Source organism: Myodes glareolus, chromosome 20 (genome assembly GCF_982192425.1).
Source record: "Myodes glareolus chromosome 20, mMyoGla1.1, whole genome shotgun sequence".
Taxonomy (NCBI): Eukaryota; Metazoa; Chordata; class Mammalia; order Rodentia; family Cricetidae; genus Myodes; species Myodes glareolus.
Window position 1 is genome coordinate 53074813 of NC_142045.1, and position 143781 is coordinate 53218593.

Below are 143781 nucleotides of genomic sequence, written 5' to 3' on the forward strand. Positions count from 1 at the left end.
TCCCAGATGATAGAGCACACCTGTATTGTGATTTGAGAAGATATTGTGCTAAGTTACACTGCCTGGACTCTGATTTAATTCTCTTTCCATATTCTACACTGCCCTAGGGGAAGTGTCAGATTTATGCTACAGTACCCCCTTTAGGTCTTCTCATGTCATTCTTGACACAGAAAGAATGAACTTCCACTCAAAGTCTTCAGTGAGTTAACATCTATAATAATTGATATTCATACTTCAATTATGATGACAAACTCTTTCTTTCTTCCTTACTTTTTTTTCTTTTCTTTTTTCTGAGACAGGGTCTGTCTCTGTGTCACCCTGGCTGACCTGGAATTCACTCTGTAGACCAGACTTGGCTTGAACCCAGAGGTCAACCTGCCTCTGCTTCCTGAGTGCTGGGATTAAAGGTGTGCATCACCACCGCCTGGCATGGTTTTCTTTATTTTATGTACTTAACTTTAAAAGATATATTTGTATTTGTATATGAGTATGTATATCTATGCATCTATACCTAACTGCAGGTAGCTATGGAGGCTGTACTTAGCTTTAAAAGATAAATTTTTATTTGTATTTGAGTATGTGTATCTATGCATCTACAGATATCAGGAATTGAGTCCAGGGCCCAGTGCATGCTAGCCAAGCACTCTACTATTGAGATACATCCTCAGACCCTACTTTCTTACTTAAATAAGACCTCAAAACATTTTGGGGCCATTTTTGGGAAAAATGAATAGTGCAAGTAGCTAGGGCACAGTTCGTGTAAGTAAACTGTAGGTGATGGACTCTGTCGGGGGAGGTCGAAACAGAATTTTCCTGGCAGGAGCCTCCCCTCCACCCTCAGCACCATCTACTCTCCAGAAACACTCTCCTGTCATTCAGCTTCAGGATTGCATTAGCTTCCTCTTAAGCAGATACTGGGAAAGAGGAAGTTGCTGCAGCCTGGGGTCTACCTCCTGGTCTATCAGACCCAGGTTCACCACCTGGTCCATGCTTTGTGCCAAGACTGCCCTGGAAGGGTTAATACAAACCAAGAAGAACCAAGTCCTCTGTCACCAGGGCATAGCTGCTTAGCCTCAGCACTCGGAGCGACCGTGACAGCTTCAGTGTTTGAAGAAGCAGCTCCAGGTTACCACCAACACACTTATTCCAAGAAAGGTCGAGTATCCCCAGAACAGGGAGGTAAACAGAGGCTTTGGCTAAAAGTGCAAAGGTAAGAGCATCAGTAACTTGGATCGCATGAGAGATCATAAGGGCCAGGACAGTATTTAATACACTCAGAGCTGAAAAAGTTGCATTTGGGGCACTACTCCCAACACTAGAAAGCTAGATTTTACTCAAGGGTTTCACCATTAGCTGGTGTTTCTTTTATTTCTTTGGCACTTAAGAAGGAGAAAGGGTTAAGGTGCCCAGAAAGCTGGTCAGAATTTTCAGAGTATACCTGGATCGGTACCTGTGACAATGGGTGGCTTCCGCTGAAATTCAGAAATGGGACCAAGCTTCTCTAAGACTCAAGAACATGTAATAAAGACTCTGTTTGTGTTTACTTCACGCAATTACCCAGGCAAGTTGTGGTGGTTTGAATGAGGGAGTCCCCTGTAAGCTCATATATTCAGTGTTTGGTTCCCAGCGGGTGGAACTGTTTGGGAAAGAATAGGAGGCATGGCCTTTGGGAGGAGGTTTCCAAAGCCCACAGGCAGCCTAGTCTCTCTCCCTCTGCCGCCTGCTTGTGGGTCAGAGCAAGCTCTCGCCCACTGCCCCCGGCACCACGCCTGCCTCCTGCTGCTGCCACGCTCCCCGCCATGATGGTCACAGACTCATTCTATGAACCTTAAGCAAGCCCCAAAGTAAATGCTTCCTTACATAAGCTGCCTTGGTCATGGTGTCTCTTCACAGAAATAGAAAAGTAACAAAGCCACAAGGAAAGAAACTAACACATTTTTGGATGGTGTTTTCAAATGCTAATTCATTCTCAGATGGCTCCCAAGTTAAAATTAATTGTAACAACTTATTTCTAAGCATAATACACATTTTTAATTGTTCTGCTCTCTTTATAAAGTGTTCAAGAGGAGATCCTACCCACTCATGGCACAGAGATCTACAATAAAGAGAAGTCAAATTTTCCATCTTTCTTATAAATGTGATGTAGAATGTATACTAGCTTGAGTGGTAGATTCACATCCACAATGCGCTTCTGTATAGATCCCTTATTCCTTATTGATCATATGGTTGGAAGTAGAAGGAGCTGTCTCTCGAGACTTGCCATTTCCTCAACATTTTACTTTCCTAAAGCAATATAAAATTTTCTTAATTAGGAGATATATTTTTGAAACATCATATTGTTCCCAGAATTACTGTATTCTGTAATTTTTCCAAATGAACATTAAGCAGTAGAATGTCTGTTTTGTGTGTTTACCTACCCATTTGTTGAGTTACAGACTCCTTTCAGAAGTCTGTTCACCTACTTACTTAATAATAACCAAATGTAGAGAAGGCCAAAAATGTGCCTTAGGAAGGGACTTTACACCACCATACAAAGAAGTACATGAATTAGGTCTTATTCTTGAGACGGGTACTTGTTATACAGCCCAGGCTGTCCTCCATCCTGTGATCCTCCTGCCTCAGCCTTCTGGGTGTTGGTATCACAGGCAGGCACCACACATACAGTGTGAAAAGGCAATAGTCACACCTAGACCTGAAGATTGTGCGAGAACTGTGGGGGAAGAGCAGAGACTAGAAGCAGAATGTTCCAGAGCTCAGAACAGGAGCAGATGAGAACTCAGAGACACTGAAGGATCAGAAGGAATCAAGTGGAGGCTGAGTCACAGAGGTCGAGAGGGGCTAGGGCCAGCTCACCTGCCCCTCCCCTGCCCTTTTTTTGTCACATTCAGGAACACAGGCTCCACTTGAGCTACTATGGGGACCACCCTAGCTGTTTTAAAAACTGATAAAGCCCAATTTGCTTTTAAATGAAATTTACAGACTCTACAATAATACAAACAACCAACATTTGTCTAACATTATGACCCAGGCAGCTTTCCCAGAACTGTCTGCATATTAAAGCCACTTGACTCTTTTTGATTGTTTTTACAGTAGGTTCCTTTATATTCCTTAATATTAGTAGCTTTACCTGTATTTTACCTGTATTTATATTTTAAATGTATATTATAAATACTGTATATTGCAGGACAGTGTAAGGCGAAATTAAAATAAGACTGAGTTATGTATTTGTCTATTACCAATAAAATTGTGTGGGCTTTTATTTGCCTGGCTAAATAGTGCCACTGTTTTGTTTATGGCAGGGATGTTTTCTGACTGGGTTGTGCTTCTTGGTCATTTCATCCTGGCTCAGTGAATATTTTTGACAGTTACCTTACTTTATCATCTGTGTCTTGATAAATCTGCTTCCATGTCTAAGAGAGACAGTTTGTTTAAGGTAGCATTTGAGAAGTTTCAGTTTCATTTCTTTCTTAGCTTTTTACCATGATCAAAACCACATAAAATAATTATTTTCTGAAAGATTTTATTATTCTATTTTATACTGTTAAATAGAAATCGTTGTGTAACACATCTCTATGACCTTTTCATTTTACAAAAGAAGAATTCAGTATTTATGAACAAAAAGGAGTGTTTATTTTCTTCCAGAGTCATTGTGTTCAGTATTAGTAAAGTAATGAAGGCCATAGATTTTTCCATTCTGTGGTTTGCTGATGTGCTAAATTTAGCATGATTTTAGATGTTAGATGTGCTAATTGTATTCATCAGAGTCTAATGAGTGAAATAATTTTTTGTCTTGATTTCTTTCAGCCATGTTTCCTCATTATAACCAACACTTTTCACCAGCACAGAACATAAAGTATTCATTCCAGGAACTGATCGATGGAAGCCATAGAAATGGTGACCTTGACGGTTTGTGCTCCAGAGAAGAAAGGGACCGTATAGAGGGACGTGAAGTTCCGAAGACGTATTATAATGGGTACAACCCGTTTGTAACAACTGAGAGTAGGAGAAGCTTTACTCCCAGTAGACAGCAAGAACCTGAAATGGCTCAAGAAAACCCTCAGACTCTGCCTGTTACTTGTGAACAGCCGTGTGCTTCTGTCAGTGAACATCAGAGTCAGGTTTTGAAATACACTTCTTCTTTCAAAGATAGTTTGGGAAATGCAGAGAGGGGTCTAGCCCATTCTTCAGTTACTGACTTCAGCAATTTCAAATGCAGCTTTGGGTTAAGCTTTCATTAAAACCTTTTTGTTGATGGGGAACTTAAAAATAAAGAAAAAATTTCTAAATGTAATCAATTTGAGAGCTCCATTATGAAAAATTCCTTAATATATAATCAACAAATAGGTCTTTCATGTGCCAAAACACACAATTTCCATAAACACGACAGGTTCTTTACACATCCAGTATCACCTAATCAAAATTCAAGTACAGATATTTTAGAAATCCAGTATATATGCAAAGAAAACAGGAAGGCCTTTACTGAGGAGTCTACCTTAAATAATCACCAGGGCCCATTTATTGGAGAGACAGTATATCAGTGCAATGGAAATGACAGTGACTTAATCCATGAGCCAAATCCTGCGGATCAGCAATCTGCTCATTTCCCAAAGGACTTTTACAAATGCTACAAATGTGACACCATCTTTCATCAATACTCAGAACTTATCATCCACCAGTATATCCATATTCAAGATCAGATTTCCAAGGGTATGGATTGTAACACAGCTTTCAATAAAAATTCCAGCCTTCCTAGAAATCACACCGGAGAAAAACCCTACAAATGTAAGGAATGCGGCAAAGCCTTTACCTATTGTTCCAGCCTTAGACAGCATCATAGGATTCATTCTGGTGTCAAACATCACAAATGTAAAGAATGTGGCAAAGCCTTCTACCATAAGTCACTCCTTACGCAACACCAGAGCATCCATGCCGGGAAGAAGCCCTACTGCTGTAAATTTTGTGGCAAAGCATTTAATCAGAGATCAACTGTCACTCAACACCAGAGGATTCATACTGGAGAGCGGCCCTACCATTGTAAAGACTGTGGCAAAGCTTTTCATCAAAGGTCAAGCCTTAGCCTACACCAGAGAGTTCACACTGGAGAGAAACCCTACAAATGCAAAGAATGCGGCAAAGCCTTCAACCGTAATTCACTCCTTACTCAACACCAGAGGATTCATACTGGTGAGAAGCCCTACCATTGCAAAGATTGTGGCAAAGCGTTTAATAAAAAATCAAGCCTTACTCAACACCAGAGAATTCATACCGGAGAGAAACCCTATTCTTGTAAAGATTGTGGCAAAGCTTTTAATCAAAGATCAAGCCTCAGCCTGCACCAGAGAGGTCACACTGGAGAGAAACCCAATAAATGTAACGAATGTGGCAAAGCCTTTAACCGTGTGTTTTTCCTTACTCAACACCAGAAAATTCATACTGGAGAGAAGGCTTACCACTGTAAGGACTGTGGCAAAGCTTTTAAACAGCGCTCCAGCCTCACTCAGCACCAGAGAGTTCATACCGGGGACAAGCCCTACCACTGTAAGCACTGTGGCAAGGCGTTCACTCAGAGGTCAAGCTTTACTCGGCACCAGAGAATCCACACTGGAGAGAAGCCCTACAAGTGCCAAGATTGTGACAAAGCTTTCAGCCGCAACCTGTTTCTAATCCAACACCAGAGAATCCACACCGGAGAGAAACCGTACCACTGCCAAGACTGTGGCAGAGCGTTTAATCAAAGATCGAGCCTCACTCAGCACCAGAGGGTTCATACTGGGGACAAGCCCTTCTGTTGTAAAGACTGTGGCAAGGCGTTCACTCAGAGGTCAAGCTTCAACCGACACCAGAGAATCCACACCGGAGAGAAGCCGTCCAAGTGCCAAGGGTGTGAGAGCACCTTCAGCTGCAGCTCCCGCCTCGCTGAGCACCAGTGCACTTCCTTAGGCAGCTGCTTCCAAGACACAAAGTTCCTCCAGTATATGTGAGTTTACTGTTCTGTTACAGCCAGCTCGCAGACCGTTGATTCATTGTTAAACATGTGCTGTGTTTTATATAAAAGGTACTTCTTTCTGTTGTTGCAATACCTTACTGGATTCCCAGAGTCACTTTCTGGTTTAAATGAGTAATAGTTTTCTTTCTTGTCATTTTGTCAACTAGTTCTGTGTTAATTGCACTCTCAGATGTATTTCCCATAGTGTAAACATGAAACATATATGCTGTTACACGGAAAAACCCTATCTGGAAAAAAAATACATTGTCCAATGTATATATAAAACTGTCCACCAGACTTCACACTAGAGTAGTGTTTGGCGGGCACCATTCAGAGTCTCTAAACTGTGTAGCATGGAGCTTGGCTGTCTCCTCCAGTCGCATTGATCATCTCTTCTACAGCACAGTTAAGATGATATCATCCAGTATAGAGCTGCTGCATGCTGGTTCCACACTTCTATAAAATTGAATTACACTGGGGAAGGGCTGTTGTGTAACAGCATGCGTGTGGGAGTCAGCGGGCAGCACCCAGTCCTCCATTTTGTTTTTGGGGCTGGAACTCGGCTCGGCTCCTCAGGCTCGTCTGCAAGCTCCTTCTCTGAGTCATCTCCGTGGTGCGACTTCAGGGTCTAGGGTTTCTCTGGCTCCACTAGAACCGCCTGCATGGCGCGGAGCCCTGCTGACGTCCACCCTGCCATATGAGAAAGGCAAGCAGGCCACCTACAGCTTCAGCACAGGGCTTATCATCCTCCTGCGGTTTGAAGACGTGACCATACTTAAACATGAGGACGTACAGAAAATGTAGGGAAACATTTTTATGCTGAGATTTCAAAACCGACCCCTAGAGCTAAAGGCCTTTTGGGGTAGTCTTTCGTGTTCTCCAGATCATGTCTAGTTACGTGTCGCTGCTAGAAGGCTGTGTGTCAGTGTCCTGGTGATGAGTGTGGAATCTGTACGGGAAATAGTGGCAGCACACTTGGATCTGATACATTATCAGGAGGGAGAAGAGCTGAGAGGAGTGAAACTTAGACCCCACCTAGCCCAGGGCTGTACACAACTAACTCAGCTATAGACTGTGAGTGGTGTTTGCCTCGGCCTATGGAGGACCAGTCCTGTCACACTGTCGAAGGTTTCTATTGGGGCCATTTCATTCTCTGTGTTGGCCTAGAGTCCAGGATCACTGCGAACTGTCTCACCGCACCTAGGACCTGCCAGATTTTTAGGGCTTCAGATTTTGCACATTGGTTCAGGCTAACAATAGGTCAGAAAGTAGTGAGTGATTCAGAATTCTTTCACGGAAGCGTTTTTGGTTCTATGGAGGAATCATTCCAGTTTTCTGGTACTCAAAGGAGGAAACCTGTGTCCACCTACAGGCAAAATACACTCAATAAATCAATTTCTTCACATAGGTCTCCTTTCCAAGACAACAGCAAGAACAAACACAAAACTGCCATTGCTGGAAACTTCTAGAGAACGTCAGTGTAAAATAAGGGGACAGATAATTGAACTTATGAGTTGATGAACATGAAGAAGGGAAGGAATGATTGACAGAATTGAATTTGTTTGGAAAAGATTGATTTATTGTATTATACATTCTGATGCCCTTCTACAAGGGCATTTTCTAGAAGGGTTCTTATTTCTATTTGTGTTGCTTTTTCCTTGTTGGAGGATTTGGACGCTAATAGAACTGTCTTAGAGAAATTTAAAGAGTTATGTTAACTTGGCTGCTGTTTTATGTTATGAAGTGGGAAAGTAATTGTCGTTTGCTTTCTGTTGCTGTGGCAGATAACTATAACCAGAAGCAGCTTGGGGAGGAAATGGTTGGTTTTAGCTTCCTTTTGCGTGTAGCAGTGTATCATAGAGAAGTCAGGATGGGAGCTAAAGCAGGGGCAGGGGATGGAACCGTGGAAGAGAAGCTCACTGGCTTGCTCCCCCTGGCTCCTGCTCAGCCAGCTTCTCTAAACGTCCCAGGACCACCTGCCCTTGGCTGGCACTGTGCACAGTAAGCTAGGTCCTCCCACATCAGTCAGCAACCAAAACCATTCCAGACGCGGTTAGAGCACCGTGATCTGGGCGGTTCCTCAGCTCCTCAGCTGAGACTCCCACTTTCCATATGACTCTTGGTGTGTCAAGTGAGAATAAGAACAAATAAGGATGGTACAGTGTAAGGTAGTGATTAGGGAGGACAACAGAGTAGCTATGGTAGCAATACAGTAACCAGAAGCCTGCATCCTACTTAGGGTTCCACAGAGATGCTCAGAAGAGGCCCGCTCAAGTCGAGACCAACCAGCAGTCTCCCCTCAAAAGAAGAAACAATAGGTCGGTACATTTGGTGGATACACCAGCCTCAGACTTTTCCCAGACCCCAAAGAAGATAAGTCTGTTTGGTGGGATGACACCTTGATTTCTCATTAAACCTGTGTCCAGAAATGTTCTCTCAGATACTCTGCTTTTTGATTCCTGAAGGTCTAGTAACTGCTCCAAGTGCAAAATAACAAGCACCAACTCAGTAAGATTTCCTTTGAACGACTTTAGGAATTTCCCTTTGTCCCAGTTGTGGTGTTTAGTCCTTAGTCCTCTGCATTAGCAATGAATGAGTGATACGGAAATACATAGTTGGTCCTGACATCTGTATGGCTCACCATGCACGATGAGACAGCACCCAAATTCTAGGTCTTGTGTTAAGTGTTGCAAACAATATGAAGTTTCCAGCTCACAATTTCACAACATCCTGTGAGCACATAATGCCCGCTTAAATAGACATTTTGCACATGACTATCTGCATCTTATGGATAGGTGCCGACAGCAAATTTTAAGCAGAGTGATTTAAGGTTTGCAGCATTCACTGAGAACTGAGCCTGTGCTCTGACAACAGATAATTTGCCGTGTGCTGTGCTTTTTCTCTACTGTAGCTGCACATGGTGGCTGTGAACACCGACGAGGACCCTGCTTGTGATGCCAGTTCATGAGTGTCCCCTCAGTTTCCTCAAATTCACCCAATTACAATGCCTTAGATTGGGGTCCACGTGTATTTTCTTCCTCCAAATGCAAGATCACTCGCATAAGTCTACAAGGCAGTGTGCGTGTTTGCTTTGGTGCCAGTGCCATGCTGGTTTTTAAACTTGAGAATTTTATAACTATGCTTCAATCACATTTTTTTTTCTTTTTAAAGTCTTTTTATTGCACTAGACATTTTCTCTGCTCCCTTCTTTTCCTCCCCTCTCCCCTTTTACCCTTTCGTGATCCCATACTCCCAATTTACTCTGGAGAGCTTGTCTTTTTCTCCTTCTTGTGTTTTATGTCTAAAAGCCACTTATGAGTGAGTCCATTATATTTGTCTTTCTGGGTCTGGGTTACCTCACTCAATGTGGTGTTTTCTAGTTGGTCACGTTCTTACTCCTACTTCTTCCCTAACTGCACACCATTGCCTTTAGGAGTATATAATATAGTTTGAAGTCTGAAATGCTATTTCCAGCATTACCTTTCCTACTCAAGATTGTGTTAGCTATTTGGGAGCATTTTTATAAGTTTTAGCATTTAGAAATATTTCTATAAAGAATGTCATAAAAATTTTGATTAAGATTGCGTTGAGTCTACCTATCACTCTTGGTGCTATGGATTCAGCCCAGCCATGTGCATGGGAGGTCTTTCCTGTCTTTAGTGTCTTGTGCATTTTGCTGTAGAAGAGTTTAACATGTTTGGTTAAGCTTTGTGTTTGTGTCCATATACATGTGAGCACGAGGAGGCTGGATGGAAACTTCAGGTGTTAGTTCTCAGGCGCTGTCTGCCTTGTCTCCCTGGTGTGGATTCAGCAGGTAGGACGAGGCAGGTGTTCAGCAACCCCAGAGAAGTGCAGTCTTCTTCCCAGTGCTAAGATGTGGACACACTACCACGTGCGTACTTTCTTACATGGGTTCTGGAGACTGAATCCAGATCTTCATGCTCTCATGCCCAGCATTTTGCCAACTGTACTCTCTCCCCCACACCTAAGTACATTTCTGAAGATGTCATGGGTGGAGTTTTGCTGATTTCTAGTTCATGAAGTTTGCTGATTTTGATTCTTGCTTCTTTGCTAAAACTACCAGATGTAAGAAGTTTCTGGGTCTTTTGGGTGTTTTAAGTATAGTATATGTCCTACAAATCAGTTACTTAAGTTCCTTCTGTTAGATCCCTTAGTGATGTAACTAGAATTTCAAAAAGTTGCTTTGGTCAAGAGTGGTTAGAGTGGACGTGTGTCTCCTTCCTGATTTTTAACAAGGTGTTTTCAGTTTTTTCCCAATTGGTGTGATATTGGCAACAGTTTTCAGGTGTTGAAGTATGTGTAATCTTTCTAGTTTCTTCAGGACTTCTATCATTCAGGAGTATTGAATTTTGTCAAAGGTCATTTCCAGTATTGGTTGGAATGATGATATAAGCTTTGTCCACATTTCTCTGTGCTATCAGTACTTACTGATTTGTGGATACTGAACCAGTTTTCATTCCTAGTATGAAACCAAGTAGTTGGCATATGATCTTTTGCTTTGTTCTTGTATTGAGTTTGCAAGCGTTATATTGGGGAATTTTGCATCTAGATTTGCCATGAAGGAAATTGGTTTGTAGTTCCTTTTTTTCCCCTCCCTTCCTATTCGTTTTTTTTCTTACCATGGGAATGAGTTTGGAAGTACTCTCATTTTTATTTTTACAGACTGTTTTGAGGAACATTGGTATTCAGGTTTCTTCAGATGTCTGGTGGGATTCAGCAGTGAAGCCATCTTAGTCCTGATTTCTTCATTGGGCAACTGCTACTTCTATCACGTTGTCCATGATAGATTTGTTTAGTTTCTTAGACTCTTGCAATGACTGTGTGTCTACAAGAACAGTCTATATTTTTCAATGTATTGAAACATATTTGGTTTTCTTTTGTTTTTTTTTAGCAGAGAGTTTTATTTTTTATTGCTTTATAAATAATACCATTCAAAATTTCCACTTTTTCCCCTCCTCCCATTTCCCTTTTGCTTCCCCACTCATTCTCCCCTCTCCCCCTCCAGTCCTAAGGGAGGGCAGGGTACCCTGTCATGTGGGAAGTCCAAGGCACTTCCCTCTCCATCCAGGCTTAGGAAGGTGGACATCCAAATAGACTAGGATCCCCAAAAGCCAATACATGCAGTAGAGACAAATCCCAGTGCCATTTTCATTGGCTTCTCAGTCCACCCCCATTGTCAGCCACATTCAGAGGGTCCAGTTTGATCACATGCTCGTTCAGTCCCAGTCCAGCTGGGTTTGGTGAGCTCCCATTAGATCGGGCACACTGTCTCAGTGGGTGGACCAACCCCTTGTGGTCCTGACTTCCTTGCTTATATTCTCCCTCCTTCTGCTCTTCAACTGGACCTTGGGAGCTCAGTCCAGTGCTCCGATGTGGGTCTCTGTCTCTATCTCCATCTGTTGCTGGATGAAGGTTCTATGGTGATATTCAAGATAGTCATCAGTCTGACTATGAGACAAGGCCAGTTCAGGCACCCTCTCCTCTACTGCCCAAGGACCTAGCTGGGGACATCCCCGTGTTGAAACATATTTGTTAATTGTGCATTTCATAGTATCTTGAAGTATCATAGAAACTTGGATTTCAGTAGTATCAGTTTTATTTGATTCTTAATTGTATTCATTTCCAGTTTTCTCTCTTTTACTTCTGTTACTTAGGCTGTTTTTCTCTGTTATCTTTTCAAGCAGGTAGCCTTTCCTTTCTGTTAACCCTTCATGATTTTCTCTTTTCCCAGTTCATTAATTTGAGATCAGAACTTAGTATTTCTTTCTGTAGGTGTTAGGTTTGGCTTATTCTTGTTTTCTACCACCTTGAGATAGCATCATTAAGTTATTTACTTACTGTCTCTTTAATTCATTACTATATAAGTTTCTTTCCTAGAACTGCTTTTTTTGCTTGATTCTGTGAAGTTTTTAATCCTCCCCTTTCTTCAGTGAACCACTAATCATTCAATAGTATATTATTTAAGTTTCATATATTAGTTTATTTTTTCTTATAGTTGATTTCTGGTTTAACCCAACATGATATGATGGAGTATAAGAAGTTATTCAATATTTTTTTATTTGTTAAGATTTGCTTTAGGGGGCCTAGAAAGATGGCTCGGCGGTTAAGAGCACTGGCTGTATTTCCAGAGGTCCTGAGTTCAATTCCCAGCACCCACATGGTGGCTCACAACCATCCGTAATAAGATTTGCTTTAGGGTCTGATATAAACTATTTTGGAGAAAGTTTCATTGGCTGCTGAGTTCAATGTGTATTCTGCAACTATCAGGATATTCTTTGTGTGAGCATGTCTGTGTCTAGGATGTTTGGTCGTCGGTTCAGTTTAAAGCTTGCTGATATTTTGTCTAGATGCTCCATGTATTGATGAGATCAGGGTGTTGAAATTGCCTACTGTTGTATCTGTATTTATCTGTTCTTTATGTCCAATACTGTTTGTTTTACGAAATTGTCCGGCCAGTGTTCACTGTGTGTGTGTTTGTACACAATTGCTTTATCTTCTTGATGAACTGTTCCCCTTATTAGTATTTAATCATTTCTAGTTTCAACTAATTTTGCCCTGAAATCTCTTCAGGTATTAGGATAGTTACAGTAGCTTGTTTTCTGGATCCATTTTCATGGAATACCATTTTCCATCCTTTCGGGCTGTGTGTCTTTATTAGTGATGTTAGTGATTTCAAACAGGTAACAAAAATTGAATCTTTTTTCATTCAAGGAGCCAGTCTCTGTTTTAATTGGAGAGCTAACACTAGCTACACTAGTTTTAACTTAGTTTGTTATTGAAAGATACATACTAGTTTCTAATTTTTTCTGATTGTTTGGAATAGCCAATTATTTTTTCAAATTAATCATAGTGTATTGCTGCTTTATTGTGATACTGTTTTTATCCCAATAATAATTTGATTATTTGTTTAGTAAGATTTATTCCTTCTTAAGCTCTTAGTATTGTATATATTGTTTTCTTGGTGTAAAATACCTTTATATATTATTTGCAATATTGGATTAATGGTGTTGGATTATTTTGATATACAGTTATCTTGAAAGGTTTTATTTCTCCACTGATTTTAAAGTATAGTTCTACTGTGACCATTACTGTTGGTTGGTAGCCATTTTCTTTCAGGATTTGAAATACATCATTCCCGTCACCTTGGCCTTAAGAGTTTTTGGTGAGAATTCTACTGTTATTCTGAACAGTTTTCCTTTGTAAGTAACTAGATGCTTCTTTCTTGGAGCCTTCACTGTTCTGCGGGTTACTCCTGGGGTTTCACTAGGATGTTACATATAGAAATGGGTATCCATGTTTTCTTAGATTTTAGCTATTTCCAGCTATTTCATGGAATGAGTTTTCTGTGCCTTTAGGCTGTATTTCCGCTCCCTCTTCTATACAAAAGATTCATAATTTTTGTCTCTTGATCGTATCCCACAAGTCTGGATTATTATGACCACGGTCGCTCATTCCTGTTGCTCAGTTCCTCAGTCTTCCTTTGCCGTGCTCTGGTCAGCTGGAGACGCTCCCTGTGGAGTTCTTCTTCTTAAGCTTGCAGATCTTTTCCCAGAGTATTTTCCTTCTCTTTGCTTAATTTCTCATCCAAGCCGTGACTAATTTTAAAAAATTATTTGCTTTATTTGCATTATTTTAAAGTTATTGATCATTTCTTACAACAGGCTTTAGAATTTTTTGCCAAGCATTTCATGGGCATCATTATCTTTACATTTGAATATTTAAGGGTTATCGGCTTTGGGTGCAGTTATTTTTCTTGCTTTTTCAGATTATGTTTTTGTGTTTACCTTTGAGACAGGAGAGTCTTAGCAATCAGCCTTCTGGTAAGGGCCCAATCCCTGGGGGGTAATTCTTGGGGAGAAACCCCGAGATAACATCACAGCACACAACCAAACCGGATATATAAATGTAGCATGAAACAACAACACACTACGATCCCAGTAGCAACAGGAGGAAGGGGCACACAAATAAGATAGGTTAAATAAATGGAAAACGAATAGTTTGAAAGTGAATGGTGAAAGGGAAAAGGAAAATAGAAAGAAAAGTTCCGGATTAGATTTGAGAAAAGGCGAGGGAAAGAGCAGCACGCAATCAAAATGGAGAGAAAAGTCAGATCTCTCCCTCCCGGAAGACATGGAGACGGCTCTTCCCTAGGCAGCGGAAGTGGGAAGTGGAGCTGTAAGTTGTTTTCCTTGTCCTCCAGATGGGCGGAGTCTGACAGTAGAGGCCGATCCTTGTCCTGCCAGCCAGCAGGAGCTGAGAGAAAGTGTCCACTTCAGGGCTCTGTGTGTGCCGGTGTGTGATGAAAACTGTAACCCTGCATATTTAGGCAAGACCCCTGTCTCCTGGTCCTGTGAGTGGGTGTCAACAGGCACCAGAGTCACTGTCCGTGTGACTCTGAGCATGCGAAGTACGAAGACAGGACGGAGCATATCCTCTGAATGTCTCTGAGCATGGAAAAGGTGACCATGCCGAACGATCACCTAGCCTTGCCAGTACTTTCCATCTCAGCCCCACAGAGACACGCACATGCGCACATAGCGGCTTCACTCCCTTTGGACATTGGAACGCTGCTTTAAATTGGGGAAGAATTTTAAGTAACAGTTATTTTCCCGAGGTGGCTGCTGGCTCCCAGTTAGATCACCAGTGACTATGCTAGGAAGGGGAGGAGACAGTGCAGCATCAGCATGCTGCAGGGATTGCAGAATGTTTCAGACACTGCAAGCTGCGCAAAATTTACGTCTCGGTGTAGCCCTGCTGAGTGGCAGCTCCCCTTCTCCTCACCATCCTCTGGGGGTACACACTGGTAATATTGTGTTTCCGTTCCAGTCGAAGTGTCTGTAATTTCTAGATTTAGTCTGATTGCTGCCCAACTAGATGGTGGTAGCTCAGACTCAGGGGCTTCCAAGTGGAGCCTGATCTCGAACCTGAAGATCTGCATGTAGCCCAGCCTTTACATATTTCCAAGGGATGTGCAGATTTTCCGACAGAGTTTATCTTTGGGACTTGTTAAGACTACAGCTCAGGTTAGACCCTCAGAGCAGTGGTTCTCAACCTTCCTAATATTGTGACCTTCTTGCGCGTGAAAGGAGTGGGGTGGGGGCAGAAACTGTGCACTGGCTCAGTGGATTGATACACTACGTCTTCAGAGAAGTCTAGTTGGTGACTGACCAGGACAAATAAGATCTGACAGCAAGACAACATCTTGGAAAACACCTAGCCTGCTAAATTTGGTAAATCAGGTGCAGCTAGAGACTTCTGCCAGATCAGAGAGAGTCATCCTGAGGCTTCCCAAGTACTGCCCATGGGCTAGACCCTCAAGAGCAGGCAATGTCTAAGAGCAGTAATTACTGCCGAACACTGCACAGTCCTTCACTCTGCCTACTGACCCCATCTTTTAGGCAGGAGAGTGACCATGGCAATGGCAACAGGATGCTCTGTGCTAGGTGCACAGTGAGAAGAGAGCAGAGTTGGGCCCACACGATCTCAGCTCAGAGAGCTGCTCCAGTTTGTGGAGCTGAACTTGGCAACACGAAGCTCCTGGCTGAGTCTTGGGAGGACTAGGTCCCAGCTCTCTCGACCTCCTACTTCCGGGACCTCCCATTGCAGAGAAATAACTCAAGGCCCATTGCCTAAGGGATTACTGCTGCTCACTTTTTAATTTTGCTAAATTCTTCCTCAGAGAAATGAGGTTCAAAACAAAACAATAACCTCATTGTACACTGAGTGTTAAACTAATTAAACTGTTAGTGAAATTTGCCTTATCTAAAAAACAAAACGGGAAAAAAAACAGCAGTAAGAACAAAACCCACTGTGACTAAGTGAAGATTTTCCATTGTTTTCAATAACCTTGGTAAAGAGTACTAAGCAAACAAGTGTGTGCAAGGAACCCCTGCTATCTCTGCAGCCCAGAACTAGCAAGTCCGTGCAGCTGGAGTCAATAGCTGTCTGAATTATCTATCATCTTTGGCAATTGAAGATAACAAGATGTGCTTGTCAGATCCATAAGAAAATTAGGGTTGGGGAGTTAGGAAGGGGAAGTCCCATGTTTGCCTCCCTGAGGTCCGTTCTAAAGATTCAAGAGTTTATTTCTTCATGTAGTCCAGGCTTCACACATTCCCAAGGGATGTACAGATTTCCTGACAAAGATTATCTTTGGAATTTAAGTCTACAGCTCAGGCTAGATCCTTAGAGCAGTGGTTCTCAACCTTCCTAATGCTGTGACCCTTTAATATAGAGAGTTCCTCTTTGTGGTGACCCCAAGCCATAATCTTATTTTTGTTGCTTCTTCATAATGAATTTTGATACTGTTATGAATCACAATGTAAATATTTTTGAAGGTAGAGGGTTACCAAAGGAGTCCTGACCCCCAGGTTTAGAACTGCTGTCTTAAAGAGAATACTTGCCCAACAACATCTTGAACAGATTGAGGCTAGTTATTACTTCAGGTCTCCACAAACAGTGAAATTTGTATCAAAGTACCTTCTGCCAATTTCTTCCTTGCCTCCACTTTCTTAAATAAGACCATAGTTAGCAATGACAGGCGTTCCTCCTGTTGTTTAAGAAGTTACAAAATAAAATAATTCTGTTGAGAATTTTTTTATTTAAATTCACACATTAAACTACAAGTCTGCCAAACGTTTCAGTGCCTCAAAATGAGATTTCTTAAGTAAGGTCACTATATTATGATCTAGGGAATCAATCAAGAATATATGGTGATTATAAATCTACATGCATTTGCAGCCCAGCATAACAGCACATTTCCAGCACTTGGGGAACTGAAGAAGAACCAAGAATTTGTGGCCAGTTCGAGTTACATAGTAATATTCTGTACCAAGCCAGTATCTCCATGCATGTAATAGTGAAGCACCCAACCTCATAAAATACATTGACTCAAAAGATAGGTTCAAATTTAGTAGTAGAAGTTTCCAAACCCCAGCAGCAGACAATCACGTAGACGATACATCAGATGTAAGAAGAACTTAAAAACGAATAAGTCTGGAATCTTGTATCTTCTGGTCACAATAGAATGAAATTAAAAGTTAGCAAAAGAAACTTTGCTGACTAGATTTTTTTTTTTTTTAAATCTGACCCAGGCTAGAGCCATTTGGAAGAGGGAACTTCAGTTGAGAAAATGCCTCTTCCATATTGACCTGTATACAGAGTTCTGGGGCGTTTTCTTGATTGACGATTGATGTGGAAGGGCCCAGCCCATTGTGGATGATGCTACCCGGGGTTGCTATAAGAAAGCAGGCTGAGCAAGCCAGTAGGAACCAGCCAGTAACCAGCTGCCTGACAAATTCCTGTCCCTGTCTTGTTTCCATGTTGGATTTGAATGTCCGAGTGTCAGCCAAATGCCACCCCAAAGCCAGCTGCTCTTGTTCATGGCGTGTATCCCAGCAGCAGAGGTCCTAACTAACACAGAGACTGCTACCAGGTTGTGGGGTATTGTTGTGACAGACCTAACCACGTGTCTCTGGGAGGATTATAATAGTGTTTGCACTTTGGCCTGGAAAAGCCTTCGAATGCTCAGAGCCCAGTGGGTTGTTCTGTGGGAGCGTCAAAGACAAGACTGCCAGTGAAGACGACGGAGGCTTCCTGGCTTGTGAAGTTTTAGATGGAAGCAAAGACGACCTGGGAGGGAGGGGAGCAGAGAAAAAGAGCTCAATAAAAACCAAACCAAAACCAAACCAAAACCAACAAAAAACAGAAAAAAAGGCTAACTGGGCCATTCATGTGATGCTTTGAATTAAGAACCCCTAAAGTTGTGGGTGTTGGTGGTACACACCTTTAATCCCAGCACACAGGAGGCAGAAGTGGGTGGATCTCTGTGAGTTCGAAGCCAGTCTGGTTTATAGAGTGAGTTCCAAGACAGCCAAGGCTACACAGTAAAAACCTGTCTCAAAAAAACAAACAAGTAAGAAAGCAAACAAACAAACGGAACCACTAAAGGGAAACCTTTGCTTTGCTGGATGTTGATGTTGGTCAGTGGAGGCTGAAGAATCAACTGTGAAATTCCTAATGATAATCTGTTATAGACTGGAGCCTAGCATAATCGTCATCAGAGAGGCTTCTTCAACCAGCAATGGATGGGAGCAGATGCAGACCCACAGCCAAACATGTGGAGCTCAGGGAATTGTGTGGAAGAGGGGGAGGAAGCATTGTAGGAGCCAGAAGGGTCAAGGACCACACACAGCCCATAGAATCAACTAACCAGGGCTCACAGGGGTTCACAGAGACTGAGTAAACAACCGGTGAGCCTGTATGAGTCTGATGTAGGTCCTCTGCATATTTGTTATGGTTACGTAGCTTAGTGTTCTTGTAGGACTCCTAACAGTAGGTGGTGACTGTCTCTGAGTCTTTTGCCTGATTTTCGGACCATTTTCCTACGAAGGATTGCATTGTCAGCCTTGTTATGAGGGAATATGCCTAGTCTCACTGTAACTGTTAGGTCATGTTTGGATGATATCCCCAGGAGGCCTGCCCTTTTCTAAAGGGGAACAGAGGAGGAGTGGATCTGGGGTAGAGGGGAGCTGTGTGTGGGAGGGGCACTGGGAAGAGAGGAGGGAGAGAAACCTGCAGTCGAAATGTAATATGTGAGAGAAGAATTAAAGAAAAAAAGAGACCAGCATCGCTGAGGATCATAAACCTGGGAGTATTTCTTCAGGGTCAGCACACACAAGCTGTGGGCCATCAGGGGCCAAGGCTGCACCTCATGTTGTTAGCTGAACTTCGTGATGTTTAAGGGTCACCCAGATGGCATTGTTTTTGAAAGCGTGAAGTGGGCATGGAGAGAAGCTGAGGCTTGACACCATATAGTAGGCTTAGAATTCCTGGAGGAAGGCCAGGAAAAGCTGTTGGTGAAGGTTCGGCTTAGTTGCAATAGAAAACTCCCAACATTTTGGAGATGCCCATTTCATGCAATGAGTGCCGAGGACACTTTGAACCTGAGGGACAAGCTGTGTGTATTGCCAATGGTGGAGCCAGAGAAGTGGCCCAGAGGATCACTTCAGTTCCAGACACCAAGGACTGAGCTGTTGGACTTGGTTCCTTTGATCATATTGTGATTGTGTACCAGTTCTTCCCTCTTGAAGTAAGAAAGTTTTTAACCCATTTTTTTTTAACTTTACAGGAACTGACAGCTATGAGACCTTAAGTATCTCATAGAAACTTTACAAATTAAGAGCAACTTAATTTTAGATATTTTAGAAAGACTTGAACTTTTGGAGAGAATGGCTATTTTAGAGGGGCCTAGAAGTTTGAGAGAGACTTCAGGTGTTTTAAAGAGAATGAACTTTTAAAGGTGTGAAGTGTTTTCAAAGACAGACAGACTTGGAGTGTTTTTGATTATGGCATTAAGTAATATGAGGTTTTGGGATGAGCAATACGGAAAGGTGATGATTAATCAGTGATGTATTTGTGTGTCAAGTTGACAAAGCTGTGCTGCCAATTTGACACAAGCTGGAGTCACTTGAGGAAAGGGAATGTCAATTGAGAAAATGACACCATAGATTAGCCTGTGGGAAAGCCTGTAGGGAATTTTCTTGATTAATGATTAATAAGGGAGGGCTCAGTTCATTTTGGGTGGTGCCACCCCTGGGCGGGGGATCCTGGGTGATACAAGAAAGCAGTTTGAGCAAGCCACAGGTGTCAAACTCCGTCGCGGTCTTTGCGCCAGTTCCTGGCGTCAGGCTCCGGCCTGGAGTTACTACCCTGACTTCCTTCAGCGATGAGAGTGTGCCCTGAGTTATAAGATGAAATAAAACCTTTCCTCACCAAGTTGCTTTTGATTGTGCTGTTCTATCACAGCAATAGAAACCTTCAATGAGACAGAAATTTTAGAGATTGTGTAAATATATTGAGATTAGGTAACTTTTTTAAAAAATGGATTATTCAGAAAGTCAAAAAGAGATGTTGAAATTTTTCTTTAAGCAAAAAACTATAAATACAACATACCCAAATCTGTGGTATATAGCAAAAAACCATACTGAAGGAGATTTATAATAATAAATGCTTATATTAAGAAATAGAAATGTTTTAAATAACTTAAAAGTTAATTAAAAGTTATTAAAGCTAGTAAATAATTTATTCAATGACAAAGTTTATTAAATAAATAAAGTCAAAAATGTAGTATCCTGTGATGTGGATGTCAAGTCTGAGCCACAGACTGGAGCAAGACTCATTTGTTGCCTGGGAGAAGGGCGAACCGTGTAAGATGTCTAAGGGGTCCGTGTATATGACACCCCGGGGTAGAGCTTGCCTACAGCTGTGCCAAGTACTTAGGAACAAAAGGAGCAGGACCGAGAGAAGCAACAGCCTCAGCTCATGAGCTCCCTCTGCTCGTAGTGCTACCATCGCCCAGATCATCACAGTAAGTGAAATGCCATCAGTTCTTCGGTCACTGGAAGGCACCAGCCCACATACCCAGAGAATTTGTAAAAGGGACAAATTCAGTTCAGTGGAGAGGAAAGTGACCCACGACTGGCCACAGAATAAGTATCAACAGTGAGCTGTGTAGAATCCAAGTGGAAAAATGAACATAGACATAAACTTTACGAATTACACTAAAATGTTTTTCACTTTATAAATGGAAAATTTGTAAAGATTATAGAGGAAGATCTTCATAGCCTGTGTCCTTGAGAAAGGTGCTGACTAGATGGCCCGGTGGGTAGAGACAGCTGCTGGCACACCTAAGGATTTGAGTTCAATTCCCGAGACCTGGAGGGTGAAAGGTAAGAACTGACTCTCACAAGTCGCATTCTGACTTACAGAACTAAATAAATATGTAATTTAAAAAGATGTGTTTATCTTTATTTTATGTGTATGAGTGTTTTGCCTGCATGTTTCTATATGTACCATGCGCATTCCTGGAGCACACGGAGGCCAAAAGAAGGTCATACCCAGTTACTTTCTCCATGGACATCCAGGCAAGTAAGTGGAGGTCTGTCATAGACACTCAGAATCCCCTTAGGCTGCCCTGTCTGACCAAGAAATTCAGTTTTCAGGACTTTTTTTGTAAAACAAACAAATAAAAACCAAACAGGTCAAGAGAAATGGACAGAGGTCAGGAATGTCCAAGGCAATATTACTTTTTAAATATCCAATGAAGACAACTAGGAACCAAGCTATTGATTACACAATCGCATGATAAATTATTGGTGTGAGAGTGAAAATCTGGAATAAATGGCTGTCCACTGACATGGACAGATGTCAGCACAGTCAGCCAAGTGAATGAAAGAAGAGACCAAAACCAACATGGCAGCTCAACAGCATATTTGTCTCATAGACACAATGAATTACCATCAGACAGGTTAATTCCCTAGTGTGTGGTGTGTAGGCCAGTTCCAGCCAGGCTTGCTGCTTGCCAACCAGGGAAGATATCCTATAACCACAAAAATGGCAGAGAGCTCCCCATACTTGAGTAACAAACTGGTAGAGGAGGGTGGCTTTGTTGGGCTAGGTGGGGTCAGGGGTGGAGCATTTCTGCTCTCCAAAGAGACCTCACTGTACAGAGCTCTCACAGCTCTCGCCTCACAGCCAGGTGGAGCAAGCCCAAGCCCATTTTGTGCTTCCTAGAATACAAGTGGTTGTCACTCAAACTGTCCAGTCAGGGCTAAGAAGCCATTGATCCTTCTCTGCAGAATTCTCCAGGGAACCCTGGGGATTTCTGTTGTGTTGAAGATCAAGTTTGGAATGGAGTGTTGAGCAACAGTGGGGTCCACATCGACCCTCTTTACCTGGTGCCCCAGGTGTGGCTGGACTAAATGTTGTTGACAGGTCAGGAGCATCCTGCTTCTCAGGTCTGGAGGCCTGGCCACCATGCCCCTGTATCCTAAAATAAAGAAAGTACCACACACAGAGGCACCATTTGCCAATCTCTGACTCACTTTTTTGCTTGGGAACTTGTTGATCTTATCAGACACTCTGTGGACCAGGCAACCCTCACTCCAGCTCCCAGTCAACTGATGTCCAAGCATCTCTGCTCAGGCACTGATAAGGTATATCTATTCCATGAAGTTCATAAAGAATCAAGCTAGCACAAAAATCATTACATTTCACCAAAAATATATCTGGCTCCCCTAGAAGATGTCACTAGTGTGTAAGAATAATACCACTCTCATGATCTCATGACAAGAACTTTATGATAGAGTTACTAATATTTCTACCAGAAGTCAACAAAGGGATTTAACTTCTTTAGTATTTATTTATTATCAGTGTGTGTGCATGGGTGTATGTGTTCATCCATGTGAATGTGGGTACTACATACACAGTTTGACACCTCAGTTCTTTCTGGGAACACAGTGACTGTGTGAAGATTCCTGGGCTACCCTGATCCAGAAAACTCTAGACGGAATGGCCTGTCTCTTTCTGAGATCCAACACAATGAGTGCCTGGGAGTTCACCAGGTAAACATAGTCTCATGAGTGACTCCCGTGAGCATGGCCTAAGGAACCCTCAGTGGAGCCAGGCTGAAAGTGATGCCTCGTGGAAGTGTGAACAGTAATCTGACAGTAACAGTAACAATAATTTCCTTAGTCACTCCACTATTGAGTGGATTGTTATGCGGAATTGACAACCAGTCCACTAACATCCCCGAGCCTCCCTGTTCTCACCTGTAAAACGAGGAAGAGAACTGCTTCCTCTGAGACATGGTCAGTTCGGTTCTGAAGTCAGCAAGGCTCTTCTGACCTCCCTGCAGTGCACAGCAAGGTCCTGGTGCTCAGCTCTGCTGCACGCAAGCAGAGCAGGGTCTGAACCATGGGCAAGTGAGACCCATGGGCAAGTGAGGCCCGGTGCCTGACACTGGGGGCAAAGTGAGGAGCACCCCGCAGCATGAATTAGACAGCATGGTCACAGGAACAGCATTCAGGGAGAGGGATGGTAAGTTTGCCACAGGGGGTTGCCTTCAATTCCAGGCGGGGATGGGGCCTGTCAGCATCCCTGTGTGAGGATGTTGATGAGGCAACATCGTCCAACAATGTGGGGCGGCCTGGGAATACTCTTGAGCCTTGCAAGGAGCCACAGGGCTGCACCAGCTGAAGCCCCACTGCCCCCTCCTCTAGGGATGTGCCGCTGCCTCGTCAGTAAAGGAGAGCTGCCCCGTGCTCTGCCTGCTAAGCACGAATGATTACTTTGAGTCCTTGTAATTTAAGTACAGAAATAAATGTTCATGTAAATTGTCCAATATTGAACACAAATAGACTACAAATTCATATGATACTGCTGGTTTGTATAAATTCGTGTCTATATTTGAGATATTAACAGTGCCCTGACTTCTTTTTTTAGCATTTTTTTAAGTTTAAGGTTTATTTAGTTTTACACTTTTTTAAAGATTTATTTACCTATTATGAATATGTATTCAGCCTGCGTGTATGTCTGCATGCCAGACCAGAAGAGGGCATCAGATCTCATTCCGGACGGGTATGAGGAACCATGGGGTTGGTGGGAACTGAACTCACGACCTATGGAAGGGCAGCCAGTGCACTTAACCGCTGAGAAATCTCGCCTACCCACACCTCAGACTTGTACTTAAAAACATCCCACTGCACTTTCCACTGGCATTCTCGCCGGCTGTGTCCCTTTCCTCCACACGGGGGCAGCAGTGAAGCTCAGTAGTCACTGGGGAAGATGGGAAGTGGGGAGGAGCTGCTGAAGGCGCCAGGCCTCCTGGCTGGATCTTTCCCCAGTGTCTTTCCCTGTACCTCTTCCCTTGCTGGCAAACTTTCAGAATAAAAGAGGAGACATCGGCGATGCCTAGGTGCAGAGACCTGAAGGAGTCTGTAACATAAATCAAAAAAGATTTTTTTTTTCAAAAAAGCACACGCTTATAATTAACTATACAAGTACCTCACTCATGACCCTGGTTGTGGTGCATGCTTTCATTCCCAGTACTCAGGAAACAGAAACAGGTGGATCTCTGTGATTTCCAGGCCAGCCTGGTCTACAAAGTGAGTTCCAGGACAGCCATGGCTATCCAAAGAAATCCTGTCTCAAAACAAAACAATACAATACAAAGCAAAAGAGAATGATTTTTTTTTAAAAAAATAATCTTGCTAAAAAACTAAAGTCCCACTCGAGATCCTCATTAAAAACCCAACACGCAGGTGATGTGTGCTCATATTTCACAGAGAACACACACAAAGTAGCCTAGAAGCAAGGCAACATGGCGAGGGTTTAAGGTGTGCTAGGGCAATTAGGATTGGGTTTAGAATTTCAGATGCAGGTCAACAATAGGAGGTCAGATTGTAAAGCCGAGGTGCTGCCTGTACCCAGACATCCCTAGGAGCAGTGGAATGGGAAGCACCTTTGTATCTTTCTGTGTCAAGTAGTGCACGTGGGAGGAGGGAGGGGGCCTAAGAGGCTTTTGGGGAAGGCCTGTGTGAGGAGAGGACTCGGGCATGAGGACCCCAGGAGTGACCTCACTTCCTTAACTGTGACATAACAATGCAGAAACCTGCAACCAGGCAGCCAGCTGATTAGAGACAGCCAAGAAGGCTCACTTGTCCTTAGAGAAGCTTGACTAGTAGTCATGCCTTCGTGCTTCCTGTGGTGTTGTTATTGTGGGAGTCGTGGGAACTCCGACGAAGACACCAATGGGAGGAGGAGGAGAGCTAGAGGCCCTAGAGGTTCCTGGAGATCGTGGCTCCAGCGCCTCTGGCCATTCGGCAGCCATGAAAGGAGAAGACAGGTGAGGCAGGGCAGCCAGAGCCAGGTAACCACTCTGAAATCTCAGTTTTCTCAAACTTGGTGTTTGGCAGAGTGAAAGGGTCAGGAAAACGTGGAATGATAATAACTAATCATGACATTGTAGTCCTGTGCCAGTTTGAACCACCCACCCTGATCTCTCCTCAGGTTGCAGAGGAGCAGGAGGAGTCAGCCCCCAGGGGCCTTACTGAGTCCGCCCCCAGGGACCAGAAGGAGTCCATCGCCTGGGACCTGATGGGCTCCTCCCTGGAGGCTCAGCTGGAGTCGCTCCCCGGGGTCCCTATGGAAATTTGTTACATCAGGTTACACAATACTGTTTTGGTTGTCCAACAGTGAATGTCTCACTCTGGAGAAGATGAGAGCCCTGGTAGTGGCTCAGCCCATGAGGCTGCGTAGCTGAGCACCCCGGTCTAGCGCTGAAAACCTGGAGGGTTCCTAGAGCTGTCTTGGTGTTTGGGACATGTTAGGATCTGCAGGCATTTGCACCCTAGTGACAATGAAGGAATTCAGCAGCAAAGCAAAATTTATACCAATGAAAATTATTCATATCTATATCAGAGCCCCCTTTAAATATAAAAGAACATTTATAAACGATATTTGGGAATATGGACGTTATTTCTCTCTGGAAAATAGTACGATGGCCCTCTGATGCTGGGAATGTTACCACAGAGCTTGCTAGTATGGCTTGCCTTTGATTCCTGTGTGGTTTTAGACTTCCTTTGAATACTGTCCTCACAGCTTTGCATGCAGACTGAGAAATTATCATCTGGCTAGAAAAGAAATGTGTACCTTCGACGTGATGGGGTGGAGGTTGTTTTCAGGTTAAATCATTTGGATCTTTCATTAAGTGCTCAGAATTACTAGGGGAGTGAGTTTGTAGTTGACTGTGGGTTTTTATCCATTCCCCAAATCCTGAGGGTTCAGGTCCTGGTTTCACATGGTCTGAAGGCGGCCTGTCTGTCATTTGTCTGTGTGTCCTGAGCATTTGACATGGAGCTCATTCTGGCTTTTTGTTTTGTGGAAAATGAGCAAACATTATGCAATAGCCCACTCTTAAAAGTCACCTTTTACATGAACACACCGCCAATAAGTTGGACACTTGGCTCTTTCATGATGAAGACACACATGGAAGTCATATTATTTGAGCACTTGACAACCCTAAGTTATGTAACCCCCAAACCACCACTGTCCCATCTCCTAACACATCAGAGATAGAGATTTTTTCCCCCTAGCCAGATGATAACTTCTCAGTATGCCCCCAAAGCTATTTTCCTTAATCTTTGAAAAGGAAGAATTAAGAAACCTCACAGCTGAAGGGTGGTTGGATTTTTATCCGCTAAAGCTTCTATATGCCATGTGTCCTTTGCTGAGACTGTGGTCTCCACAGCCTTAACTGCATTCGCTGTATGTGCTGGGAGGGAGGAGTATGCTTCCCTGACAGTCTGGCCCGGCATCTGGACTGTAATGGATTCATGCAGGCTGCTTATGTGAATTGTGAGTTTTAGTTTGGAGGATTAGGAGAGGACACAGTGCTTCCAGAGGTGATCGTAGTCTTGGACCATCTGATTGAACATCTGGAACAGAAACTTCCAATTACTTACATAACATATCAGTGTCGAAGGCTGTGGCATGTTAACTACCCAACGGAGACCGCAGAGAACAAAGGGGCCCAGAAAAGACTTGAGCCTCTGGTCCAGTGCCTTTCTGTGCCCGCATAGACCTCTGTGGAGAACCAGACCAGTGCCTAAAGAAGTATTTGGTGAGGGAACCCTAGCAGCTTGCCGATGAGCCCCTCTGCAGCACATCTCACTCTACACTTGGAGACAGGGCTGAGAGAGCACACGAGACAGTGCTCGCACCGTGATTACATCAGTCTTCTCATGGCAGAATAGCATCTGACAGCCGTATTATGTGTTGTCCTGGTGAAGTCTATTCGGAGCACACCAGCCTACCTTGCAGAGACCCTCTACTATGCGATGAAGGTGAGTGGACCCCGTGAACCATCTGTCTAACCAATGTGCCCTTCTCTGTCTGAGTACGCCTTAGACAACAACCTGGGAATTCACATCTTCAAACGGGTTGCCTCTCCCTACTAAACCGCTAGACTGAAGTGACTCAGACCAGGGGCGTTTGATGCTGTATGTGAAGACTCAATGCCTGTGTTCTTTCTCCTCTAAAGGGTGCTGGGACGGACGATGAGTCGTGGTGTCCAGGAGCGAGATTGATCTGTTTAACATCAGGAAGGAGTTTAGGAAGAGCTTCGCCGCTTCTCTGTATTCTATGATCAAGGTAGAGCTTCGTGTCACATTAGAAACTCAGAGCCAGACAGTGGGCGGCACACAGGAAACGGGGGAAAGAACCCTCCAGTTCCTGTGCTTATAGGGTTAGAGCTAGGGGTTCTGAGAGAGGACAAAGGGAGAGTTGGATGTCAGGCCTGACCATGGTCCAACAGAGCCAAGGCTTTGCCCGGCTACAACATGTCCTTCTGTGTTCATCGGTATCCACTGTCTCTGTCAACACTTCTCTCTCCTCACCTTTTCTCTGGTGTCAGGTCATATCTGCAGCAAGGGACCAAGGCAAAGCCCTAGCACCCAGGTGGGCCTGTACCTTCGCCTTTGTTAGCCTGAGAGAAACTGGGAGTCTGTTTGGAAAGCATGATGAGCTTCATATACTTGGAAAAGTTTCCTTGCCCTCTCTTTCTAGATGGAAGAACATACTTCACAGTCATCAAGAGAACAGCTCTTGAGGGGTCAAATTAGAAAGTTAAAGTAAGCAACGTTGATAGAAAATTCCCTGCGTAGCATTCCTGTTGTGGGAGTCATGAGAAGTTCCCGGTTGGGAGAAAAGTCATAGCAACACAATCCGTGCCCAGATAGCTCCTGATCTCTTATTTCCTGTGGCGTTTGTGAGTCAGTGAGCTGTGTCTGGTTCCAGGGCGACACATCTGGAGACTATAAGAAAACTCTGCTGCTGCCCTGTGGAGGAGAGGACGACTGAGGGAGGGAGCCTAGAGCGCACGGTGCCCCTGCTGCCTCCATCAGCTTCCCTCAGCGACTGCAGCCATGCTTGCCTTCCTGTGCCTGACAAGCTGCCTTACTCATGCTAGTACGCTAATGACCAAATGTGCCATTAGTATTGCTAATGACAATAGTGGCACGCCCTCCTGATCTCCCTGTTGACATTAGTGCTGGCCTTCACTCCTGTGTGTGTCTAAGTCTGAGTTAGTAATACTGTCTGTAGCAAGGGCAGATAGCTTTTTATAATCTTTTTAAAGCTTCTTTTATATTAAGTTAATAACTGTATTACCTCGATCGGAACCTTAGCCGTGAAATTGTGAACTCCTGGAAATGCTGTCAATCAGGCTCAGTGCTTTATCAGACCTACAACATTATGACGGTCATATCAGGAAGATTAATGACAAATAAACATTCCCTTCCCTCAGAATCCTGTGTGCGTTGACAAAGCTTATCTAACATTGATGCTCTTTTGAAACCTGGCATTTGACGGTGGTATTAGGAAAAGCTACAATTATAGTGCATCTTGGAGTACTGAAAATGCAGCCCTGTGAACCAAATTTCCAATGCAGCAAGATGAAGAATGGTGAAGAAATAGGAGGTTGGGGAGGTGTCCTGGCCGGGCGTGGGGTGGAGTGGGACGCAGGTGCGTTTGTGCAAATGTGTGGGGGTGTGTGCGTGCGTGAATATGTGTGTGTGCCTGTGTATGTATGTATGTGTGCGCATGCATATGCGTGTGTGGGGTGTGTGTGTGTGTGTGTGTGTGCGCGCGCGCGTGTATGCATATGCGTGTGTGTGTGTGTGTGAGAGAGAGAGAGAGGGAAACAAAGAGAGAAGGAGAGAGAAACAAAGAGAGAGAGAGAGAGAGAGTTTTCTGGTGACAAAGAGAGAAGAGGTTTATTTCCTCATCAGCTCACAATCCTGTGTGTTTCTTACTAGCAGAAAGTGGTCTCATCTTATCTAAGAATAGAAAGTCTCTGTGTCATTATCGCTTGCCGCTTGCCGCTAGTCGGCAGATGGCACTGGCCTTTGGATTCCTGAGTTCGGTGCACGGGGCACGTAGCAGCTGGCCGTGCATAGCAGCTGGGTCTGTGCCCAAATGAATGCAGCCTGGCCCCCACTGGCCAGAGTCTTAAAGAGCTCTAAAAAGTCCCACGTTGGGCACCAAGTGAAGGGCGTGGTCAATCGGCAGTTAGAATTAACCAGACCAGCTCACAGATAAATAATATATTTAATAATTTCACAAACACAGAAAACTCACACAACCGAGATCCAGGGAGCACACACACGCAGCTGGGAGCAAGAGAGAGCAAGGAGCAGCCACTTCACTTCCCCATCAGAGACCCATACACAAATTAGGGATCAGAGCCTAGGATGGGTTGTTGTAATGGAACCAGCCCCCTTGTTGGCAAAGGTGAGGGCGGCTGTATGTGGTGCTCCTCTAAGAGGTGACAAACCAATTGCGGTCAGGACGAAGATGGGAATGCTCCTTCGGTTTCGGGTGATGACTCTGGTAACAACAACAGAATCATAGGTGATGGGGAGTCTGGTGAAAAACCCCCCACATTTTAACGCCAGTTAGTATTGCATAACTAATAATCATACTCATACCGCATCCCATCCTGAAAGAGGATTTGAAAACAAATATAACATAGACCTATGGTCCCAAGCCTGCTCCTCGGTGTTGGGATGCTGATAGAGGTTTTAATCTCTACCCCACAGTGATGTGGGGAGAATGTATCACTCAAGAGCCTGATTTGTTATACTGCTGGACGCAATATGACTGTTTGATCCTCTGCTTGTGTTTTTGCCCCGTTTTTCTTTGTATTGTGGAATGGCACTTTGGAGGGCGATAGTCTTAATTGTTCTTCCAGGATCTGCAAGCTGAGTAACTGCTGGGATGGTTCTGATGGAGCCTTGATCATTTGAGTGCCTGCTGTGATTCCTCTGCCGGAGCTGGTGTCTCAAGAACGGTCAGGAGATCATCCTTTATGGACAGCGGCAAGACTTTGGATAACAGCTGCAATTGTTGCTGCTATTGCTGTCGCTGCCACTGCGGCTGTGCTTGCTGGGGTTGCCGTTTCCCAGACAGCTGTGACCGCAGAGACTGTGGATCAGCTGTCTGGAAGGGTTAGCGAGTCCCTGCAGGCACGGAGTGCTCTGGACTCTCATATGGGACTTGGACTTTTAAATTTAAATCAACAAACTGCGCTTTTGCAAGAACAGGTAGATTCCCTTTGGCTCCTGCAATAAGTGTCTTGTACGTTACACCTGCTAATGTTGTAAATGCTTCTGATATGTTTGAACAGTTGAATGCGTGTTTGGATGGCCCTTGGAATTCCTCCTTTTTGAATTTTACCCTGCAGACAGCTCATCATATTGTTAATATGAATAGCACACGGATTCCTGCTGTGTCTGGATCCAGTCAGTGGAATGCCATAGTCCAGTTTGGGGGCTGGGTCCAGCAATTGTCTGCAATGCTCTCACTGCGCTGATATTGCTGATATTGGGGTTATCTGTTTTTGGATTCTCTGCCGCTTTATGTGGCAATCCCACGTACAGTACACTGTCACTCAACAAGTGTTGCTCAGGTTGTCTTCGGGTAATCAGGAAGCGCCCCAAGTCTGGCTGCAGAAGTCATGAGGGATCCCTATGATGGGCAACTGTCCTGGTATAGAAAGCTCGCCTAAGACAGGGGTTAAGACCTCCCATAGAGAGGTTAGAGTACCTATCTGGGGGAGTCCTAAGACAGGGGCTCTCATGCTTTTAAAGTAAAAAGGGGGGAATTGCTGGGTCCCTTGAGGACAGGCCTTCGCACCCCCACTGGATCTGTTTTGTACTCTTGTGGTTGGTTGGTTGGAAACAGGAACAAGGACAGGAACAATCTGTCGTTTTCAGCAATGTTTCTAAGGCTGTTTGCCCCTAAGATATGTGAGTTGGGATGATGAGCTTCCTGCTTTTGCTGGCTCCGCCTCCCCTGCTGAGGGCTATATATGCCGTGTGAAAAAGTGGAATAAAGGCTTGTGTGCAGAACCTGAAGTAGTGCTGTGCGTTAATCCCGACGTCCCTCGCTCAGAACAACTACAGTTGCCGTGCTGGCGCGGCAAGTATGAAAGCTTCTTTTAGTTACATGAGCGATTTCTAAGAAAAGCATATTATCAGGAACAGGTGTTTGACATAACACATCCTTTGTCCCTGGGAACGTAAACCTCAGACAAGTGGTCTCATCTTATCTAAGAATAGAAAGTTTCTGTTTCATTATCGCTTTCATGGCCTTCCCCAAGCTCCTCTTTCTAACCCTTTCTTTATCTCATCTAGTGACCAAATATGCCTGACGGCTCTCTGCGCCTGCCAAATATACTTTCTTGTACCTTCTTATGCAGCAGACACCATGCGGGGTCGGGATCTAGCAAGCCTATCCATAAAGTTCAAAGTATATTATACCACTCTTTGTTCATCAACATTAACCCATCTATTCCCTTGCTCATCATACACCCCAGTGTATGGCAAGGGTTCTGCTGTAGTCTTATACATTCCCACACTGTGCTTCCCTATCCCAGAGCTGTTCCTGAAGAGATAATCCTTGTCTTGTAGATATAAAGAATATCGTCATTATAAAAGAGATGGTGCAAAGCCCATATCCTACATAGCCAGCTAATGGAGAAACCCGTCTATGCCTCAACGGGTGGCCTATACCGGGCCTTCTGCCATTGACCTCCAAGAAGCCTAGTCCCATAGGATACGCAGCTCCCGTCCGGCATAGTGACGTATGTCATGTCACACAGACGACACTGGAGTTGGTGTGGCAATCCCCCAATCATTCCTGAGACCCAAGACCAGGTCCTGAGACCTCTTCACAGTGTCAAGCACCTACCTGGCTTGGTCTTAATCGCCCTCTTCTGATGTTTCCGACAAGAGTCTCATAATGAGTTCATGCACCTTTATAAGGGCATCGGAGTAGGGCGAGTTGATAATTAGGTACCTCTTGACACTTTCCAGGGCGGACATGCCTCTTGTTGTTTGAAAGTCCCCGGGAAAGAGGCTCGTCCACGTGTCCAGGAGGGTGCAGATGGCCCTGGTGGAAAGGGACAGACAGGACACTTAGTGGCCTGGACTTTCCTTTGCCATCCCGCCCAAGACTCCGTGCATGTGAGACTGCAAAGGAGGGGATATCCAACCCGTAGCCATACGAGGACAATGAGCAGGACTGAGAGGGCCATGGGAGCAGGGAGCTCCATGCGCCCCCATGCTCAGGCTCTAATGGAGCACAGCTGAGCGAGCCTTCATGCCATGGACTGAGATGAGGGTAGGGTCTCAGAGGGCCACCGGAGGCCACAGGCTTTCCCCATATCCCCACTTGCAAGGGCCGTGCTCATGCAATTCTTTTCACCCCCCAGTCAATGCTTAGACCTCAGTATGGTAGTAGAAACGTGGAGCATGAGCTCCAAGCATTGGCCACCCCTCACCCTTGGTACCCCAGGGAGCCCACCCTGCAGAGCCAAGGCCCGCCTTTCTCAGATTGTAAAGCTCACTTACGCCTTTATTTGCTCATCCTCCTGGCAGCCGGGGTGGAAGCATGCATACCTGGAGGAGATCAGGAAGGATGTTACCTGTGAAGTCCCAGTTCCCTACCTAAAAGACATCTGGGGGGCCTGCTGACTCCTGGAGCAGAATCAAAGTCCAGAGCCTAGAAGTTCTCTCTGCTCTCAGGTTACTAGTTCACCTGCATTCTGTAGGTGCTTCAAATATGTCTGTGCAGTATGTCTACCCGGACATCTCAGTGGACACAGCTTCCCTCGGATTATCCTCCACGGGTCTCCACTCAAGACCCATCTCTATCGGGTGCTCCAATATGAATTCTAGAACCCCCTTTCCAATGGGAGAAGCGCTTTGACCATGCTTCAGGAAAACTGGCCAAGGATAGAGAGCTTCCTGAAGGACACCCACACTCATTAGGGTCTCAGCTGTGGACACAGCAGTCCCTAGGGCCCAACCTGGAGGTAGTAATGTCTGACTACATGCTGCTGGCTTCTGACAAGACTCTAGCAACTAAGTAGGCCCAGAGAAAGGCAGAGGCTTCCCATAAAGGACAAGAGGATGTGAGGCCTCTGAGCCGGGAAGTGGGCACTCACCGCCTGAAGAGCACATCCAGCACCTGCTCCATGGTGGTATGAGCAGGGTAGGCGCTCAAGAAGGCCATCAGGCACTCCCGGTCCCCACGGCGAAGGGAGGCGATGAGCTGTTCTATTGCCTTCCCCAAATCCCCGAAGTTTAAGGACATTGGGACTGAGTCCCTCTGGTCCTCCAGCTGGTCCTGCGGGACGGAGTCCACTGGGTCCCCAGGGAAGGACTCAGTCAGGTCCCCGGGTACTGACTCCGGCTGGACCTCCAGGGTGCAGTCCATGGGGTGCGGGTGCCCGGGAATGACCTCCCCCTGGTCCTCCAGGTCCTCAGAGGCAGAGCCTGTCAGGTCCCCGGGGATGGACTCCTGACTGGCCTCCAGGGAGGAGCCAATCAGGTCCCCGGGGACGGTCTCCCTCAGGGCCTCCGGGTCTTCGGGGCTGGAGCCCATGGGGTCCTCAAGCAAGGACCCGGGCTGGTCCTCTGAGGCGGCGGCCATTGGGTCCCGGTCCTGGTCCTCGGGAGTGGAGCCCATCGGGTCCCGGTGCTGGTCCTCGGGAGTGGAGCCCATCGGATCCCGGTCCTGGTCCTCGGGAGTGGAGCCCATCGGGTCCCGGTCCTGGTCCTCGGGAGTGGAGCCCATCGGATCCCGGTCCTGGTCCTCGGGAGTGGAGCCCATCGGGTCCCGGTGCTGGTCCTCGAGAGTGGAGCCCATCGGGTCCCGGTGCTGGTCCTCGGGAGTGGAGCCCATCGGGTCCCGGTCCTGGTCCTCGGGAGTGGAGCCCATCGGGTCCCGGTGCTGGTCCTCGGGAGTGGAGCCCATCGGATCCCGGTCCTGGTCCTCGGGAGTGGAGCCCATCGGATCCCGGTCCTGGTCCTCGGGAGTGGAGCCCATCGGGTCCCGGTCCTGGTCCTCGGGAGTGGAGCCCATCGGGTCCCGGTGCTGGTCCTCGGGAGTGGAGCCCATCGGGTCCCGGTCCTGGTCCTCGGGAGTGGAGCCCATTGAGTCCCCGGGGATGGACTCCTGACTGGCCTCCAGGGAGGAGCCAATCAGGTCCCCGGGGACGGACTCCCTCAGGGCTTCTGGGTCTTCGGGGCTGGAGCCCATTGAGTCCTCAAGCAAGTACATGGGCTGGTCCTCTGAGGCGGCGGCCATTGGGTCCCGGTCCTGGTCCTCGGGAGTGGAGCCCATCGGGTCCCGGTCCTGGTCCTCGGGAGTGGAGCCCATCGGGTCCCGGTCCTGGTCCTCGGGAGTGGAGCCCATCGGGTCCCGGTCCTGGTTCTGGGGAGTGGAGCCCATCGGGTCCCCGGGGAATAACTCCCTCTGGGCCTCCGGGGAGGTACCCATCACGTCCCTGGGAACAGACTCCTGCTGGTCGTCTGTGGAGGAGCCCATCGGGTCCCCAGGGACTGGCCCTGGCTGGTCCTTCGGGGAGTCGCCCATAGGGACCCCGGGGAGCGACTCCAGCTGAGCCTCCAGGGAGGAGCCCATCAGGTCCCAGGCGATGGACTCCTTCTGGTCCCTGGGGGCGGACTCAGTAAGGCCCCTGGGGGCTGACTCCTCCTGCTCCTCTGCAACCTGAGGAGAGATCAGGGTGGGTGGTTCAAACTGGCACAGGACTACAATGTCATGATTAGTTATCATTCCACGTTTTCCTGACCCTTTCACTCTGCCAAACACCAAGTTTGAGAAAACTGAGATTTCAGAGTGGTTACCTGGCTCTGGCTGCCCTGCCTCACCTGTCTTCTCCTTTCATGGCTGCCGAATGGCCAGAGGCGCTGGAGCCACGATCTCCAGGAACCTCTAGGGCCTCTAGCTCTCCTCCTCCTCCCATTGGTGTCATCGTCGGAGTTCCCACGACTCCCACAATAACAACACCACAGGAAGCACGAAGGCATGACTACTAGTCAAGCTTGTCTAAAGACAAGTGAGCCTTCTCGGCTGTCTCTAATCAGCTGGCTGCCTGGTTGCAGGTTTCTGCATTGTTATGTCACAGTTAAGGAAGTGAGGTCACTCCTGGGGTCCTCATGCCCGAGTCCTCTCCTCACACAGGCCTTCCCCAAAAGCCTCTTAGGCCTCCTTCCTCCTCCCACGTGCACTACTTGACACAGAAAGATACAAAGGTGCTTCCCATTCCACTGCTCCTAGGGATGTCTGGGTACAGGCAGCACCTCGGCTTTCCAATCTGACCTCCTATTGTTGACCTGCATCTGAAATTCTAAACCCAATCCTAATTGCCCTAGCACACCTTAAACCCTCGCCATGTTGCCTTGCTTCTAGGCTACTTTGTGTGTGTTCTCTGTGAAATATGAGCACACATCACCTGCGTGTTGGGTTTTTAATGAGGATCTCGAGTGGGACTTTAGTTTTTTAGCAAGATTTTTTTTAAAAAAAAAATCATTCTCTTTTGCTTTGTATTGTATTGTTTTGTTTTGAGACAGGATTTCTTTGGATAGCCATGGCTGTCCTGGAACTCACTTTGTAGACCAGGCTGGCCTGGAAATCTCAGAGATCCACCTGTTTCTGTTTCCTGAGTACTGGGAATGAAAGCATGCACCACAACCAGGGTCATGAGTGAGGTACTTGTATAGTTAATTATAAGCGTGTCCTTTTTTGAAAAAAAAAATTTTTTTTTTTGATTTATGTTACAGACTCCTTCAGGTCTCTGCACCTAGGCATCGCCGATGTCTCCTCTTTTATTCTGAAAGTTTGCCAGCAAGGGAAGCGGTACAGGGAAAGATACTGGGGAAAGATCCAGCCAGGAGGCCTGGAGCCTTCAGCAGCTCCTCCCCACTTCCCATCTTCCCCAGTGACCGCTGAGCTTCACTGCTGCCCCCGTGTGGAGGAAAGGGACACAGCCGGCGAGAATGCCAGTGGAAAGTGCAGTGGGATGTTTTTAAGTACAAGTCTGAGGTGTGGGTAGGCGAGATTTCTCAGCGGTTAAGTGCACTGGCTGCCCTTCCATAGGTCGTGAGTTCAGTTCCCACCAACCCCATGGTTCCTCACACCCGTCCGGAATGAGATCTGATGCCCTCTTCTGGTCCGGCATGCAGACATACATGCAGGCTGAATACATATCCATAATAGGCAAATAAATCTTTAAAAAACATGTAAAACTAAATAAACCTTAAACTTAAAAAAATGCTAAAAAAGAAGTGCCATCACTGTTAATATCTCAAATATATACACGAATTTATACAAACCAGCAGTATCATATGAATTTGTAGTCTATTTGTGTTCAACATTGGACAATTTACATGAACATTTATTTCTGTACTTAAATTACAAGGGCTCAAAGTAATCATTGGTGCTTAGCAGGCAGAGCACGGGGCAGCTCTCCTTTACTGACGAGGCAGCGGCACATCCCTAGAGGAGGGGGCAGTGGGGCTTCAACTGGTGCAGCCCTGTGGCTCCTTGCAAGGCTCAAGAGTATTCCCAGGCCGCCCCACATTGTTGGACGATGTTGCCCCATCAACATCCTCACACAGGGATGCTGACAGACCCCATCCCCGTCTGGAATTGAAGGCAACCCCCTGTGGCAAACTTACCATCCCTCTCCCTGAAAGCCGTTCCTGTGACCATGCTGTCTAATTCATGCTGCGGGGTGCTCCTCACTTTGCCCCCAGCGTCAGGCACCGGGTCTCACTTGCCCATGGTTCAGACCCTGCTCTGCTTGCGTGCAGCAGAGCTGAGCACCAGGACCTTGCTGTGCACTGCAGGGAGGGCAGAAGAACCTCGTTGACTTCAGAACCGAACTGACCATGTCTCAGAGGAAGCAGTTCTCTTCCTCGTTTTACAGGTGAGAACAGGAAGGCTCGGGGATGTTAGTGGACTGGTTGTCAATTCCGCATAACAAACCACTCAACAGTGGAGTGACTAAGGAAATTATTGTTACTGTTACTGTGAGATTACTGTTCACACTTCCATGAGGCATCACTTTCAGCCTGGCTCCACTGAGGGTTCCTTAGGCCACGCTCACGGGAGTCACTCATGAGACTATGTTTACCTGGTGAACTCCCAGGCACTCATTGTGTTTGGTCTCAGAAAGAGGCAGGCCATCCCATCTAGAGTTTTCTGGATCAGGGTAGCCCAGGAATCTTCACACAGTCACTGTGTGACAGAGGCGTCAAAGCGTCTGCAGATCCAGTACAAGACACTGCACACCACTCCTGTGACCATGGGAGTCCCTCACTGCTCCAGCTGTTAAGAGGGGCAAAGGGGCTTGAAACTGTGATGGATTTGTAGCCTTTGTCCTGTCTTAAAAATCTTGTCCAGCAAGCAAACTCTCTAAGCTCACCGAGGAAGTGTTGGCACGCAGAATTGGGCCTGAAGAGTCTGCTTCAGTCTGTGGGTTTGACCGCAGTGGTTACTGTGGGAAAGGAAGGCCTCTTTTTCTTCAGTTCCTCATGCTTTCTGGACGCTTCTGCTCCCGCACCCAGCCCCACGGTGTGACTGCATCAGTTTTACCCGTATGCTCAGGTGCTAGTTCAGAACTTAAAGGAACGTTTCTGTGGTGAAAATCTGATGTGATCTTTTCCTTAGAAACATTCATGAACCTTTATTTATTCCTGTCTTCTGACTCCTTGGCCCTGACTGGGGAGCCAAGCATTTACACTCACGTTCACCAAACTCTACACCGACTCAGACACGTGAGCAGCTCGCATCCCACTCAAGGACACTATGTGAGTTTAAAACCCCTTCCTTCCTGTGGTATCTAGAAGCAATCAAGAATGCGCTTTTGGGAGGAGGAATTTCATTTCATTCAAAGCTAATCTAAGTGTCTCAGAGAGCTAGATTCAAGAAGCCATTTTCTTAGGAGGTTCTGAGCAACATTGTGGAAGAGTAGCTTGGGGCTGTCTTTGGAAACAGAGGGACCAAGCCTCCAAGCTAGCGCCGCCCAGCTTCTTACAACAAATTATGATGAAATAAAACAAATCGAGCAAGACATAGATTTTTTGGACAGTTTAAATTGCCTGCTGGTTAATGCAGAGAACACATTATTCAAAATTCAAGTCATATTCAAAGTATATTTTCATTATTGAAGAAATAAGTTCTCTGAATTTTGTAACTAGAGACATTGTGTGTGTGTGTGTGTGTATTTATAATCTGGCATTCTTTTTTTAACTATTTATTTATTATGTATACAATATTCTGTCTGCATGTATGCCTACAGGCCAGAAGAGGGCACCAGACCTCATTACAAATGGCTGTGAGCCACCATGTGGTTGCTGGGAATTGAACTCAGGACCTTTGGAAGAGCAGTAAATGCTCCTAACTGCTGAGCCATTTCTCCAGCCCCGACACTGTATATTTTTTAAATCTAATACTCATTTTTCTTTTAAGCACATAGAAAGTTTAGAGTAACAGATACAAAAGTCTATAAAACTTTTTGAAAGAATCAATGCATGTCATCTTGTTACCATAATAGTATTTGACACTTTTTAGATAGCTTATTTGATTTTATGGTGTACATAAGAATAGGATTGCAGCCAGGCTGTGGTGGCGCATGTCTTTAATCCCAGCACTGGGATAGCAGAGACAGGTGGGGATCTCTGTGAGTTCAAGGCCAGCCTGGTCTAGGAAGCGAGTCCAGGACAGGACCCAAAGATACAGAGAAACACTGTATCAAAAAAAAGAACGAGACTGCATCTTATTGTTATCCCATCTTTTTTACTTTTCTATGGCTGTGAGGAGACACTATGCCCAAGACAACTTCCAGAAGAAAGCTCTAAACGGGACTTACAGTTTCAGAGGATGAGTCCATGATCGTCATGGCAGGGAGCACGGCAGCAGGAAACAGGCATGATGCGGGAGCAACAGTTGAGAGCTCACATCTTGAAACACATGAGGCAGAAAGAGAGCTAACAGTCACGCCTCTTCCAACAATGCCACACCTCCCAATCCTTCCCACATAGTTCTACGAACTGGAGGGAGGGTCAACTATTCAAATATTTGTGCCTATGAGAGTCATTCTCATTCAGATACATATTCCATACCTGTTCCTGTTGGCTTCTGGCCAACATATCAGAATGAAAAATGCATTTTGTCCAACTCCAACAGTCCCCCTAGTCTTTCAGTCTGAACAATCTCACAGGACTCTCATAACTGTAATCCCTCTGTAAAATAATAATAAATAAAATCAACTACATACTTCTGATATACAATTGCACAGTTATACATTACCATTCCAGAACACATGGTAAAATAATAGAGGACAGTGAGGAAATATTGGACCAAAACCCCCAAACTCCAAATCCCATAGCCCTGTGTCTACTGTCAAAGGGCTGACTTAGACGGCTCCACCCCTTTAGCTTTGCTGGCTGCAGCACAACTCTCTCTCTCTTGGGCTGTGCATTAGTCAGGGTTCTCTAGAGAACAGAACTGATAGAACGTGTGTGTGTTTCTGTGTGCGTAGCAAGTGAATTTATTTCATCATAGATTTATGATATACCCAATTTTTCTAGGTCTCTGATATAACGTGCTCTCTCACTGGCTAATCCCATCCTAGTGTTTATTGCAAAAATCTTCAACTATTCTAAATATTGCACTCATTTGGGCATCTTTCCCAGAACTGATCTAATTATATAAGAGGAGCTTTAGTTTTCTGTTCATTTAAACTAAAATTTTTACCTTTTTAACGAATTGACCTGGTATTTTGAATAATGCTGCCCTAAATATTGCTTGGAAAAAACTGGCAACTTTGCAACGTCACTGGGAAATGTTAAATGGGTGTGCTGATGGGTTTTTGGGTTTGTTCTCAAGACAGAGTTTCTCTGTGTAGCTCTGGCTGTCCTGGAATGCACTCTGTAGACCAGGCTGGCCTCAAACCCACAGAGATTCCTGCTGGCTCTGGACTCGCTATGATAATGATTCTTTTTTCTTTTTTTTAAAGATTTATTTATTACATATACAGTGTTCTGCTTGCATGTATACTTGCAGGCCAGAAGAGGGAACCAGATCTCATTACAGAGGGTTGCTGGGAATTGAACTCAGGACCTCTGGAAGAGCAGTCAGTGCTCTTAACCTCTGAGCCATCTCTCCAGCCCAATGATAATGATTCTTTAAAGACTTTGCAGTTGCTACAGCCTGCAACTATGCTGAGTTCTGCTGCAAAAGAGTCTTTATCAATAGGATTAAGTTAAGGACTAGCAGCGAGGAAGTTGCCCTGGATCTTCTAGAGAGTAACTAACAAATACCACCATGAGAGGGCGACCAGAAGCAGACAAGGAGATGTGAAAGTTGTGTCAGAAGATGGGGTATGGGCCACAAACCAAGAAGAATGTAGACAACTTCTAGAAAATGAAACAGGTGTGGGAATGACTTCTCTCCTAGAGCCTCGAGAAGGAAGGCAGCTCTACTGACCCTGGTTAAACTTCTGACTTCCATAACGTAGCTGCCAATAGGGCTAAGGAGGGGATGGATCCCTAAGCAGGAGTATAGAATAATCATCTGCACACCTCATGCCTGTCTCATGTTATTCTTTACTAACAGAGGAATAAATGATTAGAAATTGGGTAGGCAAGCTTGTCCAGAAGGGATTAAGTTACTTTTTAAAATGTAATTTCCCCTGTCAAAGATTTTTGAAAAAGAGTTCCCATTGCGGAGTCTGAACTTCATAGTTTCATGAAGGGTGTTGTGGTAACAACATGAAAGGTGCCCACAGGCTCATGCGCTCCATCACTCAGTCCCCTATTACAGTAACTGTAACCTCAGTCCTCGCTACTTCACTGTTAAAATAAAGTCTTACTCACAAAGACTGGTCCTGTGTTTCCTCTTAGGTGTGGCTAGACCTGTCTCTATTTAACCAGGCTGCTCTACAATGTTAATCTCTAAAAAATATTTGTTTTAGTTGTTGCTAACAGTTTTCGTTTATTACTTATATTCTAATTTTCTGTAAAGTATCTTCTTAAACAGTTCTTACTCTGTATTAAATTTAGAAATATTTACCTTTGGGGTGCTGCACTTTGCCCTCTAAACTCTAGATTACACTGAAAAGCTACTTATATCTGCCTACTTACCAAGAATTAATCCCATGACAAATGTTTTCATGTGAACTGGGTCATAGATCCACACATAAACCTAGAAGAATCAAGAAACCTCAGTGCTTAAAAGTTCTGCGGTCACACTGCAGTCAAGTGTACTCCACACTGCAGCTCCTCGAAGGCACCCCAACACCTAACACCCGAAGAACGTTTTCCTTTCAAGATCAGAACTACACTCAATCATTAAAAGGCTCTCAGTTTGAGCTCTCAGTTTCTGTAAAGTACAGCATTCTTCCATTTCCGAGTTCTATTTTGAAAAAACTTTTTATCGCTTTTATTCTGATCTGTTTATATTTCTAACACTTGGGATTTCAACTCAACCCTTATTACACTGTTTCCATATTCCCTGGGAATTAGATTCACAAACATTAGTTTGGCTACTCATCACTAAATAAAACCCTATATTTTAAAAAGAGACATTTTCCAATTTTAAAAGTCCAGAGACATGGTGTTTCTTGAGTGTGTGGGTATGTGTGCACACAAACTAACCTTTTCAAGATGACAAGGGTTCAGCTTTTGTTCAGCCTGCTTCCTCCCGGACAGACCTACAATTCCTTCCTGGTACAATGGGCAATCTGTCACTTGGTTCTGAAGACTTACGGCAGGTGTCTACCGTCTCCTACCTAACTGGTAACCGGCAATGCTTACTACATTATACAGAATACAGAAAGATGTGTAGGTGCCTATGTCTTTAGGGAACCCTAAAATTCTTTACAGAGAATTGCACTATATTTTACTATATCAATCCCAGCGTCTGTGAAGCATCTGGCACACATGGATGTACTCAACGCTTAACTCAAGATATCTAAGCTCTTCCCAATGCAGAATTTAAACAGAGAGCCCTAGGAAACACTGCTTTTTTACATATTTGATAATTGGTATCAGTGAATTAAGAAAGAATATGTCTTGAAATTCACATCAGTTTGGCGGCTAAGACATAGTTATTATTTTTGTAGTAGTTAAATGACTACCATAACAGCCTCCATGCAAGGCCATCATCGCATAAATCTCACTACAAAAGATAGAATGAAACTATGCCCTTGAACATAGCATTAGCAATGTTGAAAATTTCAGGGCTCCAAGAGCTGCGTCTGATGAAACACTGCTGAAGAGCCAGAAACCAGTAGGCGATTCCCATGAACCATTCTCCTGCTTCTCTCTATGATAACAGAAATTCTGCGTTCTGACTGGGCAAATTAAACCCTCAGTATAAAAAGTGCATTTTGAAGACCTTATATCAGGTGATCAGTAAATCCAAGTGTGCATTCATAAGATGGTTTCCTGGAAAGGAATAAACGTGCCTCTCCTTCCTTTTCTCTGTGGATGTAGTTTTAGGGTTGATGGTCTTTATGGATCACGAGGCACCTTGGCCAGAAGATTCTAACACAGAGAAAAAGAAAGGAGGATCTCAGGCCCGCCATGGAGCTCCATGCCTGTGCTGCTCACCCCTAGACTACACTAAGGAGAAAGAGTCCAGCATGTGTTCTATACTAAGCGATCGTAATTTCGGGTTTCACATCACTCATATCCAGTCAAATCTGACTCTAACATCTTATAAAACTAGCTTAGAAAAGTGAATTTTTTGAAAGTGACTTTCATGTACTTAAATTAAGTATTAGATTTTTCTAAATTATTTCTTTTCGTAGTGATGGTATTAAATATATTTCTAAGATTTTTCTAGGAAAAACTGGAATTCTATCATACTCAAATCCAATATTCTAATCTCACCTCATCTCCATCCAGAAAAACTTGAGCATCATGTGGCTCAAGTTTGAATTTTTTCTTAGTTTCCTTCTTTTTTTGGAGTTCCTGAAGTTTCCTCCTATGAACAGACAGGTGAATAGAATAAATGCTTCAGACAGCAAACAATGCAACATTAATGAAGGGAGAAATCTGATGATTTCGACACTAATAAAAATCCTTGAGATCAGTATTTACAGATAGCCCAACAGTTACCTCATGTGGCTGTAAAAGCTTTATGATCATAGGCCAATTAAAGATCACATGTACAAATGATTTTTACTTTTTTAATTTGTGTATGGATGTTTTCCCTGCATTTTGTCTAAAACACGTGCATGCAGAGCTTTTAAGAGAGCCAGAAACAGATTCAACGCAATGCCCAGCAAAATCCCAGCAAAATTCTTCAAAGACCTCGAAAGAACGGTACTCAACCTCATTTGGAAAAGCAAAAATCCCAGGAGAGCCAAAACAATCCTGTGGAATAAAAGAATTTCTGGAGGCATCACAATCCCTGACTTTATACTCTGCTACAGAGTTACAGTATTGAACACAGCCTGGTATTGGCATAAGAACAGAAAGGAGGACCAATGGAACTGAATAGAGGACCCGGATATCAATCCACACATCTTTGAACATCCGATATTAGATAAAGAAGTAAAAAATATCAAATGGGAAAAAAAGCATATTTAACATGCAGTGCTGGCATAACTGGATATCAACATGTGGAAGAATGAAAATAAACCCATATCTATCACCATGCACAAAACTCAAGTCCAAATGGATTAAAGACCTCAACATAAAGCCAGACACATTGAACCTTATAGAAGAGAAAGTGGGAAGTACAATTGGATGCACAGGCACAGGGAACGACTTCCATTTAGAATCCCAGCAGCAGAGACACTGAGAGAAACAATAAACGGGACCTCCTGAAACTGAAAAGCTTCTGTAAAGCAAAGGACACGGCCAACAAGACAAAACAACAGCTTACAGAATGAAAAAAGATCTTCACTAAGCCCACATCAGACAGAGGTCTTATATACAAAGAACTCAAGAAATTAGACACCAAAAGATCACATAATCCAATAAATAAACGGAGTACAGACCTAAAACAGAGATCTCCCAACAGAGGAATCTAAAACGGCTGAAAGACACTTAAGGAAATGTTCAACATCCTTAGTCACCAGAGAAATGCAAATCAAAACAACTCTGAGATTACATCTTACACCTCTAAGAATGGCCAAGATCAAAAACACTGATGACAACTTATGCTGGAGAGGTTGTGGGGAAAGGGAACACTTCTGCATTGCTGGTGGGAACGCAAGCTGGTACAACCCCTTTGGATGTCAGTGTGGCGATTTCTCAGAAAATTGGGAAACAACCTTCCTCAAGACCCAGCAATACCACTTTTGGGTGTATAACCAAAAGATGCTCAATCGTGCCACAAGGACATGTGCTCAACTACGTTCATAGCAGTTTAATTTGTCATAGCCAGAACCTGGAAACAACCTAAATATCCCTCGATCAAAGAATGGATAAGGAAAATGTGGTACATTTACACAATGGAGTACTATACGGCAGAAAAAAATAACATCTTGAATTTTGCAGGAAAATGGATGGATCTACAAAACATTGTTTTGAGTGAGGAAACTCAGACACAGAAAGACAATTATCACATGTACTCACTCATAGGTGGTTTGTAAACATAAAGAAAAGAAAGCCAGCATACAAACCACAATCCCAGAGAACTTAGACAACAATGCGGACACTAAGAGAGACTTAAATAGATCTACATGCAAAGTAGAAAGTATAAAAAGACAAGATCTCCTGAGTAAATTGGGAGGATAGGGACCTTGGGGAGGATTGAAGGAGGAGGGGAGAGCCAGGGAGGGGATCAGAGAAAAATAAAGAGCTCAATAAATATCAATAAAATAAAATAAAAAATTAAAAAAAGAGAGAGCCAGAGACATCCCCGGAACTGGAGTTAACAGAGGTTATGAGCCTCCACGTGGGTGTTGGAAACTGACTGTGGGTCCCCTGAAGAACGGCCTCTGCGCCATCCCTCCAGTGACTTTTAAAGTTTTAATTTAACTTCAGGAAGCTTACCTTTTTGGATTCTTCCTTTTCACCATCTTTCTTTTTCTCTTTTTCCTCTGTTGCCCTTTCTTCTTTTAAATTTTCTTTCTTGCTCTTTTTATCTTCTTTTTTCCCACTTTCAGAAATTTTCCTTCTTCTTTTTCTTTTTTTATGTCTTTATCACACTTCATTTCCATTACTTTCAGAGCCCGATGAAAAAACTGTTTCTTTAAAAGTCTGCAGGAAAAGTGACAGTTCTAGAATTACAACTCCCATGAATTACAAAGACACAAACTTTTTAAAAAAGCAAATATATCAAGACCCAAATAAAATGAGCAAGGAAGATATGAACTGGCAACTCATAAATGAAATTATCATCAGTAAGACTATGGAAAAAATACAGTCAAGTAGGACAAGCATACAAAAGAGTATGAGGAATTCCACAAAAGAAAAAAAGCCAATCATTCTCTGAAAAGCAGTCAAAACTGTCATTTGAACTAACACAAGGGACGTTACTGCTTTGAGACTTACCCGCAGAGTCTCTATGACAGTCTCAGTGACAGTAATTACGACTCATTCTCAATGTTATGCCTCTAACACAAGAGTCAAAGGGAACATAGTTTATTGAAGAAATGTCAACACGGGAAACTGTGTTCCTGACTTCTGGGGCACCTACACTCTCTCTTGCTTGATTGGGTTTCCTTGTGATACCCAATTAATTCTAGCTCATGGGCATCCTACACAGCAAATGTCAAGATCTCCTCATTTGGCCTAGTCTTGTTCAGAAGCAGATACTTGAATGCAATTGTGAAACTGCTCCAACTGCCCCCCCCCATAAATGTTATTTATATCTGTTTGGTAATGTATAAATAAACAAGAATTTGAAATGAATCTTCAATGATTACTACTTGTAAATACAAAGGGGAATTTAAAAGCAGCAGGTTAAGGAGTTACTTAAGTAAGGAGAAGAATGTTCTTTTACTTCAGAATGTCTTGAAAAATTATTATAGAAGATATATTCTATTTTGCTTATATAGCCACTCAATATTTAATGGGAAATATATAATTTTTATGGGAACACCAAAATTTTATTAGATTATAGATGCCCACATACTAAAACTTCTGCTCAAAATAGTAATGTGATTAACTATAAAGTAATATTACAGCAATTTAGAATTGTCTCTACATCATTAGTTTGTGTCTTTAGATTTCAATTTACTCTGTGGAAAAAAACTTTCTCACTCACCTACCAAAAAAAAAATCCTCAATAAGAAGTTGCAGAAGGGCACAGACCTAGCAGGGCTGCTGCTTCTGCTGCTCGTCCAGCATGGCTGCCCACACACAGCAAAGCCAAGCATGTAACCACTGCCTAATAAAGGCACTTCCCAGCAAGCCCCCGGCCAACATTTGCTCAAATGGAGAGAAACTAAGAGCAATGCCACTAAAATCAGGACCAAGACAAGGCTATGCACTCTCTCAATACTTACTCGACATAGTACTTAAGTTTCAGCTAAAGAAATACAACAACTGGAGGAGACCAAGGGGGATGAAAACAGGAAAGGAAAAAGTCAAAGGATCCTATAGCTGATAAGCACTTTCAGCAAAGCAGCCAGATACAAATTAATTCATAAAAACCAGTAGCCCTCTTATATACAAATAACAAATGGACTGAGAAAGAAGGTGGGGAAAACAACACCTTTCCCAATAGTCATAAATAATACAAAGTATCTTGGGGTAATTCGAACCAAACAAATGAAAGACTTATATGATAAAAAAAATTTAAGACTCTAAAAAAGATATCAGAAGATAGAAAGTTCATCCATGCTCATGGATCAGTAGGATTAAATAGTAAAAATGGTGGAAAATTCACCGTCGCCATTGTCAGAGCAATTTATGGCTTTGTTCTTTTCTTAATAATGTGTATTAAGGAGCAAAAAAGCACAAATTTGTACTGCCAGGGGTAAATATACGCAGTACAAGGAGGTACAACCACAACAACTTCAATACAAACTGTAATACAGTAACTATCCACGTTAAACCGTAATAATAAATTTCAAAAGCCTAGGAATAGCATAATTAGAAACTGCTGTTGTCTTGACACTTTGGTGTAAAGACCTATGTGAAGTTGAAATATGTCTCTAATTCCCTTCTGTACCCTGTTCAAAATTACTGTTACGCCAGCCAAATTCGAAACTTGCTGAGTGTTAGGATCTCTCCCAGAGTATTTTTAAAAGGTTTAAACTTTAACTTATATAGTTCAAAAGACCCGTGGGTTAATTAATCAGTAAAACTTTCCAAGTAGATATAAAATGAAAAAAGAAAAAGCCATCTTGAGCTAGGAACAGAAAGACAGAGTGAGGCAACTTGGGACTGGTTTATTAACAATTTAGCACATGCCATCAACTTATGCCTTTGGGTTTCTGGGTGAGCTCGTGAGGAGCTGGTCACATCGATATTTACCCCTTATGGATGTTCAACAAAGAACACACAACTGGGAGAGAAGTGCGGGGAAGAGATGCACAGATGACGTCCATCCCTACAGGCTGAGGGGGATGGTGTGCAGGGAGGAGGTTGCAGAGCTGGCACAGGAAAGGTGCCACCAGCTCATCGCTGGGTTTGTTTACACCGCGTCGCCTGGGGGAAAGCCTTCTAGCCTCAAGTAGGCTGTGCAGTTAAAAGAACTCCTGAGAGGGACGGGAGGACCGACGCCACCTAACGTCTGCACCGGGAACCCGCAGGCCGGGCCGGGAGCAGGGGACCGGGGACCGGGGACCGGGAGCGCAAAGCAGCGGCTCGGCCCTCGGGTCCGCCTCCGCCGCCTCCCACCCCAGCCACCGTGGCCTTCATTTCGGCAGCGCCAGGAAGAACGGGGAAGGGCCGGGAGGCCCGGGCCCGGCGCCGCCGCCGCAGGAACGCGGGGCCGGGCGCGGTGTTTCGAGCGCCGCTCCTCCTCCCTCCCTTCCTTCCCCGCCGCTCCGCAGACCCCGCGGCCGAGCGGCCGCCAGCACCGCCCCGCCGCAGGCCCGTCCCCGCGCCGCGACCCCGCCGAGACATCCTGCCGCCGCCCGCCCGCTCGGACGTCTTCCCCGCTCCGTCCGCCTCCCGGGGCGCCCAGGTCCCCGATTCACTGCTCCGCCGAGCTACCTGGATCCGCTTCTCCTGCCGTTTGTATTCTCGGCCGCTCCCGCCTGGTTCCCTCTGACCGGGAGCCTGGACAGCAAGGAGGCGGCGTAAAGCTCGCGAGAGCGCGGCGGCTCGCGGCCCGGTACGTAGTCCGCCGCGGGCTCCGGGCTACGGGAGGCTCCGGCGGCTGTGGGCTCCGTGCTCGCCCCGGGCGGCGGAGGCAGTGGCGGAGTGGGTCCGGGGACGGCAGGCTGCGACGAGCCTGGGCTCTCAGCCCCGCCTGGGCGTCCCAGTCGCCTGGCAGGGTCCTGGGCCCCCGCCCTCGGAGTCCCCGGCGCCGGGGAGAGGCGGTTCCGGAGGACACTGGACCTCGGGGTCGCATGGCGTCCCCTGTGGCGCTTCCTGCCCCAGGGAGGCCCTTCGCGCCTCTCTCAGTTCCCTGAGGTTCCAAGGAGAAGATGAACGACGAAGGCGGAGTCAGCTAGAAGTGCTTTTACAGAAGCTTGGCTGGGGCCCTCAGTCCCCAGCGCTTTCTCAGTGTGAGGGGTTGGTTCCACCACTGACCTCCCAAAACTTGGGGTGTGTTCCCCTCCCCCAGGGGCCTGCTCAGAAGTCTTCTTCAGAATCCAGAAGGCAGGAAGAGCCCAGGGCAGTTAAGATGGAAAGAGCAAGGCTGAGTTGGGATGAAGGAGACTGCAGGCCACTTCAAGTCTGCCGTTTATTTACTAGATGCCTTGTTATTTTAGAGCTGTCTAGACCAGAGAGAAGAGCTCAAATTGATAGGCGCTTAGATACAAGTTCCCATGACACTGTGGGAATTTCAGACCGCTGTAGTTGTAGAAAGTTGGGGGAATACAGACGAGATAAAAACAATAAAGTTGAATTCTACCACTCAGGTCTGTTAACCATTTTAATTTTCTGTAGTCGTTTATTCCCACTTTATGTGTACACCTGATGCGTGTATGTTGACTTTACCCATTTTCTCTAGCCCCAAGCATCATACAATATGGTGGTCTGCTTTTTCACTTTTACACTGTAAACACATTATTTCAAAATCCTTGAGGTCTCGATTACATATGTCTAATATAATGATTGATATGCAATTAAGGTGAATTGCAGCAGCTTGGTGCCTGATCCTTTTGTAAAGTAAGATCGTTCAAGGTCTCTTATTTTATTTTTTAACCCTTCGATTCTACTCTGAAGGCAGTCATTTCTTCTCCTTCCCACTGTGATGAGTATTTTGGGTATGTGCTGTCAGGGAGCAGGAAAATTAATTTCTTCTCACCAATTAGCCCACAACTTAGAACATAAAATATGTTTTGATTTGTATAGTCCTTCCTACCCAATGACGATTCTGTTTTGTGCTGTTTTATTTGGAAGGCACTGGATTGTTCCTAGAGGTCAGTTGATTGGTAAATGAAAACACTGTTTCGTTTAGTAGAGATTGAGTGTTTACCAAATGCAAAGGGTTAGGTTAGTACTATATTTGACAAGGAATGGAAACTCCTTTGTGGGCTTATTTTGGTCATATAATATATAAAATTTATATGTATTCCATCAGGTTGCATAATACAATTTGGGTTGCTCAACAATGACTGTCTCACTCTGGAGTCCATGAGAGCCCAGGGTAGTGGCTCAGTCCATGAGGCTGGTAACTGAGTACCCCGGTCTAGTGCTGAAAACCTGGAGAGTTCCTAGAGCTGTCTTGGGGTTTGGTACATGTTAGGATCTGGAGGCATTTGCACCCTGATAACAGTGAAGGAATTCAGCAGCAGCAGCAGCTGCTGCAGCAGCAGCAGGAGGAAGCAGCAGGAAGCAGCAGCAGCAGGAGGAAGCAGCAGGAAGCAGCAGCTGCAGCAGCAGCAGGAGGAAGCAGCAGCAGCAGCAGCAGAGCAGATGAGCTTCCCAGTGGTAGTGAAGGAAAGCAGGCAAAAGCAAAAGCTTCTTTCTACCTCCTTTCTTGAGGCTGCCACAAAAATCTACCACTGACATCTAGGGTGGGTCTTCCCTTTTTAGATATCCCGATGAAGAAAATCCCTTATAAATGTGTCCAGTGGCTTGCCTTTCAGTTGACTCCAGATTCAGCCAAGTACAATCACAAAACTAACCATTATGAGCTGCAAAGAAGTCCAATGTCTTCTTTCAGCTAGCATTTATTTTGTATTTGGCAATACTGATTGTCACATATTCTCCATCTTGACCTTTATGATACAATTTGTCTTTAACCCACCATTCTCCCTTTTTTCCTAACCAAATCTCTGTTCACAGACCCTTGCTGGCAGCTGTGTACTGTCTATGAGAAGTGATACTTGTATTTCCCTTGCAGTGAGAGCCAGTGCCCTGTCTTCCTGCCTCAGCCTGCCTATCTAAACCCCCCTGTCAGTTCCATGCAGGCCTTGGCTCCTACAGTAGCGCTGGCATTCAGTCAGTCACTGATGTGTAAGGGTCACACTCTGTCCAGGAGGCCTTTCCCAACTGAGATCAAGGAAACAAGCCCAAGTCCTCTGAGTAACAATGGAACTCCAATTCCCAGCCTGACTCTGTGACCCCAGCACCCTCTCTCTTCCACCAAACAAGCCTCATGGTCAATGTCAGCTCCCTGTTCTGGTTTCTTATCTCATGAAGCATTTATTAACTATAGGTTAAAGGCTCAGATCCGACAACTCCACCTTCTCATAGAGGAAGGACAAGCACAGACATCAACTGAGTCATCGATCCCCCAGCTAGGGGCTTCACGCCATTTCAGATGACCACATTGCTTTCCAGGCATGGATTTCTTTAGGCTTTTGTGAGAGACAGTGTAGTTCTCACATTCCTGCTCTCAGGACTAGGTGCTCTGGAGGTTTTTCAGTGGCTACGGCTTGGGAAGCCAACTGTTGTCTCAGATGACAGCGGGAGACCTACATTAGGGCCCCTTGGGCAGACTTCCCAGCAGAGCGGATGTAATGGGCTCTGTGTTGTCTGAGGCCTAGGGAAAACACTCCGCTTGAACTTCTCATTGATTTTTTTTCCTCTCACCATATGTTGCTTGGAACGGTCTCTCCTGTTCATGGGCCTCTGATCACTGCAGATCTTGGGCTTCAGTTCTGGCCCTTTGGGTCAGGGTGGGGCCATGGTTCTCATAGTCTCCCAGGCACCGATGTCCTGATCTGGGGACTGTGTTGATTACCCAGCCTGTGGACACATCGTTTACCTGTCATGCAGCAGATGTGACCATTTACAATACTGAAAGTGAGGATTTGCACGTGTGAATACTGCCTCATGGGGCAGACTTTAATATCCCCCGACGGAACCCAGGCTTTCCTTCCTTCACCATGGCCAGGACCAGCAGAGAGCAAGCCACACTGACCACGTCCTCTTGACTGTTCGCACCCAGCCTTGTGCAGTCTGCTTCTCTCAGGTCTGGGGAGCCACACACCCCCTCTACCTGCTAGCAAAGGCAGTGAGATGGCTTCAGAGGTGGGACCTGTGATGTCTCGGTGGGGCAGAAGTGGAGACAGAGGGCTTTTGAGGTTTTCTCTACTGATACTTGGCACTGAGGCAGGTCTTGGAAGTCTGAAAAGCCACAGTGAGTCATTCACTTGGGAACTGAACTCACCGGCAATACTTCACATTTTTTTTTATTACTTTAAACACGTTAAATCAATTTCACCTTTTGAAAAATGTTTTCTATAATTTATTTATTTTTTTGTGCATTGGGGTTTTGCCTGTGTGTCTGTATGTGTGAGGGTGTCAGATCTGCAGGAACTGAAGTTACAGACGGTTGTGAACTGCCATGTGATGCTGGGAATTGAAGCCGGGTCCATTGGGAGAGGAGCCAGTCCTCTTAACTGCTGAGTCATCTCTCCAGCCCGCAGTCTCACCTTTTTATAGCTGTTAAACTGATTTAATATTTTAAGAATGTTAAAACTGCTGTCATCTTTCTTGCCCAGTTCTTGCTCTGGACAGAGGATTGGACTCTTAGAGAAAGGAGAGAGGAGGAAATGGGAATTGTGTCTATTGAGCACCAAGATGTATGGATAATTCTCTGTTGGCTAAATAAAAAATAGCTCTAGACCACTATAATCACATGCTTGTACCACCAAGATCAAGAGGCAAGTTTGTTGTAAAAAGGAGTGGTGGGCCACTTCCCGCCACCCGGCTAGCTTAATCCTGAAATAATTACACAGAAACTGTATTCATTTAAACACTGCCTGACCCTTTATATCTAGCCTCTTCTTGACTAATTCTTACATCTTGATTCAACCCATTTCTAATAATCTGTATGTCACCATGAACTCGTGGCTTACTGGGAAAGATTCAGCATGTCTGACCTGGCAGCTTCCAGTTCTCTTTTTCCCACCTATCTAAGTTTTGCCCTATCAAAAAGCTAAGGCAGGTTTTTTTATTCAACCAATGAAAGCAACACATAGAAAGAAGACCCTCCTACACCATTTCCCCTTTTTCTGTTTAAACAAAAAAGAAGGCTTTCACTTTAGCATAGTAAAATTACATATAACAATACAGTTATCAATCGAGGATTAGTTACATTATGTATATCTATTTTATCTTTTATCGTTACAAAGAAAAACTGTAACTATCCATTCTTCAACTCCATCAAAGACTCCAGAAGGACATAAAATATTACCTAAGTAAACAAGACATAAGCAACTTCCCAAACTCTAGAAATGACAGAGACATCCTGCTTCCTGGACAGTCACCCAAAGTTCTTTTGTACTGTTGGGGCATCCATTTTCAGCCTACAGGCCCATAGTATCCAGCAGACTTTTTCATGTTGCAAGAAATTTCAAAGACAGTTCAGTCACTTTCTTCTGTGTCCTGCAGAATATCTTGCAGCCTCTTTCATGAATCAGGAACCCCGCAGGAACATCTCACCTTTAGGCAAGTTCAGCAGTCCTCTCTCTGTGGATTCTTTGTGTCCAGTTTATGCAACAGTTCAGGCAATAGCAGTTTTTTGCCCAAATGGCTAACCAACTCCATAAGGAGCCCCTTCGAGGCCCATCTTCCTCTTGAAGTAGATTGGTGCTGCCAGGAGCAGACGTGTCTCCTTGTCATGAAAAGCCTTAAGATATTAAAACATTTAAAATGCCATATCTGTAGTCTTTGAAAAATATGAAGAATGCCTATTTAACTGAAATATATCTCCATATATCTAGAAAATCTAACTAAAATGACTATAAGCTTGACTATTATTGATGATTATCCATTAAAAACCTATATTTCCTAATTACACATTATATTTTTTAGTGAACTACACAATCACAATACCTTAATCAATATCAGAAATACATATACATCTAACAAAATTGACCTTAAAATCCATACCAATGCAAATTATTCATATCTATATCATGTCCCAATTTAAATGTAAAAGAATATGTATAAACAATATTTGGGAATATGGATGTAGTTATTTCTCTCCAAACTTCTTCCTGCTGAATGGGGGCGCTGTTAATCAGGTCTTTCATTGTATAACCTGTGTGCTAGGTTCATCTCAGTCGGGAGTTGAGCAAAGTAAGTTTTTGAGGGTGTTCACGACAACCTTTCAGGAGGGCGTGGCCTATCATACCATATTGGGATAGAAGTCATCCACAGGGTCTCATCCTCTGAAAACAAAAGAAGAACCTCTTTTCCAAAACATCATATTCTTAGACCCAAATTTGGAAGTCATAATACCTAATATCCATGCTGGTTTAGCTTGGCAGCCCATATAATGATATGTCTCTCTGTACTTAGCTCCTTCAGTCAAAAGCTTTAAAGAAAATATAATATACAGAATAAAAAATTCTCTGTGAATTTTCCATTTTTACGTGGCTTATTTTTCTTTATTTTTAATCTATAACTATCTGTACTCTGTCTCTTTAAAGACTTTACCCTTTTTTAAGGCAATAACTTTATTCTCTATATTCTTTTTCTTCTGTCTCCCAAACCTACGTATGTCTAACACTATGATCCATTTAGAGGTCTTTTATGTCTGAATCTGTCCTATTGCATTGTCTGTAATTCTTTACTGTCCAGGAACATTTTTGCTTTATGCTTTTAAATCACTAAGTGCTTAAGAATCTAAGCTGTGACATTCCTAGGTCAAAAACGGGTACTGCAGGCTTGCCCCACCCAGTCCAACATGGCGGGGCTGCTTGTGCATCTGAGCCGTGCACACTGCACCGCTAGCATGGCAGAACTGCTCTGGATGTTGACTCCACAGTGAGTCATTGTCATGTTCTCAGAGTACTTTCTTTCTGATCCTGAGCGGGCACACAAACATCCAGTCCCACAAAAGACATTGAAATGCTTTATAGCCAGAGTTTGCAGTGGCAGCACAGCCCAGGAAGCTGTGTTTTAAAATGGCACAGCTTTTTTTTTTTTCTGCTGCTTTTGCTGAATCAGGAAATCACTGTACAGCACGCCCTAGCAAACAGCAAAAAGTTGTGTTAAACTCTATATTTGTGTCTAGAATTACATTTTAAGCCCTCTTAGGTTTTATGTGGCGTTAGTTGTAAAACCCGATTCTGTGTTACCCCCTCGATACAGTTCGTGCACCACTGTACCATACTTGAGTTGGGCAAGGGCCTGGAGATTGAAAGAACACACAAGAGACCTGGGTCATTTGAAAGAAGATCAGCCGAATGCCATTTATTTAACCTTGGGAAAATCCTTATATACCCCACTGCTGTACAAGGATTTCCACCCAGGCAGGTGGGAAATTACCACACCAAAGATGGAGTCAACAATGCCCTACAGCTAATCACCAGGTGGGGCAGAGGGAGCACAGGAACAAAAAGAATGTTTTAGCTGGCTCACCAGAAACTGTCTTCAAAATGAACCCCAGGAATAAGGGTAGACCCGGGCCCTACAGCTAGTTACCATGTTGGAGCACCACTCTGTTGTAAAAGGAGCGGGCTGCATCCTGCCCAGCTCCTGGCTGCCCGGCTAGCTTATACCCGAAATAATTACACAGAAACTTTATTCATTTAAACACTGCCTGACCCATTATATCTAGTCTCTTCTTGGATAATTCTTACATCTTGATCCATCCCATTTCTAATAATCTGTATGTTACCACGAGCTCGTGACTTACCGGGAAAGATTTAGCATGTCTGATCTGGCAGCTTCATGGCTGTTTGAGACCAGTGCTTTGGAAAATTTGGAAAGAACGTGGTCAAATCTGAACAGATACTGCCCCAGAGAAAAATCAGTTTCCACAGTTTGATCAGGAGAAATCGCAGAGTGCTTGGCACTGCTACTGTTGCTTTTACAAAGCTGGGTGTCCTCAGCAGTCCCGTCACCCTCAGAGGTCCAGTCTTCAGACTGGAGTCTCGTCAGGCACCAAGGAGGGTCACATTCTAAGAACTTGCTGCCCATTGGTCCCTAAGATTCATAGGCATCCATTCAGTGCAGCTGTCAGTGCCAGTTGAGAATTAGTTTGGTGGCAAGTGACAAAAAGCCCTCACCCTGGCTTTAACAGTTGGGCTTTATTTCTGTGGGTATGACATGGTGATTTGGTAGGATCTGTATTCTTCTGTTTTCCTGCCACAGTCCTCTGTGCTAGCGTGTCCCTTCTTAGGCTCATTACCTCATCATCACAAGATGGCTGCTGTGGCTCCAAACCTTGTTTTCACAACAGGAAGAGGAGAAAAGGTTAAGTCAGTTCTACTTGTTGACCACCTTTTAGAAGGAATGGGAATCTCTCCCAGCAGATTTGCCTGTTGCCCTCACTGATTAAAACCAGCAAGAGGCCAGGAAATCCGCATCTGTGAAGCGATGTTTAGAAGCCAAGTGTGGTGGCTTATGCCTAAGTATAACCTCCATGCTTAAGCCTGCCCAGCTCCTCAGGCCAGCTACGGTCACATCTTGGCCTTATTTGGACATTCGTCTTGGCTAACAGAGCTCTGTCTGTTAACTCCAGACAAAAACTAAAAGGGTGCAACTCTGTGACTTGTAAAGATTGTCCACATCTCAAGTGAGCCTTTGGAGAGCACAGACAGGAGGGTCAAAGTTGAGGCCAGCCTGTGTGACATTGCAAATTCTTGTCACAACAAACAAAACTAAGCTCAATTTTGCAAACTTCTAATTAATGACATGCATTACAACATAAGTAAACTGTTGCTTAGGACTTGGCACAGGGTGGCCCTCACAGCATGGAAGGGGGGGATTTCTTCATCGAGTATGAAGGCATGTTCTTTTTTATTCTTCTAGTGTTTGACAAATACATGACAATCTCAGGATTTCAGATTGAGGAAACCATCGATCAAGAGACTTCAGGGAACTTGGAGCAGTTGTTCCTGGCTGTGGGTAGGTGAATTCGCAATGTGTATAATATTTCCTGTGAGACGATTTGATTCCATCCAGTTGAGACTAAATCTGAAGGTAATCATGTTTCTTCATGGAAAATAAGGGAATGACATGGCGTTGGATGAACCGAACTCCTGAGTTTCCCTTTGGGAAGTCTAGGCTGAGGTTGTGGATACAAGTTATCTGGTAATTTATCCAGTTGTTTGAAGGTACTAAGGGCATTAGTAGGACTCATTTTAGAGCCACATTAAAAATAGTTCAGCCACGTGTGGTGGCCCACACCTTTAATCTCAGCACTTGGGAGGCAGAGGCAGGAAGATCTCTGTGAGTTCAAGGCCAGCCTGTCTACAGAATGAGTTCTGGGTTAGCCAGGACTGCAACACAGTCCTGTCTAGGAGGGCACAGTGCTGGGGTGGAGGTAGGGATGCAGGAGGGCACAGTGCTGGGGTGGAGGTAGGGATGCAGGAGGGCACAGTGCTGGGGTGGAGGTACAAACTAGTTCAGCACAGACTAGGAGGGCACAAACATTTCAGCCATGATAGGCCAGCCACTTCTACCTGCAGAAAGCAGACCTGGTCAGGTATCAGACTTCTTTATGGACCTCACAAGTACCTGCTAATGTGACATGAAGCTTGGGGTACATTCCCTGGGAGTGAGGGCCATGGAAGAAGTGCCTGGCCTATCTGTCCCTCCATCCTAGTCACTGGCTCGGCATCTGCTGATGAGGAGTGGTTCAGTCTGAAAGATGAGGATGGAAAAGTGGCCTTCTCAAAGTATCGCCCCCAATGCCTTGATCATGGTGTCTCTTCACAGCAACAGGAAAGAAAGATAGGGAGAAGGAGGGAGGGAGGGTACCAAAGATGGTGGAAAGGTAAACCGCTATCATGAGTCCAAAAATGTAAAAGATCAGAAAGATGAGAAATACTTAGTTTGTGTCACAAAGAGCTTACCGTACAAATAATGCCCAGAAAGTTCAAAAGTAAAGTCAAGCATAGTGGCAAACGCTTATAGTCTCAGCTTCTGGGATAGCTGCAAAGGATGCTGTCAACTCAGACGCCAGACTGGGCTGCATAGCAGGACCTGTCTCAGAAAAAGCCACCACCACTGTAAGGAAAACTAAAAAGAAAAGGTTTCCAGAACAAGGCCTAAATGTCCTCAGAGAAGCGTAAAGCTCCTAATAGGGAAGGCAGATCCAAGTTACGTCAAGATTTCTTTCATTTGCCAATCATATTGTCGGGAATTCAAAAGCTGTGTGATACAGTGTGTGCACACTGGTGAGTGAGGAATTGTCGCGTGACAGAAATGGGAAGTGAGCCAACATACTGACAGTACTTATCAAGCCATGAAAGCATTTGATGTCTACATACCAACAACACTCTGGGACTTGTTCCCTATCTGTTTATGAACGATGCTTGCACAAGGTTCTTATGATAATGTCTATTTTAGCAAAAGATTGGGAATAACTTATCATCTGTCCATGGAAGACTGGTCAAATAAGCTATTGTGTGGTCCTTATAATAGTGTTCTATGTATGCTATGACAGATTCTCCAAGACCCTTAGCGAGGAAACAGGGTTCAGAGAGTGTCCATATGTAGAAGGCCGCAGCCACATTCTCCATTATCAAGATGGCGCTGACATCCGGCTTCACCACCAGGTGAACGCACATGTGCTCGGTAATTTCCCACTGAGTCCCCGCCTACTCCCGAGGCATCACCTGGGACTGGGAGCAGCGGACCTATCCAAGAGTGACACGTCCAAAGCAGGGTCTGTTTCCTATATAAGGGATGGGTTCCATCTTATCTGGGTCTCTGCCATGTTGGCTGATGCCCGCTCTCCCAAGGGGCATTAAAGCTTTACTGCAGAAGTATCCTATGTGTACCACGTGGTTCTTGCTGGCGAGACGGTAGCGCGGGACATCCATAACTTCTCCTAACTCGTGTTTGAAAAGTAGGAGATAAGGAAGAGACTGAAAACATATATTAGCTTGTATCTCTACAAAGATGCTGAAAGGTATTTGAGGCATATTGTTTGGGTATAGGCCGAGGAGAGCATCAATCTGATTTGCCCATGATGGCGTCTGTGCATGCCCGCAGTCCTCAACAGGGTCAGCAGTGCCACTTTTCCCTCCTCCGTGCTGCTTTGATGAGCCCCATGTGGAGCGGGTCTGGAGGAAGTGGGATCAGCAGGACAGGGACACAGGGCTCAATATCCTCAGTTATTAAACTGCTGGGTGAATGCAACCTGCACCAATAGACAAGCTTCAAAGAAAACACCTATAAAATACTTACAACTTAAAGGCATAATTCGCTTTATATGTATTAAATATTTAATATGTATTAAGGCATATGTTTTATGTGCATACACACATATAAATAAGGCAGTTCCATTTTAAAATAACTTGTGTAAAGATCACTGGGTCATCTTTGACTGCTCCAGCAGCCATTAACTGCCTGTTTATCATCCTTCATATTGAAAGCAAAATGATCATGACGTCTGGAAAATGAAGGCCAAAGACTTGAAAAAAATAATTTACAGAGTAAGGTGAAATAAACATGTGGATAGAGTCATTCATGAGAGTAATGTCAAATAAAATTATGGTGAGGTGTAATTTTCCACTTAGTTTAGCAAAGATCAAACAGGTGTGGCTAAAGGCCTTGTGTGCCACACCCTGTACAGCTCCAGGGGTAGGCCTGACAGGTGGCGAGGGAATGAAGAAAAGGCAGACACACAGACACACAGAAAAACTGGGGCTGGAGTGTGTTTCTGTGAATGTCTGTGGTGTGTGTGGGTGCATCTGAGTATATGTGTGTGGTGTGTCAGTGTGTGTTTCTGTGAATGTCTGTGAATGTCTGTGGTGTGTGTGCGTCTGAGTACATGTGTGTGGTGTGTCAGTGTGTGTTTCTGTGAATGTCTGTGGTATGTCTGTGGTGTGCACCTGTTTTCCTAACATCTAGGCAGTCCATTTTGTGTCCAGCAGGTGGTGCTGTTGACATGAGTTTAGTTTTACCACCTTCAGGCTACTCTTCCAATTACATAGAACTTTTGGAAACTTCAATACCATTGCAGGGTATTCTTATTATTATTTCTTTATTGAATCTTGGGGGATTTCACATCATACATCTCAATTCTGTTCACTTCTGGGTCTCCCATATCCACCCTTCATCCCTGTTGCATCCTCCCCCATCCCACAAAACAAAACAAAACAGAACAAAATAAGCAAGCAAGCAAACAAACAAAAGCAACAACAACAACATCATCAACAACAAAAACCCAATAAGCCAAAAAAGAACAAAAACCAGGCCAGAAACATAAAAATCTCTGATTCTCCATTCTGATGGCACTGGAGGCTTCAGTGTGTCATATAGAATACCTCTTTGTTCCATCAGCTTGATTGGCAATTGTTCATTGCAATGAGTCATTGGTTTGGTTCGGTCTCTGGGTTTGGTACACCATCCTTGCTGGTTCTTCACCGGAGCTCCAAAGCTCTTCTAGGGATCCTGGTTCTTGGAGATTGTCCAGGTTTTGTTCCAGAGGACCAGTCCCTTCACAAGCTCCAGTAGGACCTAGATGGGGGAGATGCTAGTGTGAATCAACCCAAGGCCCAGTTGTGGGCCTGGGTGTTAGCCAGGCAGGTCAGATCAAGCCACTGAGGCCACCCACCTTCGTGCCCTTGTCCCTCATGCATGCCCTCAGGGTAGTTTTATTCTTTCCTGTGGTGGTGGTGGTGGGCTCTCTCCTGAGTGCAGTGGCCACCTCTGGTGCTGTAGTGGGCAGTGAGAGGTAAGGCCAGTTTTCGCAGGGCAGTGAAGGGTGGCATTGGCTCAGTATAGCCCTCTGATTTCATCCGGCATGGTCCCTAAGGCCTCCTGAGCTGACTCTGGCTACAGACATCAACACAGACCCCAGCTGTGGTTGGACCATGACCAAGACATGGCCCTTGGGAGCACTTTAGGCCTGGAAGACACCGTGGCTCTGAGTGGGAGGAATGGCCATTCAGGTGGGAATGATTCCAGTGGCTGTGTGGTCGACGGACACCACCAAGGCCTCTGGTTGCAGCCCCGATCCTGGGCCTCTATGTGACCATTAGAAGCAAAGCCATTGCAGGGTATTCTTATAAGAAGCTTCCTCGCCCTGACAGACAGAACCTAATCTAAGTTTTAACCCTTGATACATCCACTGTGGAGTTAGAGGTATGCTCTTTTCCAGTTGGGAAATTTGGTTTTGTCCTGTAAAGTGCTGGCTGCCCGATTGTCCCCCTCTTCTTAGAATCAGTTGCTGCCTTTTGATCACTGAAATTGCTTTTCATTTGTTTGGGTTTGTGTTATTTGAGACAGAGTCTTTTTGTATTCTAGGCTAGCCTTGAACACTGATCCTTCTACTCCTACGTCTTGAGTGGTAGAATTATAGGCATGTACCTCTATACTAACCTTATGACTCTCTCTGTCTCTCTCTGTCTCTCTCTGTCTCTCTCTGTCTCTCTCTGTCTCTGTCTCTCTCTCTCTCTCTCTCTCTCTCTCTCTCTCTCTCTCTCTCTCTGTGTGTGTGTGTGTGTGTGTGTGTGTGTGTATTACCTGGTTTTCAGGCAGGGGGCCTGGCCTCTGGTGAGGTAGGAAGTTTCTGTCAGAGGTGTAGGTTGGGATATGGCCATGTTAATTGCTTTTTAAGTGTCTGTAATAGCCAAGCCCAGAGGAAAGTCTGTGGCTCCTTCCCTATAATTTTCATCCTGGAATTTTTTTCCTGGAGAATTCATACTTTTATTGGGTTGATTTATTGCTCAGTGTGTTATACACCTATCATGCTTGGCCTTCTAGATGCCAGCATTTGATGATTACCCTCCCAGTGAGTGCCCTGGTTCTCCAGAGATGGACCAATCATTTAGACAAGGCACCTTCCTCACTTACTTCTTCCCTCTAAGTCCTCCTTCCTTCTTTTCTTCTGGCCAGGATTAGGATGGAATTAGCAGCAGGGATGTTCTGAACTCCTGGGTCAATTCCATGTGCTCGTAGCCTTGTACCCAGGCTTTAAATTGGTTCTTCTGTCTCAGACTCTACTTATCCTCTCCATTGTTTTGTTGAGGCGGTGTCTGTGAGTGACAACTGTCTGTCACTTGTAGCCCCTTCTCTGTGCTTTGGCATTCCATTTTCCTTTCTCAACAATTTGATGACATGTCTCTGTGCTGATAGCTTCTCTTCTGTCATCTTTGATGTAAGAATCTGTTTTTACTCTCATTTTACTGGACTATGGAGTCTGCAGCTTAGACCACTGTCTTGAAAATTCGATAATTACTTATTTTTCTTAAGGCAGAGTTTCTCTGTGTAACCACCCTGGCTGTCCTGGAACTCACTCTGTAGATCAGGCTGGCCTCGAACTCACAGAGATCTGCCTGCTTCTGCCTCCTGAGTGCTCGATTAAAGGTGTGTGCCTCCACACCCAGCCTAAGATGTCCTCTAAGAACTAAGAAGGCCAATGACCACCTCTTGAGCTCCTCTGCCAGCCTCACACAGTTCCCATGCCTTTGTCAGGCCTTTGGTATGACTCAGCTCCCTCTTGTTTACTGCATCACTTTATCTTGATGTACAGAAGACTGTTAAATCCCAGAGGATCTCTCACTGACATGACCGGTGGGTGTCCTGACATCCAGGTCCTGGTGCTTATCTTTACCTCAGATCATCCTCATGCTATAGGACTCCTGTGTCCCTCTGTCCCTGGGATTCAATTCTCCTTTTTCTGTGTCACCAACTTCATCAACATCAGCTTGTTCACTGTCAAGTAGACATCACCTCTCCCAAATCCCTGTGATTACATAGTGCTCCTCCTTGGGACTTCATAGTATAGACTGCTGCCCATTTCCTCAAGGTGGGCTTCACTTTAGTCCACTTCCATGTGACCACTGCCCTAGTCCTGTGGCTTCCTGTTGTAAACTCATTTTTCTTCCAAGTTGTATTCTCAGCACCTATCTCTCACTGGCCCCCTCCTGCTTCTTCCCTCCTAGATGGAGTCACTCTGAGAGGTTCGGAAAGAGTTTATGGCCCCACGTGTCAATAGGCCATCCCCCTTTTGCTATGGTCTGAACATTTTTATTCCTTAAAGTGCATTCCTTATATTCCTAACTCCCAAAGTGATGGTGTTGGGAACTGAGAATTCCTAAAATAGGCCCAAAGGAACTCAGGTGCCCTTCTTTTTATGGGAGGATATGGAGAGGAGGCACCATCTATGGGCCAGAAAATAAATTTGCACAAGATCTCAAATCCATTGGCACCCTAGTCATGTGAGAAGTAAATGAGCCTCTGCAGTGTACATGGAGATACCTTCCAACTCTACACAACCAGCAGTGTGTGCATCCTCAGGCAGGTTTTGTCACTAAAGGGTCAAGTTGTGCTTGGTGATTGGAAATAATCTTACACTTCCTCTGTATAAAGAAAACACACACACACACACACACACACACACACACACACACACACAGAGAGAGAGAGAGAGAGAGAGAGAGAGAGAGAGAGAGAGAGAGAGAGAGAGAGAATAAAAGTATTTGCTGGCTGAGCAGGGAGCCTGGGAATCTGTGATTCCACTCTCCAGCACTGAGATTGCAAGTGTGCAGCTCCACACCAGGATTTCTCTTTCCTAACAATGGTTCTGGGTCTCAAATGCAGGTCTTCATGCTTACAAGGCAAACGCTTTAGTGATTAAATAATCTTCAGCCTTCAATGATTGTTGACAGATATTTCTGTCCCTCCCATCCTGCAGTCGTTCAGTTCCAAAGAAACACAAAAAGGTCTACATTAATTATAAACTGATTGGCCTATTAGCTCAGGCTTCTTATTAGCTAACTCTTACATCTTACATTAACCCATAATTCCTGTCTTTGTTAGTCACATGGTTTGGTACCTTTTATCAGTGAGGCATTCTCATCATGCTTCCTCTGCGTCTGGGTGATGACTGCAGGCTGAGTCTTTCCTCTTCCTAGAATTTTTCTATTCTGTTCACCCCACCTATACTTCCTGCCTGGCTACTGGGCAATCAGTGTTTTATTAAACCAATACAAGTGACAAACCTTTACAGTGTACAAGACCATTGTCCCACGGTACTTCCTTTCTTTTCTTTTCAAAGCAAGAACTCTGAATTTAATCTTATTTATTTAGCTTTTTCTCTGACCATTATCCATAACAACTTGTAACTAACACTCTCTACAAAGACAAACAGACATAATCTGTTTTAGGGGAATGTGGGTGTAGTTTTCTAGGCTACTTCCCACTGATTGGGGGCACTGATAATTTTATGGGGACCTAAAGAAAATTTAGGATTATGGTCAAGTCCTGACTGGAATATTCTGTGAGACTTGATCATTTCAGCCTTCAGTCTTGAGGCTGTTCTGGATATAGAACTCAGAGGAAACTCCAACAGAGGTCCTCTGAAATGTTGGATCATCTAGGCCATCTGTTTCTATTAGAGAAGTGAATGCCTGTAATCTTGGCATTCTGTAGGCAGGGACAGGACAATAACCAGTCTGATCCATATAGTGAGTTCCAGGCCTGCTATTGCTAAATGAAAAGAAAACAAAGTGTTGGGACACTCCACCCAGTCCCACTCCTCCCATTCCAGACCCCACCCTTGTAACATCCCACCATTGGTGGCTCCTCTTCTGGAAGTGCTCAAGACCGCCTACAGGTTATTTAAGACCCGCCCACAGGTCTTCCACATGCTCTCATGCTCTCCTTTCTCCCTTCCCGAGAGTCACCTGGGAGTACTCTGCCTGCTTGCGTCTGGTTATTAAATAGGGTTTATTAATTTGGTTTGATTTGGCTTATTCAGCGGAGGAACCCAATAACTGGGGATCTAATACTTACCAACTGGTCTGGGAAAGACTCAACTCACCCTGGACAATGCACCAGTTATGTTTATCAACATAAACAGATCTAAGGTCCAGGTCTTAAATAGCCTGTAGGTTGTCTTGAGCAGTTCCAGGGGAGGAGCCGCCTATGGAGGGCTTTTTCAAGGGCAGGGTCTGGAACGGGAGGAGTGGGGCTGGGGGAGCTTCCCAACATAAAGAAAAACAAAATGAACAAGAATACCTAAAGGATCCACTTAGCTAATACCTTCAGAGAGAAGTGCTTGCCACAGAAACCTAAAACCTTGGTTTAAAGGGGTTTTTGTTGTTGTTTTGTGCGTTTTGTTTTTTTTCTTTTCTTTTCTTTTTGTTTTTTTTTTTCCTTAAAAGTTTCTCCTGTGGTTTCAGGGTCACTCACAAAACACCTGATAGCTTGGACTTCCCATTGATAAGAAAAATGAGTTAAAATTCAGCTTTTCCAGGGGAAAAGATAGTAAGTTGTGGAAGCTTTGCATTTCATAGTGATGAGGCTATCTGAGGCCTTTACAGGATCCATGAAGCTTGACTGATGATTTTCAAATCAGACACAAAAGAATTCAACCCCCCCCCCCCAATGAGGCTCTCTGCACTCCAGGTTTTAGGCTGATAGATGGCAGATGATTTCTTCCCAGGACTTGATTCACTTGTGGGAGACACAGGAAGCTAGAAGCCTGAATCCCTAGGGTGGTTTGTGTCACCTGCTGGAGGGATCTTGAGGGCGATGCTCTTGAAGGGGTTAGGGGTTCTTCCAGAACATTCTCCCCAGCACACCATGTCTTGTCTCCCCTGCTGCTTCAAAGACCTTGCCACATTTCAGGGGCCTCAGGGGACTTGGTCGTGCTGCCTCTTCATGCAGGTAGGATCTATCTAGGTATTTCTCATACTCAACATGCCTTTTAAAAAATACTTTTTGACCAAGTAAAGGTCCAATTTCCCATCAGAATCATTGTTGTGGGGGGAGAGTCTAAATTCCAGCTAGAGTGAAGCCAAATGATCTTATTTATTTACAAGAAAAGAATCCTTTACATTAGTACCATTCTTCTGAAAAGAATTTGATTCTTTTTACTATTTGATACTATTTAACATGATAATTCTAGTTTCTTAGAAATAGCCAAAAGAAATACTTTGAAATACAGTTAAAAATTTCCAACCTATAAAATATTCATTATAATTTTATTCATAGTATTTTGAAAAAATCTGAACAAAATCATTTGAGGCATGGTTGGATAGATGATATGTATTTAGCATGAAATGTCATGTAGTTAATGAAAAATATACTAAAATGTTGAGTGGTGAAGTAAGTATAGCATTTTAGAAAGACTGTAATTCCACATGGAGAGCAAATGACAAAGAAAAAGGTAGACCCAGCTGGTATGCCTACCCAGAGTAGAACTAGGTTAATTCATGTCTTTCTTGCAGTAGAATATTACACAGCAATGAAAATAAACTCTTGTTCCATCAAATAATGTGAATTAATCTTTCTTTCTAAAAATTTATTCTTTCATACCATTCTTCTCTACCACAGTATACCCTTCCTCCCCTCCTCCCAGTCCTCCTCCCTCCCCTCTCCCAGATCTGCTTCTCCTTTGTTTCCCTTCAGAGAAGATCAGATCCTAGGGATATGAACCAAATGTGGCATAACAAGATACAATATGACTAGGCGCAAACCCTCATATCATGGCTGAATTAGGCAACCCAGTAGGAACAAAATGGTCCCAAGAGTAGGCAAAACAGTCAGAGACATCCCCACTCTCACTGTTAGGAGAACAACAGTGAACCACAAGAACCCCAAGCTAAACAACCTTAACATATATGTAGAGCACCTGGCTGAGACCCATGCAGGTTTCACGATTGCTGCTTCACGAGCCCCTCAGAGCTGTGCTTAGTTGATTCTGTGGGCCATGTTCTCCTGGAGTCCTCCACCTCTCTGGCTCCTACAGTGAATTAATCTTTTCATAGTGAAAGAATAAAGATATAAACTTTATACAAATTTATTTATATGAGCTTTAAAAATAGACAAATTGAAATCTTGTTTTTAGCAACACATACTGAAGTAATAAAATTATAATGAGAAGTCAGGGTGACAACTGAGAGGAATATCAAGTTGGTGATTATATATATTGAAGAAGAAGAAGAAGAGGAGGAGGAGGAGGAAGAAGAAGGAACTACAACTGAGGAGAAACAGATGGAGGGGAGCCTGGGAAACTTTATACATCCTGACTTGGAGAACAGTTTCGTAGGGATTTGTTTGTAATAGTTATTAAATTCTGGGCATACAATATGTGCATTTATAAAAGCCTTTTGCAACAAAATATGGGAAAACAGATGAAAGAAAATAAAGTATCTTGTAAAAGAAATGATGATGGTAAAATTATAGTTGACTTTTGTTCTTTTAAATGTTTTGATGTATTTTTCAAATTTCTTTAACACATCTTCTTTTAATCATTATATAAATAAATACCAGTCAAATAAATAAGGCCTTTTAAAATTGCCATTAATATGCTGTTGGATCTATCTATCTATCTATCTATCTATCTATCTATCTATCTATCTATCTATATCTATCTATAATCTATCTTATCAATGAATAAAAGAAAAACCTAGGGTTTTGAACTTGGGAGATGTTGGGGCCATTTGTTCCTTCTGATACTCACCATAATGTTTCAATTGTCTGATGATACATTCCTATCAGAAATCATGGTCTTCTATGAAGGTTCCAAATTATTTGAAAGCTCAAGAAAAAAAAGCTTACTTTAAAGAGAGAGTTTTAGCAGCCTTGACATCAAAGCAACAATGCCATGCAAACAGCTTAGTCAAGTGTTTGTGTTGGAAAACTGAATCATAGAGTTCAATCAATTGTTAAGAATACATTTCAGCAAATGGTTTCCTCTGAAGAGAGGTTGAGAAAAGATCCAAAGCCAGCTGAGGTTAGCATGAAGGCTTTAAAATCTGCATCATTTTCAAATACGCATAAGCTACTGGGAAAGAGGTAAAAATCATGCTTTGCATGGTTACATTAAACGTGTTTGTTATTACTGTATATGCTGTGCATTTTTACTTGATACTTGGTAATTTGTAGTCTTCCATCTGGAGCAACTATAGCCCTTATCATATGGAGATTATTATTTCATAGATTTCATCAGATTTCCAGTGAGATCACAAGAATCACAATATTTTGCTCTCATTTTTTCCTATTTGGAAATTATAACCTGAACTGAGTTTTACAGGTTATGTACAAGAAGTTCTATTAAGGTTTTCAGCTCACAGTGATTGTCTAATCTTTTTCCTGATTTTTGAAGATGCCAAGGATTTTTTTTTCTTTTCAAGACAGGGTTTCTCTGTAGCTTTGGAGCCTGTCCTGAAACTAGCTCTTGTAGGCCAGGCTGGCCTCAAACTCACAGAGATCTGCCTGCCTCTGCCTCCTGAGTTCTGGGATTGAAGGCATGTGCCACCACCATCTGGCAACACCAAGGACTTTTGGGTATACAAATTTTACTCAGTTATAGAAATAATATTCCCCCCACCCTGAGACAGAATCTCTCTATGTAGCCTCAGCTATTATGTAACTCTCTACATATCTCAGACTAGCCTTGAATGCACAAAGAAAGATCCACCTGCCTCTGTTTCCTGTTTCCTGAGTGTTGGCATTAAAGGTGTGTGCCACCATGAATAGTCTTAATAGTCTAATGGTATAAAACAATCGTTTTGGGGCTGAGGAAATAGCCCAGTTGAGAAAGTGTTTGCTATTTGTGTTGGTTTGAACAAGAAATGTCTTGCATAGACTAATGCATGTGAACACTTTGTCCCCTGTTGCTATTGCTGTTCTGGGAGATTCTGAAACTCTTATGACATGGAGCCTTGCCAGAGGAAGTACATCACTGAAGGCGGGCTTTGTGTGTTTGTAGCCTTGCCCTACTTCCCGTTCCCTCTCTCTTATGTCTACGAGTGTTGAAGATGAGATCTCTTAGCTTTCTTCTCCATCCCGCTGCCTGGTGCCATGTCACCCTTGCCTAGATTCCCCCTCAAGACCTGTAGGCTGACATAAACTCTTCCTTCTACAAGTCACTGTTAAACTACAGCAACAAAAAAAAAATAACTAACTCAATGTGGAACCATGAGGACTTGAGTACGATCCTCAGAACCTGCAGAAAAATCTGGGCATATTGGCGCACTTTTGTAATGACAAGGCTGTGGGGGTGGACACATGGCACTCCCTGGAGCTCCCTGGCCACCCAGTCTAGGTCCAATTGGTGAGAGAACCTGTCTAAAAAAGGTGGTTGGTGTTTGAGAAACAACACACAGTATTCATGCACACGCATGGGCACATGCGTGCACACACATACCACACATGTACAAACAAACACTGTGATGGTTTGAATAAGAATGGCCTCCATAGACTTATACTTGAATGCTTTCCTCCAGATTGAAATTCTCCCTTGTGGAGGAGTAAGGAAGTGGCATTAGGAGGTGTGGCCTTGTTGGAGTGTGTCACTGAGGGCAGCTTTGGGATTTCAGATGCCCAAGCCAGACCCAGTGTCACTCTCTCTTCCTGCTGCCTGCTCTGGATGTAGAACTGTGTGCTCCTTCTCCAGCACCGTGTCTGCCTGCATACTGACATGCTTCCTGCTGTGACAATAACGGACCAAACCTCTGAACAGTAAACCAGCCCCAATTAAATGTTTTCCTTATAGGAGTTGCCATGGTCATGGTGTCTCACCACAGCCATAGAACACTGACAAAGTGTGCACTCCATTTGCACACACACATAATCAACAGTTCACATAGTGAAAAATTAAAGACCCAAAGGATGATAACACAACTGTAACAAATAACGTTTTGACAATTTCCAAACAGTCTGTCCTGTTGGCTGAAGAATGAAGGACTTAGGCATCCAGAAGCACCCTCCCCTCTAGGTTCTGGGATCAGTTAATGCTGTGTGCATTTTCCTGGTGAATCTATTTCTATCCAACTCTGATAGAGAGAGCAGTGACAGATCAAAGAAATCATTGTATTCAAGTCTTTCTTGAACCAATGAGCTTATTGGTGTTACTTACAGGAACTTGTAGGTGACCTAACTGGAGTCACATTGCCAAAAAGCCCACCCCAGTGTAGGCGAGGACTCACAAAGAGTGCACCTCTGGGCCTCCCTGTGCAGCCTCTGTCAACAGAGTCTTTTCCCCCAAGCCGATTATTTTCTGCTTGTAGAACCTCAGGGAAGAGCCTCATGAGTCTTGTAATTTTTTGTTAGCTTTGTGAGCTTTCCTTACCTCTCCACAAGGGAGAATTTCAATCTGGAGGAACTCATTTCATTAGTGAATAAATAAAAACAAGGCAGAAGATGTGTAAAAATTACTGTTATTGTTGGGACAGGAGATCTTGGCCTGCCATATGCCACAAGATGAATAAGACTGAATGGGCCTCACCTTGAAGGAAATTATGAGTGCTTGGAAGCCAGAACAACTCCCAAGGGTGGCCTGAGCCAGGTATACCTATTTATTCTTTCCAAAGTTAGCAAGTACCTAACTGACTCTCTGTCTAGAGGATCAGTAGGGAGGAAGGGAAGAAGAGAAACTGAGTGGGGACTTTGGAGAAAAACCCTCTTAATGGCAAAAGAAAGTGGGCATTTATTTTATTTTATTTTTTTTAAAAAATGGGATATAGTAATTTTAAAGTCAATAAAGAGAATAAGGCAAGAGTTGCTATGGAGTGTGGTTCCTGGGGTTTCAAATGCTATCCAGCAGGGTTAGCGTGGCAGGGCTAAGACTGCTGCCCATAGAAGGCTCTGCTGGCTGTGTGGTCTCTGGGAGGATTCAAGGAACGTTTGTCCCCATCACAGGCAGAAGTGATGAAAGCTGCTCACTGTGTCTAAACTGTGGCAACAGTATCCACTATACTCCTTGTGGTCCAGAGTTTCCGTGTGTTAAACAGAGAAGGCCTGCGTGACCATTCCCAGCTGAAAACTCTGGGGTGTGAGTTCAGTGACTTTCTTTAGTTCATCCCTGCTCATACACGGTGCCCCAAGAGCATCCACAAGATCTATCGGTGCCCTTTGTCCACAGGAGATTCCTCTGCTGATCTCACTGTGCGCCATTTTGTTGTGGTAACTCTCAGCTGTGGCTGCTGAGATCAAAAAGTCTCCCTAAAGGATCACTGAGCTGACAGTGGTCTCTTGGACCTTTGACACCTGCGTCGCTTTGTGTAGTAACTGAGTGTGTGCAGTCCACAGCTCTTATTTCTGTTCCCTCCCATGTCCACCTCTGGACCTGATGCCCATCCCTTCCAAGATGAAGGACAGTGGTGTCTTCTGTAAGAGCTGTTTCAAAGGTGGAGACCTGAAACTAGAAGGTGATGCAGGTTCCCACTCCTCTTGACTGAATTTCAGCTCAGCCTCCTAAGTGTTGGGAGAGGCGCTCCACCATAGACTCTGAAGCAGGAGGCCCACGTGATAATTACGTCTGCACGGTGTCCTCATTTAAAGACACCAAAGGCCTGTGTGTGGTAACTGCATCTGCACAGTAGGTGTCCCATCTACAAGCAACTCAACGCCAGCCTTCACACCCACTGTTACTTTACTCAGACATCATATATGAGAAGAGATTCTTACTAAATTTGGAGTAAAGAATGTGACCCGTGAATTATCATCTCTACACAGAATGGAAGAGAACTGAGAGGAAATTTGTGGTCTCAGGACCCCAAGGTCAAATTCACACAAAATATTTATTTGCTCCAGAGGGACAGAGGGCAGGGAATTAGAGACAAAGACAGGAGATAGAGGACGAGGGAGAAGGGGAAGGGAGCTAAGCAGAGGTATTTATCCCAGGGTGGCATGGGGACAAAGGACGGCCTCTGGATAGAAAGGAGACAGACTTGACTCAATGGAGGTTTCAAAGTAAAATGGGAAACCCTGTGTTATGATGATGTGTTTGATTTTAACTGGGCATCATAATTGGGAAAGTCAAGGGGGCTTTTGTTTTGCAGGGCTTCAGTACTTTGATAGCTGGATCGTGGTAGTCAGCCTCAGGATTTGGTGGCTGGTTTAAGGAATGTTAATGTAATGGGCACAGGAAATGGGGGAAAGGGCAAGGCCTGCCAGAGTCATGCTCGAACTGGCCAGAGTCCTTCAAGAAGTGACAAAATCAACTTTCGAGGGGAGCAGGCATGGCCCTTTTTTACTACAGCATTTTAGGGCCCCATGTGGTTCCTGGCATGAAGTAGTTGCTTGGAAATTATTTAATTATTTGAATGAAGAACCAAAGAGATAAGTCATGGAATTCAGCCCCAAGGCTGGACTATTTCCTGGGCAGGGGATCTTGGGCTGTTTAAGAAAGAGAACCCAGCAGTATGCAGGATTCATTCCTGTCTGTTTTGGACTGTGGACATAATGCGACAGCCACTTCAAACTCAGGATGCCTGCTTCCCCACCACACAATGTGTCTAACCTTGAACTGCAGGCTAACATAAACGCGTTTTCTCTGAAGTTGTAGACTATTTTATCACTGTAGGAGAAGAAAACTGACTTACATATCTATCTTCAATGCTTTCAAAGTTTAGCAGTATAGAAGAAAAATAATCAGGCCAGTGTTGGTGGACGCTTAAAAGAAATCCCACATTAGCTCAGAATTGAGAAATAGATGGTTATTTATTTAGGAGTACACTCGCAAATCAGAATCCTCTGCTTGAATGGAGAACAGAAACTGAATCCAACAACCGGAAAGAACGGCAGGAAAAGAGGGTGGACGCAGGCTCTGCATCAGCACATATAGTATCAGAGGCCACGCCCCAGTAGGCGGGTAACCGCAAGCTGTAAGACTTCCTACAGCAGGCCAGTATGTGTGATTTTCATCAGCCTGGAAATTTATAAAAATTTTTTAATCACTCCTTTTTTTTTTTAAAGCTACCAGATGTTCCTAGCTGTGGGTTTCTTTGGGTTTGCTTCTTCAGAAATGAAGGAAATTGTTTTAATCCATGATCTTAAGGCTTTACATTTTTTTTAAAAAATAACTGTCTAATTGTGTGTTTGATATTTCTGATTATTTTGGTTACTTCTCAAAAGAAAATATAATTCTCAAGTTTCTCTCTCTGTCCTCATTGATTTATTTTTTTTCTTTGTCACCGGAAGCTGATCTCAGTTTTTTTTTTTTCTCTTTTTGCTCAGGTTCTCAAGTATTTGTTGTGCTGGCTCTGATCTCGTCTTTATCCAGGATGAATGTGAGTGCTATTGAATATTTGCTTTCTCTGTCCTCTTCTTGCCACTTAACCTCAAGATGCTGTTTCTCATTGTCTCATGTTGTCCCCAGTGCTCTGTTATTTTGACCTTGGAGAGAGAATGCACACGACTTTCGTCATGTTAGTTTTATATGTTTATTAATTTGGGCTATACTAACCTCTGATTACTTCTAACACTGGAAACTTCTCTCAAGGAGAAATTAAGAAGATGAGAGCATCATAAAGTCTCTTCTTGCTGGCGCTAACCTGCCAGCAAGGAAACAGGATGAACATGCATTTGTGAAATGCTGTTCTGCAGGGTTAGCAAACTATCAATCTGTCTAAATAATGCCAGTGCTTCATCAGAGCCTAATTCTAGAAATATCTGTGTTTGGAGAGAATAATGGCACTGCCACGGTGTCTATCTGCTATTTATCTGGATAGTTTGAATCAAATCAGTTGATTTTCTGCAAGGCATAATGTTTGGGCTGTCAGAAGCCAGCACAGATGAGGCACAGAGGCCTGAGTCCTCTGTGATGCTCAGACACCGGGTGCTGAGGAGCTCTGAGGAAAGACAGGACAGCAGCAGGCTGGACAGGTGATGGGAGCTGAGCAGGTATAGGACTCAAGACGCTTGCCCTGTGTGCAGGGTCAGGCCAGGCCCAAAGGATTCAGCAGACAGCCATCATTCTTACAAGATGAGGCGGAGGGGCAGTCAGTCTCCCTAATTCCAAGGGTTTTGAAATCTTCAGTTTTGCTCTCAACAGATACACTATTCTCTCTGCACGGCTCCTCGTGGATACAAATTGCTCCTGTGTCCTCTCTGCATGGCCCCAGGTAGACACAAATTGCCCAGGGCGTGGTCTCTACCCTGCCTTTGAGAATGTTATACTTCAATTACGTTATTGCACAAGCTTCACTCTGAGCCCTAGTGGTGTCTGGCTGAGTCCCCGTGTACTAAAGCCTCTTCCGCTGTCGCTCTGCTTGCCAGCATTTCCAGGATTCTGTTGCATAGTAACATGGTGACGTCAACAGTTTTTTATTGTCTCCATACTTCAAACAAACTTTTAGGTAGGAAAAGTTGAAAAATGTGAAGATGAGAAGCAAAGCAAAAGATTCTATTTAAAATTATACCAGTCAGAGACAATCTTGCTGGCTCTGTAGCTTATGGAACATTTCTTTTAAAATAACTCCTTACTCTAGTTTTCAATGTGAGTAGTTCTATACTATGTCATCTGTAATCTTCCTGTTATGAAGTGTATTAAATCAAACTGTAACTAAGGGTATGATTGAAATGGAGAATACAAACTATTAGTGTCTACAGATGATAAGTAAATGCCATAATTGGCATTTTATGTGTGTGTGTGGTATGTATATGTGTGTGTATTTGTGTATATATGTATGTGTATGTATGTGTGTATAGGTATGTGTGTGTGTGTTTTCACATGACTGGAGTACCCACAGAAACAAGAAGGGGGTACTGTTTTCCTGCATGGGTACCTTGCACCAGGCAATAGGCCTGCCCTCGCAGACCTCAGCACATCCAGCTGATGCTCAGGGAAGGTAACACTTTACCCCCACCCAGGCATAGCAGACGCTATGTTAGAAGACTAGATAAAGGCAGGGGGAGTGTCTAAAACATAACATCTTCTCCCCACAGAGGTAGAGTACAAATAACTCCCCTCTCTTTATGCTCCAAATGCATATAGAGACTCCCTTCCAGAGAGCACAGCGTGAAAAAAGAAGTGTGGAGACTGGTGGCCAAGATCAAGGAAACGCAAACAATAGGTCATGCAGATGTATAGGAACCTTTGCTACTATGTAGCAGGAATGTCACATCCCTGTATGATGTTATGACCACTGTCAAAGCAGGCTGTGATTTAAATATGAAACACATTCCAAATGCTCTTGTGGTGAACTCTTGGCCACCAACTGGTGGGATTGCTTTGGAAGATGGTGGAAACCTAGAATGTTAAGGCCACACTAGCAGAGGCTGGTCCCTGGCCACACTAGCGGAGGCTGGTCCCTGGCCACACTAGAGGAGGCTGGTCCCTGGCCACACTAGCGGAGGCTGGTCCCTGGCCACACTAGCGGAGGCTGGTCCCTGGCCACACTAGCGGAGGCTGGTCCCTGGCCACACTAGCGGAGGCTGGTCCCTGGCCACACTAGCGGAGGCTGGTCCCTGGCCACACTAGCGGAGGCTGGTCCCTGGCCACACTAGCGGAGGCTGGTCCCTGGACATATGTTTTTGAATGTGTTTTGCCCTTGATACTTTCCTACGTATTTGCCGGGTTGAGCTAACCCCCATCAGACTACAGCTGTAGTAGCTCTGATGACTTCAAGTGGGGACCACTTCTTCAAGATGCCTTGTATAGGCTGCACACCAGGAGGAGCGCTGTGTCTCAGGGGAGCCACGTCCTTCAGTCATGCATGGCTCTCCCGCTATTGTGCTCTACTTCATTAGCAGACCAGAAACAATGGAGCCAGTCCAAGAGAGAGCGAATTGTGTCTAAAAACATCTTTTCTCTTTTTAAATCAGTTCTGTCAGGTACTTGTCAGAGCAATGAAAAAGTGGCTAACAAGGAAAACTTATACCAGAAGCGGGGGTCATTGCTGTGACTATTCCCAATGACAGTGTGGTTCTGAAGCCTTTGGAGCTGCTTTCCAAGAATTTGGAACTCTCAGAGACATGGGCTAGAGATGACCTAGTATGTTCTGAAGGACCCAGAAGACCAGGTATAAGAATATAAAAATGTAGATTCCAGAAATAGAAATGTAAAAATAAAAAAAATAAAAAAGTTATAAGCCTAGGAGAATAAGAACAGAACAGACTGTCAGCAACTTTCTCAGTAGCTTAAGGATTAATTGTTAACAGTGGGCTACTCAGGTTTACAACCCATAGCTCTATTTACAAGGCCAAAGCATCTCTCTGCAAACTGAGAGCTAACCCACAGATATGAGCTGGGCCAACTTTTAGAAAATAGATATATGACCTCTGGGTTACGCATCATCCCTGCTATGTGAACCTGGCAGCATCAAAGGGGACAGCACAGGGCTTCAGTAAACACCACCTGGAAGCACCAAGGAAGGCAATAGGTTAAGCACAAACATTAGTTTAATTAAAAAATGAAGATTGTAAAGTAAGACAATCTGTGTCTGCGTTTTACCTTGAGATTGTATGAGAGAAGCTTTTTTCTGTCTTCTAAGTTCCCAGCCTAAAAACCAATTATTCTGATTTATTACCTGATAGCAGTCCCTTTTTCTGACTAATTGCTAAAAACATCTGTTTCCTTGCAGTTAGTGATTTTTGCTGTGATTTCCTCTGGAGCATATTTCATAGTAACTGCCTAGTTACCCATTGATGTTAGAACCCACTCCCTTCTTCCCATTACCCCATATCTACCCTGTTAACTCCCTAATAAACAAGACTTGATCAGATCCTGTCCTGTCTCCATCCCTTGTATCTCTTGTCCCTTTCAATTCTCACTCCTCCGCTTAGGGTCTCTGTTGAGTGACCCATGGGTCGGGGCAAGAGTGTAAACATTCCTTTGTTCAGACCTAATGCTTGCTGTCCATACTATAAAAAGGTGAGTTCAGAAACCAGGCTTTTGCCACAATGTCAGAAGCCCACACTCTGTGTGTGGTCTCAGCTAGCTGATAAGCTTCTGTGCCCCGCGGTGTTTTTCTTTTTCTTTTTATATTTTTAAGTTTGCTTCTGGTTTATTAGACTTTGGTGGCCTCTCCCCATCTTTGCACGACCCCCACTGGACACAAAAGGAATATGTATTGCAGATGGGAAGGATGACTCAACTGGGAAGTAGACTGGAGGCACTTACGTCACATCATACGTCATATGTCATGTCATAGCAAAGGACCATCTGCAGTCTGTTCATGTCCTCGGACTTTGGGGGGCAACAGAACTACCAGCACATGCCAATATCGCAGTTACTGTGTAGGGAATGCTAGCTGCTTTTATCCAGATTTTGAGTGAGAATCAGGAGCAAAAAGCTGAGCACGAAAGTTTAAAAACTCATAGTTTGGTGAGAGGAAAAAACTTGTATGAAGTTAAGGTTTATCTTTATAAGAAAATGTATAAAAGTGTTTTAACATCATTAAAAAGAACTGCTCACAATGTGGAAAGGCAGTCTGGGAATCAATGAAAAGACCCATCCACAGGGTTAGGGTTGTAAAAGGTAAACTCCCAGGAATCAATGAAAGCACCCCTTGTTGGGTTAGGGTTGTAAAAGGCAAACTTCATGAAAAGACATCGCTTCTAGGCTATGTATTACCCTCCAGCCTTCCTGGCACTCTCTGCTTCCTGGCTGCTTCCTCCACAGAGCCCGACTACCATGATGCTCTCTGCCTCACCATGTGCAGAAACAAGAGTCAAGCCGCTATGGACTGAGAATGCTAAGGCCGTGAGTGGAAACCTTTGTCTTTTGAATTGCTTCACTTGTCACAAAACTGACTCTGTAGATCCCATCACAGAGAAAAACCACCCAGCTCGATTCCAGCAGAAGCCATTGGACAGAAAGCGGGACCAGCTCTGGTCAAACACCAAGCACAGTGAGATCGGGGAAGCCCAGGAAACAGTTCCAACCAGAAAGTCTAGAAAAACATGGCACTTAGGTGTAAGGAGGCATTCTGGACGAGTGACAGGACATGATGCAGAACTGGGGAAAAGCAAATAAAAATGATCTCTGATTAGCAATGCAGGTCAGAATTGTGGGGTGTAAACCAAACTGTTGGGAGATGCAGGGGAAGTGTGGAAAATGTTCACTATGTTTACATTTTTACCTAACTCTAGAGATATTTTCTTTCTTTTTTGTTATCTTTTTCACTCATTCATTTTTTTTTTTTGAGACAGGGTTTCTCTGTGTAGCTCTGACTGTCCTGGAACTCATTCTGTAGACCAGGCTGGCCTTAAACTCCGAGATCCACCTGCTTCCACCTCCCTCCTGGGTGCTGGGATGAAAGGTGCGAGCCACACTCCCAGCTCTAGAACAGCTTTCAAGTAAAAAAGTTAAAAAGTAAATGACTAGACTAAAAAAAAAAAAAACAGCTAAAGTACCATTGTTGGGAATGGAAGCAAAGGGCTCTGAGGGAGCTGAAAAGCATGCAGAGAGCGAGCTCTGGGTGGAAGGCGTCCTAGTCCCGTGCAACAGGACTGGTGGCAGGAAGGGCTCCAGACTGGCTGTCTGAGAGCAGTAGCGTTGGTGACAAAGATTTCCGGAAATTACTTCCAAAGTTTGTAGTGGCCTTTACTGAGAGAGGGTGGTCAGGTTTTTGCCAACCCATCCTGGAGGCCACTAGAAAGCCGTGAAAGTCAAAGTTACCACGTTAGGGGATATACACAAGGAAGGGAGCATGTCGGGATTCTGATAGTTCTCTACCAAGTCAGGCACAGAGCTCTTCTCTTTCTCCTGAAATCCCCCAGTAAACGCCAATTGATCAACAGGTTATGGAACTGGGTACCAAAGGGTGGAGGGCAAACACAATGAACTTTATCAAAACTTGGAGCTGCCCCTTGGCAGCAGCCTTTCTTTCTCGTGCGTAGGTCAGAAACTTGGATTCTTATAATTCTCTTCTTCCTTCCGTCCTATGTAGTGTGGCCATGCATAGAACCTCCAGTCGTTCAGTAAAAACGTGATAGAGTTGGTAGGATCACAAATGTACACACGTGGCAGCAAGAAAGACCTTGGGCTTGAGCTATGGTTTGAGGAATGCCTCCAAAGGCTTACCCCACCCCACAACGGCAGTGTTAGGATGGGGCAGTACCTTTAAGGAGTGCTGCCTGGTGGAAGGTTATCAGAAAATGCTTTCAAAGGAATCGTGAGACCTTAGCCCCATCCTGTCTCTCTCTAGCTTCCTGACTCATAAATCGGGCTATTTCTCTACCACTCATACCTGGTACCTTCGTCAGAGGCTCAAAAGCAATGGGGTCACATAGCCTTGGATGGAACCCCCAGAATCATGAGTGAAATCGATGCTTTTCTCTTTGTAAGTCATTTGCCTTATGCATTTTGTTGTAGTACCCTTGGAGATTATCTCATGGAGTCGCAGTGCCCTAAACACCACCTAGATATCGGCTACAGCTCTAGCTCTGGCCTTGCCGTGAGGCTGGAAATCTTTCCCGGCTGCCTGCTGCTCGTCCTCACTGGGACCCACCCCTCACTCTCTCCTACCTGGTTTAGTGACATTCGTATTCAGCTGTATTTAGTTCCATAGAACAAAGTCATCTTTTCTTTCATTTTTTTCTCCGAATTAGATGTATCTTTTCTTTCTGTTAGTCTGATCATCTACTCATTCAACAATTGCTCCTTCGGTGACTTACATATGCATTCTCTTGTTGGTAAATTTATTCTATATGGAATTGCTTCACAAGTCCATGACTGGACCACTCATGCTTGCTCTTTTGTGCCTTGCATGGGGTTGCTGCAGGAAAGTGGGGTTCCTCTTTCAGTTACAATGCATCCTCTTATGATGGGCTGGAGTCCCCCAACTTAGTAAGATGCCATGACAAAGAAAATCATATATAACTATGCCGTGCACACAGTTCTTTGATGTATGTATATATTATGAAATAATTGCAGAAAGATTATTAACATATCTGTCATCTTACATTCCTTTTATGATTTAAGATTTTTCCTGTTAGCAATTTTAGAGTTTGAATTGTCATTAGCTATCAGAATTATCTTTTTAAAAAATTGTGTAGCTACCAATTTGCTACTTAACTTTGCTCAATGGCTTCGTTTATAATTTAAGCACAGCGTAGTTATTGCTGCTCCAATGCTTCATCTTGAGACATCGTTGAGGAATAATTGAGCATAATGCAAACTCCATGCCTGCTCTTATGTGAAAAACTCTAGGTGAATGCAGGAACCACACATTGGTAAATGGAGCACTCACGTTGCCAGCTCCCTTTACCCCCTGTGAGGAGTCACACCCCTCCACGGCAGTGCTGCACGCTTTCCACTGGGCTGCAGATGGCCCTCCTGGGCTCCTGTCACAGTCACTCACAGAGCACCTCTTGGACACTTAGATCTTCCCTAAGGTAACATGTCAACGATATTACACTATGGAATCAAGCACAGCTTCATCATTAAAAATGCAAAGTTGTGACAAGCATTCAGAGCATGTTGCCTTTAAACTTCATTGTTCTACACAGCTCTACAGTTCCTTACTGAATCAAATACATGCTTCTCATGGTCTGAATATGAACTGTTCCCCCCTTGTGCAAGTGTTTAAACACTTGTAGAAGGGTGCAGGGGAAAGCAAAGTATGCACCTTTCAGAAGAGCCACCCATTTAAAGGGCTTCTCAGGTCTACCTCTGACTTTAGTTTCTGTGCCACGGGACCCTTCATGAAGGCAATCTGAGACGTGTAGCCAAATTCATTGCTGCTGCTACAGACAGGTGCTTGGAACTTTCATCACATCTCTTAAGTTGATGATGTCAGTTTTTCCATGACATGATTTTTATTCAGTATTTTTAAAATCTTCAATAAAGGAAGTAGTTTTTCCAACATTCTTGCTAAGTCTCAAATAAGGTGTATGTCTGTAATATGAGCACAGGCTGTTTTAAGCTGCCTCATCCTTAAAATATACTGAGCCGTGTTCTGAGAAGAAGGAGTAGAGGCTTGGATGGTAGCTTAAGGGTAGATCCGTACCTAGTGTATGTAAGACCCTGACCTCAGTACCCAGCACTGCTCATGCGCACACACACCAGGAGAATAGACATCTGGCAGGTAATGACCTCCCTCCTGCTTTTTGAATAGAGTCTGTCTTTTCAAGTCTCATGAGTGTTTTGATCAGACTTTGTCTATTTATATTGCAAAGGACATCTGCCTTTCTCTCTACCATCAAATGGTCTCTTTTCATCATCAGAGTTTATAATGCCATGCACAGTGCATATTGTTTCCATATAAATTTTCTTTTTTTGCAAATGGAAATTAGTTGCTCTTTCTTTCTACTTAGCTGACTCTGAACCAGTCCTGAAGCCTGTGGGAGCATCAGCTGGATACAGACGACAGGGTCCTCCCAGCGCTGGGGCAATGTACTAGAGAGTTAAGTCAACAAGAAAACACTTTGGCTCACTTGAAGAAAACAATGGATTTCAAACTAGAATTGCCTATTGTTTTCATCAATTTGTTCAAGCTTTGCAGACATTTGGATAACGGCCTTTAGAAATTCTGATTTCCATTCCTTCAGTGCCTGCATGGGTCTTATATGACCAGGACAAGGTCCTTCTAATTAGGAAGGTTCTGCTCTGGAGCAGGAATCACACAGGAAAAAGTTGATCTCAGTATCAGACACATCTCTTTGTATTCAACCCTGTGGCTTTCCCTTCAGGTCTTGAACAAACATTGCTGTTGGACTCCTACTGAAAGTTCTTGGAAGTAATTTCTGTGTTCCATCCTGAGCTATGATTTTACTATCTGAGTTGAAATTCTACCTTTGTTGCTTTTGATGTATTGCATCCACTTCTAGCTTTTCTTGTTCATCTCTTACTTTTGTCTTTGGCAAGGTGATCTTGGATCTGTTTTTATATGAATTTATAGGAAACTTGCTTCACTGTATATTGAAATGCTTTGCATTCATATTGAGAGCTTCTTTCTGGGAACCACTTCTAGGCTGGAGTCCTAAGTGAATCTGACATTTCACTCTCGTTTATAAGACTGTTTATAAGATGTATGTGCTGTGTGTTTTTCTAGTTTTAATGGGCCTCCTTGCCATATAATAATCCAAACACTAAATGAAGGGAAGTCCTGCACAGTGGAGCTCCCTTCCGGACCCGCCCACACATAAACACCTCTTTTCATGGAGAGATCCTTTTTCAGAGGGGAAGAAAAGTTGAAGTGGTTCTTTCTGACTCAGGCAGAAAAACAGCAGCAAATGACCTTGCAGTTGTAATTTTTTTTATTAAAATACTATTTGGCCAATGACTCAGGCATATTTCTATCTAGCTCTTATATCTTAAATTAACCCATTTCTGTTATTCTGTATTATTGCCATGAGTCTATGGGCAGGTGTAGTTTTTAAGAAATGAAGGGGAGGTCTGTTTGAGAATGGGTTAGGATTTGGTTGTAAAGGAGATAAAGAATAAGAGATAAGGAGACGGGGACAAGGAATAGGGGAAGAGATATCTGTTCCAGAAGGACAAAGTACTGTCTCTGGATAGAGAGGAGACAGACATGGCACATAGGCAAATGGTGATTTATAAGGATAAAGAGGGAAACCCCAGGTTAAGATGAAGTGCTTAATTTTGATTGGCCATGTTAATTGGGTGAGTCAAAGGGGCCTTCTGATTGCTGGACTTTGGTAGTCAGCCTCAGGAGGAAGTAATGGTCAAACAAAGAACTAGTCGCCCTTGATGGCTGGCTTTAGGAATGTAATCTAACAGATTTTAGAAGGACAAGGCCTGCCAGAGCCACCTGCTGTAATGGGCTAGTGTCTCTTCACTAAATGCAGAGAATAATGAAAGAATATTAAAAACTGCAAAGGAAAAAAGACTAAGTAACGTATAAAAGCAGACCTACTAGAATTATACCCGGCTTCTCAATGGAGACCCTGAAGGTCCTAAGGGCCTGGACAAATGTCCTTTAGGCTCCAAGAGAACACAGGTGTCTGCCCAGATAACTATTCCCAGCAAAACTTTCAATCACCATAGATGGAAAAACCAGGATATTCCCTGATGAAGTCAAATTTAAATAATATCTGTATATAAACCCTGCAAAGAGGGAGAGGAAGAGTTGTGAGAGCCAGAGGGGTCAAGAACACTATGAGAAAATGACCCACAGAATCAACTAACCATGGCCCATGGGAGCTCATGACTGAACTGACCAATAGAGAGCCTGTATGTGACTGACCTAGGTCCTCTGCATATATTTTATGGTTGCATAGCTTGATATTCCTGCGGGACTCTGAGCAGTGAAAGTGGGGGGCTGTCTCTTACTCTTTTGTTTCTGGTCCCATTTCCTCCAGTTTAGGTGCCTCATCCAGCCTTAATGTGAGCAGATGTACCTAGTCTTGTTGCCCCTCGATATGCCATGTTTGGTTGATATCCATGGGAGGCTTGCCCTTGTCTGAAGAGAAAGGGGGAGGAGTGGATTTGGGGGAGAGGGGGTGTTGGGAGACAAGGAAGGGGAAACTGGGTTGGGATGTAGTATGTGAAAGAAGAATAAATTTAAAAAGTTTAATGGGCCTAAGGAAAGGAATATTAAAACAAAGCTGATGTTTGCTGACTCCCTTATTGTCTGGCCTTTTTTCAGATTTTTCTCAATTTCCCTTTGTTTGAGACAAGAGTTTCACGCTAGTTCAGGCTGGCCTCAAGTTTGCAGTCAGCCTCCTGCGTCAGCCTCCCTAGTATTGGGATGCAAGGCATGAGTCATGGTACTCAGCTGACTTTCGGGGTTAAAAGCATCTTTTCCTGGTGTGTTTCACGAGAATTGACTCCTCCTAGTTTTTGATTCTGTTAGTCTTCTTGAGCCTCAAAAGCTGCCTTTTTACACTTCCATCATTTTGAACTTGGCCTTCTGATGACTCCAAGATGTTCTTAGCTGAGCTTGTATTTTCTGAGACCTCTGCTGCAGGTGACCCATCCCATGGGTAGTCCAGTGCCTGCTTTCCTTGCAGCTCTGAGCCCTCCTGGCATTGATGTTGCTTCACTGCCTCAGAGACACTCAGCAAAGTCTGGACCATTTTTCTTTGCTACAGTTAGAGAACCTTATCATGAGCACCAAGTGGTTAAACACAAAGGCTGCTGCTTACCCCACAATACACAGGTCAGCACCCCATAGTTCTAGGTCATTGTCTGGACAAGGCATCACTATTGGTTAGGTAAGGAGTGTTGAGGCAAGTGATTCCATGATGTATTTAGAGCCCCCTTGCTTCTGCTCTGAGCACTGCAGTTGGAGGAGGGTCTTCTGTGGAGGATGCTTTTGCCTGTTGCTGACCACCACTACCACAGAGGCAGCCCTTTGTCAGTCTCTCCAGTCTTCAGAAGAAGGAAGGAAGTGTTCTGGGGACCGTCTAACTTGCAGCACAGACTAAATCAATTCATTTTAAGTCTTGCAAAGACTGATTTCTGGGAAACCAGTGAATGACAGTTGGAGCAGAACTCTTCTGCCCTTCATTTTGTTTTATTTCATTTTAATTAATGAAACACAAGAAAATACAATTCTATTATCAAAAAGAAGAAAGTCCTGTTACTTCTAGGGAGACAGATGAAACTGGAGATAGTTATATTAAGGGAAGTAAGCCAAGGGCAGAACATAGGTACTGTGTAATCTTACATACATGTGGATATCAACTGACTGCTTATAGCATAGCTATGGGTGCCAGAGGTTAGAGAAAGGACCAGAGGGAATAGGAAGGTCAGTGAGTGGGAACTAGGTCCCAGTTGGAGCAGGAAACTTAGGAGAAGTAGTATACAGTAAGGGAACTACAGGTGACCAGAATGTTCTGCATATTTGAAAGTTTGTGGCACAAAGGAATGGTAAGTGTCTAAGGGAACAGGCATTTGATTCAAACATGAAATGCATATATGTATGGAACATTAAAAGTACACCATTAATATGTATGTTCCTTATACTTTTGTATATTAGTTAAAATAAAAGCAAGAAAAATATTAAAAATCCCTCATGAGTACCATTGGCCTCCCTTTGCCATCGTTCTTTGTACATATGTAATTGTTTTGATAACACAGTTGACCCGGCATATTGATAGTTCAACAATATTTCTTCCAAAAGGCATGGGGTGAGTGTAGGATGCTTACAGACTCAGAATGGATGCTCACAGACATGTGAGGGAGAGAGATAATAGACATATAGGTGAGAGAGAGATGGGGAGAGGTCTCTGAAATGATTTTACAGTAATTCAAAGAGATCATCATCTGTTGCCTAAAAATAGAACACTCTAGAAAATGTAAAGAAAAGCACCTGTCCTACTGATTAAAAATTCTACCCATTAACAATGGCCTTGTCAGCACAGTTGTCATTTTATTTTATTGAAACTAATTTTTCTACAGCCTTTTCTGATCATGATTTCCCCTTCCTAACTCCTCCCAGATCCTCCATTTCTCTCCATTCATACAATCCCATGACTTATTTCTCTCCTTCAATAAACATGCAAACACACACAGACACACAAAAAACCCATAAAAACCCAAAATCAGAAAGTGTAATTTATAAACAAAAGACCAGTAGAAATTTTTTAAAATCCCCAAAGCATTATGAAAAGAAAAAAAAAAAAAACCTCCAAAGATACCACTGAGTTCATTTTTTGTTGGCCATCTACTGCTAGGCATGGGGCCTGCCCTTACGTGTGATTTGCATCCCCAGTGAGACGCCTATACAGAGAACTCATTTCCCTTTGTGAACAGTTGTCAATTGGAGATAGTTTCTGCTTAGGGATCCCACCTGCCTTAGATCCCTGCCGGTCCTACATATGCTGCTATTAGTCCATATGTCTATACTGCTCAGTCTAGAAGGCCTGTTTCCTTAATGTCTTCTACCCCCTCTGGCTCTTACAATTTTTCCTTCTTTCTCACATAGTTCCCTGAGCCCTGAGCAGAGAGATTTGATAGACTTATCCCATTTAGGACTGAGCCTTCCAAAGTCTCTCCACCCTGCACATTGTCCAACTGCGCGTCTGTTTTAGTTCCCATCTACTGCGGGAGGAAGCTTCTCTGACTGATGACTGAGTGAGACACTGATCTGATTCCTAGTCAGGCGTGGGCACTGGGTCCACTATATTCATTTTACAACTGCAACAGTTTGAGAATTCTCTTACCTTGATTGGAAGTGCTAACCAGCTCTAGATGTCTCCAGAATATAGCTGAGTATTGAGATTGCAGTGACTGGCAATGAATGCTGGACAATCAGAAAATGCTCTGGATGATCCAAGAATGCTCTAGAAGGTGCGAGAATGCTCTAGAAGGTTTGAGAATGCTCTAGAAGGACCAAGAATCCTCTAGAAGGTCAGAGAATGCTCTAGGTGGTTCAAGAATACTCTACAGGAACTGAGAATGTTTTGGATGATCTGAGAATGTTCTGGAAGGACCAAGAATTTTGAAGAAACTTCTAGTGCTGCCTCCATGACTTTGTGACTTCTTTTATTGTTTCATCATCTGGCTTTTCAGTCTGGATTGCTTCTCAGTTCATCTGCTTCCATCCTTCTGCAGTCCCTTCAAGTTTTTATAATACTTTCTTCTACCCCAAATGGAATTCTTTTTCTCCTAAATGTAATGTGTTCTAGTTAAAAAGCAATTCTCACACTAGAACACGACTCTGGAAAAATGAGAATGGAATGCTTTTTCTCTTCATATGGTAGGATGCTTAACTCAAGTCCTATCATTATAGGCAGCCAGCATTTCCCCAGTGTCACATTAAAAAAGCCAGGTGGTGGTGGTGCACACCTTTCATCTCAGCACTCAGGAGGCAGAGGTAGGTGGATCTCTGTGAGTTCAAGGCCAACCCAGTCTACAGAGCAAGTTCTAGGACAGGCTCCAAAGTTACACAGAGAAACCATGTCTTGAAAAAACAAAAAGTGAACAAGAACCTTAAATTCTACACTTAAATGAAATGAAAAAGATTAAAAGAAAATGTTAGTGTTGCACGAGCATCTGATGAGATGGGGTCGGTGTCTTAGGCGGGCAAGAGCAGCTAGTGACAGCAGAATGATAGGTAGGCAGCTGAGTGCTGGAAGAAAGATCAGGCCTGCATTTAGAGAAAAATGCAATTTCTTCTTCTGGAATGATGATCAACTTGAGGAAATTATATAATGCTGAAAACCTAGTCAGTGTCTCAGAGAAGTAGACAGGGCCTCTGAAAATGATATACACACGTGACTGTGAGGCTTTGTGTGTCAGGCTGGCTGGGTCATGGTGCCTCTTATTTGCCCCTTATTAAGCAAATACCAGGCCAAATGTTACCGTGGAGGTGGTTCTTTCGAGGTAGCTAACATTTAATTAACATTAAATTGTAAACTTGTGGGAAGCACCTTGTTAGCCTGTGTTGTGGGTGAACATGGATAGAACAGAGGCTGAGACTCCCCGCAGTAAGAATCATCTTTAGTGCAAGACAGAAATCCTGACTGAGCGTGCATCCTGGGGTCCTGGGAAATTTATGCTCCAATGTGAAAATTCAGTCCTTCCTGACCCTGAAGCTCACCCATCTACCTACATGACTCAGGCTCTCCAGATACCATGGATGCTTATTTCTTATATAGATCTCCCTCCATAGCCGTGCCTGTGTCTGCCATATTTTAATCTACACCTATTTACTGGTACTTTTTCCAGAACACTCTATTAACCACAACTGTTGGTAACTCAGTCTTCAACGTTGCCTTGGAAAGATGTAACCTGAGCCAACAAAAGCCTGACTGCTCAGTCTTCCTTTCCTGTCTCTGCATACTAATTAGGGTGTCACCACTCTGGGTTCAAATGCTGTTGCTCACACACACAGCAGTCTGGGCTCGGCCTGAATCTATTTGGATGTTAGACTTTCCAAGGAGTTTGTTTTTTTTTTTTTTTTGGGTAGTTTTTCAATTTTCATATGCAATGCCTTAGTCAGTTCAGAGGTGAAAAAAACAAAAATAGACTGATTGGCTTTGTGAGAGAGGGAGCCCCAGACACAGGCTGAGTTCTTTTAAGGACTTATGTTCCGACGAAGCCAGGATTTCTGACTGTGCTGCAGAAAGGAATTCCAAATGGATACAGCATGAAGCAAAGCTGGAGTTTATGGACATGTACCCCTGGCTGGCCTTGAACTCACAGAGCTCTGCATTCTCTGCTCTGCCAAGGGTTGGGATTAGAGACGTGTGTCACAACACCTGGCCCAAGAAAAGTTCTTTTTAAAAATTTATTTATTTTATTTATTCATGTAAGTGAATATTTTGCTTGCATGCATGTATGCATACCATGAGCACGCCTGTTGGATCACTAAGAACTGAGATTACAGATTGTTGTGAACCATGATGTATGTGCTAGGAATCAAACTGGGTTCTCTGCAAGAGCAAGTGTTACTAATCAGCATCTCTCCAGTCTTCCAAGAAGAGACTTTAATTTTATTATGCCATATTCAATTATTTATTTATGTGTGTGTGCCACAACACCAGAGGGGAGTTCCAAGTAGAACCTGAAGGAGTCACTTCTCTCCTTACCTTCTTACCTGAGGGTGGCAGGGGTTGAACTCAGGTCACCTGGCTTAGCAGTAAGTACCGTTATCTGCTGAGTCATCCCTTCAGATCAAAAAGAGACCTAATGTGTAGTGGCATTCACTTGTATTTTAATAAATAAAACTTGCCTGAGGACAGAGAATAAAACAGTCACACTGGTCAGCCTTACAGACCAGGCAGTGATAACACACACCTTTAATCCCAGCCCTTGAGAGGATTATAAAATGGGAGGAAACAGCTCTCAGTCTCATTCTGAGATTCCCGAAAGCAGGACACCATTTTAGACTGAGGTCAAGGTAAGAGCCAGTGGTTGGCTGCTTTGCTTTTTGGATCTTCATGTTGAACCCCAATTTCTCTCTCTGCATTTTTGTTAATTGTGCATCACTAATGTGTCTTTATGTAGGCATTAATAGGAAAAGAGGTGCTTAAGGAAAGAACAGTGTGTACCCGAGTAGGTGTGGGCTTTGCAAGCTGATCACACTTGAGTGCCTTGACAACAAAGGTGTACTATTTCGGCGGTTCGTGAAGTTAAGTTGTCTGAAAGCGAGCCCTCCCTTTTTCTTATTTTCTTTTTCAGTAAATCATAAGGAGTGTCCCAGTGTGCCTTGGATGGGATTACAGGCTGATTAAATAAACTTATAGTCACAGGGCTGCCCAGGGGGTTAAGACAAGTTTTCTCTATATATCAACTTTATAATATTGCTTGTGATCTTTTCAGAAAAATTCAACCTTAGAGTTGGGAAACAAGAAAGGCCATACTCATTATAGCCTCTGGCATTTAAACACCTGGTCCCTGGTGTTTGGGGAGGTTGGAGTGGCGTGGCTGGAGGACGTGTGTCACAGGGAGTGAGCCTGGAGGAAAAAGCCTGGCCTGCTTTCAACCTTATTGCTCTGCTTACTGCCGGGGTTCAAGGTGAGCGCTCTCAGCTTCCTGCTGCTGCCCCCATGCCCGCTGTCAGCTGCCTCCCATCATGGATTTTAACCTCCAGGGACTGTGAGCCAAAATAGCCTGTTTCTTCTGTACCTTAGCTTGATCATGAGGCTCTACCACTGCACAGGAAGGTGACTAATACGGTCATAAATGCTTAGGACTCACACAGTTCATTGCTCTCTTAACATTGTCATTTGAGGGTCTCTTATAAAAGGAATATTGCTTTGACATAGGCAATCTTTCTCACAAACTTTGTTGCTTATGACTCCCAGCTCTCAAGACTTCAGTCAGACTCCAGGATAAAGGATCCTTCCTTTTGTCACATCGCCTTAATTTTCCTACCCTTTCTATCCTGCCTCATCTTAATGACAGAAATTTGCTTTTCAAAGTTCTAGATGCTGCCAATCCAAGATCAAGGTCTGGGTAGATCCACTGTCTGGTGAGGGGATTGTTTCCCAGATTACAGATGGTCATCTTTCTTCCCGCTCTTCCAGGGCTGAGGATCAAACCCATACCTCAACTACTGAGTTAGACCCTCAGCCTTTGCCTTGGATCTCCCTTGCGGCAGGGTGGCGGCAGCTCTTTCCCAAGGGTATGCATTGAGCTGACAAAAGCTCCACCCTCTTGACCTAACCGCCCCCTTCAAGTACCAGCACACTGGTGTTATTATAATTTCAAAATACAAACATTAGGAAGCCACAAATATTTAACAGACACCACTTAGTCCTTTTTTTCTGTTTTCTTTTCTTTTCTTTACTTTTCTTCCTTCCTTCCTTATTTTTTCAAGACAAGCTTTCTCTGTAGCTTTGGTGCCCATCCTGGAACTAGCTCTTCTAGACCAGGCTGGCTTTGAACTCAGAGAGATCTGCCTGCCTCTGCCTCCCTAGTGCTGGGATTAAAGGTATATGCCACCATGACCGTCTCTCTCTACATTTTTTTTTTGCAAGCTAGTATATATAATTTCCCAGTTCCTATTAGCTGGAATCTGTAGTCTCCACAAATAAATGATACTTTAGGGCCCTATTAGTTCCTTCTGTCTAGGACTTAGCACAGTATCATTTATTTATTTATTTGTTCTGAGCCTCTCTTCTTTATTAGCTTGAAAGTTCTTGTAGGTATGGACCATGATGCAGGCATCCTCGACTTCCTGGCATCTAAGGAAGTACCATGAGTATTTAAGCCCATGAGCTGATGATTATCAGCAAGATTCAATACTTTATAGAGTATTTGTTAAAAATAGGTAATATTCAAAGATTTGAATAAAAGAGTAACATTTATTTGAATCAGCTTGTTTTTAACTATGTATTCAGGAAAATGTCACTTCGGAGGTGAAGGGTTAGAAAACAGCCGATGACCTCGACTTTGTGTTTTTCCACTGGGCTCTTTGTAGATCTTTTCTGTTCTTTCTGTAAGTAAGCTAATATCCAGTCAAGAGAATTTCGCAAATGAGATGTCCAACTGAAATTCACTTCTCAGTTTAAAACATATTATTACTTAAATTGTATTTACTGTGAAACAAACCAAATTAATGAGTATACTCACAGATTACAAATGTCATGTACTATCTCATATTAGTGAGACTCCTGGGGGCAAATACCTTCATGAGACAAAAGCAAGCCACCATATGGGCAGACACTAGCTGGAACTCAACGCTCTGTAAGAAAGATTGAAAGAGTTTTTTTTTAATCCAGTAATTCCTTATACTTAATATCTGCACTTGGTTGAGTGGCAGCTCTGAAACTAAGACCCCAAAGCAGTCATGGGTTTGATATCTTCTCCACCTACTCACGTAGCCACTGACAAGGTCAGAATCTGGAGGGAAGTTACTGAGTTTTAGCAATAAACAAGCTACGAAAAGTGAACTAGGGGAGGAGTTAGGATGTAGCAAGGTGGTGGTCAGAACATAGAGCCCGAGAATAGAGTCGTGAGACGGGTCGTGAGAGCTTGGGAGTAAACTCTAAGAAAACAAGAGTCTTGTGTACTCAGTTTCTTCAAAAACACAGGTTTGCTCTTGGGATGTGTTTCCATGCTCCTCCCAGGTGAGGTGGACAGGCAGGAGTTTACCTCAGCTATTGCTCATATGCCTCTACAGAAAAACATGTTTCTGCCATGTTGGCTTGTTTCTGTGATTGCCTACTTTACTCAGACGACTCTTTTTAACCCTCAGAGTATAAATTGTCTGATGCTCTGAATAAAGTTGGCTGTTGCTGAGACTTTAATCTGCCTCATTTTAGGCCCTGTTCTCCCAGGTTCACACCACTGACTATAGCATGAACAACAGAGTGCCCGCCTAGTTCACATAAGGCCCTGAGTTCAATTCCTAACACTGCAAACAGACACTGAATAACTAAGATACACCTACTTTAAAAAGAGAAAGCTCAGCCTGGAGGAGGCAATATTAAGGTAGCCAGAACAGCAGCGCTGTAGAACACGGGAGGAAGGAGGCCAATTCTAAATGAATGCATCAATTGAGTATGCTGTATTCTATAGGTTGAATCTCAAGTGTTTCCAGAAAACTGTGCTAAAGCCTTGGTTTCTAGCAAAGTAACACTGAGAGGCAATGGAAGCTTCAGAAGGCGGTGCCCACGGAGCAGCTCCCCATCACTCTGGGCTTCCCCTTGAAGGGCCAAGACGTGAGTGGATTTGCTATCATGTGTTCCTTGCCAGGATGCATTTCTCATCACAACATAAAAGCACTGGAGGTAAAATGAGCATGGATAAAGGTCCTAAAGAGCCCTTTTATCTTTTTATCTGTTCCATTAATAGAAAGCTAATACACTATATGATAGGTATATGAAGAGCAACAACCTAAAAACAAATATTGGCTGTAGGTGTCAAGCTGGATTTAAGCAGGATTCTGCAAGTCTTTAGAAACTTTGGAGCCAATTACAACCTTTGAGTGTCCCCCAGGAGGTCTGAGAAAATGGACCTGGTGTCTCTACAGAATTGACTGAGACGTGGGATAAAGGGTTAACTGGGAGAAAGGGGACTTAAGAACTGGGATGTGGCTTGCCATCAGGGGTTGAGAAAACTAGCATTGACTTTGATAATTTAATGGGCACCACAGTTACATGTTAATGGAAGAGCCACAAGTTCCTCTTGGCAGAGATAAGAATGCCCCATTTTAGCAAGCAGGAACTTTCTTCAAGCTCCCGAGGCAATGGGGACTTTTGACTAAATGCCTGACACGAAAAGGACTTTCAGGGGGGAGCAGATATTCTGTTATAGAATATTCCAGGCTTCTCTTTTCTATGACTTAGTTTATCCAGATAGCTAAAGTGAGCAAAGACAAAGCTAGACAAACATTACTGTGAACCCGAGTAGACCTTAGGGATTTATAAATCTTGATTACAAATATACCTAATTTATCAAGCATATGTTACTTATCTAAATGTTCTAGCAGCTTGGTGTTAATTCTTAGGCAGAGTTATCATGCTTTATGGTTCCACTGTGGTGGAATTTTTTTTCCCAAAGAATTGTTTTGTTTAAAGAGGCTTCCATTTTATACATTTTCATCCTTCAAAGCCCACACAACATCCCCCCCCCAAAAAAAGGCACAAGGGAACCCATATGTACATATCTCATAACACATAGCGAGAATCATTAACAATGAAAGTTAAAGGGTGCTGGAGACGTGATCTGCAGTGTAGAGATGCTGGAACTTTGTAACAGTGTTTGCCATGCAGGCCACACCACTGATGGGAACACAAGATGGTGAAGTCAATTATGTTCATAACTAAACATCAGTTACATTAAAACAGCAGTTGCACCTGAGAATTTATTCTCGAGAAACTAAAACTCACTTTGGGTCTGTGGTGGTAATATTAATCCCATTGATTGAAAATAAGACTACCATGAGCTGAAGCTACAATTGAAGCAAGCTTTAATTAAATACTGGCCAGGTGGATGGGAACTGACCACACCCAGCTTCCTGGGAAATGGCCCAGAATCACATATGGGAAGGGTTTAAGAAGGAAAATGCGGTGGGATAATCCTTCTGTACCTGTAAATATGTATTATTCTTATTGTTTAATAAAGAACTGACTGGCTACAGCTCGTCCAGAGAAGGTTGGACAGGAGAGCCACACTAGGAGGATCCTGGGAAGAAGGAGGGCAGAGTCTGGAGTTGCCAATCACATGCAGAGAGAAGCAAGATGGGCATGCTATACTGAGAAAAAGGAGCCAAGCCATATGTCAAAGTGTAGATAAGTATGGGTTAATTTAAAATGTAAGAGTTAGTAACAAGTCTGAGCTATTGACTGAGCATTTGTAATAAAAAGAAGCCTCTGAGCAGTTATTCATTAGCACTGCTGGGACAGGAAAACAACCCAAATTCATTTCATTTCCCATCAGGTCCAGTCAGGGTGAGCATACGTATCCTGACATGCCTCCAGGCTACATGCCTGCTACCATCGGGTGAAGCAGATTTCAAAGGAAAATTATTACCACTGGGAATGAAGACTTTCTCTCAGGGAAAGATGTGCAGTCAAAAGGCTGTTCCAGGGCTTAATGTTGGTGTCTCTAATACTAGAATTGCAGGATATGCAAAACCAAAGTACTGGTAACATATCATGGGAAACAAGGAGCAATGATTGCCCTATCAATATTTGATAGAACAAAGAGATTAAGCATATTAAACAGAAGATGCACTGTCCAATCAAACAATTTGATCTGGGGACATCTATAGAACATTCGAGCCAACAACAGCTTTTAAAAAAGTATGTTTTTTAGTAAACCGGGAACATTCATCAAGACTGATTGTATGTTGGGCCATGCATGATACACGTATCAGTAAATTTAAAACTATTCAAGTCTTATAATCACAGCTGAACTAAGTGACAAATCACAGAACTCTGGGGAATCCCCCAACATTTGAAGACTAAGGTGCTATAATAAGAAGAGGACAGGATAAAAAACTGTGGAGCATCTAAGTCAGTGCTGTGTGTGTGTGTGTGTGTGTGTGTGTGTGTGTGTGTGTGTGCATGTGTGCAGACCCATCACAGGAAAGGGCTTCAGAGCAAGTCTCCTCTCACCCACGTCAGCAGTTGTGCAGAATGCTACAATCCAAGGCAGCGTGGGGAACAAGGAAGACCAGGACAGTGACCAGTGAAGCGCTGTCGGAGAGTCAGGACAGCGTCGCTGGGATGCTCCTGAGACAAGCTCCTCTTCTGCTAGTCTGGTGGTGAGCGTGACAACTTTACACATATAATATCTAAAACGGACTGATTTGTAAACACCATGCAGCTAATGACACATCAGTTTGGCCCCAGTAAAGTTCTTGTCCTACTGGGTGGTACTGCGTTTGTGGATGCTCTGGGGACCCGGAAGGCCCCAGCTGCTGATGGCGGCATTCTGTTGACAGTCTCTTTCCCTTGTTCCTATTTCAGATGTAGAACTTTGCTAAACTCTCTCAGAGGACGGCATATATTCTAAGGATATTCCACTTGACTGCATACCCAGAATGTTTCTCTTTGTATTTCTTTTTCATGTTAGAGTTAATGGGTAATGTGTGGCAGGGAATATGAGCTACAAATGGCCAATGCCATTTTAACACACACAACTACTGAAAATGTTGGTCTAAGAATTTCTGAATCAGCTGTCTAGTAGAGAGTCAGTGAACATTGCCTCCTGCTTACATTATCTTTCATACTGTATAGCGTTTCTGTTTTCTTGGCTGCTTTGCACTATGGATTATTTTCAGTCTGGTTTATTTTTCTCAGTGCTGTGTTAGTATATTTTTTTAATCATTGTAACTTGCCTCTTGCCTTTTTTATATTGTTTTCCACTGTATGAAGCCACAAATATGCATTCTGCCACAGACAGACACTTTGTTTCCATGTTTATATCAATTTAAAATAGCACCAAGCTGGGCTTTAGCAGCTGTCCAGCTGCAAGGATGTGCTGCTTCTCAAAAGTGTGAGCTGTGATGCCCTGTGTCACAGAAACAAATGTGTGGCGCTCTGGGTTTCTGGTACCTCATGATGTCCTCATATTCCTTCTCTCCACATTTATACCCTAGGTCAAGTGTTTCCAACAGCAGCTGTGTGGGAGAGGGACAGAAGCAAGCAAACAACAGGAGGTACTTCTATTCTGTAAATTAGGAAGGGGCCAATAGCTTGTGGGACACAGATGGTGTATTGGTCAGTGTTCTCTGGAATAATAGTCTCTCTCTCTCTCTCTCTCTCTCTCTCTCTCTCTCTCTCTTACACACACACACACACAATTTATTAGTATGATTTACAGGTTCTGGTCCTTCTAATCCAACAATGGTTGCCCATGAATAGTAGGTCCAAGAGTCCAGTAGTTGCTCAGTCCACGAGGCTGGATGTCTCATGTAGTCTTTAGTATACACTAGAACTGGAAGAAGCAGGCTCTAATGCCAGTGAGGAAATGAACTTGCTAGAGAGAAGAGTGCAAGCCGGCAAAGAGCAAAGGCTTCCGTCTTTCATGCCCTTATATGGGCTTCCAGCAGAAAGCATGGCCCAGATTTAAAGATCTGGATTAAAGTTATTTCTTCCCAGCTTGAAGATCTGGATCAGAAGTGGATCTTCCTAAAGCAAAAACACCTCAAAGGTGTGTGTGTCCCTCCATTTGGGGGGTTTTAGTTAATTCCAGATATAGTCAAGTTGACAATTGGTAACCATCACAGATTGATACAGTGATATTTGAGGATTTTAAATTATAATCACTCCATACCCTCTGAAATCTACCTCCACGTAGAGACCCCTGCTAGCTGCTTATGATGGCGAAACTGAAATGTTGCTGGCACAAGACTGACGCGCAATTCTGGAAATGCAGTGTATAAGGCATACATAAATTCCATTTATTTTCAGTACATTTTGTGAACATCCGAACCCTTACTAGAATTAACTTTAGGCCAATTTCTCCTTCCTACAACAATAAGAATTATTCAGAGAGAATTTAGATGGAAGATGTGTGGCTGCAGGGAAGGTCTAGGAAGGACTCTGCAGATAGCAGTAATATTGGAAGCAGAAGTTGGTTAAAGATGTGGTGGCTGAAGAGAGGTCCTGTATGTTTTGTCTTCTGGTCTGTCCTCACTCTAGCAAAGGACCCTGGCTTACAGACATAGGGAATAAATACTTTTTAGTAGAATTCAAGCCTCTGAAGTTAACTGAGAGAAGCTGACTGCCCAACACCCACATGTGGGCATAAGTGAAGGCCAAAATCCAGATAATCAGGGCCCTTAAGCAGAAAAAGGCACCATTAGTGCAGATAGCAAAACCCTCAGTAATCACTCATTATACCAATGAAATCCTAAAAACGTAAAGAAAAAAAGAAACCCTTCACAGAATCTCGTCTGGCTCACTCTGCCCACTGAGGGCGGAACTGGGTTAACAGCTGAGCCCACCTGTGTTTGACATGCTGTAGTTTTCCCGTCCACCACACAACACAATTGAATATTTTCTGATAAAGAAGACCTCAATTCAGGGAGGATTGCTCCTCTTCTGTCATTTCAGATTGTTTCAGGAATGCTGGTACATGATAGAAAGAATACAGGAGAGTTTTACAAATCAGTATGCATAACTTGGCATAACATGGAGGTGAGGGAGTGAAATAACTAAGTCGTTGACCAGTTGTACGGTGGGAAGGCTTGCTCTTGTGTCTCTGGGCAAGTGATAGAAACAGCATCCAGTGGTTGTTACGTCTGTCTTAGAGAGAGCTGGGTCATGAGGGGAGACTTTGAAGAGGCACAAAATTAAAGAAGGCAAATGAAAGTATTGTTTCTGTTTCTGTGCTTCTCCTAAGATGCTGGTCATGAATGAGGGCCCAGAAGGTGAAAATCACCCACAGCAGGGCAGTGTAACCCTCAGATCTGAATGTAAACCTGGCCTGGTTGTGTAAGGAGTGGGTGAGACCCACTTGCACACAAAACTCTTAGAGGAGGTTGAAAGGTGGTGTGTTCCTTTGAGTGAGCTATTGACTCTGTGTAAATGCTTCACAGTGTTGAGCATTGTCCTGTGATGGACAAGATACTGCTCAAGGCTACAGAAGTGATTGAAGCAGCAGTGCTCCTGTGTACCAATTTGTGTGGGTCTGTAACCTCTTTCTGTGTCCTGGGTTTCAAACCCAGAGACTTACCCATGCCCAGTAGGTACTGCATCACTGACATATCCCCAGCCCTCTAACTATTTTAGATTATGCAAGCAATTTCAGGCTTCGAATAAATATCAGTGGAAATACAAGTAGTACAGATTTTCCAGGATAAATTATTCTTGAGAAATTCTATTTAACCAAATGTTATTGAATAGAATTGTATTAATTTTGAGAATTGTTTTCTATGACTCTGAAACCTATTTTCCCTGTCTGCTGCCACAGCAGGTAGACAGTGGGCGTAAGTTAGCGAGGCTGTGATCTAGACATTTCCAGTTTAGACATCCATCTTCCAGCAGAGAACTAAGGTGTTTGTTGTTGATGTCTTGCTTTGTGTTTTTCTTCAACTCTATGATATTAAACTGGAACAAAATGGGCTTTTAAAGAATAATTTATTTTGTGCATGAAGATAGCATTCCTTGATTTCTCAAACCAATTTCAACCCCTGTTATTTATCCTTAAAAAATCACTCTTTGGCCTTTTCTCATCCCAGCTTTTATGTACTCCTGAGACAGGTCAGAGAGGTGAAAGAAGATAATATTTTTAAAAGCTATTTTATTGCTCATTCTCAGTGAATATTTAGAGATGAGATCAGAGTTATAAGATAGTCTGTTTACTACTTATATGATTTTATAAATGATTGTACACTTTGATTAGTGGTAGCCTGCCTCTGTTCTCATGATATTGTATAATAACAAGTACCCCTTCTACACAGTATCCATAAAAATCAGAGATAGGGCTAGCAAGGTGGTCAGTGGGTAAAGATGCTTGCCTCTAAGCCTGGCTACCCAAGTTCAATCCCCAGAACCCACATGTGGAAGGAGAGAATTGGCTTCCCAAAGTATCCTATGACCTTCACACGAGCGCATGCTTGAACACACACACACCCACCCCCCCACACACAAACACACTCGGGGGTGGGGAGCATTGTAAATTTAAAATAAAAATCAAGGGAAGACTCAAGCTGGATGCTATATTGGGATCTGAATTCGATAATTTATCTGAGTTCACTAAGATTATCACTGAGCAGCACATGAATTCTCTTTGTAAACTCTCATGGACTTTATTTCTAAAAACAATTTTCAGTTCCCATACACTCTCTCCTTATGTTCACATTTCCCTGCTATTAGTATTTTGCATGTGTGTAGTTCTCTTGTTACAGCTATAATAAACAAATGTGGGAGAATATTATTAGCAAGGCCAAGTGTTCATATCTGGGTCCATTCTTATGCCACAGGGGTGTGACATAATTATGCACAGGTTCATCCAGAGGAAAGCTACCTCCTAAAGATTGCCCCTGCCTCCCTCCACTCTTCTCACCTCCCCAACCTGGACAGCCACTGATCTCTTTTTGAATTTGGTTTCAGTTTTCCAGAATTTTCTATGACTGGAAACCTAAGATTAAAACAATTTTGCCTTGGCTTGTTAACATTTATCTGAGGTTCTTCTGTGTGTCTTCTGTGACTTCTTTAACTGATGAATCAATCTCACTATACAGAGATGACCACATGCATATCCACCCACCCGTTTAAGGACCTCTTCCAATTTTGGCCATTTTATTCTTTTGATTATTCTTTGATAGCATCTAGTATCTGCCTGTTATGAATGGTTCAACAATTTCTCCACAAGGATGCCTAAATACCACTTCTTGGAGACTGGGAACATTATGTGTTTATTTTTTTTTCTGACAGCAAGAAACCTTTGTAGAAGGTCCTAGACTAAGGGTATTACAATAACAGATCATTCGAAATGTAGCTAACTATATGTACTCCTATGAGAAGGAAGCAAAAAGACCATTTGATCGCAATGAGAAGTCCAGAGTGTCGTGGTCACAAGACCAGAAGAGCAGGCAGGAGGATCCTTCCTCAACGTCAGAAGCTTAGAAGCAGGGAACAGATGTCTCTGGAGCCACTAGCCATTGTGTAGCCCTCCCTGTGCCCCGATTTCATGAAACTGGTGGGGCTTCTGGCCTCGAGAGCCGTGAAAGATGTGTGTGACTTTAAGCATCTGGTTTGTGGCAGTTGGTTATCACAGCTTTTGGGGACTAAGACCCTGCCTCTGTGTGGTTGGGATCTATTTATCAAATGTTACTCAAGGTGTTCATTGGAACAGAGGCTGCTGTTTTTCATCCCAGTGTCTGAGCGTGGACCCTGGGCAGAAGGAAGCCAGTGAGAGGAGAGCTGGAGATGCAAGGTTCTCCTGGCTATGGGACTGGACTGCTAGTGCTGACCTCAGTCTTGAGGGCAGCACATCCCAAAATACTCACTGTGTTTAATCTGTTGTACACACTCAAGGAATTTTACAGCTACATAGAAATACTGTGCTGTAATTCTTGTCTGATAAATTATTTTCTAACGTTATTCTTGATTCAACTTTCAGCATTCAATCTGAGAATTGTAATGTTGCTGCTGAGGCAGGGCGGGGGAGCTCTAGGGGGATATTCTCACATTATGTGCTCCAGGCAGAGAGCCCTAAGGGGGTATCCTCAGTTGTGTGTTCCAGGCTTTTTCTTTTGGGCCACCAACCAGCTCCCAAATCATGATGTGGAGACTTCTTATTAGTCTTGAATGCTTGAACTAGCTCAGGTTCATTTCTGGCTAGTTCTTTTAACTTAAATTAACCTGTTTCTCTTTATCTACTTTTTGCCTCGGGGGTTGTTTACTTTCTTTTTGTTCTCTTACTTTCACTGCTTCTTGTGTCTGCTCCCTGGTGGCTGCCTGACTTCTTGCCTGGGGTGTGTCTCTCTCTTTCTCTTCTCTTTTCTCTCCTTTCTTCTCTCTCTAGCCTAGATTTCTTCTTCTATTTATTCTCTCTGCTCGGCATCCCCGCCTATCCTTTCTTCCTAACTATTGGCCATTCAGCTCTTTATTAGGCCAATCAGGTGCCTTAGGCAGGCAAGGTGAAACAAATGCAACGCATCTTTACATAATTAAACACACATCCTTACATCATTAAAGAAATGCAGCATAAACAAATGAAACACACCTTTATACAGCTAAAGTAATATTCCACAGCATAAACAAATGTTTATACATCTTTACCCAGTTAAAATAATATCCACAACACATATAATTATGTAAGAAATAATATTTCACCATACATATGGATATGTAAGAAATAATATTTTTACAACACCCATGAATATGTAAGAAATAATATTCCACAACACATATGAATATGTAAGAAAGAAATAATATTTCACAACACATATAAATATGTAAGGGCTTCTAGGACGAAAAATCCCAGTAAAGTGACTTTCTCTTTGCTTGTGACGAAAGAAGCATAGATAGAAAAGTGACTTAAAAGGCAATAAAGGTTTTGTTAAAATTAGACTTAGAAAGGAGGGAAAAGAAAGGCCGAACCATTTCCTGAGCATTGGAGGAGAAGCATAGACTTGGCCCTCACCTGGGGCATGTTCGTGGCTGATGGTCTGTTACATCTTCTGAATGAATTATTGGATGAACAGCCTGAGTCCAGCGAGTGGACACAGAGATGAAAGTTTGCTTTAGAGTGGAGACATCCCTGACAGCATCCTTGGTATCAATTCTTATAAGGAAACTGTCAACTTCCTTCTGTTTTATTGATTTGAAAAGTGGTAGAAAATGCCAAGGAGAGAAATTAAGTAGAACATTATTTCCAGCTTTAGCTCATAAAAGGCAAAGTGGTGAGAAGAAGCTGCTCTTTCTCGACACAACACAAAGCACTGCTGATCAGCTCATGCATTTCAAAGGTCTAAAACACCTGATTGATTTAATAAAGAGCTGAATGAATAGTGAGGCATGAGAAAGATTAGGCAGGGTTGGCAGAGAAAATTAATGGAAGGAACAAGAAAAGGAGGAGAGGAGGACTCAAGGGTCCAGCCACACAAAGGACACAGCATAAGAATGAAGGAAAAGATATAGAAAGGAAAGAAAAGAAATAGAGAAAGGTAAAAGCCCAGAGGAAAAAGGAAGACAGGATAATTTGAGTTAAGAAAAGCTGGCAAGAAACAAGTCAAGCTAAGGATGGGCATTTATAAGAAATAATAAGCCTCTGGGTATTTATTTGCCCCCAAAGGGCAAAAGAACTAACTGGTAAAATTAACCAATCACATTTTGGAGAACCTACGGTGGAACTCTTGAATTTCCATAGGGCCTGAGAAAGCTTAAAAACAAAACAAACAAAATGGATATGGCTTCTTTAAGAAAACTCTGCTATACAGAAACAGTCCTCTCACACCAAGTAAAAAGCCCATCACAGCAGAGGCAGGGGCATTTTGGAGCTCTGGGGGCTGAATGCAGTTCCTGGTCATGCTGCCCTGACCCAGCTGCAAGCTTTAGGCTTGGCTCTCATGAACTGAAAACTGAGAAGTGGGCAGAGCTAGCCAACAGTGCAGTGCAGAGAACCGAGCTGTAGCTTCGTCTCTTAAGGTTTGCGCACAAGGTTTAAAAAAAAGAAAAGAAAAAAAGACTAGAGAGTAGTCCTCTCAGTAAAAGAGGTGCAGAGGTAAAAAGCTCTAAACAGATCCCAGTGTGTTTTACAATGTGCACAGGTATAAGAAAGAAAGCATATTGGTATTGACAGTCATAGAAAGAAATAGTTTAAAAAATAATGAAGTAAAATCTTGAAAGAGAGAAGTAAAGTAATATAAAAAAGAATAAGCCACACAACAATGGAAAATACACAGAGAGCCTGGATCCTGTATGTTATTGTGTTGATTTTGAATTTTTTGATTGTTGATAAGCAAACAAATGACGGTTGCTAAGAGACATGGGATTGAAAGGACTGCTGAAACAAACCAGCCTAGATATTTTAAAAATATATTAACTTTTATATGAAAATATGCTTTAGTGAAGAGGTTTTGCTTTGGTTCTATGGGAAACAAGAGGCTGTGGATTAATTCCAGGTTAATATGGATCAGGTTTGATCAAGGGAGACCTCCTGAAACTTGACAGGTGATATCTATCAACGAAGGTTATACCTGGTCTTACCAGGACTTGACCATTGTCTCAGCTATTCTAGGGACCCCTAAAGATGTCTTTGCCCACAGACAACAGGAAGCAGTCTAGAGAAAATGACGCCTACATTCCCAAAAATATTGGTTATCTGGTGGGGTATGGACGTTTGTTATCACTTAGGGGAATATAGTATATTGATAGAAATGAAAAGCTATTTTTGTTACACTGTGTACATATTCCTACTCTTGTTTAAGACATTGTGCCTATGAAGTTCATTTAAAAATGTAAGGTAAAATTCTAGTTTTCGAAAGCTTTTATAAACTATTTAAGATAATCAAGAAACATAGGTTAGCAGTTAGTCATCTATAACAATTAGACTTGTAGATATATTTGCCATGTTTTCAAGATTAGGCAGAGATGTATTTTAGATAGATAGATGATCTTCAATATCCCTTTTTTCCCCACAAATTCACACTGTTTTAAGCACCAAAAACTTAAAGTGAGTTTTGGATATGAGAAAATAAATCCCTCCCATTTTCCATTCATATTTCTTCCTTGTAAGTGTTTTACCTAGTCCTGCTTGACATTTTGTATGTAAGCATACATTTTAAAGTAAGCTTATTTTCCATAAATAATATTTGTGTAACTTTATTAAGATTTTAATTTCTTCATCCACATGCGTAGAATTAATATTCTTGTGATGGTGTCCTACCGTTGACTGTGGGGCTACCTTGTCATCAAGCTTTCTTTAATATATTTCAATAAAGGTGTTCATTACCTATTAATGTTTTACATATAGATGAATATAGCTGGATATTCTTCCATTGTTTTTCTAAACAATAGTTATTTGTGTATCACATGGACTATATTTGTTATTGGTATAAGAAATACCAATATTTGAAATTGATCTCATTGACAAACTGTTATTTATTCAGACAATTTAAAGACCTTAGGTAACTGAGCTCATCACACTCTTCAGTACCTGACACTTCTATTTCTCACGGATGACCCTTCAGTCTCTGGGTCCTAAGACTCATCCTTCATCTCCTTCAGTTGACAGCTACTTAGTGTTCACATAATGTTTCCCGTGTAACAGCCTTGTCTTCCCCGTAATAGCCGTGTTATTGATCTGTTCAGTTCTGAAACTTTATGTGCTATATCTTGCTGGCTAGAGCCGCTATAGGAAGATGAGATGAAGGAGAGATGATGGAGTGTCCCTTAGGAATGTTTCTAAATTATAGTCAATAAACTTAATATTTTATAACCATGTTCTGGCTAGTTTTATGACAGCTCGGTACAGGCGAGAATTATCTGGAGAGAGGGAACGTCAATTGAGGAAACACCTGCATAAGATCTGGCTGTAGGGCATTTTCTTAATTAGTGACTGACATGGGAGGGCCCCGCCCATGGCAGGAGGGACCAACCCTGGGCTGTTGGTCCTGGGTTCTATAAAAAAGCAGACTGAGCAAATCATGGGAGCAAGCCAGTAAGCAGCACCCCTCCATGGCCTCTGAATTAGGTCCTGCCTCCAGGTTCCTATGCTGTGTGAGTTCCTGCTGTGACCTCCAGTGATGATGAACATTGATGTGGAAGTGTAAGACAAATAAACCCTTTCTTTCTCATGGTCATGGTGTTTCATCACAGCAATAGAAACCCTGACTAAGATAAACCATGTGTGAGATTTGGTCTAGGATTTTATGTGATAAAATTATGTTTTATTTATGTTGATGACATCGTTTTTTAGGAGCTAAAAGTTATCACGCATATAATATTGTATTACATTGAATGTTTTTTTATGTCCTCAGAAATGATTACGTAACTTGTATCTTCATTTTGTGACTGTGGTAAATGACACAGATTTTTAACTGCTAAGTTTTCACTGTATTTCCTGGCTTGAAGATAGGCTATTGATTGGATTTGTCTTCTGAGTGTCTGTTCAGTATTTTCGCACCTACGTTTGTGACTTTGATACTATTTCATTTGCTTTATTATCCCTGTTTTGGTATTGCCAGGGTGCTTCTGTATAAACTAAAAGTTCATATCAGATTAGAATTCCTGTCCCTTAGATTTCCTGCCTATGAAGTCACCTGGTCCCGTTATTTCCCTCGAGGGAACACTATCAACTCCATTGTTTAACGGCTTCATGTCTAGTCATAAGGGTTTTTTAAAAAGTAAAATTTTGTAGGTTATTTTTTTTTAGAATTCTGTTTCATCTAAGTTTTCAGATTTATTGATGACATTTCACAATTTTTTTAAAGAAGAAAACACTGAGTTGGACACATGGTGTTTATGCTAAATAGATTATAAATTTTACACAGACTATAATTGCAAGTGTGAAATCTTACTAAAGTGTAATAAATTATATATTTATATGTAAGCTATATGTAAACATATGTGTGTATATATATATATTGTGTATTTTGAGGTTTGTAAAATTATTTCTTATGAAAAGGAATATTAAGTTATTAAGAATTAATATCTTTTTCCATTTCTCTTAAACCATATGTACAGAACCTGATCAAATGATGTACTACTGAACTATACTTCCTAGCGCAGGGCAGAGACTGTGCTATGCGAAGAGACGTAGTCAGTCATGGCAATGCCTGCTATTTCCTTTCTCATGCTTTGCTTCATTTGATTCATTGGCAGTTTTATTTTATTCTTCCATTTAAAATTCACACAGATTGATTGTGATTATAAAGTCATTTTGGGGCAACAGTTTGCCGTGGACTATTTGAGTTCACCCATAGTAGAATCAGACCCTTGAGCCCTGGCCTGACTTTCCTCCTTCAGACCCTGAGGTGCCTCAGGCCACAGCCTTGCTCTGTGCTCGCACATCTCAGCAGGCCGGAGTCGTTCATCAGGGAGCAACTCAGGAACTGGGCACTCATATGCCTTGCTTACATTTTAGCCATGTGATATTGAGAGACTACCTATATTGATTTTTCATACAACAGATGGAGTTAAACAACATTATTAATTTCCAAGACTTCTTTTATGTAGTTTTATTAAAAGACTGTGGTCTGTATTCCCAGGTAGCTGTTTGGAATCTCTTTAAGGTCGGGGCACATACAAGGACATTCACGGACATTCAGCCCCACTCCACTTGCTTGTTTTTCTTCAATAGACAACGTTTTAGGTCAGTTTTAGACTTGCAGAAAACATGGTTCCCGTAGATCTTCCTTCACCTGAGTAATATCTTATTAAGATAAGATTTAATATCTTATTAATGCAGCAGTGTCTCTCCAAGCCCATAGAAACATTGAGGTTCATTCTTAGCATTCTGTGTTTTGTGGATTTTTAGGAATAGAATGGCATGTATCCAACATTATAGAGCAATACGGAAAAGCCTCATTACCCCCAAAGCTGTTTACATACCTCCTATTTTCTGCTGTCAATTAATTTATTTAAAAATATGTTATTTTCATGGTCTGACACAGAAGGCTGAAAATCAACCAGGGAAGCAATGATTCCATGAGACAAACCTATGAATCAATACGCAGAGTGTAATGGAGGTGAGGTGGATCAACTTGCAGTTGTCATAGAGACGTGGAATCTTTGGGAGGAACTGATGATCCCAAAGGTGAGTGACAAACTGTCTACCTTGTGTTAGGGAAAGGATCAGGAAAGATTTAATCTGGAGAGCACAGGGTACATACAGCTTAGGAGGCCTGAACTCACAGAACGGCCTGTGAGAAAAAAGTCTGTTAGCATTTGGTAGGGATGGACGCAAGCCCTGGTGCTGTGTAACAGTTGTCCCCCAAGACCACGGTGCCACCGCCCTTTGAATACAATTTGTCACTCAGAACACATTAGTAAGATTTGCTCAGACTAAACAATACCACTTTATCTTGAAGATTAGTGTGAACAGCGTTTAATAAGATGTGTTTTTCAGAAACCCCTTGCCACCTGAGGGTTGGATACATAGCACAGTAACAAATGATACCTATGTTGGTTTTAGGAGAAATCTTGTCAAGAAAGAACTATTATAGCAAACACACGCACTCCTGACTCCAGCTGCTCATCTGGGGCTTCTCAGAATGAATGAATGTCTGTCAGCTCTTACCTTTGGGTGAATGACTCTCCACAGCATCTGCCTCTTCTGCCAGTCTTGACTGGCTGGTGGATAAGGTGCGAGGTGACTTCCTGTACCTGGCTACCCCGGAAGCGGGACAGTTACAGCACAGGTGTGTGCACTTGTTATGCAGGCTCACAAAGCGGCAGTGGCAATGCATGTTCCAGACAGCGGAAGCAACCAGCCCCAGATAGAAAGTAGAATTCTCTCTGAGCATTTAGTCTGTTTCATCTGGTTCCTCATACCTAAATCATTGTTGAAAGTGACTCAGATAGGAGTGGCTCCTATAATAATGGTAACGACCTGTGACTGTTGTGATCTTAATTAATTTTACCTTTACAGTTATTAACTTTCACATCAGTTGAAGGTATGCCTACTTCGGGATAGATAAGATAATAGTTGACAAAAGATACAGAGTGTGAAATGGAGACGCTGTCTGGACAATGCGGGTTGGCTCTCTTTTAACTGGGCTGTGTTAAGAATGAGGGACGCCGAGGATAGCGCCAACGGCACAGACCATTGTTTGTGGTATTTATCTGTGGATGATGGAAACCAACCACCCTAGTGGAGCAGGGAGTGACGGAGCAGATTGGAACAACTGGAGGTTAACTCATGCGGTGAACAGCTTCAAAGAGAGATGAGAGTTTTCTTCAGGTTTCGTGTGGATAGAGAATGAAAATGTAATGGGCGAGGACCAGTATTCTTAGTTAAGACAACACAATTTTGATAAACTTGATGCCACCTAGGGCCTAGACTCGCTAGGTTCTTTTTCTCATGTTATTTAAAGAATTAACATGGTCCCTTTGGGCACCGTGAGCTAGCCAAGAGTGGGAAAGCTGCCAGATCAGCTCCATTTCTCTGGTCCTGCAACCGGAGTGCGTGAGAACTTCAGCAGTGGGGCCTTAGCCTGTGATTCTGGCAGGCATGATTGCAGGGACTTGCCTTGAGTATATTAACTGATATGAGAAGATCCATTCTAAGAGTAGGTGCACCATTCCATGGGGTGGGACCCTGGCTGAGCAAAAGTGGAGCAACTAAGGAGAGCACGGGCATGTATGCATTCTCTTTCCACAAGCATGCATGCATTCTCTTTCCACAAGCGTGCATGCATTCTCTTTCCAAGAACATGCACATTCTCTCTCCACAAGCATGCATGCATTCTCTCTCCACAAGTGTGCATGCATTCTCTCTCCAAGGACATGCATGCATTCTCTCTCCACAAGCATGCATGCATTCTCTCTCCACAAGCATGCATGCATTCTCTCTCCACAAGCATGCATGTGTTGTCTTTTGGGTCACGTATGTGACTGTATAGACTGGTTGCTTCCTATTTCTGCCATGACTTCTTCACTATGATGGAATACAATGTGGAATTATGAGCTAACAAGCGATTTCTCCCTCATTTGCTTTTGCCGGAGTATTTTATGACAGTGACAGAAATGACACTAAGACACATGGGTAGAGCATAAGGTAAGCGCATCAGGGCTTTGTGGCTACGAACTTCGCTTTATGGTGCCTGGTGCATTCCTGGTGCACAAATGCACCCATTCTGTCTAGCACACGCCTATGCCTGAAACTGCCACGGCACATGTTCACCTTCAGTAGGTAGTTCATCCCCAGAAGCCTCACAAACTAGCTGTGCCCTGCTGTGTTCCCATTCTAATTGCTTCATGTCTTATCCATATCCTTTGTAACTAAAACAAAAGTTGTCACCCTAGGAGGAAGTGCTATCACACTTAGTGTCCGTACATCACTCACGGAGAAAACTGTTGCGCATCTTCTCGTGTGCTCACTGACTGCTCGCGTGGCCTGTTCCCGAGAAGGGCTCTTCCAAGTCTTTTTCTCCATAAGGAAAAAGAAAAAGGCCGCTGGAGTATAACGTAGCGGCAGAGCACTTGTTCTCTGTGTGCAGCCCTGAGGTTTGAACCCAACATCTCACTTCAAGTCCCTCTCTATTGATTCTGAATGTGAGTTCTGTGACCTTGTGTTCTCCATGTGTATCTTATTAGAGCTTGCTGGGAACCTGAGATTTTATCATCCTATTTTCAATACAGGAAGTTGATCCAGTAAGTTGACTGAGACATCTAACGTGAGAAAGTGGCTTAGAACTACAAACCAGGACCATATTGCTGAGGCAGGATTAAAAGAGAAAACCAAAGCCACACGGGGGCCGGGGGCTCATGGGGGCAGAGCACTTATGGGGGTGGGGCTCTCACTCTTTTAAAGTCATTCTTCATCGAAGAGCCAGGAATTTTTGTACATCTAACAAAATTCATTTGTAAAGATCATCTATATGGAGACAATATACATATGGAGATCTTTCAAATACAAGTGTTAAAATAGGTGTGAATCATGCTTGGGGCACAAGCCTTCATGACCTTTAGGGTCAACCTACTTCCATCCGAGTAACTTAGACCTGTAGCTCTTTGAGAATCCTATAAACACAATTATGAACTTGTTATAACACAGAGGAAACCATGTGTCTTAACTTCCTGTAACCTGGTGTAATAAGCACCTCGTCTGACATGGTTCCATGGATGAACTTGACTAGGATGGTGAGAGAATGAGGAAAAGACAGACAGACAGACAGACACTCAGACAGAAGGCCTCTGGTGTGGGCTCTCGGAGGGAAGCTCAGCGTAGTTATTATTCAGAGTTTACAAAGAGGCGGGGTTATCGCGTACAGCTGGAAAAAGAGGTAGGGATGGGGTTATCCAGACAAACACGGAGGCAGCATTCATGGTATAAGGCAGGACCATGGAGGCAGGTTTGGCTGTTCCTGGTAGGAGCGGTCTCTGCAGGGGAGCAGTTTTCAGGTCACCAACATCCAGGGAGAGGAAGCCAGGGTGGACATTTCCTGTACACACTGTCTCTGTATTCGCTTTGACCAAAGGAAGGTTCTGCCATGCCTGTGAGCCTCACCTCAGGGAAGAAGGTTGTGCCATCTCTGCAGATCTGAGACTCTGTGGTCTGAGACATGGTAGGTAGGTGTCACCTAAGACACTCCCTGAGGACTGCACTCACTGAGGTTTCTCCACTTCCTACACATAAGGATTGTTTTTCACCCTTGTGGCCTTATCTCACTGACTTGGAGTCCGGTTCAGTGCACCTCAGGAACCACCCATGGTCTCCTTTATAAAATAAAAGTTCTTTAGAAACACTTTGAACAAGGTAACCTGAGAATTCACCAAAATTACATATCTGTTCACTGTTAAGAAACTTCATTGTGATTCTCTCCTGAGAAGCCTGACTCGTGTTTGGGAGTTTACTACCCTGTCTCCAAGCACTTCTCATTCCTTAAACACCTGGGTTTAAATCTACCAAAACTGTTTTATAATAAAGTCCAGCTTTGTTTCATGCTGGATTCTTTTCTGAGGTACAGTCAAGAGTCTTGGTTTCTCTGCATGGAAGTCTCTGAATGAACCCATTACGCTGCTGGGGCTTTGGCTCTGATTCCCAGCAACACTGTCCCCTGCCTCTCCCATTCTATCACGCTGCTTGTTCTGAACTATCAGAAATAAGGAATTTGTTCCACATATAGAGTCTCTACAAAATTAAATCAGCCACAAGCAAACTGATAGCTGAGTCTTTTTCTTTTTTTAACTCCTCCAGGTCTTGAGGCTTTTCTTGAACTCCAGTCTTTTTATAATGACAGAAGAGGCAGCTCGTGCTTTCTTCAAGGAAAGAAACGAAGAAAATACATGCCAAGAAATTGCTGTCAGATCTGACTTACTGAACAAGCTGTGTGAAGCAACATTTTCCTGAGGCTGGGAAATCTGCTCAGGCAGTAACTGTGTGATTTCCGATTTTCCTTATTAGTGTAAAGGACAGAAAGGGTCTGAAATTGACCTTCTAGGCACAGAACACACACATAGAGATTTGCAAGGCAATCCTTTGAGGATCCCCAACACCCTTTAAACAACTGGCTGGTATTTACCTTGTTGCTCTAAGTGGTGTCAGAGATTGCCGCACAGTTATTGGTAAGGGTCATGGGAAATGAATGTCTAAAACCTCAGAAATAATTGCTAATGAAAACGAACTCACACAGAAACAGCAGCTGGAGAGAGGGTCAAGTTTGAACTTTGGTTCATCCAGAACGTTCCTGCAGAAGGATGAAGGTTAAAACAACTCTAATGTTAGCACCCAGTCACACTGTGGTTGGATGTCATGGGTCCAGGCACCTCCATGTTTATTCTGAACACAGAGCATGGCCACAAGTTTACATGTTAAGTGCACAGGTGTAAGAGCCCATGTTGTCTTGGTAACTGTGCTTGCCGGGTGTTGTGCTTTACGGGTGTGCGTGGTTTGTTGCCTTTCATTCTGGGAGTTCATCACTTGCCTAATTAAGAGAAGGATGGTTCCCCTCACAGCAAACAGTGAGTGCTGGTCAGCCCTGAGGGTCAGCATGCTGCCTAGCCCATGTCACTGTAAGGTCACTTACAACTTGGCTTAAAAGAGGACAATGACATTCACAGGATAACAAATTGTTCCTGGGGGGACAAGTACTACAATTTGAAGCTTAGATAATTGCCTTTAGTAAACCCTTCTGAGATTACTTAAAGATATGGTAAATATGTCCTCAAAAATACTAGCTGCAGAATACATTTATAATATGTAACAAAACCAATAAACATTTAATGGAATGACTAAATCTTTTCTGCACAAAATTCCTACAGCTAGTATCCTCCAGAGAGTCAAAGAAAACATGGTGTCTGAAGTAATTTAGAAGAAAATAAAGGTAATATTCTTTAGGAACTATGTTAAGTGACTTGAGCATTACTTTAGTGATGATCGAGATAATTTAAAGGTCACACATCAAGTTTGAAAAAGCAGCTTCATGCATCCTAAGAGAAAGAAAAGAAACTCAATGTTTTGAAATTGTCTTATGTGTTTTCATATTCTCTGGCTTTTATATAACATATGATTTTTAAGTATGTATGAATCAATTGACCGAGAGAGTTAAGCATTTATTGTACCCTGAAAGATTGTTTATGAGCCAAAAGCATTTTGCTAAATGCACATCATTTACCCCGGCGCTGTCTTTCTTTTGAGTGTATTTGCTTCCTTGATCCTTTATGCATTTTTCAGACCTCAGACAGAGAAACTATTCTGTGGTGACAGAGTTGGAATTGTGACCCCACAAACAGTCAAAGAAGGAAGTGCATTAAGTTTTAATTTAAAAAATAGCCAACAAACAAAACTATGATCCAATTTTTATTATTACCTTGTGATGACAAGTTGAATTGGTTATTAGCATCAGGGCTGATCTCGTGGCTAACACTAACCACCCAAAGCTACTGGACCATTTTTAGTCTCTTAAAACAAATGAAAAACAGTGTAAGAAGTTTAAGAACACAAGAAGATGCCAATATCCATACCGTTCCAAACCAATGCCAACAATAGGTAAGAATTCAATGTCAGAAACAACAACCACAACAATTATGGGGATCAGACCTGAGAAATGTATTTCTGCCACTCATCAACGAGGAGCCTTGGGCATCTCACCTTTCTGCACCTTACAATTTTTGTTTTCTTTCTTTTGGGGGGAGGTTGATTTCTTGATATATACAGGGTTTCTCCTTGTAGCCCAGGCTGTCCTGGAGCTTGCTTTGTAGACCAAGCTTCTGCCTCTTAATTTAATCCCTGCTTCTGCTGGGATTAAAGATCTGTGCCACCACTGCCCAGTTTACGTTTTCTTAAGTGGAATAAGGAGAGTTAGATTTAATATTCCTAAACCCAACAGTCATGTTGGAGAGACTTCAATGACCACCAGTAACCTGGGGATTTACCACTTACAGGCCAACAGGTAAAGTTGGATCCTTGACTACATGATGGAAATAATCCTGGATGCTAGGGAGATGGCTCAGTCAGTAAAGCAGTTGCCTTGCAAGAATAGGGACCTGAGTCAGGTCCCCCAAGGACCCACAGAAACCTGCTGGCATGTTGACATGTGCTTGTAATGCCAGAGATAGGGTGGCAGAGACAAATGAATCTTTAGGGTTGGCTGACCCACATGGCTAGCCTATGGGGTGACTTCCAGGTCAATAACAAACACTGTCTTAAAATAAGTGGCAAGTTTCCAAGGAGCAAGATCAAAGGTTGTTCTCTGGCCTTTACATATGATCAATGCATGGAGAAACACACACACGCACACACACACACACACACACACACACACACACACGAGAGAGAGAAAGAGAGAGAGAGCGAGAGAGAGAGAGAGAGAGAGAGAGAGAGAATTTTAGATGAATCAAAGGGAACCAATATCAATGTTGGTTTGTTGAACAGAGAGCTGAGACAGTACATTCTTTTGGTTTAAGCTTGAGAGCTTAGAGCTACTTAAGAACAGAACAATAAACACCCTGAAGACATAAGTGTGGGCTTACCAAGAAGTCGTGAAACTTAGATGTTTTCACAATTGCTATATATATATAATTATATATATATAATTATAAATATATATATAATTTAGTGGTCATCTAAGCCACATTGTTTAAAAAATAAAGTTCACAACAGAATTTAAAGGCAAAATAATTTTCTTCAGTAAAAAAAAAAATCATTCTGCAGTATCATTCTGCAGTGAGCTGTCTGGGTTTAGGAGCAAGAGAGAACCACTGAGACAGTTAAACCAAAGTCACAGATGTTCTGGTCTGAAATGAGCGGCTTGCTATCTTTAATATCTTTGAGATATTTTTAATGAAGATAGCCGTTATTTACATGAGCCACACATGTCCAATCTCGGGAATCAGCAGCTACATGTAACCAAGAATGCTTATGAACGCAGCTCAATCAAAGCTGTAAACTTCCTAAAGACATTATGGTAAAGCTTCCGGCAGCTCAGTTGTGTGGTTCTCCAGGATGAACTCAGTCGATGACAGCGCCATTTAACAGTGCCAACAGCTTGGTGGCCCCAGCTGTGAGCAACTTGTATTTTATCAGCTGTATTAAAGTTACTGCCTCGTAGCCAGGTGCTGGAATGAGTAACCTTTCCCTTCCATGTTCCCTTCGTGTCCTCTATTTTTTTTTTAATCTTGCCTAAAAACATTTTCTGGTCTCCAGTGCAGAACACTAATCTATATTTGATGCTGCAGTTAATATAAGAAACCCAGGGAGGTTGTCCTCTTCTGTCCATGATGGTTATGACTGGTGGGCTAGACCTGGCCTCAGGATTGTGAGCAAGAGTCCCTGCTTCTCCACACTCCTCGGAGGGAATGCTTCCTCCCCACTCTCTCATACCTCTTGTTTGGTACCCGTGTGCCAAGCAACTCTGTCTCCTGTGACTCTATTCCTTTGAATTAGCTCTATTCCGACTCTATGCCTTTGAATTAGCTCTATTCCGTGGGTTTTTTTGTTTGTTTGTTTTGTTTTGGTATTTTGTTTGTTTGTATAAGAATGCAAAACAATTTTATTTCATATGGAGAACTGTAGGGATTTTTAATGTAAAACATTCGATAATACCATAAGGTGACCATATTTATAGGAATACTTAATAAATGTAAAAACAACACTCTCTACGTCTTATCATTCTGCGGTTCTCTCAAGTGTAGGCTCTTCCTGTCACCATAACAACACACAGTCTGTGACAACTATCAAAATACCCGAAATGGCAGAAGGAACCGATCTGCCATCTTTTCATATATTTTATATCTTCTCAGCCAAGAGTATCTTTATTGAGGTCACTCAGGATTTATTGCTTATAGAGCTTTCCCTGAGGACCCGGGTTCTTTATATCCCGCAGGAGAAGAAGGCAGGACAGGTTGTGACCGACTGAGAGAGCAAAGCGGGGAAGTAATGAAGTCAGGACACAGGAGTCTGCTGAGGGCTTCCAGGGTCTGAGAGGGATCTGAGAGGGTCTGAGTGAGATATTCAATTCTGAAAAAAGGAAAAAGCAACTAAGAGTGTTCTTGTGGATAAAAGAGCTCTCCTTACTGGAAAGTGGGGGGCAGTTGTCTGCAGATAACGACCAAAGACTTTCAGTAAGGACCTTTGACTGGGGCATGCTAGAGATGGTTGTTGTGCAGCCGCGACACAGGGGAGGCTAGATCAGAAGTGCCACAAATAGGCAAGCTAGTCACAGAAGGCATAGTGTAAAGTGTGCGTTCATAAAGACAATAGGAGACAGAGTTGATTAGAAACGTGCATGTCACAGTTACACTTGCGTTCCTACTTTGCCATTAGTGTGCTGTGCAGCCGTCCTGCCAGCAGACTTAGTGAAAGGGAGATGCCATTCCGGTGACTAGTGAACACAATCAAGATCAGATTAGATGGCAGATGTGGCTGCCCTCGGTGACTATAGAGTGCTGGCTCCAGAGGCCAATGGTTTCCTTTGAAAGCTGTGTTCAATGAGCGGAACTGGACAGCCAGGCCCAGGACAAACAAGCTCACTGTGGGAAAGGGGGTTTTCTGCTGTGGAGGTTCATTTAGTGTTAGAGAATGAACATGCCTTCCTTGTGAGAAATCACTCTGAACACTTAGAGATGAATGCACATTTGTAAGAAATGGGCTTATTGTACATGGTGTTCCCTATTAAAGTCAGCCCAAGTTTCCTCTTCCCTGTCTTCCACCCCACAAACAATATGGTCAAAATTCCGGGTTCATTTCCAGGGCTCAGCATCATTATATTGAAAAACAATGGAGCAAAAAACTTGTCTAAGGCCTCAAATTTGTTTAGTTAGAGGCTTAACTTTACTCGGTCTCTCTCTCTCTCTCTCTCTCTCTCTCTCTCTCTCTCTCCTTCTCTCCCCTTCCTCTCTGTTTCTTTTTTTATGTTTTTCTCTCTCCTTTATCTCTGTTTCTGTCTATCTTATTTACCTGTCTCTGTCTCTTCCTCTCTTCCCTTTTTTTCCTCCGATTTCCTACCCAGGATAGGATATTTGGGGTAATTTAAATGTAATTAGCCCCCATAATCCCATAATCACATTGGAAGTGGCACTATTAGGAGGTGTGGCTTTGTTGGAGTGGCTAGGGCCTTGTAGGAGGAAGTGTGTCACTGTGTAGTTGGGTTCTGAGGTTTCATTATTCAGTATACCGCCCAGTGTGCCAGTTGGTTTCCTGTTACCTGCAGAATGTATGACACTTGGCGGTTTCTTCAACCCCATGCCTACCTGCATGCCACCATCGTCCCTGCCACGATGGACTGAACCTCTGACTGTAAGTGAGCCACCACAGAGAAATGTTACCTTTAAAATAGTTGCCGTGGTCACGGTACCTCTTCACAGGAAAAGAAACCCTAACTAAGACAGTATTGAATCTCAGTTCTACCTTATTTCTTTTTCTAGAAAGGATGACATTGATGATTGACTTCCCTTTAGGACATTGCTTTGCTTTGGGTTTCAGACTTTGGACTCTAGACTTTGAGGATGGGTTGGGTTTGGTCTAACCTAGTGGTCTGGTTATATAGTGCAGGCTGACTTCGTAGTCAAGATTATTTGGCCTCAGCCCTTCAAGTACTGGGATTTGGGGTATGTGACACCATGCCAGGGTTTGCTATTGTTTCTCACAGAGTTAGTTTGGAAGTTCGTGGTGAGGAGAGCAGGGCTATTGCCAATGGGCCTGACAAGAAGACTGGGTGAAGGGAAGTGTTCCTGTTCTTCTGAGGTCAGGTCTTGGAGTGCTTTTCAAAGACTGACAGTGTTGTGAACATATATATTTATTGTTCCTTTAAGATGGAGTTGCATTACATAATCAATGTATTACTTTTTTTCTTGTAGTAATTTGAGTTGACTTTCTGTGGCTGTCTTTAAAAAGCCTTGAATAAAATAGGAAATGATTGGCAAAGCAAAACTCTGAGCATACTGAGGTCTCCTACTGCGAGATCAGTTTTTAAAAGCATCACAACCTCCCTCCTATCAACCCAAGTCTTTCGATGAAACAGATATTAACTTAAAAACAATGCCAACTTTCCGGGAAGCAGGGTTGTGGCACATGAGTATGGGTACGCAAGATTCTGGTGGAAGTTTGATCCTGAGTTGCTCTGTGATAGGCAAGCTTTGGGGTGGTACAAATGCTACCCACCTGGAGGTAGCAGGAGTGTGAACTGTCATGGGGAGACAGTGTGGGAGTAAAGCTTTGAAGTGGTAGAAGCTTCATGCTCCTTTGCAGGAAACAGGAAGAGCTATTTAGACCACATTGAGGGAAGCTTGCAGCTGGCCACCTTCCTCGTCTTCGCCCATCTTCTTCATCTTGACTTTGGCTCAGGATGTCTGGTGATTTATTAAAATGGCCACTAGTACTTCTAAGATGTGTCAGATGTGGTTCTGTCACTTAAGTTCTAACAAAATAAAAAACAAATCAGTTACTGAGAGCTTATTGCATATCAAATATATTCACTTGCATGATTTTGCTCAATTCACCTGATGACTGTATTCAACAGGATGACACAGAACCTCTAGACGCTAATAGAATTATCAAGGTCACTTGGCAGAGCTGGGAATCACACTTAGCTCTGTCCATGCAACACAGTTCTTAATGGCTAAGCCTTCCTGTGTTCTCGGCAGTGTGTGCACCAAGGCAAGGAGGTATTAAGGAGATTGTAAGCATTGCTAATTTCCCTCATTTTTTTATGGCTACCCATTTTCATAACTGTCCAATAAATTAACTTAACCTATAAATCATGCTTCTGCCACTAACGGTGTTTTTGAAAACTCTTGGGAAAATGTTGGCATTTGCTGGACTGCCATTTCTCACAGTTCTCCCTTCACAGGCAAAAGGCCTCAGAGAACATGGGGCTCATCTCAGTTTTTAAACACACAGACAACACTGGTATTTAGAATTAAAATTTCTGTAAGTGTTTCAGAGGGCAAGAGTGTCCCAGGGTAGGAGATGACCGCTCAGCATCAACTACACTGAACCTGGTCTATGTCTTAAGTTTCACATTTGAGACTCACGTTGACCACTTCTCTTTCTGAGCATTGGTCTCTCTTGGAACTCTTCTTCCCATTCAACCTCATCGTAATGCCTGCCCTAAGTCAAGATTGTCAGGAGTAATCAGAAGTTGTTTTATGTTATAGGAATAGTGCCATTACTTTCCAAAAAGCCACGTCTTCAAAATTAATGTTTAGCCTCAAATATTTGCCTTTGAATTACTGCACTAAAACTCAAAGTCCCATTATCAATAAGGACTAAGAGCACACACAGCCATTCTTGAACAGCACTCAACAGACTGATCCATGCCCTCACTCAAAAGAGTTTCCTTTTGCGGGTCGTGATGGTGCATGCTGGTAGGATTTGCTGAAGGAGGTGGAGGCAGAAGGATCATGACTATGAGGCCAGCCTGGGATACACATTTAGCCAGGCATGGTGGTGCATGCCTTTAATCCCAGGACTTGGGAGGCAGAAGCAGGCAGATCTTTACTGTTGAGGCAAATTATTGCCGTAATCTCTAGAGCACAGAAAATTTTGATTTAAAAGGACAGTTTTGTCCTTGTTTTTAGCTATCCAATATTTGTAAGTACTATGTATAGTCCTTTTTAGTACGATTCTGCCCTCAGGGAATTCTGATAGGTGCAATAGTTGAACCATACGCTACTTCCCAGCTAAGCAATTGGCTTTTGGGGTTGTAACAGCCTCTATTGAGGCCTTGGCTTTGCTTCTCAGTGAAAGTCAGCTGTACCCGAATTCCCTCCATCTTGTCATGTTGTCTCTTCCCAGACAGTCCATCGCAAAGGCTTCCGCTCGATTTGGAGTCCCCAGGTTCAGCTTCACATCCCTTTTCTGACCCTGCTTCCCTAATTCAGGGGTTGCTAACCAAAGATGTGCACCGGAAATATCAGTATAGGTTTTGTAAGACCTCAATGCCCTGATCATCTTCCCCAGGATTTTCTTGCTCAGTGTGTCTAGAGTAGAACCCTGTAACTCAGGATCTGAACATGGGTGGTAGGTAGAGTCCTTGGTGTGATCTGCATGCTACCTGGATCCACAGAGACAATGCTACATCTTTGTAATTAGAGTGAATTGAAGAGCACATTTATTCCTGTGGCCTCCTGGGAAGCTTGGCAGAGCTGTGAACTAACCCATGTTGTGGGAGTATCTTCCGCTGCCTCAGCCAATAGTCGCTGAAGCATGAGCCCACAGTGCAGCAGGGAGCGACTTCCGCTCTGTCAGCCAATAGCCGCTGAAATACCAGCCCACTGGGGCGTGGTATATTTCTCTTTTAAAAAGAGACACAGATCCGGATCAGGCCCTCTTGGTTCCGGCGCTTGGTCCCGGCTCCTGCTCCAGCGACTAGGCTCCCTTCCTGACGGTTAATGGTGTATGTAAGTTTTACCCCCCAAAATAAATAACCCCTTAAAACATAACTGGTATGGGATTGATTCGCCGATAAACCCAAGGTAGCAGAGAGTTGGCAACAGAGAAGACATTCTGCTCCAGGCTTTTTGACCCAAGTTCATGGAGTTTTGTTGATGTTTTTGTTTTCTTACATGAAAGCCTCTTCTCTCAAAGAGTTGTCAAAAGAGCTCAGGTCCTTTTCAGATTTCCTTTTGTTACTCAAAGTGGTAGGTAAAACATGAAGTGAAATGAGACCATGTCTCCCTGTTTACAATCAATTCCCAATGTCCTTGTAACTCTTGAAGATGTGGTATGATGGTACTCCAAACACTATAAGAAAAAAAGAACGTCATTCAAATATAAGCATGTGCCATTGAAATTGTACATTTTGGATTTTTGATTACAAAGAATAGGGTATAGTTTTTAAAATTAGGTTTTGAGTTTTTGGGGGGAGAAGCATATATGCAATCTCCCTCATTTCTTCCCTCCCTCTCTTCTTTCCTTCCTCCCCTGTCTGTGAAATGAGTCTCACTTTGTTTTCTAGGCTGTCCTTGAACTTCTGGACTCCGCTGTTCATCTCACCTCAACCTCCCAGGTGCTGAAACTATAGGCACAAACCACTGCCCCCAGATTTATTTCTTCTTTAATACTGACACATAATAAAAAAGTTAATGTTTTGCTGCTGTGATTTTGACATAAAGGGTCTCCTAAGGGATCATATGTTGAAGACTTGACTCCCAGCTGCTAGACTTAATCATCAGAGGTGATTGGATTGTGGTGACTGATGCAGCCAATGAATTAATCCCCAGATTAGACATGTGACTGCAGGCATGTTCTCTGAGACAACAGAGACAATGTCTATTTCCTAAGGTGATGTCATTATTGGAGGTGGGGCCTAGTTGAAGGAAGTATGTCACTGAGAACATGTCTTCCAAGGATATATCTCATGCCCTGCTCTTTCTTCCCCAACTCTGCTTTCTGGATGCTACCATGCCCTTCTCCCATGATTCTCTGCTGCACCTCACATCCCAGAACAGCAGAGTCAATCAACCAGGACTAAAACCTTAAGAGGCTGTATCCAAAATAAAGTTTTTCTTCCTTTAAAAAAACTTCCATAAAGTTGTTTATGGCAGATAATCTGACATAGTGAAGAAAATTAGAAAACAAAAACAGGTTTGTCTTTGTGCTTCCCGGCTCTCCTTGTTTCCAGGTAATGATCTCAGTAGGACAGGACTTAGGATTTAGCACAGGGCTTTGATATTCAGGGACTGTAAGATGCAGCCAAATGAGTAATTAACTCTCGGAACAGAACAAGGGGCTCTTACATGGAACTCCTGAGATTTTAAAAATTATTAGCAAAACTGGATGTGCACGTGATGTTAAAAGTGTGCTCTGAGAATTTACCAGGGAGGGCTGTATGTGGGGGAAGAGAGAGGTTTTAGGAAGTCAGCCTTGTGGCAGATGGTTGGCTCATCTTCCATTATTCCTGGATAATGAATATCTTAGATAGGTATTCTCTTATAATGGGTAGCATGACATGGTAGGTAAAGGAGAATTGATAGAAAGCATTCGATTTAGAGATTTAAAAACAGAAATCTTCCAGCAAGTCCTACTTGGAATGTGTTTTTGGTGTTACAACTGTAACCGGACAAAGTCCATTTTGTTTCCTGTAGAACCAAAGAAAGGAAATTGTTGTCTCCACCATTCTCAGAGGATGGTTAGAACACCAGGGTGGGGCTTTTTAAAAAACAATGTAGGCATTTTTAGACTGGAAAACAGCACTCCTTACAAAAGTCACACACTTCTCTTCATGTCCTTGGCATATGGTTTCCAAGCATTTTATAAAGGCCGCTTCTGAGCTAGATACCCTGCAGTCTAGGGAGCCAAGGCAGCCTAAGACTGCATCGCAGTTTTGAATCTTTTTGGCAAAATACATAATAAACACTTTCATCAAAGCAGAGGCAGCACGTGAAGCAAGATAAAGCAGGGTTTCAATCTGCCCCGGGGGGTTGATAGGCCTTGTGAGAAGGTGAGGGGTGGGCTGTGCAGTCAGCAGGTGTGCAGGGTCCCAGGTGTGAGACAGAGACGTGAGGGTCAAAGCAGCAGCTCCCAGAGAGACAGTCTCTTCTGGCTAAGCAAGACCCAGCATTCGTTTTTGCAGGCTGACATACACCTGCCCTCTTTAGTATTGCTACATAGTCAAAAGAGAGTGACTCCTGGGGACAGAGCAGGGTGACATTTTTAAAGGTCCTGGAGGTGCTGGTGTGCATTCTGAGCGTCATTCATCGGCATCATCCTTCATGTTAACTTTGGGTAACACAGAGGCTGCAAAAGAGATCAGATACTAGGAGGACATGTTTTTATAACCAGGCTATTGTATTTAAAGTTGCCGAGGGGGGGGGGACTTCAACCTCCCCCCAAGAAGGAATTCTCAGTGGTTGAAGATAAGGGGACAGTTTCTTTAAGAAGCTCACAGCTGTAGCTCTAACTATTGCTCAGTGGCCCAGTCCAGAGGAGAAATGCTTCCTGGTTTATATATGGCTGGGCATTGTCATAGTCTGTGACCATCTTGGGGCAGTCTTCTCATTGCCACCCCAAAAGAGACTGTTTCCAGAGCTAAGCAAGGTTTCCAGAAGCTGAAATGTGCAGGTTTCTAGCTAGGACAGTTGCATCCTTAGCAAGCAGAATATGCTGCATGGGTGGATGCCGGTGGTTGCTTCTCACAGGAGAGGGACAAATTCCACCCTTTCCAGAGAAGATGGCGGGGCAAGCGGCTCCACAGAGCAGACTTCAGCAGTTCAGATTTGGCCCCATTGTCTTAGATCAGGCAGGGTTTCTCATTCTGTTTGCTTATCCCTATGTAACCTAATATTTCCTAAGTAAGCTTGTTAATCACATTTATTAAATGTTAAAGCTTGCTATTTTCCTTCAAACAAAACACTCTGTATAGTTCAGTCCTGTGAATTACTGAAAAGGACAAGAGCTTAGGGGTGTATCCCTTTTATGTCTGTTAATTAATTCTCTTTCGTATTTGGAGATAAGGGTTTGCACAGTTCAGCTAAGGGAAAATGTCAGCATCTTGGCTGCCAAAGAATGAAAATTGTATTTTGAGATCGCAAGTGACTGCCTGTCTTCAACTCATCCTTTTTTTAATGGAAGAATAGGATTCACACACTCACCACTGTCCTCACCTTATCAGATGGGAGGCCCCGAGGTCAAGAGAGGTTTGGTTTTCAAAGCCATGATGACAGCTAGCTGATGGGGCCAAATGCAGTCAGCCTGAGCTCCTGGGCCTCACAGTAATACTTTCCAGGCATTTCTCAGGAAGACTGTTTCCATGTAGTAGAGGTGTGAGCTCTTCCATCCTGCCTTACCTACTTGATTTCTGTTTTTCAAGTATTTTAAGGACAACTGACAACACCCCCACCCCCACCACTGTCTCAGGTTCTGGGTTCCAGAGAAGACCACTTGTTCATGAACACCGTACTAGCTGCTCCTGACTGCCATGTTTCTTCCCTCGTCTAGCTGACGGCTATATTGTGGCCAATAAGTCTGGCACAGTCGGCCTTTATGTGGCTTATAAGCTAGAGAGGGGCACAGATATCAAATATTTGATGATATGCTGTGTTATTTTTCCATGAGGGAAGGAGCATAAACTATGTTGAGGGAAAGGATGGGGCAGTCTAAATAAGCTGAGGAGGGATGTGGAGGCTGACAGGTGTGTAGGGACCAGCTAAGAACAAATAGCTCAGGTGGTCAGAGGTAATTGTCTGAGCCTAGGAAGTTCATGGTCCGGGAAAGCAACTGGAGTGTTGAGCACGGCCTGGACGGTGGTCCTTTGTTTTCTGTGTGGGGCAGCTAAGCCTGCAGCTGGGGAAAGGGGAGATGGATGGAATTCAAGGCAGTGGCCTCTGTGTCATTTCTTAGAGACACGTGTTTGCCAACTCAACTTCCCTGATTAGGCTTATTATTTTATATAAACTGCCTGTTCTCAGAAAAATATGAGGTAGCGTTGTTAATCCATCAGAAGGAGAACTCCAGGTCCAATCCTACTGAGGCGATGTTTGCAGAACACAATGAACATGCTTTCCATGTGGTCTTTTCTTTGGATTTGTCAAAAATCTCAATTTTAGTTGATTTGTTGTACTTGATTTTGCCTTTAATCCATATTCCATACAATTGATATGAATTTAAAGCCACAAGAAATTCTCAGTATGGAAAATAAAGTCAGAAAACCATTGGAATTTAGGTAAAAGATCAAAATGTATTATTTGCTTTTAGGGCAGTTTGCTTCAAAATGTTCCAAGCAACATTTATTTTCAATTCATTTGATGTCAAATAGAAAGTGGTAAATGGATGATAGCATTTTCTAGTTACTGTTTTATACATCTGATTTATTTTTCTTGGTGTGTGCTTTTTATATTGTGGAATATTCAGCTAACTGGTGATAACAGAGAGGTCTCGGGCATGGGCTCAGCACAGGAGCCCCTTGTTTCTGAGAGAAGCTCCAGAGAGAAACCTTCTAGAAGGGAGAGTTTGAGCTGAATGTGCAGAAGGAGAGGAGCCTTGTTTCTTAAGTGGAAGGATTTCAAACAGAACAGCAGTGGCTGGGGAAAGAACCACACATCTAAGTGGAGAGGTCTGTCCATCACTGAGATGGTCATGCGGCCCTTGAGGGTTCATAAATCCTACCACGCCTCCATGTCCATTTGATCCACCTTCCCAAGACAACCATTTCATAGTTTCTTCTTTTCAGGAATGGTTTCCTTCCTGTCTCCTGTTTGTTCTCATTTAAAGACCTAGGATTTTTTTTTTTATTACTAAGAAGCTAGTAGCAATTAAGAAGAAATCATTTTCTCAACAAAAATCATCCCCATGCCCATGGGTTCTGTAAGTTGTTAACATGAATAAGTTGTTCTCCTCTCTAAAATCAACCCTTCCCTCATGCATTCAGTTCTACCCACTTCTGCCCACACACGTCACACGTGTGAATGGCTCCCTCTGTTCTCATCACCCCATGCCCGTCTCCAGAACCATTTCCACCCACAGACAACGAGGCTGTAACTCTTTCCAGTTCCGAGTGTCTCTTCTAACCACTTCTGACACTCTCCTAACTTCCCAAAGTTCTTGAGAGCAGTCAGGCAGCCTTGTTGTGCATATTGGCCAGTTAAATGCCACCAAGTGACATGAGTCTCTTTTCAGTCACCGCCATACATGAATTAGTAACTGCGGGGAATTGATTCTACATCCCCCTCAGATACTCAAATCCAAAGACAGCCCTGGCATTAGTTACTTCTCTCATAACTGTGTTAAAATACCCAATAAAAGCAACTTAACAAGGACAGGGATTATTCTGACTTACAGTCTGAGGACGCAGCACAGCAAGGAAGAGAAGGAAGGGCAGCAGAAGTATCGGGCAGTTTTTCCATCACGTCTGCAGTCGGAAAGCAGGAAGAAGTGAAAGCTGGTGCTCAGCTCACTTTCTCCATGACCCATTGGGACCCTCGCCAATGAGATGGTTCTGCCCGCAACGGGGAAGGGGGAGGTATTTCCATACCAATGAACTCAAACTGGGAACTCCATTAAAGGTGTGCCCAGAGGCTGGTCTCCTGGACAACCCTAGGGTGTACAACTCTAACGCCAGTGGGACCTGGGGAGTGGAGCTGATGAATGAAGTGATCTCTGTTCTCCTGCAGTGGCCGGCTTTACTCAGGGCGTCAGGCAATACATAGTCTGAGGATTGATGAGTAAAGCTCAGTCACTAGGGTAAGCTGCACGTGGTGGACAAGCCACATGTGACAAGAACATAGTTTCCCACATAAACAAATACCAATAGCCAGTTGTAAGGAATAATCTGAAATAAATAAACTCACTCCTATCCACTACACATAGGAAGGACATGAAAACATTCCAAGAACAATTCCGCGTTTCTGAAGAATCTGAGGTTACAAGACTCTTGTTTTGTTTCATTTTGTTTGTTTTCTTTTTTGCTTTTTTAAAAAATTTTCTCACAAATACTCAGAATTGTCCTCACATGACTCCATTCTTGGACCATGTTCTGACATGCTAAATTGACAGGCAATGTTAACCATCACCATTCCTTTTTATAAAATGGCATGTCTGCGTGTAACCTGCCATATCTTCCTGTGTGCCCTGCATTATCTCTAGATTGCTTACAATACCCAACACTGTGGCTGCTGGGTAAACAGTTGTTTCACCACACTTTGAAGTATTTTGATCCATGGGTTCAGAACCTACAGCTATAGAGATCCGACTGTATGTCCATAGACGAGACTGCCAGGTCTTTAGTCCACAAGTCCCTCTGTGCAGAACAATACCCGTTGTGCTCAGTATATGCTACTTTTCATAGTGCTATGATCAAAACTGAAAGAATCAACTTAAGCAAGAAAAGAACTGACTTTGGCTCCTGGTTAGTGGGACAGAATCGATGACGGTGGGGAGGGCGTGGCAGCAGGAGCAGTTCCCGGCTGAGAGTAGTGCAGCTTGCTCCCTCAGCTTGGATCAGGACTCAGAGGAGACAGCAATTTGGCACAGGCTGCACTTCAAGGCCAAGCCCCAGCAGCCAACTTCATCCAGACAGACTCCATTGTAGAACAGCAGTTGAGGACATCACGTGTTCAGATGCGTGAGCCTGAGGGGACAATTCAGCCAAATTGTAACAGCCTGCCCCTTGTCACCAATAGGTTTGTGGGTGTTTATTACACAAAATACAGTCGGCCTAATTTAAAACAAAAAAACCCTACTGAGACCTCGGTCTTCAAGTTTCAACATAATTCAAAAGTTCAACATTCAAAGACTTTTCTGAGATTCAAAGTAACCTCTTAACTGGAATCCTCTGGGAAGAAACAAACCACAAAACAACCAACCACACAAAAAAGATTCAGGTTACATACTTCTGATGTACAATGGCACAGAGCAAACATTCTCATTCCAAAGGGAGGAATGATGATCTCACAAGGAAAGATAAGACTAAGCAAATTGAACCCCAGCGGAGCAAACATCAAATCCTGAAGCTCCCTGTTTGCTATCTGGGGCTCTTGATAGAAACAGCTTGGCCCCTCCTGTCCTACTGCCTGTGACACGCGTGGCCTTACTTGGGCAACCTGCACTTAGGGCTTCAGCTTTCTCTAGTGATTGTCCCTCATTGCTGGCGTCGCCAGTACCCTTGGGTCTCTACCACACTTAGGCGATCTTTAATGTTCTGACTTGACAATTCCAGCAGCATTCAGAAGGTAGCTATGGTCTAAGACAACAAGATTTAGGGTAGTGTGTCATACAGCAACGGTAGCCGACACAGGTTTGTTGTTGCTTGTTTGCTCGGTTGTTTGGGGTAGTTTTCTGTTTTTGCACGTGTATGCATGTAAGCATGTCTTGGAGATGATTGACTCTTGGCAAAGGACTTTGTGTACTTCCTCCAGGGTGCAGGCTTGCTGGCCTCAGAAAGTCAAAACCAGGTGACTTCTTTCTTCCCCAAGTTGCCCTGGAGAATGGTGTTTGCCACAGCAATAGAAAGCAAGCTAGGACAGGGTAAGTGCATAAATACACAGTCGATAAAGAAAGTTCAAAGTTCAAAGTGAAGCTCTATAGCTGTAGATCGACCGTGGTACAGAAGTTCATTAAGATGTATAGTCTTGGGTCTGGCCAGGCTCTCTGTATGATTTTTTTTATTTACAAGTTACTTATAATAATTTTTTGAAAAAAGTTAGTATAGGTCTATACAAAGTAAGCTCTCTGGTTTCACAGCATGTATCCATGTATGGGGTTGGGCACTGTATTCATCTTGTGGTTTGATGCAGTTTGAATGACAGCTCATGCAGGTGGAGTGATATTGGAACATTCTGAGTTGCCTTTAAAACTTAGGAATCTTTTATTTATGTGAAGTAAAAGAAGGAAAGAGAGCCCACAGCTATTGAGGAGTGGCTAATGGGCAGGGGGGCAGCAAAACGCGGACACTGGAGTGTGACCATCAGTACCTGGGAAGCAAGGATGGGCTGCTTTAGTTCTCTAAGGAAATACTCTTGGCTGCTTTGTTAAATCCTCACACAACCTGAGGCAAGCAGGTGATATCTGCATATTTTGCAGTTTGCAGAGATCTCAGATTAGGAGAATTCGAGATTAATATTTAAGAAAATAGGTACCCACTCCTGACCTTGGGGGGAGAACGGCAGATGGAAACTGGTATTTCAGGAAGAGAAAAAAAACGCTCCCTAGCGTCCTACTAAGTAATGACATCACTGGGCTGGTGACTCCAGGAGGAGGAAGCGGTGAAGACCCCTACTGAGCGCATTAAACACTGCTTGAGGCCTAAGAAAATAAGACGAGAGGGGGACGAAACAATGCTTGACTGCCTCTAGTCTGGGAATGTAAAACAAAACGTGTTGTTAACGAGGAACTCAGAAAAGGTAGAGCGGAATTGTGCTGACTGAGTTGGTTCGGGGAAACTACTGAGAGGCACACAAATCAGTCCCTTCTATGACTAGAGCAGGAGGTTAGGGCTGAGAGGAAAGCTTGGAAAACACTCACTGAGGAAATGGAGGGTCTCCAGCAAAACACCAGAGAGAACCAGACTGAGGGCAAAGGGCGGAGTCGCGGGAGCAGAGGGGAGTTTCAGTCAGTGGAAGCTGACATCAGAGCCACAGCGGTGAGACATGGGGATCTCCTTATCTGCAGATAGCAAAGTAGTCTAGGCAGCGAAGTCAGGAGATGTAGGCGAATACAGACTTAATACATTCATCTAGCTACACATAAAGTTAGTTTATGAAAATCAATTGTTTAAATTTAAAAAACCATTAAGAATTCAAAATTAAAACATTGATCATTTCCACAGGCAAAATGGAATAGAAATACTTAGCAGTAACTTGCATGAGAACGTTAAAAAGCAGCAGCATGCCAATAAGAGGTGTAAAATAAGATTTGAATTAAATAAATGTGTGTGAATAGGTTAATTTCTTTCAAATTAGTCAGTTATAGTGGAATCGTATTCAAGCAAAATCTCATAGCATTCTGAACGTCGCTGAGCAAACGAGTAAGAATCCTCAGGAAGCCCAATAAGTGGAAGGCAATGAGGAGGAGAGAGTGAAATTATCCTAGCAAGCAACAGCAGAGAATTGGGTGCTCGAATTGACACTGGCAGAAAATCGAGGTGTTTTGTTTTTTTTGTTTTTAGATTTCACCCAAATGTTGAATTTATTGATCAAATGTATTGGAATGTTGAATGTTCTCAAACAAAGCTAACGACTTGTCAGAATCACAGATTCCATGGATTGTTAGGGAGTCTGAAGATGTCTTAGACATCACAGCTGGCTTTGGAGTTTTCCTGCCCTTTGGCCCTCCTGGTCTCTGGATGCAGCCTTCACCCCTTGCTAATCTGTTCCTTCTGGTGGCTTGGGAACCTTAAATGCTGACTTCAGCAGGCTCCTCCCTCAGTGCCCCTGAAACCCTTGTGCTTGGCTTGGCTCCACTCCCCTGACTCTCCTAGATGACAGACCAAGTGTCACCCACCATGTCACCCCTGACACACTCCTGCCCACTCCTAAGCTCTCTTCTCTTCTTCTTGGCAGCATGGAGGACCACCTCTCACCCCTGTTCTCTACCTGACCTTATTTGGAGACTGTTTCTAGGCCTGGATGCCTGACTTAACTTGACAGAGTTCCCTGCAGAAGCCTTCCTTCCCACTGCCGCCAGTGTGGTAATTAGATGTCCTGCTGTGAACGGGACAAAAGCACAGTGCTTCTACAGGTGATAACTGACCCTTGTACTGGAGCCTGATGACAGGAGCGTGCTGTTTAATGCAAATTAGGTGATTCCCCAGCTACTGCCCATCCCCCCCCATATTCTGAACTAACTCTGAACTGTCTCACTGTAGCCCTTTCCAGGACAGCTGTTTCCATTGCATTCACGACTCATACAAAGCTCTCTGTCTACCCCTTGATCCTTGTGGACTGGTGGCCGTAGGGAAGAGGGGATCCCACATGTAACCATGCCTGTTTTCCTGCCAAATCCCCACTTGGAAACCACCTACACCTGATCTATAAAACCTTGTCCTCCTCATGTCCAGTGTTGACCTCTTGAACCCTGCCTTAGGGGGAAACAACCCATGGACATGAATAAAAAGTTTGCTTTAATTAATTGCTTGCTTTGAAAGACCCCCCGATTAGGGGAGACTCTCACTCGAGCCTTGGGATGACGCGAACCCCCCCAGTAACTCACGAGAGACCGTCCTTGCTGCAATCACACGAGGTTTAATGACAAGACGACAAGACGACAAGACGGGGACCAGTGCACTGGGGCTGAGACTCATAACCCACACAGGGGAAGAGTTCGACCCTGAGTGACCGGGAGAAGTAGTTTTTATAGGAAGAGACCACATAACCCAGTAACCCGAAAGGGGGGGGCAGGGAGGGTGTCACAGAAAATTCCGAAAATTCCAGTGATGGTTACAAGGGGGCAACTCCCTGCCTCTCAAGATCATTCACAAGGTCATTTCCTATTCTAAAAGTACCAATGATAATTACTAGGGGGTGATAATCACTAGGGGGAATCTCCCTGTTTCTCAAGATTACTCTCAAGATTACAATCTACCTTTATCTTCAGCTAGTTCCTGAAACCCTGAAATTGGCTAATCTTAGATTTCTGATTCTTCTCTTCCTGCTAGATTTTTGGCTCTGTTTTCCTGCTAGGGGGATCTGGATTTATCCAGGTCTTTCAGCTTTAATTAATTTGACCACGATGATTTGGGTTGGCAATCTTTTTCTTTGCATTTTTAGAATTAGCAGTTAAGCATTAGAGTAGACAATAAACTCAGACAACATAAGATATAGACAAACCGTCTCAGGGAAAGTCATGTTCTGTGTGTATTCTGTCCTATCCTTGCCTCGTTATGGATCCTGCTTGTCTTAGGCAATACCGTCTGATTATGGAAGGATGGATTGTTTGGTTGAAGTCTAGCATATAGGACAGCAGAGGGGTGGCTTGCTGTGAGGTGGTGTTATGCTGGGCAGGATTCAGAGTACATGACGTCTTCATGCTCTTCTGTCCCGTGCAACCAACCACTCTCCTGTGATGCTCCCTGAGTCGTGCAGGGGATGTTACATGGTTAGGTCTTTTACATGTTACATTTCTGCCGCTACAGCCACTTGGAGATCTGCAGCATTTTTAATTAATCCATTACACTGTAAAGACATGGTTTTGAAATCCTGCTTGAGGTGATTTCCTCAGGAGCAGAATAGCTACAAGACAATTGTGGGAGATTTTCTCCCACGAATTATATTTTTAAGAGTAAGTAGGAACTTTACTCATAAATGGCACATAAATTTATGGAGCCTGGTGTCTCCAGCCAGATTTAAACCACAAATTCATTGCTGTTCAATTGCAGGAAAAGCTGGAGTTGTTTGTCTGTTTGGAACTGAAGTGGGAGGAAATACTGTTTAATATCTAAGGTCTCTCTCCCACTTCCTCGCTCTACCTCTCTTTCCCTCTTTCCCTCCCTCTCTCTCCTTTTCTCTCTCCTTCTCTGTCTCTCTCCCTCCTCTTCCTCTTCTTCTTCCTTTTCTCTCTCTCTCTCTCTCTCTCTCTCTCTCTCTCTCTTTCTCTCTCCTCTCTCCCTCCTTCAATTGCTGGCAGGAGCCTCTAGTTCTCTGCTTTGTGTTTCTTCAGGGTAAAAGCGTTCGTGATGAAAAGACAGTCCAGTAAAGTCCATCATAACTGGTCCTGTCTATGTGAGTTACAGCCATGACGTAAAGCATTTCAGTTGCCCGTTTTCTCGTTACCCTTATTTCCTAAACGACAAGCCCAGGCTGGAAGCAATGAGCTATCAAGCAGCAGAGGTAACGTCTGTGCTCCATTTTCACAGCACGGAGCTTGCTATCAAGCACGGGCAAATCAAGCATCAGTGCTCCAAGGTGACAAGCTCATGTTTCCACAGCTCTAGTCAGAGAATCCCAAGTGTGGATCTCTGGGACCAAAGCAGGAATTTACTGCATTGTAATTAGTACATAAAAGCATGTAAAAAATTAAGAATAAAAATTTTGAGAATATCTGGAGTGCCAACTGAGGAGGGGTTTGTGGTCAACTGGATGACAAAGTAGGACTTAAGGTTAATGGATGGTTGTGGTAAGTGGAGGTTGTGGTGAGTAGCGGCCATGTTGAGTGGAGGCCGCGGTGAGTGGAGGCCGCAGTGAGTGGAGACTGCCATGAGTGGAGGTTGCGGTGAATGGAGGCTGCCGTGAACAGGGGCTGTGGACCCGATGGTGAAAGAAGACACGTGTTGAATGGGATCCGTGGGGAGCGAGCAGGGGATAGGAACCTTCACCTATCAGGTTCTAGACCACAAGATGAAGTACATTCTTTGCCAGAATCTTTTGTGAGAAAAATGTAAACTTTAGATTTATATAAAATCTGTTTCTTTAAAAATATTAGCAATTAGCAAATTAATTAATGAGCCCAATACTTTGGAGACCAATCTTTAGCTGACTTTTAATCCTGAGACATGGGACTTTTAGTCTGCTCTTGCCTTCCCAGTCAGTAGGAATCTTAACATTGAGTCATTTCCTAGGGAGAAGCGACATCAGGATGGGCTTGAAGAAGCACACTGAGTGTCTGAGCCCTCGTTAAAGCCCGACTTATGGAAGCATTTGAATTCCGAAACCATTTTAGATAATGTCAAGGAATAGCTGGTTTTCTTAGTTCTGTAATAAAATGCTAACAAAAGAATATTAGTTTTTCAGCCTGGGTAGATGCGTCAGTGGACAAACTCTTGCTATACAAACCAAGGGCCAGAGACTGGATCTTCAGAAGCCACACAAAAAGCTGGGTGGAATGAATGCTACAGATTCACATGCAGAACAGCGAGGCCTCGGATTTCCTTTAAAACGACTCGGTAAGAACAATGCTTGCATAAGAACAGAAAGAGAATATTGGACAGTACGGTAAGATAGGCTGCTGTCCACATACCCACCGTGATACTCCCCCACTCTCCCTCAAACAGGCCTTGGTTCTAGGTTTGAGCCACACATGCCACAGACTCAGACATTCTGAGCTAAGGACAGAGGCCTATGGAAACCGCCAAGCTAGGGACTGAGTATGCTTTGATCGGAAACAGGGTTGAGGTACAAAGAAAACAAGGTCTCAGTCTTCCTCCATCTTTGCTGTCTATTCTACAGGCAGTGTAGAAACACAGACATAAAGCAAAGCCGTTCTTCAGTGTCAAGAGGGACTACCATGTCCCTCTTGTTGACTTAATAAGACTACTATAAACAAAGTGCTGAAAGCCCCAGCTCCCATCATCATATATTTGTTTTCTGACAGTTGTGGAACCAAAACCCGAAATCAAGGCCTGTGACCGCTCTAGAAGGGTAGTATTTCATGCTGCCTCATAGATTCTGGTTGTTGCCAGCAATTTCTAGTGTCCCTTGTCTCGAGGCAAGGTCATCTGTTCTCTGTTAGTATCCCATGCCTTGAGGCAGCATCATTGGGTCTCTGTTAGTGTTCCTTGTCTGAAGGCAGCATCATTGGGTCTCTGTTAGTTTTCCCTGACTTGAGGCAGCATTGTTGGGTCTCTGTTAGTGTCCCTTTCTCGAGGCAGGATCATCGGGTCTCTGTTATTTTTCTTTGTCTTGAGGCAGCATCTTCGAGTCTCTGCTTCTGTTTCAGATTCGATTCACCACAACCTCTACGCTCACCAGAGTCCAGATTTCTTCTTTGTAAAAATACCAGTGCTGAGACTCTCTTTTACCTTAAACCTCATCTCAATTTGATCACATATGCAGAGACCTTACGTACTCGAAAGCAAGTGTTTTTCTGGGAACTGGGTTTTAGGATTTGAGGCGTAACCCATAAGATACAGGCAGAGAGTATGATGTAGCACAGAGACGTGAACAACTGGCAGCCTGGTGCAGGGGTGGAGAATTCACGGAGAAATATGCAAGAGGAAAAACTTACAAAGTAGAAATCCTCCATACCAAGAACAAGAGATCATTTTAAACAGCTATCAAAGCAAGTGTGAAAACATGGCTGCCTAGAGCCGTGGTTCTCAGCTTGTTGGTTTTGTGACCCTTCTGAAAGTTGTATATCAGCTATCCTACATAGCATATATTTATGTTACAATTCATAACAGTAGCAAAATTGCAGCTATGAAGTAGCAATAAAATGATTTTACGGTTGAGGGAGGTCACCACACCATGAGGGGCTGTATTAAAGGGTCACAGCTTTAGGAAGGTTGAGAACATTTGCCTAGGGAATAATGATAATAATTTCTGTGTGGGGAAGAGTAAAGCACGCAGTGTGAGTGCCCTGAGCTAAGAGATTGGAAATGCGGAGTGGTGCCAGCCTGCAGCATGCTCTACAGACATGGGTAGGACTTGATCTTCACCCCAAAGAAAACAGACATATTTCAAGACTGCTGCAAGCCAGGGATGTGGAAGTCTACCTTTGCAGTACATGAGGTTGAGGAGAGGGAGGCAGAGAGCAACTCGGGGAGATCACTTGGTCAGGAGATCAGGTCCAAGAGAACAAGAGCATGGGCCAACGCCGCTGGAAAACAGAGTTAATCAGAATTAAAGAATATGGAAGACTCGTTGTATTTTCTGAATTGTGAAACTGAGCGGGTGATGAGGTCACTACTGATTTCAGGCAGAAAACTTTGAAATTCAGACAGGAAGAGAGGTCAGTTTTGATCTTGCTGAATTGAGGTGTTGGTGGAAGTTTTAGAGTTACTGAGTATGAAGCTGTAAAATTGTCTGCATCCCTTAATGAGGAAGCAGCTGTGTATTACCCAGAAGGCAAAAAATCAGTGATGATGACCTTGGACCTACCTGCTGGAGAATATGGAGCTGTGTGGTGTGCGTAGGAGTCCTTCTGCTTTTTGTTCCATCTGATGTTTTGACTGGGTACACAGTTGGGAAGAAGTAGGAAAATGTTAGCTTGCAGGAATGACACATGCTTATAGAGGATCCTCTGTGGGAGCAAGCGCAGTTTGCAGACTCAGAGAAAGCCTTGGATTTCTCAGCAAATGTTGTAAAAGCCATATGGCAAAACACCCACATAAAACCATTTCCTAAGTCACCACATAAAACTATGTCTTAAGAAGTCATGTAATCCAGCACCTTTACCCATGGTTTGTACAGGTTTCTAACAACATCACTAATAGAATCTTCAAAAGGTAACAAAAGGATACAGGTTTGAAACAATTGCTTCCTACTCTTGAAATCACAGGTAAGGAGGACTTTGCATTACTTGGGGTTGAACTTGGGGTCTTGCACGTGCTGGGCAAAGCCAGGTGAGTTAACTCCTACTGAGCTATATTTCAAGTCCTTTAAAAAAGTTATTTTTTTAATATTTATTTTTAAAAATTTTTTCCAGGCTAGCCTTGAACTCTATAGTCCAGACAGATTTTAAGCCAATGATCCTCCTGCCTCGGTTTGCCGATATTTGGAAATCCACACCTTTTCCACCAGCCTCAGCTAAGTCTAATGGTTTAGACTGCATTGTGGGGAACTTAATGCAGAACTCCAGGTTCAGAAAATGTGTTTCACTTCTCATTGCTTTAGGTTATCCGATTACCTTCTTTGTTTATTAAAAACATCTCTGTTAATATTTCCATCCAGAGCCCTGAGCATTTGTGAGCATTGTGTTACATTGCTAGCTGTTGCTTCCACAATGGCCTATCGCTTTCTTTGCCCGAAGACATAACGCTCTCAAATGGAAATTGTCAAATGCTGCAGGTAGCTGTTGAAAGCAATTAATAAACGCTTAAGTTCCTTCCTGGATGTAATGAGAGGCATCACAATGAGCAGAATTAGCAGATTCAGCTATCTCTTTCTTAAATAATATTTTTGTTTTTCTGGTTTTCAAGGCAGGGTTTCTCTGTGTAGATTTGGAGCCTGTCCTGGCACTTGCTCTATTGACCAGGATGACCTCGAACTCACAGAGATCCGCCTGTCTCTGCCTTCCAAGTGCTGGGATTAAAGGCGTGCGCCACCTGGCAACCGATATTTGTATTTACCTTTAAAAGTGTCATATACGTATGCAATATATTTTGACCATATCTTCCCCCCCAACCTCTGTCCATGTTCCCCTGGGCCCTAAACTGTCTCCCTCCTGACTTCATGTCATCTAATTATTATTCTTGTCAATGCTGTTGCTGCTGTTCCTCTGATCCTATTGGCACTGACGGTGTGTAAGTGGGTGTGGGACCTTCCACTGGGGCATGGACAACATAACGGTAGCCACATCCCCCAAGAGAAGTGACTCTTTTTTTCATCTATTTTTAAACATCTTTAGAAACAAGTTCTAGAATGCAAAGTACAATGTGTGCTTATAATAAAAGAACTTTCATATAACAGCTCCCTGGATGACATACTCCTGAGTGTGACCACAGAGGCTGCAGGTGTGCTCCCTGGGTGACACAATCCTGAGTGTGACAACAGAGGATGGAGGTGTGCTTCCTGGGTGACACACTCCTGAGTGTGACCACAGACGATGGAGGTGTGTTCCCTGGATGACACACTCCTGGATGACCACAGAGGGTGGAGGTGTGCTTCCTGGGTGACACACTCCTGAGTGTGACCACAGAGGATGGAGGTGTGCTTCCTGGGTGACACACTCCTGAGTGTGACCACAGACGATGGAGGTGTGTTCCCTGGGTGACACACTCCTGAGTGTGACCACAGAGGATGCAGCTGTGCTCCCTGGATGACACACTCCTGAGTGTGACCACAGAGGGTGGAGGTGTGCTCCCTGGATGACACACTCCTGAGTGTGACCACAGAGGATGGAGGTGTGCTTCCTGGGTGACACACTCCTGAGTGTGACCACAGAGGATGGAGGTGTGCTCCCTGGATGACACACTCCTGAGTGTGACCACAGAGGATGCAGGTTTGCTCCTTGGATGACACACTCCTGAGTGTGACCACAGAGGATGCAGGTGTGCTCCCTGGGTGATATGCTCCTGAGTGTAACTGCAGATGTGCTAAGTGAAGAGACTCGACCCCTATAGTTTCATATTTAATTAACTTCTTTTCTTTTTTAAAGTTGTGTGTGTGTGTGTGTGTGTGTGTGTGTGTGTCCAAAGGCTGGAAGAGGCCACTGGATTCCTTGTAGCTGAAGTTGTTAAGGGTAGTTGTTATCTGCCTAATATGGGGGTTGGGAACACAACTCTGGTCCTCTGGAAGATCATTAAATGCTCTTAACTGATGGGCCATTTCTCAAACCCCATCCTTTTCTTTCAGATTAAATATACAATTCCATGTTGACTGGTGTCATATTTTTCCAGTGCTCTTCCTGTTTGCCATACACATTTCATATCAATGACCTCAGAGCAGAAATATGGCGGCTGAACATCGGTCCTTGCTGGTGTTTCCGTTTTAAATGAAGATGGGTGAGAGAGGCAGGAACTCCTGACTGGGTTCCAGCTGTGGGAGATTCTGCACTTAAGACAGAGCCAGCAGCAATGTGTGCTTGGGCGTTTTCACATATTTCCCTCATCTTCAGATGTTTAGAAATATACCTTTGTGCTGTGCTTTGACACAGGGCTGATGTTCCAGGAACATTTGGGCACTGGAGTCAAGTGTGCTGGCTGAATGCTGCTCAGCCTCTTCTTTCTGTCGGGCAGAGACACACATTATCCTGAGGTGCTGTTTCTGTCCCTGACATTTGCTATAGTAACCGCAAAACCACCAAGTCACATATTCTTTCTACTTCCGTGCTTAAACCATATTAGATACAGAAATAAAATGAGGGTATTTGTCCTTCCCCACGGGCTCATTTCCCTTGCTGTAATATCGTGACTCAAACGACAGTCTATTGTATATGCCGACGACAATTCTCTCTCAGGTCACCCATCAAGGATGTTTATTTTCATATCTTGGCTATTGTAAATATTTCTGCCCTGACTACCAGAGTGAAACCATCTTTTAAGCATGGCACATTTAGTTCTTTTGGAAGAATGACCACCGGGCATAGAATCTCTGTCATATGACAGGCATATCTTCAAGGTTTTTTTTTATTTTTTAAAGAATACTCATTATTTTCCATACTGGCTATGCCATTCAACATTTCTGACAGCATCACATAGGTTTCCAATTTCTGCACATCCTTTTTATGGTGGGGCAGGGGAAGTGTTATCTTTTCCAATTATTTTCCTTTTATTGAAAATAGAATGCTTTCTCACATAACGTATCCTGATTACAGTTTCCCCTCTCTTGACTCCTCCCAGTATCTCCTATCTCTCCTCTAATCTGGGTTCATTCCCTTTCTGTCTTCCATTAGAAAAGAACAGGGCAATAAGAGATAACAATAAAATATAGCAAAATAAAATATCACTTTGAAGTTGGAGAAGACAAACCAACAAAAGGAAAAGAGTCCAAGAGAAGACACAAGAATCAGAGACCGGCTTGTTCACACACTCAGGAATTGCATAATACACTAAACTGAAAGTGTGTGTGTGTGTGTGTGTGTGTGTGTGTGTTTGTGTTCAGCTATGGGTCTCTGTATCTGTTTCCATCTCTGAAGGAGGTATGAGTATATTGAGTATAACAGATTATCTTTAGGAATTATTGTATCACTACATTTTTTCTTTGTCCTTTTTTTTTTTTTTTTTTTTTTTTTTTTTTTTTTTTTTTTTTTAGGTCAGTGTCATTTGGTTTTCCCTTAGGTCCCGGGGCTCTCTGGTCTTTGGTTCTTGGTCACCCAGGCAATGCCAGGTATGGGTTCCCTCTCACAGTTTTGTGCCACCATCACACTAGCGTACCTTGCAGGGAGGACCCCACTGTAGATTAAAGGGTTTGTGGCTGGGTTGGTGTTTACGTTTGTCTTTTGGTAGCCTGAAGAGTACCTTCCTGTACCAAAGATGCCAAAACATAGTGGTGACGATGATGTCTATATCGGAGCCAGTGTGACTTCTCCATGTTCAATGAGCTGTGGGAGTATCATCTTCAGCAAATGGACCTCACTGTCAGTTTGTAAAGAGCAGTCTATTATTGTTTTGGCAACAGCCAGGATTGTTTGGGGATTCCCATGGGAACTTAGCCATTCTGACATGTGTAATCTTAGTCAGTCTGACATGTGCAATATGAATCTGGCAGGCTTCTCTATGAATCAGGAAATTTCAAAGACTGTTTCACCTCTATTGGCAGTTTGTCAGTTACTTTTTTCTCTATCCTGAAGAATGTCTGATGGAATCTTTCATGAAGCACAAACCCTGAAGGACTGTCTCACCTTCTTTAGGCAACTTCAGCAGTCATTTTTCTGTGGGTGTTTCATGTCCAGTTGATCTATCTTACCATCAAGCAGTCCAGGCAAAAGCAGTTTCTTGTCCAAATGGCTAGCAAACTCCATATGGAGTCTCTTCAGTGCCCATCATCCTCTTGAAGTAGATTGGAGCTACCAGAAGCAGACATGTCTCATTGTTATGAAAAGTCCTAAGTTCTTAAAACATTTTAAATGCCACATTCTTTTAGTCTTTGAAAAGTTTAAAGAAAAGCTATCCATCTAAAATATATCTCTGTCAATCAGGATACCTAACTAACATGGCTAAAAGCTTGACATAGATGATTATTTACTAACCTATATTTCTTAATTATACATTACATTTTTAAATGAGCTGCACAAACACAATACCTTAATCAAGAGCAGAAATATAACATAATAATATTGACCTTAAATTTGTATCAATAAACCAATATCCATACCAATGTAAAGTATTCATCTCCATATCATATCGCTCTCTAAATAAAAATAAAAATTTATAAAAAAATTTGAGAATTTGGACATAGTTCTCTCTAAACTACTTCCTTCTGTTTTGGGGGCTAAAGTAATTTTGGGGTTTGTGGAGACCTTTCAGGGGGTCTTGGCCCATAAAAACACATTAGTCTGGAAGGAATCCACAGGCTCACATCCTCTGTGGAATCAAAAAAAGAACCTTTTTTTCCAAAACAACTTATCCTTAGACCCAAATTCTGAAGTCAAGATACCTTTAAAATATATATGTTGGTTTAGCTTAGCAGTCCCCAGAATCAAATATCTCTCTGTACTTAGCTCAGTCACAGTCAAAAAATTCAAAGAAAACACAATAATATACATAATACTCACTCTCTGCATATATTCCATTTTTACATAGCCTATTTTTCTTTACTCTTTTAATCTATAACTGTCTGTACTCTGTCTCTTTAAAGACTTCATTTTATTTATTTTTTCTATAGCTATTTCTTCTCTTTCCCAAGCCTATGTACATTTATCCAACACTGTGGCCCATTGAGAGGTCTTTTTTATCTGAATTTGGCTTTATTGTGTATCTGCAATCTTTTTCTGACCAGGAGCATCTGAAAATACTAAGGCTGCTTTGCCTTTTGGCTCTGCCCAGCCCAACATTGTGGAGGCATGTTCACTGCCTCTGTGAGCCATGTGTACTGCCCAAGTTCCAGGTATGCAGTGGGTCCATGCTGGGCCACTAAACAGTTTGTAACATGCTGCTCACAAACCCCATTTAAGTGTTCTACCTCCTGAAAGAGTCAGAACTGTTTGTGCTACTAGCATGAACCAGAAAGCCTTCTTAAAGGAGCCGCACAGGTTTACTGCTACTGCTGAGTCAGAAAACCTTCTCTTAAAGAAATTGTGCCTCTGCTTACTTCTAGCAAACAAAGCCCACCCAAAAAATGCTGCTACCAAGAAGCTGTGCTTCACTCTGTTCTTTTGTGTCTAGAATTCCTTTTAAGCTCTCTCAGGTTTTATGTGGATGTACTCAGCCCATGTTGTCTCCAATGTTGTAAATGAATCTTTGTGTGACTGCCCAGGTAGTCAGTTGTCTCTCTCATTTATTGCACATTTTGGAAATTGCTTGATTGTACTTTCTGTTTATTCAAGTAATACTGTTTTTCTTCTCAGGTCTTCAATGGGGTTGAAGACTAGATACTCATAGTTACCTTCCTCTCATGACTTAGTCAAATTATTTCTAATACAAGACTTAGACTCCTAGGAAAGAATAATTATTGAAACCTTTAGTATCTGTTTCTTGTTTGATATTGTTTATGCTGGTTGTAATTCTAATTTTTATACTTGATTTTTTTATTGTATATAGTTTTGTATTAGGCTTAGAACTCTCTTATTTAGACTAAAGGGGAAGGTACTGTGGGAACTCTTTCAGCTTATAGCCTCTAACATACCAGCCCACTTGGACGTGTGTAGTATATAGGAGCAGCAGGCCACTTCCTGCCGCCTGGCTCCCAGTTAGCTTTACCCGAAATAATTACACAGAAACTGTATTCATTTAAACACTGCCTGGCCCATTATATCTAGCCTCTTATTGACTAACTCTCACATATTGATTCAACCCATTTCTAATAATCTGTATCACCACTTGACTGTGGCTTACCGGCATGAGTCTAACCAGCCTCTGTCTCGGAGAGGAGAGCCATGGCATCTGCCTGACTCTGCTTTCTTTCTCCCAGCATTCTGTTCAGTCTATTCCACCTATCTAAATTCTGCCCTATCAAAAAGCCAAGGCAGTTTCTTTATTTGACCAATGAAATCAACACATATAAAGAAGACCCTCCTACACCAGACATGGTCTCTTATACTATGAATGCAGCCACAAAGCTTGTGCTCTCTCTCTTGGCTGCTGGATTTGGTTCCTGTTTCCTGCTCATGCAGAGAACTGTGATCTGTGAGTCTACCTCTAAATAAAGAACCCTTTATCATACTCAATTCTGAAGTAGTATGGGACTACTTTATATCATCCATCTAAATGTTAGGCTCACACTTACCTTATATTGGTTTTGTTTTTAGTGCTGTATCACTGCTTTGAATTTTGTAAATAAATCCATGAGGAAGGACCACCCATATAAGATTGTCAGGGGCCATGAGAGTTCAGCAGGTGACAACTTGTGTCCAGATGTCAACCCACTAGAGAAATGATTATCTGATGGAGGTTAACCCTGTCCAGACAAGGTCTGCAGGACCATAAACTCTGGAAACTGTTGCTCACTTTTATTAAAGCAGCTTTGTGTCTCTCCATTACCTGCATTGCAGTGTGTAATCTCGAGTGATCTGTGTATGTAATCTCATGATTACATCTCAATCCTAGAAGCACATAGATCTGTGGATGGTCAGGAAGATGGCTTTTCATTTGGCTTTATAATTTAATTTTGAGATATATATATATCTCAAATATATATAGATATATATATAGATAAATAGATCTAGCTATAAAGCATGTCCATATATATATATATATATATATATATATATATATATATATATATATATCCCATGAGAATTGTAGACACTTAAAAGTCTGCTTTATTTCTTTTTACTCAGACTAATATCAAAAATAACAATTTCTCCTCAGTCTAACACAAACCGCACACGATTAGTTCACTTTTACCTCAAAGGAAATTCAAGCTAGAGTAAAGCCTTTTTGTAATTAGACCATAAGTTTAAACCTTGCAGCTGTGCACAAGGTCAGAGCTTCAGATGTCCAACCAACGTTACAACACAAAGCCCCCTAAGAAATGCATGCCAGTTATTTGCTTGTCAGTCTGCTTGCAACAGAGCTGTCTCAAAGTTTATCTCACTGGGCACCGACTCCTGCCCTCTGGCCACAGTCTTTGTCCTGTAACCTTGGACCCTTGTGTTGCCATGGTAAATGGCTCAGCTCCTTATCACTTGCTCTAGCAATGTGTTTTTGTCCAATGAGAGATAACTCATTTTTTTTATCACTTCAAAGCTCCTGGGAAAAGAGAGTTTTTAGGCTAGGAGAAGAAGAAGCTAGGAGGAGTTAGAAGTAGGGCAGAAGAATTAGAATAGAATCAGAACAATAAAGAGATTGGCATGAAGAAGTGTGGAGTGAGAGACTCACTTCTTGCCCTCAGATCCCTAGCCTTCCCCTGAATGTAGATTTCTTTCTGAACCCTGAGAGAGCTTGGGGATGACCCTCATAAAAGCTCACGTTATAAGACGTTTTTCATCTATAAATATACCTTAGATTTCATTTTTACTTACTTCTTCTTTAATATATTCCAAATAAATATTCAGTGCCCCAGACATATTTTTACTCATTTGTAAGTCATGTAATTAATTTTTATTGAGGTGTGATCTTATGTATAGCTAGTCTGCCAAAGCCTTTATTAATTCTGAGAATTTAATGTAGATATTTTGTGGGGAAGCTCTTATGTAAATGAGTATTATTCAATATATGTTTCAGGAGCCAGTGCCCATTACTGGAGAATTTACTGATGCTCTGGGTAAGATAAATTTTAACTGAGAGTTGGGAATATTTTTATGAAGCTGACAGAACAAGTGAATGCATGTGCTGAATCTAATGATAAAAACTATGTTTGCATCTTGTATGTCTTCAGTTTCTTTATTAGTTCATCTATTATTTTTCTAAAATATCAGACTGGCAGTTTTGAGAGAATGCCTTTTCTTGTGGTTAGGTTAAAAACTAGTATATTGACAACATGATCTACTAATGACAACATTTGGTCCTTACTTTTCATCTACATGGTATGGCACACATGGTATTTAATGATGTTAGGTTTGCAGTGCATTGTTGAGAAGAAGCAGTACCGATGGCTTGGTTATTAGTTTTCAGCACTGTTGTCTGTTTTCCTCGACACATCTTTTCTAACTTACTGTGGGATTTATGAGGATTTTTCTAGTCTTACCATAAAAGGGATTTTGTATGTACTGTAAGTATTGTTGAATTCCATCAAACGCTTTCCTACTTCTATATAGAGGGTCACCTATCTCATCTTGAAAAGGTTTCTTGCAAATAATGGTGAATTATATTTATGTTTTATGTTGAAATTGTGTTTATTCCTACAATAAAATTTTCTTTATGAAATCTTCATTTAGAAAACTTTTGGTTTTCCTTAGGAGAAAGACTGTTCTGTAATTGTCTGTGATTTCTTGCTGCAGGTCTTCATCAATAACTCTCTATTGACGAGGCGATGGTCAGTACTCCAGCAGCTGTGAACATAGCGTGAATGAAGCACGTGAAAAGTCGTGGATCCCACTCTGAGACAGAGAACACCAAGTGCTGAGAGGAAACATGCAACATTGGTGTGGACAGAGAAATGAAGTGAGCGTTTACAATTTTAAAATAAATAAGTCCCCTTAGGGAAAGCTAAGGAGTTAAGAGAAAGAGTCATGTATGGCCAGGAAGGGTCAGCCAGTTCAGAGAGCTTGAGGTAGCGGGAACTCAAGAACAACAGCCAAATTGAGATGAGGCATTAGTTCAGCATGAAAATTGAAGGGAGATGGTAGGAGACCGAGTGCTGCAGATACTAAGGACATTATGCTGGTGGTTCAAAAGCTTAGCTGTGCTGAAGGGGGCCTGACTGAGTCACAACATGGCAGCTGACATCATGAAGGATGTGGAAAGGAGAAAAATTTACACGGACTGACCAGAAGCAAGAAAGCAAAGATGTTCTTGTCTTGCTTTTTTATTTTATTTTTTTAAATGATCTTTTTTCTTTTACATAACATTCCAAGTCCCTCTCTGTCCCCTCCTCCCACTCCCCCACATTCTCCCTACCCCACACCCATCTACTCCTCAGAGAGAATGAGGCTTCCTATGGGGAGTCAACAAAGTCTGTCACATCACTTGAGGCAGGACCAAGACCTCCCCCCTCCCCCACGTATCTAGGTTGAGCAAGGTATCCCTCCTTAGGGAATGGGCTCCAAAAAGCCAGACCATGCTCTTGGGATACATACTGGTCCCACTGCTAGTGGCTCCACAAACTGCCCATGCCACAACTGTCACCCACATTCGGAGGGTCTAGTTAGGTCCTATACAGGTTCTCCAGCTATCAGTCTGGAGTCGGTGAGCTCCCATTAGCTCGGGTCACCTGTTTCTGTGGGTATCCCCATCATGGCCTTGACTTCTTTGCCCATATCATCGCTCCTTCCTCTCTCAGACTGGACTCCAGGGGCTCGCCCAGTGCTTACTTGTGAATCTCTGCTTCCATCAGATGAAGGTTCTATGATAACAATTAAGGTAATCATCAATCTGATTACAGGGGAAGGCCAGTTCAGGCACTCTCTCCACTATTGCTAGGAGTCTTAGTTCAAGTCATCCTTCTGGATTCTGGGGAATTTCCCTAGTGCCAGGTTTCTTGCTAACCCCATAATGGCTCCCTCTATCAAGATATCTCTTTTCTTGCTTTCTTTCTTATGTGTATATGTGAATGCTATCTGTTTGTGCACCATATTCATGCACTTGCCTGTGGAGATCAGAAGGCTTTGGAACCCCGAGAACTGGACTTACAGGTAACTATGAGTCTCCTGGTATGGGTGCTGGGAACTGAACCTGGGTCTTCTAAAAGAACAACAAATGCTCTGAATGAGCCATCTCTGCAGTCCCCAGTTCTGTTTTACAATACAACTCGCAGGAACTAGCTAGGGTTCCATTAAGTTGGAAGCTCCTTCTAAGAGAAATGTTTCCAACACAGGAACCCTTGGAAGGCAAACCACACCCAAACCATAGGAGACTGACATTATATTTTGTGTCTTGAACAACTGGAATGAAGATATTCTAAGATGGGACAGAATTGGGGATAATTATTCAGAAGAATGGTATACAGTTAGATGTATGTTATAGAATAAAATTAAAAATTGAGGAGTCCTGTCCATATTAATATTCTTTAAGGTTTATATTCAACAGAAACATTAGAATAGTAGAAGAAGACTTATTTGTGACTTATCTTGGGTATGGTGTTTGTACAGTGAGAAAATGTCTAGTTAGTATTTCACCATCGTTAATTTTTAAGCACCGTTTGACCCAAACAGGTTAGGAAGTGGCAACACCAGCTTCCTGTTACATGCCCAGTGCAGGAAAGTAGCGGTTCTGCTCATTTAGTCTCCTGGGTTTCCGGGTATATTTCTACCATTGCTGTTCACAAGCTGAGAGTAACAGAAAGCAGACTGTTGAGAAATAAATGCTTCAGCCTGAGAATGACATGACTCTCAGCTCACAATGTCTGACTGATCCTTTGACAGGGCCTCACCTATCTTCAAGTAGCAGAAATGCCCAGATCATGGAGTCCCCCAAAACCCACCTAGCAGACTGAGTCCTGTATGTAAAG

The 143781-nt window shown here is 43.3% G+C and overlaps 3 protein-coding genes and 3 long non-coding RNA genes across 12 annotated transcripts in view; 4 read left to right on the forward strand and 2 right to left on the reverse strand.

The window, feature by feature from the left end:
• Nucleotides 1–3813: 3813 nt before the first annotated feature.
• LOC148118844 (uncharacterized) lies at nt 3814–8425 on the forward strand. Its single transcript, XM_087899580.1, has 2 exons — nt 3814–5977; nt 8226–8425. The coding sequence occupies exons 1-2, from the start codon at nt 4311–4313 to the stop codon at nt 8302–8304; spliced, it is 1746 nt and encodes a 581-aa protein (XP_087755706.1). The 5' UTR covers nt 3814–4310; the 3' UTR covers nt 8305–8425.
• Nucleotides 8426–20563: 12138 nt separating this feature from the next.
• Nucleotides 20564–24401, reverse strand: LOC148118845 (uncharacterized). The gene is made up of 3 exons (XR_015735798.1): nt 24309–24401; nt 22618–23782; nt 20564–20722 (listed from the first exon to the last, which is right to left on the reverse strand). It is a non-coding gene; the product is annotated as an uncharacterized LOC148118845 (long non-coding RNA).
• Nucleotides 24402–24493: 92 nt separating this feature from the next.
• LOC148118846 (uncharacterized) lies at nt 24494–28153 on the forward strand. Of its 2 annotated transcripts, XR_015735797.1 has the most exons (3): nt 24494–24692; nt 24857–26691; nt 26889–28153. It is a non-coding gene; the product is annotated as an uncharacterized LOC148118846 (long non-coding RNA). The 2 variants fall into 2 exon arrangements; XR_015735796.1 differs by having other exon boundaries at nt 24494–26691.
• A 782-nt stretch (nt 28154–28935) lies between these two features.
• LOC148118847 (uncharacterized) lies at nt 28936–47980 on the reverse strand. 6 transcript variants are annotated; one of them, XM_087899599.1, is made up of 11 exons: nt 47845–47980; nt 44731–44937; nt 42616–42709; nt 40864–40924; nt 38842–38961; nt 38589–38679; nt 36394–36558; nt 32856–34423; nt 32260–32307; nt 31598–31798; nt 28936–29233 (listed from the first exon to the last, which is right to left on the reverse strand). In XM_087899599.1, exons 7-10 carry the CDS (start codon nt 36394–36396, stop codon nt 31609–31611), a joined length of 1809 nt encoding a protein of 602 aa, XP_087755725.1. In that variant the 5' UTR covers nt 36397–36558; nt 38589–38679; nt 38842–38961; nt 40864–40924; nt 42616–42709; nt 44731–44937; nt 47845–47980; the 3' UTR covers nt 28936–29233; nt 31598–31608. The 6 variants fall into 6 exon arrangements, with proteins under 6 accessions (XP_087755725.1, XP_087755722.1, XP_087755721.1 ...); XM_087899596.1 differs by lacking the exon at nt 36394–36558 and adding an exon at nt 42119–42267; XM_087899595.1 differs by lacking the exon at nt 36394–36558.
• Nucleotides 41454–112922, forward strand: LOC148118848 (uncharacterized). The gene is made up of 6 exons (XM_087899411.1): nt 41454–41517; nt 47380–48302; nt 56018–56115; nt 72136–72188; nt 104781–104923; nt 109028–112922. Exons 1-2 carry the CDS (start codon nt 41454–41456, stop codon nt 48264–48266), a joined length of 951 nt encoding a protein of 316 aa, XP_087755537.1. The 3' UTR covers nt 48267–48302; nt 56018–56115; nt 72136–72188; nt 104781–104923; nt 109028–112922.
• Nucleotides 112923–130441: 17519 nt separating this feature from the next.
• The window catches only part of LOC148118849 (uncharacterized), a 33445-nt gene continuing 20105 nt past the window's right edge, over nt 130442–143781 (forward strand). The window contains exons 1-2 of the long non-coding RNA XR_015735799.1: nt 130442–130580; nt 141614–141776. This is a non-coding gene — a long non-coding RNA (uncharacterized LOC148118849). The remainder of the gene's footprint in view (nt 130581–141613; nt 141777–143781) is intronic.

What these genes read in the sequence shown, in the direction of transcription:
- LOC148118844 (XM_087899580.1), top strand. Translation starts at nt 4,311, where the DNA reads ATGAAAAATTCCTTAATATATAATCAACAAATAGGTCTTTCATGTGCC. An exon ending in ACAAAGTTCCTCCAGTATAT is followed by an intron (nt 5,978 to 8,225) that starts GTGAGTTTACTG and finishes CATCCTACTTAG; the next exon opens with GGTTCCACAGAGATGCTCAG.
- LOC148118847 (XM_087899594.1), bottom strand. Translation starts at nt 34,743, where the DNA reads ATGCCTTCGTGCTTCCTGTGGTGTTGTTATTGTGGGAGTCGTGGGAAC. An exon ending in CTGGATGTGCTCTTCAGGCG is followed by an intron (nt 32,308 to 32,855) that starts GTGAGTGCCCAC and finishes GATCTCCTCCAG; the next exon opens with GTATGCATGCTTCCACCCCG. An exon ending in GAGGATGAGCAAATAAAGGC is followed by an intron (nt 31,799 to 32,259) that starts GTAAGTGAGCTT and finishes CCTTTCCACCAG; the next exon opens with GGCCATCTGCACCCTCCTGG.
- LOC148118848 (XM_087899411.1), top strand. Translation starts at nt 41,454, where the DNA reads ATGGGCAATCTGTCACTTGGTTCTGAAGACTTACGGCAGGTGTCTACC. An exon ending in TACCGTCTCCTACCTAACTG is followed by an intron (nt 41,518 to 47,379) that starts GTAACCGGCAAT and finishes TGCAGTTAAAAG; the next exon opens with AACTCCTGAGAGGGACGGGA.